This window comes from Symsagittifera roscoffensis, chromosome 5, assembly GCF_963678635.1.
Source record: "Symsagittifera roscoffensis chromosome 5, txSymRosc1.1, whole genome shotgun sequence".
Taxonomy (NCBI): Eukaryota; Metazoa; Xenacoelomorpha; order Acoela; family Convolutidae; genus Symsagittifera; species Symsagittifera roscoffensis.
Window position 1 is genome coordinate 5,347,960 of NC_087066.1, and position 144,179 is coordinate 5,492,138.

Genomic DNA, 144,179 nt, shown 5'->3' on the forward strand with positions numbered 1-144,179 from the left:
AAGTGAACTGAACAGAAACAAAGAACGTGGTTTAGATCAAGGCCAATACCAGGGACCTGGTATTGATCAATACCAATACCAGGAACCTGTTATTGATCAATACCAATGTCAATACCTGATTCTGCCAATACCAACACCATTTTTTCACGGTAGTGAAATCCCTGGCCCCCATCTCAATACGAGGTTTGGCTGCTTTTCATTTTTCAAGAAACTCTGAATTTGTGGATTTCGGTTATCTCAAGGAATTTGTTTCTAGCTTCTCGAAAACCTTAGCCGGAGTTTATCTTACTAGTAAATTTCAGTTTTAGTAACAGTGCTTTAGATGGAGAACAAAGTTTTGGAAAACTTAAATCAAATCTTGTGTGAATTGGTTTTTCGAGCCAAAGAAGGATCCCATTTCTGAGATGATTTTGAAAATGGTAAGGTTTTTAATTGTACTCCTGTAGGTTTATAATTGTAAAAAATTTGTACTCCTGACGCTGATGTTTTGAAACCGAGTCATTCGATTTTGTTTTAGAAACAACTTTCGCATTTTACCGCCGTAATAATTATAAAAGATTCATATCAATGTCTTTGTAGTCTAAAAACACTAATTTGCAAGCCAATAAAATGTTTTCGGTAACACTTTCTGAGCCGAATGAGTTTTGAAGTTTAAATCATGATAGTTTGAAATTCGTTTGGCATCTCGACAAGTCCTTAAAGCCCCGTGAAAATAAAGAGTACCGCTAGCTTCGCCATCAACGATTTTAAAGTAAATAATTGCACTGATTTTTTTCCCGTAGGGTTAGTTGACTATAGAGGTTTCTGAGATATATTCAGCTAAACCTTATGTCACCATTAATTTTTGAACAGGTTTGACGTTGTCACTAAAAGTGTGAATATTTGGTAATTGATAATCGTTTCTAACCATCTGATCAAAAATGACTTTTGGAATCAAGGCTGGCTATCTTTCGTGTTTTTTTTTGTCGTTTAAAAATTAATTTCAATTCTATGATTATGATTATTTAGTACTTTGAAATCAAAATGTCGGTTTTTGTTTTGTCGTTCGTTTCCTGGTTTCGTTTTATGAGTCGGGTTATAATGACTGAGCTTATAGCATTTTTTTAAAACATTTTTTGGTACTTCATTAATTCAGTTCGATTCCAATCATTCAAGCTTCTCATTTGCACCTTTTAAAAACCAAAATGAAAGTTACACATGATGTTAAGAAAAATTGGCTCTATAACAATTGGTTTATAGGTCAGATGCACTATTTCTTTTGTTTTTTAATCTCAACTAATCGCAGCCGGTTCGCTTAAGACATGGAAATTTTGAATTGTTACAGTTTAAACTGTTACAGCTTAAACTTATTAAATAGTGTGTTTCATGTGAATTGTATAAAATGTTGTGTGGAAGGCCTCCAATGGAGGGATTTTAGAGACAAGATGTCAATGAGATATCAACTGTTTAAAACATCCCCAAAGAAAGCTCTCCTGATTGCAGACTCCCAAGCCAGGTACCAACATTTGGGAATATCAACATCCTATCGCTACCAGGAGCAACTGTAAACAACGTATATCAATTTGTCCCTCCACAAGGTAAAAATGAAATCATTGTTTTATTTGTCGGCGGAAACGACATATACAGTGGATACCATCCCTCTGTGGCTACTCCACAGGAAGTATTTGAGCGAATCGAAAGCCTTGCAAACACATTGATAACTGTTGCGAAAAAGTTGTAAGTAATCGGTATACCCCCCGATTCCCACCCGAAACAAAAATCGAAAATTTTGAAGACCACGAGTTGATTCGCCATCTAGCAGTAAACCAGAGACTAGCAAACGCATCAAAATAAGCTCGTTGGAACTTCCGAGGGCTGGCCGAACACGTGTATTCAGAAACGCATGCTAGTGATTGCAAGTGCGGATCATTCATCGGCAGTCGATAAAGTAAGTACATACTCCCCTGAAGTAAATCAGAAAACAAAGGGCTCCTTTCGAGGAATCAACTGGTGTTTTTTTTGCTGCAGTTCAGAAGTAGAATGTACTAAACCAAAGGGCTTCTAGCGAGGAGCCACCTGGTTGAGTGTATTCTATCATTCCCCTAGTTCAGACAGTACAATTAAATTGAAGTAACAGTCAGAAAGCGAGTCGGAATGCCTATTCAAATCAATCTTCTATCCTTCAATGTGAGAAGCATTCTGAAGCTCCAAAGACGAATGGTCTTCTCTAACTCTATATCTAAAACTAACTATGACATAACTTGTCTATCAGAAACATGGCTCACCTCCGAAATTCCTAACAGCGCTCTCTTTCTTCCAACCTACACAATATACCGGAAAGATCGTGTATGTGAAAACTTCCAATCAAAACACGGAGGAGTCCTCATAGCGATAAAAAATCAAATCTCTCATGAAGAAGTAGTTCTTCACAACTGTAAAAACGAATTAATGGTACTAAGACTTTGTACAACCCCGAAGACCACACTAGTGTGTGCAATATACAACCCACCGACAAATAGCCTTTACCAATGGTCTTTCCAAGACTTTGTGCAGTTTTTTTATAGCCTCGAAATTCATACCAGTGAAATAAGTTACGATCAAATCATTATAGCTGGGGTTATCAGTTTTTCGAAGACAAATTTGAGCCACATGAGCTCAAATGACGAATACGAAAACGGTATATTAGAAATTTTTATTGAACATAACTTTTCCAATATATCAGAATCTCAGTTAGATGTCATCCTGACGAACAACCTCGACCCAATTACAGACTGCAAAAAGTACCTAGACGTCCTAAGCAATTTTTTTAGCATCAATAACAAACCTTGCTTTGACCACAAGCCAATAAACGCAAGCTTTTTTGCTAGTAAAAATTCTATCGTAATTCAATCCATAACAAAATATGCCTTTAAGAAAGCAATTTGGGATGAAATTAACAATGTTATCTTTTATTATCCTTTTGACCCCTACTGTTATAGCAATGTCGACTGACTAGTCAAAAAATGGTATAACTGGATAGAAGACATAATAAACAACAAACTACCCAAAGTCACGAAACATCGATCGTCACATCTACCATGAATCTCAAAACAATATTCTTTTCTAATAAAAAAAATAGCAACGAAAAGCGTCAATGGCCAAACCCAAACATACAAAGATCTATAAAAATCAAACGATTGGAAAAACAGTTAAGCTCCTTAATCGATTCTGATCTATGTTGTTTTGAGGCTGATGTATTCCAAACACGACGTTTTAGCAACATACAGAAACATCTGTCGTCAATAAGAAAAAATCCATCAATACCCCCATTATTAAAGCTCAACGAAACAATTGCGGAGTCAAGCGAAGACAGAGCAAGTTTTTTTAACTCATTTTTTTAAAGTGTTTTTACAAAAACAATCAATAATGCAGTTTAGAAGTAGAATGTACTAAACCAAAGGGCTTCTAGCGAGGAGCCACCTTTTTGAGTGTATTCTATCATTCCCCTAGTTAAGACAGTACAATTAAATTGAAGTAACAATCTGATTCAACCAAATTCTGTAAAGCATAATCAGAATGGCTAATCGAGGAAACAAGTGTTACACTTGTCAAGAAAAAATCAAGAAAAACAAATTTGTGTGTTATTTTTGTCAAAAAATTTTTCACATGACACCGGAATGCACTGATTTTGATCAAAATATACTAGACGTATTCATCAAGTGTAGAGCAAACATCCTCAATATTTGCAACCAATGTGTAAACAAAAAAGAGCAAGACCCAAAAACTGACCAAAAAAACGATTTGAATAAAATCTATACCCAAATACTTGAAATCAAAGACCAAATGAAGACACTAAAAGAGAACATTACCAAATCAAATGCCCTGATTGAAACTGTGAAACTAGAATTCAATGAAGTGAAAAAACGAAGCCGCATTACTCGGTGCAGTGAAGATGGGCAAAAAGATTGATACGCCATCACCAGTTCGATCTTCAAGAAACCTTGGAGTTCGCATAAGAGGTGTACCCGAAAACACCACGGGGACTCCCGACGAGCGATTCCAAGCTGAAATCAAAGCACTTGAAAAAATACTTGTTTTCCTTAATATTGACGACAAAAAATTGAGTAAAATCCAGCGCATAGGCAGAAATGATCCAGACCGGACAACCCCTCGCACGCTTATTGTAAACATGGAAAACATGCTCAGCAAAGAACTCGTGATAAAATCTGCCTTCCGGCTAAAAGATTATGAACAAGCTGTGTTCATTAGTCGAGAACTGTCAACATCAGACACCAAACTTGAAAACGATTTCCTACGCAAAAGGCGATTCTTAATCGAAGATAAACAGATAGACCGAAAAAATATCAGAATACGTAACTTGAAACTGGAAACCAAATACGATGATAAATGGGTCGAGTATAGTGAAAATACGGACACAGCTACAGAAAGCGAGTCCGAATGACTAATTCAAATCAATCTTCTATCCTTCAATGTGAGAAGCATTCTGAATCTCCAAAGACGAATGGTCTTCTCTAACTCTATATCTAAAACTAACTATGACATAGCTTGTCTATCAGAAACATGGCTCACCTCCGAAATTCCTAACAGCGCTCTCTTTCTTCCAACCTACACAATATACCGGAAAGATCGTGTATGTGGAAACTTCCGATCAAAACACGGAGGAGTCCTCATAGCGATAAAAAATCAAATCCCTCATGAAGAAGTAGTTCTTCACAACTGTAAAAACGAATTAATGGTACTAAGACTTTGTACAACCCCGAAGACCACACTAGTGTGTGCAATATACAACCCACCGACAAATAGATTTTACCAATGGTCTTTCCAAGACTTTGTGCAGTTTTTTTATAGCCTAGAAAGTCATACCAGTGAAATAAGTTACGATCAAATCATCATAGCTGGGGTTATCAGTTTTTCGAAAACAAATTTGAGCCACATGAGCTCAAATGAAGAATACGAAAACGGTATATTAGAAATTCTAATTGAACATAACTTTTCCAATATATCAGAATCTCAGTTAGATGTCATCCTGACGAACAACCTCGACCCAATTACAGACTGCAAAAAGTACCTAGACGTCCTAAGCAAATTTAGCATCAATAACAAACCTTGCTTTGACCAGAAGCCAATAAACGCAAGCTTTATTGCTAGTAAAAATTCTATCACAATTCAATCCTTAACAAAATATGCCTTTAAGAAAGCAAATTGGGATGAAATTAACAATGTTATCTTTAATTATCCTTTTGACCCCTACTGTTATAGCAATGTCGACTTACTAGTCAAACAATGGTATAACTGGATAGAAGACATAATAAACAACAATCTACCCAAAGTCACGAAACATCGATCGTCATATCCACCATGAATCTCAAAACAATATTCTTTTCTAATAAAGAAAATAGCAACGAAAAAGCGTCAATGGCCAAACCCAAACATACAAAGATCTATAAGAATCAAACGATTGGAAAAACAGTTAAGCTCCTTAATCAATTCTGATCTATGTTGTTTTGAGGCTGATGTATTCCAAACACGACGTTTTAGCAACATACAGAAACATCTGTCGTCAATAAGAAAAAATCCATCAATACCCCCAATATTAAAGCTCAACGAAACAATTGCGGAGTCAAGCGAAGACAGAGCAAATTTTTTTAACTCATTTTCTTTAAAGTGTTTTTACAAAAAAAAACAATCAATAATGCCAGATCAGATCAAAAGAGAAGTTAACGATATAAAAATTACTGAAAAGAAAATCGAAACCGTGCTTGAAAGTTTACTGCTGAACAAGTCAACAGGACCCGATAATATTGGTAACATCGTCCTCGAAAAATGTTGTAAACCCCTGCCGAAGTCACTCCTTCTGCTTTATAAAACAGTAATGAATAAAAGTGTATATCCGAGTTACTGCAAGATAAGCCAGGTATCGCCTGTATTCAAGGAATAAAACAAAGCAGATATTAGCTGTTATCACCGATAATCCTATTGTGTTGTATTTCAAAAGTGTTCGAAAAAATTCTTTTTGATCAATTGTCGCCACAAACTGCATGAAAACCAATTTCAGCCGGAAGGCAGATTTCATCACGAGTTCTATGCTGAGCATGTTTTCCATGTTTACAATAAGCATGCGAGGGGTTGTCCGGTCTGGATCATTTCTGCCTATGCGCTGGATTTTACTCAGTTTTTTGTCATCAATAATTAGGAAAACAAATATTTTTTCAACTGCTTTGTTGTCAGCATGGAATCGCTCGTCGTACACCTCTTATTCAGGTACACCTCTTATGCGAACTCCAAGGTTTGCTTGAAGATCGAACTGGTGGTGGCGTATCGATCTTTTTGCCCATTGCACTGATTTTTTTCCCGTAGGGGTAGTTGACTATAGAGGTTTCTGAGATAAATATAGCTAAACCTTATGTCATCATTAATTTTTGAATAAGTTTGGAAGGCTACGTTGTCACTAAATGTGTGAATTTTTGGTAATTGATAATTGCTTCTAACTATCTGATCAAAAATGACTTTTGGAATCAAAGGCTGGCTCTGTTTCGTGTTTTTTTGTTGTTTAAAAACTAATTTCTTTTATATAATTATGATTATTTAGTACTATGAAATCAAAGGGTCGGTTTTTGTTCCGTCGTTCGTTTCCTGGTTTCGTTTTATGAGTCGGGTTATCATGACTGAGCTTATAGCATTTTTTTAAAACATTTTTTAGTACTTCCTTAATTCAGTTCGATTCCAATCATTCAAGCTTCTCATTTACACCTTTTAAAAACCGAAAAGAAAGTTACACATGATGTTAAGAAAAATTGGCTCTATAACAATTGGTTTATAGGTCAGATGCACTATTTCTTGTGTTTTTTTAATCTCAACCAATCGCAGCCAGTTCGCGGTTCGCTTAAGACATGGAATTTTTGAATTGTTACAGCTTAAACTGTTACAGCTTAAACTTATTAAAAAGTGTGTTTCATGTGAAATGTATAAAATGTTGTGTGGAAGGCCTTCAATGGGGGGATTTTAGAGACAAGATGTCAATGAGATATCACCTGTTTAAAAAATCCCCAAAGAAAGCTCTCCTGATTGCAGACTCCCAAGCCAGGTACCTGACATTTGGGAATATCAACATCTCATCGCTACCAGGAGCAACTGTAGACAACGTATATCAATTTGTCCCTCCACAAGGTAAAAACGAAATCATTGTTTTATTTGTCGGCGGAAACGACATATACAGTGGATACCATCCCTTCTGTGGCTACTCCACAGGAAGTATTCGAGCGAATCGAAAGCCTTGCAAACACATTGATAACTGTTGCGAAAAAGTTGTACGTAATCGGTATACCCCCCCCCCCCCCGAATCCCACCCGAAACTGAAATCGAAAATTTTGAAGACCACGAGTTGATTCGCCATCTAGCAGTAAACCAGAGACTAGCAAACGCATCAAAAGAAGCTCGTTGGAACTTCGAGGGCTGGCCGAACCGAGGGCTGGCCGAACACGTGTATTCAGAAACGCATATTTCCGATCGTGACTGCGTGCACTTTAGCGAGAAGGGAATGAGTCAAATTCGAGTGATACTAAAAACTAAAGTTTTTTTACGAACATTGCTCGATCGAACTCGAACAGCAAGGACACCCAAACGTGTACGAGTGCTCCTCAGCTAGTGATTGCAAGTGCGGATCATTCATTGGCAGTCGTTAAAGTAAGCACAATCTCCCCTTGTAGTCAATCAGAAAACAGGGGCTCCTTTCGAGGAATCAACTGGTTTTTATTTTTGCTGCAGTTTAAAAATAGAATGTACTAAACCAAAGGGCTTCTAGCGAGGAGCCACCTAGTTGAGTGTATTCTATCATTCCCCTAGTTAAGACACTACAAATAAGTTGAAGTAACAATCTGATTCAATCAAATTATGTAAAGCAAAATCAGAATGGCGAATCGAGGAAACAAGTGTTACACTTGTCAAGAAAAAATCAAGAAAAAAAATTGTGTGTTATTTATTGTCTAAAAGTTTTACACATGACACCGGAATTCCCTGATTTTGATCAAAATAGCTTAGACGTTTTCATCAAGTGTAAAGCAAACATCCTCAATGTTTGCAATTAATGTGTAAACAAAAAAAGACCAAGACCCAAAAACTGACCAAAAAAACAATTTGACTAAAATCTATACCCAAATAATTGAAATCAAAGACCAAATGAAGACACTAACAGTGAACATTATCAAATCAAATGCCCTGATTGAAACTGTGAAACTAGAACTCAATGAGGTGAAAAGAACGAAGCCGCAGAACTTCGCCGCATCACTCGGTGGAGTGAAAATGGGCAAAAAGATCGATACGCCACCACCAGTTCGATCTTCAAGCAACCTTGGAATTCGCATAAGAGGTGCACCCGAAAACACCACGGGGACTCCCGACGAGCGATTGCAAGCTGACATCAAAGCACTTGAAAAAATACTTCTTTTCCTCAATATTGATGACAAAAAACTGAGTAAAATCCAGCGCATAGGCAGAAATGATCCAGACCGGACAACCCTTCGCACGCTTATTGTAAACTTAGAAATCATGCTCAGCAAAGAAAACGTGATGAAATCTGCCTTTCGGCTAAAAAATTATGACCACGCTGTGTTGATTAGTCGAGAACTGTCAAAATCAGACACCAAACTTGAAAACGATTGTCTACGCAAAAGTCGATTCTTAATCGAAGATAAACAGAAAGGCCGAAAATATCAAAATCCGTAACTTGAAACTGGAAATCAAATACGATGATAAATGGGTCGAGTATTGTGAAAACACGGACACAGCTACAGAAAGCGAGTCCGAATGACTAAGTCAAATCAACCTTCTATCCTTCAATGTGAGAAGCATTCTGAATCTCCAAAGACGAATGGTCTTCTCTAACTCTATATCTAAAACTAACTATGACTTAATTTGTCTATCAGAAACATGGCTCACCTCTTACATTCCTAACAGCGCTCTCTTTCTTCCGGCCTACACAATATATCGGAAATATCGTGTATGTGAAAACTTCCAATCAAAACACGGAGGAGTCCTCATAGCGATAAAAAATCAAATCCCTCATGAAGAAGTAGTTCTTCACAACTGTAAAAGTGATTTAATGGTACTAAGACTTTGTACAACCCCGAAGACCACACTAGTGTGTGCAATATACAACCCACCGACAAATAGCCCTTACCAATGGTCTTTCCAAGACTTTGTGCAGTTTTTTAATGGGCTCGAAAATCATACCAGTGAAATAAGTTACGATCAAATCATCATAGCTGGGAATATCCACTTTTCGAAAACAAATTTGAGCCAGATGAGCTCAAATGACAAATACGAAAACGGTATATTAGAAAATCTAATTGAACATTATTTTTCCAATATATCAGAATCTTAGTTAGATGTCATCCTGACGAACAACCTCGACCCAATTACAGACTGCAAAAAGAACCTAGACGTCCTAAGCAATTTTAGCATCAAAAACAAACCTTGCTCTGACCACAAGCCAATAAAAACAAGCTTTATTGCTTAAAAAAATTCTATCATAGTTCCATCCATATCAAAATATGCCTTTAAGAAAGCAAATTGGGATGAAATTAACAATGTTATCTTTAATTTTCCTTTTGACTACTGTTATAGCAATGTCGACTTTCTAGTCAAACAATCGTATAACTGGATAGAAGACATAATAAACAACAACATACCCAAAGTCACGAAACATCGATCGTCACATCCAACATTGATCTCAAAACAAGCTTCTTTTCTAATAAAGAAAATAGCAACGAAAAAGCGTCAATGGCCAAGCCCAAACATACAAAGATCTATAAAACTCAAACGATTGGAAAAACAGTTAAGCTCCTTAATCGATTCTGATCTATGTTGTTTTGAGGCTGATGTATTCCAAACGCGACGTCAATAATCTGTCGTCAATAAGAAAAAATTGGTCTGGATCATTTCTGCCTGGATTTTACTCAGTTTTTTGTCATCAATATTGAGGAAAACAAGTATTTTTTCAACTGCTTTGTTGTCAGCTTGGAATCGCTCGTCGGGAGTTCCCGTGGTGTTTTTGGGTACAAATCTTATGCGAACTCCCAGGTTGCTTGAAGATCAAACTGGTGGTGGCGTATCAATCTTTTTCCCCACTGCACTTATTTTTTTCACGTAGGGGTAGTTGACTATAGAGGTTTCTGAGATAAATTTAGCTAAACCTTATGTCATCATTAATTTTTGAATAAGTTTGGAAAGCTACGTTGTCACTAAATGTGTGAATTTTTGGTAAAACTATAAATGTTTCTAACTATCTGATCAAAAATGACTTTTGGAATCAAAGGCTGGCTTTGTTTCGTGTTTTTTTTGTCGTTTAAAAACTAATTTCAATTATATGATTATGATTATTTAGTACTTTGAAATCAAAGGGTCGGTTTTTGTTTCGTCGTTCGTTTCCTGGTTTCATTTTTTGAGTCGGGTTATAATGACTGAGCTTATAGCATTTTTTTAAAACATTTTTTGGTACTTCCTTAATTCAGTTCGATTCCAATCATTCAAACTTCTCATTTACACCTTTACAAAAACTTCTCATTTACAAAAACCGAAAAGAAAGTTACACATGATGTTCAGAAAAATTGGCTCTATAACAATTGGTTTATAGGTCAGATGCACTATTTCTTGTGTTTTTTTAATCTCAACCAATCGCAGCCAGTTCGCGGTTCGCTTAAGACATGGAACTTTTGAATTGTTACAGCTTAAACTGTTACAGCTTAAACTTATTAAAAAGTGTGTTTCATGTGAAATGTATAAAATGTTGTGTGGAAGGCCTCCAATGAGGGGATTTTAGAGACAAGATGTCAATGAGATATCACCTGTTTAAAACATCCCCAAAGAAAGCTCTCCTGATTGCAGACTCCCAAGCCAGGTACCTGACATTTGGGAATATCAACATCCTATCGCTACCAGGAGCAACTGTAAGCAACGTATATCAATTTGTCCCTCCACAAGGTAAATACGAAATCATTGTTTTATTTGTCGGCGGAAACCATCAATATATCCATCAATACCCCCAATAAGAAAGCTCAACGAAACGATTGCGGAGTCAAGCAAAGACAGAGCAAATCTTTTTAACTCATTTTTCAAAATGTTTTTACAAAAAAAAACAATCAATAATGCCAGATCATATCAAAAGAGAAGTTAACGATATACAAATTACGGAAAAGAAAATCGAAACCGTGCTTGAAAGTTTACTGCTGAACAAGTCAACAGGACCCAATAATATTGGTAATATCGTCCTCAAAAATTGTTTAAACCCCTGCCGAAATCACTCTTTCTGCTTTATAAAACAGTAATGAATAAAAGTGTATATCCGAGTTACTGGAAGATAAGCCAGGTGTCTCCTGTATTCAAGGAAGAAAACAAAGCAGATGTTAGCTGTTATCGTCCGATAAGCCTATTGTGTTGTATTTCAAAAGTGTTCGAAAAAATTCTTTTTGATCAATTGTATGAACATAGTCGCCACAAACTGCATGAAAACCATTTTGGTTTTCGCAGACAAAGGTCAGCTGTAGTCCATCTTTTGCTCTTTTTAGACTCTGTATACAAAAATTTCGACGACAAAAACATAAAAGAATTGGCAGTCATTTATCTAGACATTGCAAAAGCATTTGACAAAGTGGCGCATCATTTGCTTATCGATAAACTTAAAATATTTGAAGTGGGCGGAAAACTACTTAAAATCATAATTTCATATCTCGATAAACGCAAACAATTCGTTAAAATTGAAAACGCATTGTCTAATCTAATACAAGTCAGCAGTGGAGTACCCTAAGGCTCTATCCTAGGTCCGTTACTCTTCTTAATATTCGTCAATGATCTACCCAGCGCAAGCCCTCAACTTGAAAGTTATGGTTTTGCTGATGATTTTAAATTAATTGCTCTGAATGAAATCGACCTAGGGAATGGCGCTCGAGGACTTGAAAACTGGTGTTATGAAAACCTAATGACGACAAATACGAGTAAATGTAAATTACTAAATTTAAGAGGAAATCTATCCGTTAAACTGAACGACACCGAACTGCATCCAACGAATGTTCAAAAGGATTTGGGCCTCTTAATAACCCCAAATCTTTCATGGAACAAAATCTGTGAAATACGTGCCCAAAAGGCAACATGGGCCTTTTTCCAAATAAAACGAAACATATCCGCTACGTTCTCATGGGTTAACAAACTCCACTCGTATACTGGCTACATCGTCTGGATTAAAACTTACTGTTCACAAGCTTGGTCACCAAGTAGAGCCAACTTAGTAAGTTTCGAACGAGTACAAGTAATGGCCGCAAAGTGGATTTTTAGTCAAACTTAAACTACTGCCATTATGCCTCTACGTTGAAATGCACGATCTTCTCATGTATTTATCCTTAGTAAATTCCAAATATGACATATCAATTGCTGTTGAATACTCTAAGGAAAAAAAAACTCGCCAACACATCAGAGGAGAACATGCAGCATGCAGTCAACAAAAACATACTGAACAAATCAGACAAAATTTTTTTCACAGAACGAAACTCTTACACAACATCGTCATCAAACACTAAGAAAAATATGGGAACCAACTTGACAAAAAATCAATAAGCAAACTTTATTGGGATTACTTTGTCAGAAAAATCTATTATCTAAACAGTTGCACTTGGAGAATTATCTGCAAATGCATTCACTGTAACAACTGGAAAAAACTCGACACTCAAACTTAACTTGATGAAAACATGTAAATGACGGGACCCATAAACCCTTGGGAAGCGTGACTTCCCAGAAGCCTCAACTACTACTACTACTAATAGGGTTTATCCAAAATAAACCTTTTAGATAGAAATAAGTACCCCCCGCTTCTATATATATAGGTCTCTAAATATCTAAAACATACGAACGCCAATAAAAAAGGGCTGGGACATCAAGCAATTACTAATTCCTTTGTGAAAAATTCTTTTTGATCAATTGTATGAACATAGTCGCCACAAACTGCATGAAAACCATTTTGGTTTTCGCAGACAAAGGTCAGCTGTAGTCCATCTTTTGCTCTTTTTAGACTCTGTATACAAAAATTTCGACGACAAAAACATAAAAGAATTGGCAGTCATTTATCTAGACATTGCAAAAGCATTTGACAAAGTGGCGCATCATTTGCTTATCGATAAACTTAAAATATTTGAAGTGGGCGGAAAACTACTTAAAATCATAATTTCATATCTCGATAAACGCAAACAATTCGTTAAAATTGAAAACGCATTGTCTAATCTAATACAAGTCAGCAGTGGAGTACCCTAAGGCTCTATCCTAGGTCCGTTACTCTTCTTAATATTCGTCAATGATCTACCCAGCGCAAGCCCTCAACTTGAAAGTTATGGTTTTGCTGATGATTTTAAATTAATTGCTCTGAATGAAATCGACCTAGAGAATGGCGCTCGAGGACTTGAAAACTGGTGTTATGAAAACCTAATGACGACAAATACGAGTAAATGTAAATTACTAAATTTAAGAGGAAATCTATCCGTTAAACTGAACGACACCGAACTGCATCCAACGAATGTTCAAAAGGATTTGGGCCTCTTAATAACCCCAAATCTTTCATGGAACAAAATCTGTGAAATACGTGCCCAAAAGGCAACATGGGCCTTTTTCCAAATAAAACGAAACATATCCGCTACGTTCTCATGGGTTAACAAACTCCACTCGTATACTGGCTACATCGTCTGGATTAAAACTTACTGTTCACAAGCTTGGTCACCAAGTAGAGCCAACTTAGTAAGTTTCGAACGAGTACAAGTAATGGCCGCAAAGTGGATTTTTAGTCAAACTTAAACTACTGCCATTATGCCTCTACGTTGAAATGCACGATCTTCTCATGTATTTATCCTTAGTAAATTCCAAATATGACATATCAATTGCTGTTGAATACTCTAAGGAAGAAAAAACTCGCCAACACATCAGAGGAGAACATGCAGCATGCAGTCAACAAAAACATACTGAACAAATCAGACAAAATTTTTTTCACAGAACGAAACTCTTACACAACATCGTCATCAAACACTAAGAAAAATATGGGAACCAACTTGACAAAAAATCAATAAGCAAACTTTATTGGGATTACTTTGTCAGAAAAATCTATTATCTAAACAGTTGCACTTGGAGAATTATCTGCAAATGCATTCACTGTAACAACTGGAAAAAACTCGACACTCAAACTTAACTTGATGAAAACATGTAAATGACGGGACCCATAAACCCTTGGGAAGCGTGACTTCCCAGAAGCCTCAACTACTACTACTACTAATAGGGTTTATCCAAAATAAACCTTTTAGATAGAAATAAGTACCCCCCGCTTCTATATATATAGGTCTCTAAATATCTAAAACATACGAACGCCAATAAAAAAGGGCTGGGACATCAAGCAATTACTAATTCCTTTGTGAAAAATTCTTTTTGATCAATTGTATGAACATAGTCGCCACAAACTGCATGAAAACCATTAAAACCAATGGTTAACCCTGTGGTAGCGATGGTGTTTTATATAAAACATTAAAGAATATTAAATTGTAATTTCAAACGTCTTAGCACAATTAGTGCGTCATCAGTATTAAAATATTTTACAATATTTACAGTACGATCAAAGATCTGGAAAAAATTACGAAAATGTCTCAAAAACACTCTAAAAGTTTCTGGCCAATCAAATTTAAACAACTGTAATTATCTAATAAATTGCGCAATCATTTATATCAATTTCCTGTAAATTTATTGAGATTTTTTAGTTTTTTGTTTAATTGTTTAACATTTCGTTTTGGGACTATTTTTGTTTCTGACATGTCAGTTTTTCGAGTGTTAGCTATATTTTACAAGGACTACAATTATAGTTTTATTTCCCGGCTCATAATTTCATCGCGCGTGCTGATGTTCGGCCTTTCCCTTCTAATATTCAAAGCCTCTTGTGCGAGTAGCTTTTGAGTGTTGCCTGTTTGGTCTATAATCTCAGCTCAGCACTACCGCATACCTCTTTGCTGCATTCTAGCAAATACTGTCCTACTCGGGGTTCCTTTTTGCAGTGTTGATCAACCCTCGTGGCTAAATGTCGCAATATCTGGCTGACATAAGTGGAATTACATCCACTGCATGTAAGTTTATACACCATTTTGGATCTGGGTTTACGCGCAAAGAAAGTTTTGAGGGTTGGCAAGCATGTTTTTCACTTTTGGTTGTAAAATAAGTTTGTTTACAAATTTACCGCCGGATTTTTGCCCGAATATTTGCCGCCCCTTTGCAGCTAACAGTTGCGATTTATTTCCTCGATTTTGCATCGTCAAAAGAAGGGGGTGAGTCTTTCAACCATTTATCATTTCTTTGTTTTGATTCCGCAACCTCTAAATTTTTCGGTCCCTTAATGATCATGTTAAGAAGTTCAAGTACTACTCTGCCGACAATTTTTCCGGATTTTCAATCCATTGCTTCTGATTTTTCTCCAATGCTCAGTCAAAGTTTACGCATGACGAGGTACTTATGAAAACCCAATGGACTGTCCCTTCAAAATTGTTTATTTTGTACTTCAAAGGTGCACAGCTTTTAAAATTAAAATGTTTCGGTGTCTGTGGGTTTTTTTGAGCCACCCATATGCCTGTTTTTGTGAGTCGAAGGTAACATTTGGATCCAAAAATGACAAATTACCGTTACTATCAAGTTCTTCTGTAGTAAACTGCTAGTTTGGATGCAACCTATAGACAGCCTCGAGGACTACCCCAGGATCGCCCCTCACAGTTTTAACTATGTCATTCACATATCTTAAAAAAACCAGACTGTTTCAGTTATGTTTGGGTGCTCGGATTATGATACGTTAGCACAATCTTAGCGGAAACAATTCTTCGCATCTACCCCTTTAGTTCGATAAGTCACCTTTTTCTGACAACCAGGGCAGACTCCGTTGTAATCCTCATTTAGCAAAGTCAATATTGCTGGTTCTTTCATTAATGGAGGATCGTATTCATTAATGCAGGTTCAAATTGGCCAGTATAACTGCTAGAGAGGCGCACCTTGCTGAACCGTCTTTTTGTACATACCACAAACCATTGTAAAAAAAGTGTACCTTATTCAAAGTAATTTTTTCAGTAGTTTTTTCATTAGTAGCTTTTTCAAGGTTTTGCGAGACAATTCCGGAGGATCGGTTTGCTCATACAATCTCCTCATGGCTATTTCAACAGCTCCCTTGGGGCATTACATCAAGGGAATTTGTACTATCATCAGAGTCCAATTGAGTTTTCTCCAAAATCTCCCGGCACATTTGAATGTTCGTTTCTATGTTGGGCCACTTAATTTGATCAAAGTACTTTGCCAATGTGTTATTTAGATGGTCATATGAGCTACCAGGTAAAGAAAGGATGGGACGAAGTGGTGTAACTTGTGCACTTTTGCTTAATCTTTAGGCCTAGCTGGTTGCGCCCCCGTTGATCTTGACCTAGTATACAGCGCCTAGTATACAGCGCCTCGGCTTAACTCAGATCTCAAGTGTCTTAATTGAAAGCTGTGCACCACTTAAACCGAAAAACAGCGTTATAACAAAACCACCGTGTTGTTATTTAGCTCAATTTACCCATGGCATGATCTTTGACCTAGGATTACTCAGTTTCAATTCGAAATTGGATTTGTCGTAAAACCAACAGGGTTGGTTGAACCTACAGGTATGGTCACATGAACAGTTGAAACTTCTCTCAAGCCAATTTTTGACAGTTCTAGGGTATTCGAACGTCTTAACCCAATTTATCGTCATTGTTCATTAAACCATATTCACTCCAGGCGTTGAAAACTCCGCATAGAGGTCTTTTTTGTTGGATAATCAGCAGTTTGTTTAAATCTCTCTGGTCTGCAGAATGGCCTTCATATTTTTAAACAAATTTTATGTTAATTTCCCTGGCTGATCATGCAATCAGATTTTTTCTATTGAATAGTTTTCCACAGTTCATGCAGCCATTGGTTTCTTAGATGTTCAATCTATATTCCTTCTCGATATGACTATGAATAAATTTGAGTAATTTTTCGCAATAACTGGGATTTTTGTCCATAACTGTGAGTTTTGAATGTTTAGCGTCAACTCGTAAAGGAGTCTGTGAAGACTCCGAGGGTATTAGAGTTGCAGAAAGGAGTTTTCTTTGGACCTCACATTTTTTTGGACAAGAGGAATCTCTTATACACACTAAGTCTTCCTGCTCCGGGAATATGCTGCTTCTAGCAAGGTCAAATAAGGCATCCCAAACTAATATAATTTTTCTCTATACCTGTGTTAAATGTGACGATATATGCTAAACATACGGCAGTGTGGGGAAAAGTGACCACTGACTGCACAGTTGAGTGGGGAGATAATAGATGAGTCAAACAACGCATTGTAACGAATTAGAAAACTCAGCCCAGGGACCAATACGCAATATGAGTTCAGGAGAAGGGGGCTAGCACTTGGATTTTAGTCCAAAATAGTTTTGGCTTGGAAAATAGAATAAAAAACTACCATGTCTAGTTTAAATCTCCCAAAATTGATATGTTAGATTAAGAAAACACTAAGTATGATAAAGAAATCTGAGAAATTCAAGAAAAGTAAATATCATGAAATTCTTACGTAATACTGCTTGAATTTGATTGGTGCATAGATTTCATTGTCTGTTCAGTTTTTTTTTGGTAATCAGAAGGTCGGAAGTATCATAGAAACCAAGGTTACAGTCAGGAGTCTCCATCGCATAGTCCAGAGTCAAATTTCTAGGAATTTAATTGTCTTTATGATATTTTCACGCCTGTAAGTCATTTTATAACAATTAAATTAACCTGACTATCTCTGCAATGCCTTGGCAATGACCACCAGACGCCTCTGTAACAGCTACGTTAATCCTGCGTCAATCTCGTGTCTGCTGGCTAATCGTTTACTGGTGCTGGATAAAAGCCGTGGAATATGTCCAATCGGGATAGGAGAATGGATATGAGTCATCTGAAAAACAGTGACTCGTAAGTTCAGAAATCATTTGACGGAAGCTGCTGGTCCCCTGCAGTTAGCTGCTGGTAATCTTTCTGGATCCGAGTCTGCGGTTCATGAAGCACGTTCTCTCCTGGAAGACATTGACTCTGATTCCATTTTGTTAGTGGATGCAGAGAATGCTTTAAACAAGTTAAACCGTAAAGTTGCACTGCATAATCTACAAGTCTCGTTTCCCGTTGTTTTCAAGTTCGCCCTAAACCTCTATAGGTCACCGAATTTTCTTTTTCTTGGCAAAGAACTCTCTGGCCAAGAGGGTGTAATTCATGGAGATCCGTTTGCCATGATTTTCTACGGGCTGGCTTTTCTACCACTGACTTGCTTCCATGGCACGAAATGTAAAACGGTACGGTTTGCGGATGACTCCCGCGGAGGTGGGAAACTGTCCGATGTCAAAGTGTGTTGAAACTTTCGAAGTACAGAGGGTCTTTTGTACGGCTATCATCCAAATGCCGAAAAAGTTTTCTGATTGTCAAAGAAGGACTGAAATCTGCAGCTGCCTTTTTGTTTAGTAACACAGGTATTAAGATTACAACTGACAGCCACAATTACCTGGGCTGTCCGCTTGGCAGCAAGGAGTTCACTGACGAGTTTTGTGAGAACTTGGTTTCCAAGTTTTGTCACATGGCCAATGTTCTCTGTGATATTCTCTGTGATATGACCAATCTGAATTCTTCGGCATTCATCAGAAATGCTCGTGAAAGTGTATCCTCAGAAGCTGGTAGCTCGAGGGTTACGAAGCGAAAAGGCTCCAAAGATAGAAATGACCGCAGACCAAAGAAACCACTAATTACGGGAGAAGTGGTAACAAAAGCACTCAAAGGTGTAGAGAAGCCACCACCACGACGCCATCTCTATGTTGGAAGAATAAAACAGACAAATGATGAAAGTGATATAGTCGCATGGTGTCAAAGTAAAGGATTTCCTCTGAATCATATCAGGGAAATAACAAAGGAAAATTCTCGCCACAAAAGTTTCCACTGTGTATTTGACGGCGAACATGCAACAATCATTGATCAACCTAATTCTTGGCCGGAAAATGTTGTAATAAACAGGTACTATCTTGATGCAGAAGCCAGAACCTGGCTCAGAACTTTGAGAAGCGACTGACTAAAATCAAATAAAAAATCCGAGTCTCAATCGAATGCTATGAAAGTTGGTGTAATTGATATACGTTCTCTAGCGAAAAAAGTAAATCAAATACAGAGCATATTGGCTATAGAACAAGTTGATATCTTGATCATAACTGAAACCTGGCTTAAGCCGGATACGGAATATATTCTAAATCAGTGTGTAGACTCTTCAAATGAATATCGATACCATCATGTTTCACGAACGGCTAAAATAGGTGGAGGTGTTGCCATAATTTCTCGCGAAGAACTACAGGGTGAAAGAATTTTCAGCCATCTCTCGGACGATGGTGAATTCTTGGTAATTACGGTCGTGACTAGAAAAGTCAAAATAACAATTGCAGCAATATATAGACCGCCGAGTGGAAATTATAACGAGTTTTTTAATGAATTGACTGAAAATATTCTTGCCTCATCAATTGAAACCCAAATTCTCCTCCTGGGTGATTTTAATTTGGATCTAGAAAACAGACGTTGTGCCAAATCCAATACATTTTGTTCGATTCTACTGGAATATAACCTAGAACAGATTGTTAAGAAAGCAACTCACGAATACGGGAGTATTCTAGACCTCATAATTTGTTCAAACCCGGAATTGTGCTCACCCGTTAGAAATGAGCACGTTGAATACTCTGATCACCATCTATTGACGTTCACTTATCAAATCGCAATTCAACGGAAGGATAAAACCAGATTGACTATTTATGTTTGGAACAATACAGACTGGAAACATTTAGAGACGGAAATAGATCAGAATTTAATCTTGAATCTGAACACCAGTGACCCGAACGAGATGACAGAGAATTTAATCGAAATTTTGCAGCGGCTGAAAACTGATTATGTGCCAACTAAGACCAAAGTTGTCAAAAACCGATTTTGTAATTTTTACGATAAAGAGTTAGCAGACGTAAAACGAAAACGTAGAAAATTAGAACGCGTATTGCGTGTAAATCCTGGATTAGAAAACGAAACAGCTTTCAAGGAGTATTTAAAGAAATGTAAAGATCTGTTTAGAGAGAAGAAATTGATTTATTTTTCCAGGCGCTTTGAGCTTTCAAATAGCCATTCGCTCAAATTTCGTGAATTGAAACGCCTTGCTGGAGAAAAACAACAAAACGTTCTCCCACTGATATACTCTAGTGATTATGAATTAGCTGAAAACTTCAACCAATTTTTCATTCAGAAGGTTAGAAATTTAGTGGCAAATGTAAAAGTAATGGCATCTCGCCGCCACTCTTTGCTTTCACTGCAGTTTCTTCTTTCCAATTCCAATATGTGACTATAGATGAACTAGAAGAAGCAGTAAGAATGGTTTCAAACGCGAACTCACGAGTAGATATACTGAAAACGATAGATATGAAAAGAATAGCACACTCGTGGAAAGATTATTTCATCATTATGATAAACAATTGCATCGATCAGTCCAAATTTCCAAAGTTTCTCAAGAGAGCGGTGATAACTCCTCTCTTTAAGGACCACAAACCTGACCAAAACGTTTTAAATTTTTATAGACCAATAGCGAATCTGATGTTTATCAGTAAAGTTTTTGAAAGAATTTTATAAAAACAGCTCGATCAATACCTTAGCTCCTATAATCTTCTAGATGAACACCAATCTGCTTTCAGGAAGCATTTTTCAACTGAAACGGCTCTGCTAAAAACTACAGATGATCTACTGACTAGTCTCGACAACAAGAGACAGGTCCTTTTGATAGCCCTTGACCTTTCAGCTGCATTTGATACCATTGATCATAAAACATTGAGAAAGATCATGAAAAATCGGATTGGAATGACGAATGATGCAGTGGATCTAATTCTTTCCTATCTAGAGAATCGGACTCAAATTGTTGCTATCAATGATGTTTTATCGAATTCTCAAGAACTCGAATTTGGAGTGCCTCAAGGTTCTCTTCTGGGACCCCTCCTGTTCTCAATCTACCTGACACCATTGAACGATATTATTGGCTCAACTAAATTTTCATACCAAGTGTATGCCGATGATACTACTTCATACTGTGAAATTAAAAATGAGAGTGAATTAGCAGAAATAGAAAGATCTCTGGTTGTTATTTCGAACTGGTTTTCGTCCATGGGGCTTATGTTAAATGAATCAAAAAGCCAAGTAATTAACCTAGCCACTAGTAAGTCAAAAGGTCTAACAAACTGTTCAATACTCATTGGAAATTCAACGGTTAAGCTGATGAACTCAACAGAAAACTCTGTGAAGTCTTTAGGTTGCCTCATTGACCGATCCTTGTCAATGAAAAAACAGATCGATTCCGTGTGTGGCGCCAGTTACCACAGTCTCCGGAAACTATACAGCATACGTTTCTACCTTGATTTTGAAAATAGAAATATGTTGGCAAGAATGCTAGTCTTAAGTCGATTAGACTACTGCAATAGCTTGTACTCGAGCTTACCAAATTATCTGCTCTACAAGTTGCAAAAAGTCCAAAATAGTGCCTGCAGATTTGTTTTCGGTTTGAAGAAGTCAACGAGTATTACTCCTTACCTACATGATCTACATTGGTTGCCCATAAAATCTCGAGTGATTTTTTAAAGTCTTGACAATCGTACACAAATGCATTTTCAATCCTCAAATCGTTCCGTCTTATCTGAGTAAATATTTTTCACTACAAAAAAGTTCCTCCCGTTTAGTGAAAGGACCATGGTCATTAAGAAACCACTGGCTCACACGAACTATGGAAAAGGACGTTTAGATTTGCTGCCGCACACCATTGGAATAGTTTATCATGTAACCTTAAACTACCAAATGAAACTGAATTTCGTAAACAGTTGAAAACGTATTTGTTTAACCAGGTTTACTATGAGACTTGTTTCAGTTAAAGGTTGCTAAAATGACTGAAACTAGAAAGGTTGGAATTCAAAAGCTAAACGAAACCTTGCGTCTAAGAAATGTTCATGTTGAAACCAGGTTTCTCCCCAAAAGACGGCTAATATTGAGCTCTGATAAGATCAAGAGAGTGACATATGCTGTTTTGGAATCATCGCTAGTTTATGGGATTTTTCTGCCAGATTCCGTGACAGTTTCGTGCCCTGGTGGAACTTTCTCAACCCTTTGTAGCGATCAGGTTCTCAATGATATGAAAAACTTGGATGTACAAACAGTGCTCATAATGGGAGGAACAAACAACCTGTTTGACCGTTCAGGGCGCCAGTCATTGGGAGGGACTGAAGTAGCCGAGGAGATGGAGAGTGCTATTTTTAGACTCCTTGACTGCAATTTCGAATTTGGCGTTATGTCACTTATTAGCCGGGAAGGTGAACGCTCTCTTATCAGGAGAGTGAATAAATGCTACAGAAATCAAACGGCATGGTATAAAATCCCGCTCTTTAAAACTGTAAAGCTCAGCTATCGGAGGCATGTTTGCGCAGATGGACTTCACCCCACAGCAAATGGCTTGCGCGAACTTGCTAAGGACTTTTATGACGCCTTCAGAAGCATAGAAAATCCAATGGCTGTGAAACGAAGGCAAAGAGGGCGACGACGATGAAACGCCCAGCTCATTTTAGAGCGGCTCCGATTTTTAACCATCTTCAAAGAACATTTTCTGTTTAAATCCCAGCTCATTTTAGAGTGGGTACGGCTATCGACAGAAACGAACTCATCTTTAGCGGAGCGACTGATTATTTTTACGACAAAACTGGTTTTTAATTAAACTCAAACACCTTTGAATAATTCAAGAAATGGTGTCGAAATAACATATGTGATGATGATGATGATATTGCTAAGTCTTACCCGCACGAAGCGTATAGTGGTTACAAGTGTGGGATGCGTGACAAGTGAAGCTACTTTTGTCGGTCCGTGCCTGAAATGAAGTCTGCCGTGGAAAGCCTAGACTTATTACTGAAAGAAAAGTTAATACCGATTTTTATCGGTATCCCCGTGAGTGAGGAACTGAGGAAAATTGTTTCTCTACCCATCAGATTTGTAGTCTTGGTGTTCAGGCTGTTCGTGAGATGTGTTCTCGGCCACGTATCTTATGTACAGGCCACCAAACCGCTAGTGGACGCTATCATACTGCAAGAGCGTGAATCACCTCCACAAATGCGACACCAGCAGATTTCCGTGCTGCCCTTTGAAGATGAAAAGAAGTCCCTCTGCAAGCTCGAGTTTTGCGACGCTATTGATATTGTCTGTGAGCAATTTACTTAGGGTGTGTGTCTGGAGTTCCGTTTACAATTGATCACGCGATGGCATGTAAAACTGGTGGTTATGTTGCCTTCCGGCATGACAGCGTCCGCAATTTGTTAGCCACAAGGCTGCAAAAGGTTTGCCAGGATGTGCGCATTGAAACACATCTCAAGCCGGTGACTCGCGAACTTTTGGATGCAGCCTCCGCCAATAGGTTAGATGCCGCGAGACTAAGACATCAACGCTCGGCACTACTGGTCGTGGTGTACCATGACATTTTTCGACCTCCGTGTTTTTTTTTCATGCCAGCTGCAAGACCTATATCGGCACTCCGGTCAATAGGATATATGCAAATCACGAGGCTGAGAAACACTGGAGCTACAATGAACGGATCCTTCAAGTAGAGAGAGGTACTCTCACGCCTCTAGTCTTCAGTTAGGCTGGGGGTTGTGGGAATGAAGCTTATAATTTCATCAAGCGTTTGGCGTTCCTTGAGTCTGCGAAAACTGGCGAGGAGTACTCTTCTGTAATAAGAGAGATCTGTGAAGAGAAATAAGCTTCTCCTTGCCTCGTTCCGTCACGACCGCCCTGAGAGGATCCAGGAATGTCAGAGGTGTCCTCTAAGTTGTCCGCATGCAGCCGTTGTCGGCCGTCTTTTGCTCATGTCTCTATCAATTTGGATGTATATTTTTCTCTGTAGTTATGTTTGCTGTGGTGTTGTAAGCTTTTTTGTTAGTTTCTCTACAATTTCTGTGAGTTTACAATTTTTCGACTCCATTAACCTGAAGATGGACATAGTTATGAAAACGTTCAAATCCCTATTTCACTTTTTTTTCTTAACAAATTTTCGGCTTTTGAAGCACAAAAAATTTCGGTCCACTGTACTGGGAATGAATTTTTTTTCGGCTATCCGGGAAGGAATGTATTTTTTGACTATCCGGTCATTGGGATCTGTGACGTGCCACCGCTAGGAGACAAAAAGCCAGAAATTGTTTTTTAAGTTGACAATTAAGAGCAGCCGTCAGGGGGCATCTTTTTGTTACTTTTTTCCAGTAGTCTGTTGACTCTGTTCCAGAATTGATGGATTACAATTCAGAGTTTGACAGTGATGCCGAGGAAAGAAATCGTAAAAGAAGAAAGGTTATACAAAATGAAAAGAAACCAGTTGTTACTGATCATATTCCGTCACATTTTGTTTCTCGATCCGCTGGACATTCGAAAGCCCACCATAGCTCATCATATCTGGCATTTGACAAAGAGGAAGCTTCCAGGCATCGACAACAGTTTATCTCATTAAATGCTTTTGATCGACATAACAAGCTGGTGAATGATTATTTGAAGTTTTATGGCGGCAGAAAAGACGATCTAAAAAGAGACAATCGTTTCGACAAAACGGACTTAGACGTTATACGCGAGAATGTTAAGTTTGTGTACGATGAAGAAGATGAAGAGTCAGAGCTTACAGATTGGAATCAACGGGTTGCAAAAAGGTACTGGGACAAACTGTACAAAGAATATGCTATTGGTGATTTGACCTATTTTAAAACAGGTCAAATTGGTATGCGATGGAGAACCGAGAAGGAAGTCGTCTCGGGTAAAGGCCAATTCGTCTGTGGTAATAAATTTTGCCAAGAGAGTGAAGGACTGTGTTCTTGGGAGATCAATTTTTCTTACAGAGAAGGCGATGAAAAGAAAAATACATTGGTGAAAATAAGGCTCTGTCCCGATTGCTCTTTCAAACTAAACTACAAGAAACAACATAAACCATCGAAGAAGCGGAAATTAGATAAAGTAAATTTTCCCGAAGAGTTTAAGAATAAAAAGCAAAAAGATAAGAAGAAGAAAAAACAAAAAGTATGCTCGGAGCAGAACCGAGAAGCTAGTAGCAAAACACCTGAGTCTGATCTGGGCTCCCCAGAAAATAATGTCTTTGAAAAAGAACCAGTTGAACCAAACATCTGGGTTAAAAAAGCAGAAGAGAAAAAATCTCTAGACGAAGAAGGAAATAACATAGATGACGATATCGATAGCTATTTTTTGGACATACTTTCGTAGCAACGTGTTTTTGTCGAACAGAGCTGTAAGTTGAATTTATGAGAAGGGCACTAACTTTCGGAAGCTAGCCATTGCAGAGTTAAATGTGTGGTTACTTCACACGAAAAGGTCAACAGAGAAGATGGAAGTTCCTGGAGTAGAAAATCTGAATGACTAATTGAAATTCATGGACGATTGCATTGAACATTTTTAGCTTAGCAAGCTGAAGTTTGTGAGTCGTCTGTATCCAAAAGTTTATAATGAAATAAATTTCAAAATCTTCCATCTATCTATCTATACATCTATCTATCTATAGATTATTTAAAAGGCGTTTGACTTGACACATTCAAGAATTCCCTTGGTGACAAGTTACATGTTTAAACGGTGCCAAAATATTGCAACGTTTAATATGTTTCATTGATTTCAACGTTTTGAGTTCAACGTTTAAGATCATCTACTATTTTAACTATACACCTGTTGAAGCGTGAATGATTCAACTATACATTTTTTTCATTATTTCATAATGCAAGATTTTAAAGCTTTTCGTTTCAGTCTTTAGTTGACAAAATGGAAATTCGCAACCCTGTGGGGGTGTGATATCATGGTACAACTAGGGTTTGGAAGTCTGGCCTTCAAATATTAATGCTCAAATCTTCTTAGTTTCCGAGATATGGCGTTTTTTATCATTTTTTCCCCCCAAAAAATAACTAACTAAATTTAAAAATGTCAACACTATATTTGGTTGATGTCTGAGTATTCCGGTTTTGCGAATCTGGCTTGGCCTCAAAATATTAGTGCTCAAAACCTTATGGGTTTCCGAGATCTGGCGTTTTTTACGATTATTTCATTTTTTTTTTCAAATCTTCGAAAACTTTCACTTCAGATAGAAAAAACCGGATAAAATTTGAAATTCTTAACCCTAGGGTGGAAAGCTATCAGGGTATTTTCAAGAATTGCAAATCTGATCTACAAATATTACTGCTCAAATCCATGTGGTTTTCGAGATTTTATATTTTTTTCTCATTTTTCCAAAATTTATGAAATAAAACGAGCAGAACTTTGAATTCAAAAAATTAGATTACCATCAGAATAAATTCACGGGTTACACTTCTGCCCTCAGAGTACGACTTCTCAATTCCTTTTGCTTTGCAAGATATGACGTTTTTATAATGTTTCAAAAACTTTGATTTGAATACAAGCTACTGAATTTGAACTCAACACTATGGTGGGGTGCTCTCAGGGTGCACCATTGGTTTGCAAATCTGGCCTGCGTTCATAACTGCTCAAGTCTTTTTGTTTTTCGACATATGGTGTTTCTGATTATTTTTTCAGTTTTTTCATAAAAGTTAGATATGAAATTTAACTGAAAGTTAAAATGGTAGTTAAAATGAAAGTTAAAATGGTATAAAACATTCAAAAAATTACTTCGTAAACTTTTCACGCATATTTAGTAGTGTCGTATTGGAACTCCTAGACATTTCAAATTTGGGTTTAATCTGAACTTTTCAGTTTGAGATAGTACTTTTTTCAAATTACAGAAAGTGCACTTGAATGCTCTCGGCTTTTACGGGTCCTTTTTAGTTAATTTTTTTTTCGTACCTGGTGAAGCTCATTACTTTGGAGATTTGACCATTTTGGTTTAAAAAATATCCTAAAAGTTGGTTTTATATACCTTTTAATTAATGCATTAGAAAACCTTGATAGTTGAGCCCAATTTATTAATATGTGAATTCGATTTCCACCTGGTATTTCAAAACCTGAAAAATATCTTTCATCTTTTTTACTTTCCGTGTTTTTTGCTCAATTTTTTGCCTCGGTATTTGCAATGCGTCAATATTAAGGTTTCTGCTGTAGAAGTTTTGTCCATTGTTTCTATAATTCAGCTTTTGATTCAGACACCATTTGATTCAGAAAATCTGAATGACTAATTGAACTTCATGAACGATTGCCTTGAACATTTTTAGCTTAGCAAGCTGAAGTTTGTGAGTCGTCTGTATCCAAAAGTTTATAATGAAATAAATTTCAAAATCTTCCATCTATCTATCTATACATCTATCTTTCTATAGATTATTTAAAAGGCGTTTGACTTGACACATTCAAGAATTCCCTTGGTGACAAGTTACATGTTTAAACGGTGCCAAAATATTGCAACGCTTAATATGTTTCATTGATTTCAACGTTTAAGATCATCTACTATTTTAACTAAACACCTGTTGAAGCGTGAATGATTCAACTATACATTTTTTTCATTATTTCATAATGCAAGGTTTTCAAGCTTTTCGTTTCAGTCTTTAGTTGACAAAATGGAAATTCGCAACCCTGTGGGGGTGTGCTATCATGGTACAACTAGGGTTTGCAAGTCTGGCCTTCAAATATTAATGCTCAAATCTTTTTAGTTTCCGAGATATGGCGTTTTTTATCATTTTTTCCCCCCAAAAAATAACTAACTAAATTTAAAAATGTCAACACTATATTTGGTTGATGTCTGAGTATTCCGGTTTTGCGAATCTGGCTTGGCCTCAAAATATTAGTGCTCAAAACCTTATGGGTTTCCGAGATCTGGCGTTTTTTACGATTATTTCATTTTTTTTTTCAAATCTTCGAAAACTTTCACTTCAGATAGAAAAAACCGGATAAAATTTGAAATTCTTAACCCTAGGGTGGAAAGCTATCAGGGTATTTTCAAGAATTGCAAATCTGATCTACAAATATTACTGCTCAAATCCATGTGGTTTTCGAGATTTTATATTTTTTTCTCATTTTTCCAAAATTTATGAAATAAAACGAGCAGAACTTTGAATTCAAAAAATTAGATTACCATCAGAATAAATTCACGGGTTACACTTCTGCCCTCAGAGTACGACTTCTCAATTCCTTTTGCTTTGCAAGATATGACGTTTTTATAATGTTTCAAAAACTTTGATTTGAATACAAGCTACTGAATTTGAACTCAACACTATGGTGGGGTGCTCTCAGGGTGCACCATTGGTTTGCAAATCTGGCCTGCGTTCATAACTGCTCAAGTCTTTTTGTTTTTCGACATATGGTGTTTCTGATTATTTTTTCAGTTTTTTCATAAAAGTTAGATATGAAATTTAACTGAAAGTTAAAATGGTATATTTTACCATTTTTTCTTCAAAAAAACATTCAAAAAATTACTTCGTAAACTTTTCACGCATATTTAGTAGTGTCGTATTGGAACTCCTAGACATTTCAAATTTGGGTTTAATCTGAACTTTTCAGTTTGAGATAGTACTTTTTTCAAATTACAGAAAGTGCACTTGAATGCTCTCGGCTTTTACGGGTCCTTTTTAGTTAATTTTTTTTTCGTACCTGGTGAAGCTCATTACTTTGGAGATTTGACCATTTTGGTTTAAAAAATATCCTAAAAGTTGGTTTTATATACCTTTTAATTAATGCATTAGAAAACCTTGATAGTTGAGCCCAATTTATTAATATGTGAATTCGATTTCCACCTGGTATTTCAAAACCTGAAAAATATCTTTCATCTTTTTTACTTTCCGTGTTTTTTGCTCAATTTTTTGCCTCGGTATTTGCAATGCGTCAATATTGAGGTTTCTGCTGTAGAAGTTTTGTCCATTGTTTCTATAATTCAGCTTTTGATTCAGACACCATTTGATTCAGAAAATCTGAATGACTAATTGAACTTCATGAACGATTGCCTTGAACATTTTTAGCTTAGCAAGCTGAAGTTTGTGAGTCGTCTGTATCCAAAAGTTTATAATGAAATAAATTTCAAAATCTTCCATCTATCTATCTATACATCTATCTTTCTATAGATTATTTAAAAGGCGTTTGACTTGACACATTCAAGAATTCCCTTGGTGACAAGTTACATGTTTAAACGGTGCCAAAATATTGCAACGCTTAATATGTTTCATTGATTTCAACGTTTAAGATCATCTACTATTTTAACTAAACACCTGTTGAAGCGTGAATGATTCAACTATACATTTTTTTCATTATTTCATAATGCAAGGTTTTCAAGCTTTTCGTTTCAGTCTTTAGTTGACAAAATGGAAATTCGCAACCCTGTGGGGGTGTGCTATCATGGTACAACTAGGGTTTGCAAGTCTGGCCTCCAAATATTAATGCTCAAATCTTTTTAGTTTCCGAGATATGGCGTTTTTTATCATTTTTTCCCCAAAAAATAACTAACTAAATTTAAAAATGTCAACACTATATTTGGTTGATGTCTGAGTATTCCGGTTTTGCGAATCTGGCTTGGCCTCAAAATATTAGTGCTCAAAACCTTATGGGTTTCCGAGATCTGGCGTTTTTTACGATTGTTTCATTTTTTTTTCAAATCTTCGAAAAGTTTCAACTCAGATAGAAAAAACCGGATAAAATTTGAAATTCTTAACCCCAGGGTGGAAAGCTATCAGGGTATTTTCAAGAATTGCAAATCTGATCTACAAAAATTACTGCTCAAATCCATGTGGTTTTCGAGATTTTTTATTTTTTTCTCATTTTTTGCAAAATTTATGAAATAAAGCGAGCAGAACTTTGAATTCAAAAAATCAGATTACCATCAGAATAAATTCACGGATTACACTTCTGCCCTCAGAGTACGACTTCTCAATTCCTTTTGCTTTGCAAGATATGACGTTTCTTATAATGTTTCAAAAACTTTGATTTGAATACAAGCAACTGAATTTGAACTCAACACTATGGTGGGGTGCTCTCAGGGTGCACCATTGGTTTGCAAGTCTGGCCTGCGTTCATAACTGCTCAAGTCTTTTTGTTTTTCGACATATGGTGTTTATGAGTGTTTATGATTATTTTTTCAGTTTTTTCATAAAAGTTAGATATGAAATTTAACTGAAAGTTAAAATGGTATATTTTACCATTTTTTCTTCAAAAAAACATTCAAAAAATTACTTCGTAAACTTTTCAGGCATATTTAGTAGTGTCGTATTGGAACTCCTAGACATTTCAAATTTGGGTTTAATCTGAACTTTTCAGTTTGAGATAGTACTTTTTTCAAATTATAGAAAGTGCACTAAAAGTTGATTTTATATACCTTTTAATTAATTCATTAGAAAACTTTGATAGTTGAGCCCAATTTATTAATGTGTGAATTCAATTTCCACCTGGTATTTCAAAACCTGAAAAATATCTTTCATCTTTTTTACTTTCCGTGTTTTTTGCTCAAATTTTTTGCCTCGGTATTTGCAATGCGTCAATATTAAGGTTTCTGCTGTAGAAGTTTTGTCTATGTTTCTATAATTCAGCTTTTGATTCAGACACCATTTGATTCAGAAAATCTGAATGACTAATTGAACTTCATGAACGATTGCATTTAACATTTGTAGCTTAGCAAGCTGAAGTTTGCGATTAACCTGTATGCAAAAATTTATTATGTTATAAATTTTACAGTCTTCTATCTTTCTATCTATACATCCATTTATCTATCTTCTATCTCTATAGATCATTTAAAAGGCGTTTCACTTAACACATAATCAAGAATTCCCTTGGTGACATATTACATGTTTAAACGGTGCCAAAATATTGCAACATTTAATGTTTCTTTAATTCGAACGTTTTGAGTCCAACGTTTAAGATCATCTACTATTTTAACTGTACATCTGTTGAAGCGTCAAAGCTTCAACTACACATTTTTTTCATTATTTCACAATGCAAGATTTCAAAGCTTTTCGTTTCAGTCTTTAGTTGACAAAATGGAAATTCGCAACCCTGTGGGGGTGTGCTATCATGGTACACTCAGGGTTTGCAAGGTTGGTCTCCAAATATTACTGCTCAAATCTTTTTAGGTTCCGAGATTGGCGTTTTTTTATAATTTTTTCCCAAAAACTTTGATTTAGAAAAAAAAACTAACTAAATTTAAATGCAAGCTTTTAAAGCTTTTCGTTTCGGTCTTTATTTGACAAATTAGAAATTCGCAACCATGTGGGGATGTGCTAACATGGTACAACCAGGATTTGCAAGTCTGGCCTTCAAATTTTACTGCTCAAATCTTTTTAGTTTCCGAGATATGGCGTTTTTTGTCATTTTTTGCCAAAAACTTTGATTTAGAAAAAAAACCAACTAAATTTAAATGCAAGCTTTTGAAGCTTTTCGTTTCGGTCTTTATTTGACAAATTAGAAATTCGCAACCATGTGGGGGTGTGCTAACATGGTACAACCAGGATTTGCAAGTCTGGCCTCCAAATTTTACTGCTCAAATCTTTTTAGTTTCCGAGATATGGCGTTTTTTGTCATTTTTTCCCAAAAACTTTGGTTTAGAAAAAAAAATAACTAACTAACTTTAAAAATGTTAACCCTGTAATTGGTTCATGTCTGAGTATTCAGGTTTTGCGAATCTGGCTTGGCCTCGAAAAATAAGTTCTCAAAACCTTATTGGTTTCCGAGATCTGGCGTTTTTTATGATTTTTTCATTTTTTTTTCAAATCTTCGAAAACTCAGATCGAAAAAACCGGATAAAATTTGAATTTCTTAACCCTAAAGTGGAGAGCTATCAGGGTACACCCAAGAATTGCAAATGTGATTTACAAATATTACTGCTCAAATTCATGTAGTTCTCGATATTTTTTGAAAAAAATTTTCATTTCGAAAATTTTTGAATTAAAACCTAGAAGAACTTTGAATTCTCATCCCTATGCTAGGATGCTTTCATAGAACATATATGGGGTTGTACAGACTATTGGGTTGCTCTCCTCCAAATAACTGCTCAAATCCTTTTGGATTTCGATATACAGCGGTTTTTTGACGTTTTTTTCAAATATCAAAAAATCAGATTACTATCAGAATAAATTCACGGGTTACAATTCTGCCCTCAGAGTTCGACTGCTCAATTCCTTCTGGTTTGCAAGATATGACGTTTTTTATAATACTTCAAAAACTTTGATTTGAATATAATCAACTGAATTTGAACTGAACACTATGGTGGGTGCTCTCAGGGTGCACCATTGGGTTTTAAATCTGGCCTGCGTTCATTGCTGCTCAAATCTTTATTTTTCGACATGGCGTTTATGATTATTTTCTCAGTTTTTTCATAAAAACTAGATGTGAAATTTAACTGAAAGTTAAAATGGTATATTTTATCATTTTTGTTCAAAAAAACATTAAAAAAATTACTTCTCAAACTTTTCATGCATATTTATAGTGTTGTATTGGAACTAGAGGTTGCAAATTTGAGATAGATTTTTTTTTCAAATTATAGAAAGTGCACTTGAATGCTTTCGGCTTTTACGGGTCCTTTTTAGTTATTTTTTTTTCGTACCTGGTAAAGCTCATTACTTTGGAGATTTGACCATTTTGGTAAAAAATAACCTAAAAGTTGATTTTATAAACCTTTTCAGATTTCAGGGGCGCGTGAAAACGGGCTGCATAGTTCCACGACGTTCTCGCAATGAGATTTCGTTTGGTTGTAATTGTAGTAACTTTTACAATGAAGGGAATCTAATTTGCAAACAATTTATTATTTTAGTGTTAATGTGTTAATTTGTTATCTTTCGAAACCTGGTATTTCAAAACCTGAAAAATATCTTTCATCTTTTTTACTTTCCGTGTTTTTTTTGCTAAGATTTTTTGCCTCGGTATTTGCAATGCGTCATTATTTAGGTTTCTGGTTTGGAAATTTTGTCCGACGTTTCCATAATTTAACAGTTTTTACTCAGAATTTTTAATATAACAAAAGCGTAACAAATATTAAGAGTAAAAACTGTTAAATTATGGAAACGTCGGACAAAATTTCCAAACCAGAAACCTAAATAATGACGCATTGCAAATACCGAGGCAAAAAATCTTAGCAAAAAAACACGGAAAGTAAAAAAGATGAAAGATATTTTTCAGGTTTTGAAATACCAGGTGGAAATCGAATTCACACATTAATAAATTGGGCTCAACTATCAAAGTTTTCTAATGAATTAATTAAAAGGTATATAAAATCAACTTTTAGTGCACTTTCTATAATTTGAAAAAAGTACTATCTCAAACTGAAAAGTTCAGATTAAACCCAAATTTGAAATGTCTAGGAGTTCCAATACGACACTACTAAATATGCGTGAAAAGTTTACGAAGTAATTTTTTGAATGTTTTTTTGAAGAAAAAATGGTAAAATATACCATTTTAACTTTCAGTTAAATTTCATATCTAACTTTTATGAAAAAACTGAAAAATAATCATAAACACTCATAAACACCATATGTCGAAAAACAAAAAGACTTGAGCAGTTATGAACGCAGGCCAGACTTGCAAACCAATGGTGCACCCTGAGAGCACCCCACCATAGTGTTGAGTTCAAATTCAGTTGCTTGTATTCAAATCAAAGTTTTTGAAACATTATAAGAAACGTCATATCTTGCAAAGCAAAAGGAATTGAGAAGTCGTACTCTGAGGGCAGAAGTGTAACCCGTGAATTTATTCTGATGGTAATCTGATTTTTTGAATTCAAAGTTCTGCTCGTTTTATTTCATAAATTTTGGAAAAATGAGAAAAAAAAAATCTCGAAAACCACATGGATTTGAGCAGTAATATTTGTAGATCAGATTTGCAATTCTTGAAAATACCCTGATAGCTTTCCACCCTAGGGTTAAGAATTTCAAATTTTATCCGGTTTTTTCTATTTGAGTTGAATGTTATCTTTTGTTATCGCTTTTGTTATATTAAAAATTCTGTTTCGCTAACTAGGGCGTACTTTTGCGTGATTTTTATTTCAGTATATGCATATAAGATAGCGTTCTTCTAAAATTGATCCCAATGATATTTAATAATGAGTGTTTTAGTTTTTGTTCCAGCTTTCGAAGAAAGTGGCGGAATATATGCGCTAGGTCTGGTTTTTTCCTTTCCTTCGGACAAATGACACATTGGGAAGATAAATTAAAGCTATTGCACTTACATCTCTCTCTCTCTCTCTCTCTCTCTCTCTCTCTCTCTGAAAAATTGAAAATTTTTCTCACACACTGCAATGATTTTGTAAAAAATGGGTGTTTGAAAATTAGCAATTTGGAATAAAGGAAGTGCTGGGTGTTTCGTTCTATAAGGGCGAGATAACTTTGCTCAGAAATCATTCCAAATTCAATTGACGCTAGCTTTTTGTCTTATCATTGCGTTGCTAGACGATATGAATTTGTTTTTGATCTAATGTTTGGTGGAATTTTAATCAAAATTTTTAATGAATTTTTTTGGATATTTTCTGTCAATATTTAGTACTTTGTGAAAATACACGAAAACTGTAGCTTCACTGGGTATTCTAGCTTCATCGGTGATACTTTCGCCTGTGTATTTTTATATGTATTGGAAGTGCAGCTTCTGCTCATTGTATTGATGGTGCGCAAGTGGCCGGAAACTCTGTTCCGGCTGTTTGCTACCTTACCCTACCCAAGGTTGAAGTTGGATATATCTTTGGTTCACATCCTAATCATTTGATTTTCAGATGAGTACGGGTTGAACAATTTTTGATTTGTGACGTTGCCATGGATTGTGATCAAACTCAACCCTGCTCGAGCAAAAGCGAGTCTTCAACAAACTGCGATGTTTGCACTATGCCTATTGAATGCGTGAAACTGAAATACAAGTGTTCGACTTGTGAACTGAAGTCGGATTCGTCAGAAGGTGTGAGCTCTTTTTTGTGTGAAATGTGTATCACATCTCATACAAGAAGAAAACACGAAGTTTTGGACTATAAACAAATGAAAGTTGTCGTGTGTGAACAACATTTTGTATGCTGCAATTCGTTTTGCAAAGATTGCGATCGGCTTATTTGCAGCATGTGTTTGCCTCAACATGCTATCGAAAAGCACACCGTTATGTTATTGGAACAGCGAGCAAATGAGATAAAACGAGACATTCACGACGCTATCAGTAAAGTTGATAAAGAATACAAAACAACTGTGAAAAATTCAGATGATGCTAGACTGGTTTGGGAACAAATGACAAAACTTCGTTCGGATCTGTCAGGTGAGCATGCTATCAAAGAGCAGGTGCTTCAAGTTTGTCGCGAAACTCTAGACGAGCTTGACCTAGAAATCAATAAAGCCTCAGAGTCTGCTATGACTGCCGAAACCAAGGCTTCCGAAGTCTTCAAAAATGTTGAAGGTATCCGAGATTCAATGGAGTCAAAGCAAAGCATAATGAGAGATTTATTGAGTCTTTCGGATGGATGTTTGGTGAAACAGTTCACTAAAGGTTGTCTCGACGTTGAAAAGCATCATGAGTTATGCCTGCTTCCCGGTTTTTCAGATGATGCCAGTAGCATGTTTACTACTCCTAAGCAAAATCTGAAGAAGTTAATTCGAGTAGCTCTTAATCATTTCATAACAGAAGTTTTTGGAACTATTGAGTCATTCCATAGCGAAGTTCCCGATTCCTGCAGCTTATTTGCATCATATAGAAACCAAAAAATATCGTTAGCGGCTTCTGATTCGCATTTATGCATTGCGCACTACATGGACGGTGATAGCGGGATTGAATTTGAGCTTTCTGATAAACAAGGCCGCAACACTTCTAAATGGGTTCCAAAAGTTGATAAGCAATGGTTTCGAGTGTTTTCCTGTTTTGGTGGGATTGTGTTTCAAATTGATCAAAAGGGATTTCGTGCTCTCAAGACTGTGATTGCATTTGTCGGAGTAACAGATCGATGGGAAATAAACGTTCAGAATTTACTGGGTTTCTTTTATCACAAAGGGAAGTTTCAGCACCATTGCTACACATTGGCGGCTTCAAATGATTGGATATGGAAATTTTCTGACTGCGCATATGGAGAATGCCATCTACGCAAACCATCAAATTTTTTTGTTTATTCTACGACGTTGAATTTGCTGTCTTGGGCCTGGTCTTCAGGGTCGAGCACGTTCTGTATTTACTTAAAAGGCAAAAAATTCGAAGGTGGCGATTTACAGCTGGGCAATTTTGATGCATCGAAAATTCAAATTCTGACGAATATTCGTGTTACTTTTGAGTCGTTACACGACAAAATTGTTGTCATAGCCTATTCTATAATGGAAAATGAATGTGAATTTGTATATCAGGCATACAACACAGAAGCGCGATATAAGCAAGTTGGACAAACCCACTTCAAATCAGTTGCCATAAAAGGAGTTGATAGTATCCAGTTCTTCAACTCTGATTGCTATTTCGCCACAAAAGAAGGATTAATACTGCGCCTTGGCAGCTTCTTTAGTGAATTGTAGTTCCAATGCTGGAGCAGTTAACAAGTATTTTTTATTTGCATACATACCTTTTTTTGACTGTAAAAAATTCTGTAAAAATTTCGAAAACCACCTGCAAGTTTTGAGTAAATTGCATAACGTTTGAAATCTCCTTAGCTAATTTGCTATTAGTGCTGGCAACTTAGTTTCAAGAGTTATTGTAAAAATCTATCTATCTATCTATCTATTATTTAATTGGCCTTCACGTGACACATGTTTAAGAAGTCCCTATGTTGACGTGTTTAAGAAGTCCCTATTTTTGCATGTTTAAATTTTCAGCGTATTATTTTTTGCATATTTAACGAAAATTTTTTTGCACATTTAAGCTATACCATAGGTTAAAATGCTTAAGAAATTTCATTTGGCTCATGTTTAAGTCTGTTGGTCTGTTAATAGGCCAAAAAATTGCAAGATTTGAAAATTTTTTATATACATACGTTCTATATATTCCTATATAGTGGGGTGCTGTTAAGTACATTTAGGGGCTGCAAATCTGGCGTTCAAGTATGACTGCTCAATCCTTATATTGTTCGAGATATGGCGCTTTTATGAATTTTTAATTTTTTTTTTCAAAAAAACCTTGAAAAAAACCCAACCGAACTTGAATTTTGAACCCTATAGTGGGGTGCTATCAGGGTATAATCAGGGGTTGCAAATCTGGCGTCCAAGTATGACTGCTCAAATCCTTTTATTTTTCGAGATATGGCGTTTTTATGTTTTTTTTAGTTTTTTTTTTTCAAAAAATTTAGATATTAAAAAACTAACCGAACTTCAATTTCTCAACCCTTTAGTGAGGTGCTGTCAGGGTACATTCAGAGGTTGCAAATCTGGCGTCCAAGTGTGACTGCTCAAATCTTTCTGGTTTTCGAGAAATTGCCTTTTTTTATGATTTTTTCTTTTTTTTTGAAAAAACTTAGATATAAAAGAAATTAATCGAACTTCAATTTCTCAACCCTATAGTGGGGTGCTGTCAGGGTAGATTCAGAAGTTGCAAATCTGAAGTCCAAATATGACTGCTCAAATCTTCTTGGTTTTCGAGGTATGGCGTTTTTTATGATTTTTTCATGTTTTTTTTTTCAAAAAAATTTAGATATAAAAAATTAGATACAAAAAACTAACCGAGCTTGTTTTTCTCAACCCTATCGTGGGGTGCTCTCAGGGTTTATTCAGGAGTTGCAAATCTGGCGTCTAAGTGTGACTGCTCAAATTCTTTTGGTTTTCGAGAAATTGCGTTTTTTGTGATTTTTTCATTTCTTTCTCAAAAATCTTAGATATAAAAAAAATTAATCGAACATCAATTTCTCAACCCTATAGTGGGGTGCTGTCAGGGTTCATTTAGAAGTTGCAAATCTGGAGTCCAAATATGACTGCTCAATTCCTTTTGGTTTTCGGGATATGGCGTTTTTTATGATTTTTTCATGTTTTTTTTTTCAAAAATGTTAGATATAAATTTTTTTTAGCGAACATCAATTTCTCAACCGTATAGTGGCGTGCTGTCAGGGTACATTCAGGGGTTGCAAATCTGGAGTCTAAGTATAACTGCTCAAATCCTTTTGGTTCTCGAGAAATGGTGTCTTTATGATTTTTTTATTTTTTTTTTCAAAAATCTTAGATATAAAAAAAATTAACCGAACTTCAATTTCTCTATTTTATCGTGGGTTGCTGTCAGGGTACATTCAGGGGTTGAAAATCTGGAGTCTAAGTATAACTGCTCAAATCCTTTTGGTTCTCGAGAAATGGTGTTTTTATGATTTTTTTTAATTTTTTTTTTCAAAAATCTTAGATATAAAAAGAATTAACCGAACTTAAATTTCTCAACTTTATCGTGGGGTGCTGTCAGGGTACATTCAGGGGTTGCAAATCTGGAGCCCAAGTATGACTGCTCATATCCTTTTATTTCTCTAGAATTTTGGTTTGTCTGTTTTCTGAAGACTTGATTTTGTAGCACCGGAGGTGCGATTGACGCGCTAGTTATCATGTAAATGCATCGATTTAGAATTGAATTAGAATTGTAATTTAGTTACGTTCGAGTTTAGTAGTTTAGTAATGCTCATCTTCATATCGGCGAAGGTTTTGTGCAAATTGATGAAGGTAGCGTCTAAAGAATTGCCCCAGTGGAGTAGAAATTTGCATTGAGTTGAATCAACTGCTGCTATGCTGCTGGCATGCTCAATCAATTTCATGAAACTTCAAATTTAACTTCTGGGATCAATGTTTGTATTGGAAACTTAATTAAACTGAGTTTTTTGTCGGCTTCATAATTTTCGTCCTAACTTTTGTCGGCTTCCTTGCCGGATGTATTAAATTTGTAAATAATCTATCTATCTATCTATCTATCTTTTAATAGGCGTTTCATGTGGCACATGTTTAAGAAGTCCCTATTTTGACATGTTTGAGAGAACTCTATCTCAACCTTATAGTGGGGTGCTGTCAGGGTTTATTCAGGAGTTCCAAATCTGGCGTTCAAGTGTGACTGCTCAGATTCTTTTGGTTTTCGAGAAGTTGCGTTTTTTGTGATTTTTTCATTTTTTTCAAAAATCTTAGATATAAAAAAAAATTTAACGAACATCAATTTCTCAACCCTATAGTGGGGTGCTGTCAAGGTAATATCAAGGGTGGCAAATCTGGAGTCACCGTATGACTGCTCAAATCCTTTTGGTTTTCGAGAAATTGCGTTTTCTATGATTTTTTTTGTTTTTTTGATCAAAAAACAGATATACAAAAATAATTTATCGTGGGTTGCTGTCAGGGTACATTCAGGGGTTGCAAATCTTGAGTCTAAGTATAACTGCTCAAATCCTTTTAGTTCTCGAGAAATGGTGTCTTTATGATTTTTTTTTTTTTTTCAAAAATCTTAGATATAAAAAGATTTAACCGAACTTCAATTTCTCAACTTTATCGTGGGGTGCTGTCAGGGTACAATCAGGGGTTGCAAATCTGGAGTCCAAGTATGACTGCTCAAATCCTTTTATTTCTCTAGAATTTTGGTTTGTCTGTTTTCTGAAGACTTGATTTTGTAGCACCGGAGGTGCGATTGACGCGCTAGTTATCATTTAAATGCATCGATTTAGAATTGAATTAGAATTGTAATTTAGTTACGTTCGAGTTTAGTAGTTTAGTAATGCTCATCTTCATATCGGCGAAGGTTTTGTGCAAATTGATGAAGGTAGCGTCTAAAGAATTGCCCCAGTGGAGTAGAAATTTGCATTGAGTTGAATCAATTGCTGCTATGCTGCTGGCATGCTCAATCAATTTCATGAAACTTCAAATTTAACTTCTGGGATCAATGTTTGTATTGGAAACTGAATTAAACTGAGTTTTTTGTCGGCTTCATAAATTTCGTCCTAACTTTTGTCGGCTTCCTTGCCGGATGTATTAAATTTGTAAATAATCTATCTATCTATCTATCTATCTATCTTTTAATAGGCGTTTCATGTGGCACATGTTTAAGAAGTCCCTATTTTGACATGTTTGAGAGAACTCTATCTCAACCTTATAGTGGGTGCTGTCAGGGTTTATTCAGGAGTTCCAAATCTGGCGTTCAAGTGTGACTGCTCAAATTCTTTTGGTTTTCGAGAAGTTGCGTTTTTTGTGATTTTTTCATTTTTTTCAAAAATCTTAGATATAAAAAAAAATTTAACGAACATCAATTTCTCAACCCTATAGTGGGGTGCTGTCAAGGTAATATCAAGGGTGGCAAATCTGGAGTCACCGTATGACTGCTCAAATCCTTTTGGTTTTCGAGAAATTGCGTTTTCTATGATTTATTTTTGTTTTTTTTTGATCAAAAAACAGATATAAAAAAATAATTTTATCGTGGGTTGCTGTCAGGGTACATTCAGGGGTTGCAAATCTTGAGTCTAAGTATAACTGCTCAAATCCTTTTAGTTCTCGAGAAATGGTGTCTTTATGATTTTTTTTATTTTTTTTTTTTTTCAAAAATCTTAGATATAAAAAGAATTAACCGAACTTCAATTTCTCAACTTTATCGTGGGGTGCTGTCAGGGTACAATCAGGGGTTGCAAATCTGGAGTCCAAGTATGACTGCTCAAATCCTTTTATTTCTCTAGAATTTTGGTTTGTCTGTTTTCTGAAGACTTGATTTTGTAGCACCGGAGGTGCGATTGACGCGCTAGTTATCATTTAAATGCATCGATTTAGAATTGAATTAGAATTGTAATTTAGTTACGTTCGAGTTTAGTAGTTTAGTAATGCTCATCTTCATATCGGCGAAGGTTTTGTGCAAATTGATGAAGGTAGCGTCTAAAGAATTGCCCCAGTGGAGTAGAAATTTGCATTGAGTTGAATCAATTGCTGCTATGCTGCTGGCATGCTCAATCAATTTCATGAAACTTCAAATTTAACTTCTGGGATCAATGTTTGTATTGGAAACTGAATTAAACTGAGTTTTTTGTCGGCTTCATAAATTTCGTCCTAACTTTTGTCGGCTTCCTTGCCGGATGTATTAAATTTGTAAATAATCTATCTATCTATCTATCTATCTTTTAATAGGCGTTTCATGTGGCACATGTTTAAGAAGTCCCTATTTTGACATGTTTGAGAGAACTCTATCTCAACCTTATAGTGGGTGCTGTCAGGGTTTATTCAGGAGTTCCAAATCTGGCGTTCAAGTGTGACTGCTCAAATTCTTTTGGTTTTCGAGAAGTTGCGTTTTTTGTGATTTTTTCATTTTTTTCAAAAATCTTAGATATAAAAAAAAATTCAACGAACATCAATTTCTCAACCCTATAGTGGGGTGCTGTCAAGGTAATATCAAGGGTGGCAAATCTGGAGTCACCGTATGACTGCTCAAATCCTTTCGGTTTTCGAGAAATTGCGTTTTCTATGATTTATTTTTGTTTTTTTTTTATCAAAAAGCAGATATAAAAAATTAACTTTATCGTGGGTTGCTGTCAGGGTACATTCAGGGGTTGCAAATCTGGAGTCTAAGTATAACTGCTCAAATCCTTTTAGTTCTCGAGAAATGGTGTCTTTATGATTTTTTTTTATTTTTTATTTCAAAAATCGTAGATAAAAAAAAATTAAACGAACTTCAATTTCTCAACACTTTACTGGAGTGCTGTCAAGGTACAATTAGAGGTTGCAAATCTGAAGTCCGAGTTTGACCGCTCAAATCCTTTTGGTTTTCGAGATATGGCGTTTCTTATGATTTTTTCATGTTTTTTTTTTCAAAAAAATTTAGATATAAAAAATTAGATAATAAAACTAACCGTGTTAAATTTTCTCAACCCTATAGTGGGGTGCTGTCAGGGTACATTCAGAAGTTGCAAATCTGGCGTTTAAGTGTGACTGCTCAAATCCTTTTGGTTTTCGAGAAATTGCGTTTTCTATGATTTTGTTTTGTTTTTTTTTAATCAAAAAACAGATATAAAAAAATAACTTTATCGTGGGTTGCTGTCAGGGTACATTCAGGGGTTGCAAATCTGGAGTCCAAGTATAACTGCTCAAATCCTTTTGGTTCTCGAGAAATGGTGTTTTTATTATTTTTTTTTCAAAAATCGCAGTTATAAAAAAAATAAACAAACTTCAATTTCTCAACACTGTAGTGGAGTGCTGTCGAGGTACAATTAGAGGTTGCAAATCTGAAGTCCGAGTATGATTGCTCAAATCCTTTTGGTTTTCGAGATATGGCGTTTTTTATAATTTTTTCATGTTTTTTTAAAAAAATTTATATATAAAAAAACTTAGATACAAAAAACTATAACTTCAATTTCTCAATTTATAGTGGGATGCTGTCAGGGTATAATCAGAAGTTGCAAATTTGGCGTTCAATGGTGACTGCTCAAACTCTTTTGGTTTTCGTTTTGCGTTTTTTGTGATTTTTTAGTTTTTTTTCCAAAAAGTTTAGATATTAAAAAACTAACCGAACTTGAATTTACTGTCAGGGTACATTCAAAAGTTGCAAATCTGGATTCCAACTATGACTGCTCGAATCCTTTTGGTTTTCGAGATATGACGTTTTCTATGACTTTTTCTTGTTTTTTTTTCAAAAAAATTTAGATATAAAAAAATTAGATACAAAAAACTAACCGAGGTTGAGTTTCTCAACCCTATAGTGGGGTGCTGTCAAGGTGTATTCAGGAGTTGTAAATCTGGCGTTCAAGAGTGACTGCTCAAATTTTTTTGGTTTTCGAGAGGTTGCGTTTTTTGTAATTTTTTCATTTTTTTTCAAAAATCTTAGATATAAAAAAAATTAAACGAACATCAATTTCTGAACCCTATCATGGCGTGCTGTCAGGGTAAATTAAGGTGTTGCAAATCTGGAGTCTAAGTATAACTGCTCAAATCCTTTTGGTTCTCGAAAAATGGTGTCTTTAAGATTTTTTTTATTATTTTTTTCAAAAACCTTGATATAAAAAAAATTAACCGAACTTCAATTTCTCAATTTTATTGTGGGGTGCTGTCAGGGTTTATTCAGGGGTTGCAAATCTGGAGTCTAAGTATAACTGCTCAAATCCTTTTGGTTCTCGAGAAATGGTGTTTTTATGATTTTTTTTATTATTATTTTTTCGAAAATCGTAGATATAAAAAAATTAAACGAACTTCAATTTCTCAACCCTATAGTGGGATGCTGTCAAAGTATAATCAGAAGTTGCAAATTTGGCGTTCAAATGTGACTGCTCATTTTCGTTTGGTTTTCGAGAAATTGCGTTTTTTGTGATTTTTTAGTTTTTTTTTCCGAAAAATTTAGATATTAAAAAACTAACCGAACTTGAATTTCCCCACCCTGTAGTGGGGTGCTGTCAGGGTACATTCAGAAGTTGCAAAACTGGAGCTTAACTATGACCGCTCAAATCTTTTTGGTTTTCGAGAAATTGCGTTTTCTATGATTTTTTTTTGTTTTTTTGATCAAAAAACAGATATAAAAAAATAACTTTATCGTGGGTTGCTGTCAGGGTGCATTCAGGGGTTGCAAATCTTGAGTCTAAGCTTAACTGCTCAAATCCTTTTAGTTCTCGAGAAATGGTGTCTTTATGATTTTTTTTTTTTTTTTCAAAAATCTTAGATATAAAAAGAATTAACCGAACTTCAATTTCTCAACTTTATCGTGGGGTGCTGTCAGGGTACAATCAGGGGTTGCAAATCTGGAGTCCAAGTATGACTGCTCAAATCCTTTTATTTCTCTAGAATTTTGGTTTGTCTGTTTTCTGAAGACTTGATTTTGTAGCACCGGAGGTGCGATTGACGCGCTAGTTATCATTTAAATGCATCGATTTAGAATTGAATTAGAATTGTAATTTAGTTACGTTCGAGTTTAGTAGTTTAGTAATGCTCATCTTCATATCGGCGAAGGTTTTGTGCAAATTGATGAAGGTAGCGTCTAAAGAATTGCCCCAGTGGAGTAGAAATTTGCATTGAGTTGAATCAATTGCTGCTATGCTGCTGGCATGCTCAATCAATTTCATGAAACTTCAAATTTAACTTCTGGGATCAATGTTTGTATTGGAAACTGAATTAAACTGAGTTTTTTGTCGGCTTCATAAATTTCGTCCTAACTTTTGTCGGCTTCCTTGCCGGATGTATTAAATTTGTAAATAATCTATCTATCTATCTATCTTTTAATAGGCGTTTCATGTGGCACATGTTTAAGAAGTCCCTATTTTGACATGTTTGAGACAACTCTATCTTTGCTTGTTTTAACTTTTTCAACGTTTTGTTTTTGCATGTTTAACGAACGTGTTTTTTCACGTTGAAGCTATATCGTGTCCAAGTATGACTGCTCAAATCTTAATGGTTTTCGAGATAAGGCGTTTTTATATGATTTTTCATTTTGTTTTCAAAAAACTTAGATATAAAAAAAAACTAATCGGACTTGAATTTCTCAACCCTATATTGGGGTCCTGTCAGGGTACACTCAAGGGTTGCAAATCTAGCGTCGAAGTGTGACTGCTCAAATCTTTAAGGTTTTCGAGATATGGCGTTTTTTTTTTTTAATTTTTCATTTTTTTCAAAAAACTTTGGTATAAAAAACCTAACCGAGTGTGAACTGCTCAACCCTATAATGGGTAAGTATCAGGGTACACTCAAGGGTTGCAAATCTAGCGTACAAGTGTGACTGCTCAAATCCTTATGGTTTTTTTCTGATTTTTTTTTTTTCAAAAAACTTAGATATAAAAAAAACTAATCGAACTTGAATTTCTTCACCCTATACTGAAGTGCTATCAGGGTACAATCAGGGGTTGCAAATCTAGCGACCAAGTGGGACTGCTCAAATCCTTATGGTGCTCGAAATATGGCGTTTTTTATGATTTTATTTTCAAAAAAACTTAGATATAGAAAAAACTAATCGAACTTGAATTTCTCAACCCTATAGTGGTGTGCTATCAGAGTACATTCAGAGGTTTCATCTCTTCCCTACAAATGTGACTGCTCAAATTCTTTCGGTTTCCGAGATGTGGCATTACACATTCGGCGTTGCACTGATAGGTGCGAGTTATGCGCTAGTTTTTCTAAAATGCTTGATTTATAATAAATTCAAATGTAAGGTTAGGTTTTCGGTTCAATCGAATTAATCTGATGTGGGAAACACCCCTGCAACTAGACCCAATGTGTTATAATTTGCCCAATGAAACTTTTTCGAGAGTTATTTTTATAGAAGCGGTGTCTCCCTAATATTTTGTAAGAAAAATGTTAGATTTATAATAAATTCAAATGTAAGATAAGGTTTTCGGTTCAATCGAATTAATCTGATGTGGGAAACACCCCTGCAACTAGACCCAATGTGTTATAATTTGCCCAATGAAACTTTTTCGAGAGTTATTTTTATAGAAGCGGTGTCTCCCTAATATTTTGTAAGAAAAATGTTAGGTCTTTGGGAAGATTTCAATTTATAATAAGTTTTCACCTTTCTCTTTTATTTTAGTAGAGAAACAACGAAGGTTTTGGCAAAGTCCATCTTTTGAATGTCCTTTTTCATCACACATCAGTTTCGACAAACGAAAATTGAAGTTCTTGTTTTTTTTCAACATTTTTGATTTTTTTGTTTTGTTTTTGTATTGTATTGTTTATTTTGTTTATTTTTTGTTTTGTTTTTGTATGGAATCGCAAGTGGTGCGAAGCTCCGCTTCGCTTCTGTATATGAATTTAAGCCGTATTTCAGGTGACAATGGATCTCTAATTTTATGATAGATACTCTCGGAGGTTTTTTTGTCAAAATATGGCAAGTTTCCCGACTTCTGCGCTACAATTCAGCGCAGAGTAGCCAATTAATATTGCTGGTGGCGCGAGGCTTGTGTTTGTGCATTGCGCAATTCATAGATTTTGATGACATAGATATTATTTTTCAGCTCAGTGATCAACTAGGCCAAGATTGTACAGCGTGTTTTCAAGACTTCTTTAAACCTCTCTCATTTACAAATATTTGGGTAATTGAAGTTATTCATTAGTTGGATATTTTTTGTTCATTAGTTGGATCACGCATGCTTTCGCGGTTGATCAAATTGTCACTGCAATTTGTGCTCACCAAGCCATTAAAGTGTTGATTTACTACAACCCGATAAAATAAAACAAACGGAATTTTTTAACTTTTTTCTCAAATTTGGTAGTATTTGGCCAAAAAATGAAGAAGAGAAAAATAGTTTGGATTTTCAGCAGGTTGTTTATGGAGCGCGACTAATTAATCAAAGTTTCGTAGCGCTCAGATAATCATTCCAAATTGAATTGAGGCAAGCTTATTGGTCTTATTAATTTCTGTACCAAACTCAAATTTGGTATAGTTAATTAAACTCGGACTTGAAATGCACATATCTGCTGTTCCCTACTTCAGTTCTTGGTGTTCCGACCGGTCTCGATTCAAACCTCGAGAAACTATGCATTAGGGTCGGTTTTCTATTTTTATCTTCTATCTATCTAATATATCTTAATTAGTTGGCGGTTCAGTTGACACAGTTTAAGATGACTGATAGTGTTCCCCAAATTTTCGCTATCCGATTCGCTTAGTTTCAAAGTTCCATAGCTGGAATAGCTTGGATAGAGAAACTTAAATTTTTCGCGAACCGGTTTAGACAGAAATAATTCAAAAAGTTTCGCAGCTTCATAGCTTGCTTAAGAATAACTTGATTTTGCGCTGACTCAATGCAAATAAGCTTGTCGCTCAATGAAATAAGGTGAAACCTGACAAAGTTTTTTTGCTTAATAACTAGCATATTTTTTTTTGCAAAACTGTTCGATCTATGAAATTTTTCAAATGAATTGCTCCAATAGAAAAAAATTTCGCTATTCGATTCTTTTCATCACTGGAATATTTCAAAACTTGAATGACTCCAAAATAAAAACTCACTATCCGCTATCCGATTCCCTTCATGAAATAACTTTACGATATGACTTAACTAGAAATTGATCGAAGTTTCATTGCTTGATCACATTAACAACTATTTTTTTTGAGATCCGATTGATTATTGGAGAAGGGCTTGCTAGGTTAATAATCATTAGCCGATATTTCTTCTTCGATGAAACTTTTGTTCTGAAATACTTCGCAATGTTTTGTGACAAAATTTCAAGCGAAAATTTCTGTTTCACTATGTTTTTTTCTTCAGAAATTTGTTTTGTTATGTTCAAGCGAGTGAACACTGATTTCATAGCCACTCCTGTGGATGAAATTTCCGATGAGTGTCGCTTCTGGAACCAATATCGCCATCCACTCAATTTGAAGCTCCTCTCCAGAGTACAGTCAATTAAGTTTAAAAATCTGACCTCACATTCGTTTCTCTGCGCAAATTCAAACAAACTCGAGTATTTCGAGTCTCGAAATGGACAAACAACAGCGTTCGGGTTCCAAGAAAAAGTGATTTGCTGTGATATTCGCAAAGATGACGCCATGTTTTCGGGAGGCGACGACAAAGGTTTCATTCGTGTTTTCGGAGCCAATCAAAAGAAACCATTACGAAAAATCAAAGCACACGACCTGGTTGTAAACGATATGAAGTTCACACAAAATAAAATTTCGTTAATTTCGTGTTCGACAGATTTGAAAGCGAAAGTTTTTGACATTGCAACAGGTGCTGTTACTTTTACATATGAGGGATTTAAAGATAAAGCGACGTGCTTAGATGTGAAACGAAACTCGATAGACTATACTTCTTTTATTTGCGGCTCTTATGAGAAAAGTGTTCGTATATTTGATACACGAGCTGATAATCCGGTGGTCGCTACTATAGACCACAAAGACGCTGTAGATACCGTGAAAACATTCGCCAATGGAACCCTTTTTGCGTCCGGCGGGGGAAGAGTTGTGAGCATCTGGGACATGAGAAAGAGTTCAGAACCTCTCAAAGTTTTAGCTGAGCATCATAAACATGTGATGGATCTGGCACTGAATTCAGACGAAACCAGACTTTTAAGTGCAGGCATTGACAGGCTGATCAAAATCTACGATACAGAATCGTTCCAATGTGTGCATACTTTAACATATCCGGCTCCGATCTTGGCTTTCGACCTCTCAAATGATGATAAGTTTTTGGCTGTTGGAATGTCGGATGAAAGCATTTCGGTCAAATTTAAAGTGGAACAAAAGTCCAAAGATTCTCATGAAAAAGTCAGTCATAGCCAGAGAAAAAGAAAAATAATGGATTCTTTAGCATCAGAATCTGAAGATGTGAGACTTGCAGTGCCTCACATTCAGCATGAGAAAAGACCTCATTTGACAAAAACTGAGAAGTTACTTAAAAGTTTTGATCATACTGGAGCTCTGAAAAAAGCACTGGAAACAGAATGCAGCCAAAACAACGAAACTCTATTTTCGATTTTGTTTGAGTTTGAACGTAGATGTGTTTTGGACACTGTCTTGAAAGGACTTGACCTACGAGATACGGTCAAGTTGATGCGATACATTCACGAGTCTTTATGCAACCCTCCAATGCTGCAGCTTTTGACTTCCACATATGGAAAGATGTTGGTGCTTCATGGAAACAACAAGGACTTTGTGACTCACCCTGAGATTAATAAGTACTTGAAGGGAAGTCTGCAAAAGGTGAAAAACAGACTAAAAGCATCAGATGAGATGATCAGTTTTGCATCTCAGTTTGAAATGCTGGAAAGTGCTATGTGCAATCACTACAAAGACTATGCTCCGAAGTGTTTGTTTTCTGAAAATAACAAAATTGAAAATTGATCTAAAAGTTTTTCGCGGCATATGAGATATCGTTTGGTAACAAAACAGTCTATTTTTTAAGAGCAAGCGCATTTTTCCTGACATCGAAGGCAGAGAACAACTGTTCCTGCAAATCAAGGTGCCAAAATGAGTCACGTGTAGTCAAATGATTTGAAAAGATCCGGAAATTATATGTGGCGAGAAACAACTACATTTTCTGGCCAACTTAAAACCGAATGATATAAAGAGTTTTTATAATTAACATTTTTTTGTTTGACTGTGTGTATGGTAAGTTTCAGTCTGCCTGTAAAGTAGATTATTTGTTGTATTAATTTACGATATTTTTTGTTCCTGCAGCAAAAATGAAACACACTTTGTGTTCTGGTACGTTTTAATTGACTATTTTTTTCACAGCAAAATCAGGTGCCTCAATTAAACGTCACAGGGGTTAGAATGATATATCTCACTGAAGGACTCAATCGATTACTAGATAAACTGTGACAAATAAGTTATTAGTCGTGAATTATTTTTTCGTTTTGATTTTTGACAGCTTTTGAACGTTCAAAACATCTAAAAAGGAGTCTTTTTGGTTTTTTAAAATCACATTTCCAAATATAAGTAGGTTGCCGCACTCGAGCAGCACAAAATATTTGTAGTTGGGTAGGGGTCCCTTTCGTATAAGTATTTCAGTCTTTTCTTTTTTGAAGACAGCTCTTCGTTACCAGCAATGGTCGGAACATACTGTGCTACTTGCACAGTAACCAGTTAGTTTTGTTATTTTATGTGGCCCCATAGATTTCGATTCAATTGTCTTGTGGATTGCTCTTGATCATGAGCTGTTTCTACAGAGTTTTTGCTTATGTATTCAGATCTATATTCAGCATGTGTGCAAAGATGATGGATTTTTTCCAGCTTATTGACAATCGGCTTAGTATTCATCGGCTTATATAGTGACATTTTTTACTTTGAAAGTTGAAAGTTTGTGCACGAAGCTTTTAACAAAAGTGATGTGGTTTTCTATTATCATCGGTTTCCTCAAGGTGGCAATGGCTACTTGGGCTAAAAGATGTGCCTCGGCAAAAAATTGTTTTTTTTTAGGCTAACAAATTGTCTAACAGAATCACTGAATCCAAGTTTCACTTCTCCGCACTTGGCGTAGATGCAAAGTCACGCCCAGAGAATGCAAAAGTCCTAGGAGCGAATCCGGCCAGGAACTGGTCTAGTTTTTCAAGCTGAAATTTTCCAGTTAAAATATTTTCTCGGCCTGCTGATTTTTGTCAGCTGTTGCTACCGCATGGACTTTTTTTAAGCAATTTAGGAACATTTCAATATTTTTTTTACGTTTGATATTAGCAAGCGTTATCAAATCGGAAAACAGACTTTTTTCGGGTTAACAACTTGTTTAACGAAATCGCTCGAATCACTAGGCTACATTCACGCCCAATCCATATTCAATCCATTTAGGGGGGCGGGAGAAATTATAGTTTTTTTCAGGAACTATGTTTTAGTATACGTTACATTTACAGAAAATTAAGTTTATTTAGAGAAAATTGATTTAAAAAAATAGGACAAATATAATCCCACATAAAAATTGTGACAACTAATTTTAGGTGCGCGTTTGTTCGAAATGCATACGTCATACTTAATTTCTTTTCAAGTTTAATACGCGGCTTTGGGGGAATTGTGCGGTTGGTCACTTAGGGGGGAGATTTTAATGAACTTTTTCGTATACTAGTCAAAATGCGTCCGCTCTATAAAATGAGGCATGTAAGTTGGTAAGTTTCTTTTTCTTTCAAATTGACTGGTACTGCAAATATGTCATAATTGGCTTGCGTCACTTAGCAATTATGTAGACTCGTAATTGGCGTGCGTCACTTTGTAGACTCAAAGTTTGTAGAAATTTTGTAGACTCAAAGTTTTTTCATTGAGTTTTTCCCAGTAGCGTTATCGGCCATATTTTTGCTTGTGTATGCGAAGTGCAACTTCGCCTCTGTTCATAATTAGTTGTGTTGAACTACATTTTTTCTACATATTTAGGCAAGGTTGGAAGCTGTTATCAAAGCAAATCAGGTATTTTTGGTCATTTCTAAAAAACTTAAGGACGCAATCACCAGGATCAACAATCTGTTTGATGCAATTTGGGCGAGTTACGGGCTAGTTATGTTATTATTCAACAATCAGACTACTTTTTTTTTGGCTCTCACAGTTGTTTTAGATTGTTTTTGTTCCCAGCTTCTTTAAGTCAATTTTTAATTTTCGTTAATTTATTGTTCCGACCATTGAAATTGGGGAGGAACTTTGTATTCGGGTGTGTTTTAGTTTTTTTCTTTTTGTTTTCCACCTATAACCAAAAAATAATCATCGGACTGGATGGAGTGATTTATCATATGAAATCTCTTACAGCCGTGATTCGAGCCACATGAAAAAATTTCAAAAACGTATTCACAGTCATTGAAAAACTGGGTTGAAATTTTTGATTTTTCGTCATATTTCGAGCGAATAAAGCGAGCGAGCAGTCTTATTTTAATTGCTCAAAAGCTTGCAATAGCTGTATTTAAAACGTCAAAATTTAGTTTTACTTGAGTAAAATTGAAAGTTTTTAATTTTTCGTCTTACTTGGAGCGAATATAAAACGAGCGAGCAGTCTTACTTTAATTGCTTAAAAGCTTGCAATAGCTTTATTTAAAACGTTAAAACTTAGTTTTACTTGAGTAATGTTAGTTTACTCTGAGTACATTAGTGCCTTTTTGGAATCAAATTTGTTTTTCAATTTGCTTATTTTACTATGACTGTTGAATATACATAATCCCCAGTTTTTTGTTCAGCTCCTTTTATCACAGCACGCCGAAAAAAAACGACAATATGGTGGGAACATTCTGTGCTATTTGCACAGTAACCGGATATTCTTTTTAATTGTTGTGTAATTGGATCTCTATCAACTTTTGGCTTAACGTGCGATAAACTTGGCCGTTTTCGGATCTTCTTGGTTTCCAGTAGAGCTCAGAAAATAAATAGGATGAAGTTAATATTCTCTTCATTGATGTCGTAAAGTCATTCACCCATTTTTGTACCCACCTTGGTTTACATTTTCACCGGATAGGGCAACCGGATAAAAGTTGACTGGTTATTCGACGATGCGAATAATTATATAAAAATCCGAAAAAGGTTGTTTCGTCTTTTATTTATGACAAATAGAACTGTTTTTTACGCTAGCAATTTTTTTATATCCTAAATTACTGCAAAGTTGGTTATTTTAAACCGCAATGAAATTAACTAAATATGAAGGTTGTTTAACCTATTTAAAATACTCGTAAGTTCCAAAGTGGTACAAAGTTCATCCGGTTTGATTTATTATCTAATCAGTTAACTATTCACAGCCCTCTTTTTGATGCTTTGATAGGGGATAGGGTTCAGTTTCGGTTAAGATAGCGAGGCAATTTGAGATCTAAATAACTTTCAGGTAAGTCATGGCTAAAACTGCCAAATCCTTGTTCCATACGCTGCCTCACTGTTTTCTAAGATCTCAACTTTTTAAACCAAACTGTCGTAATTTATCCTCACATGTTAAATACTCTATTGAAGTAAATAACCAAAAAGACTTTTTACGCGTCTCGCTGAAATCTCGGGTTCTAAATCTCTCATTTGAATACTTACTAGATAATAATGTACACTCATTTGACCCTATTTCGTCACAGCGAATGGAAAACATTGTTGATGTTAACCAAAATGTAGATCTTATTGATTGGCGACTAAATGATGACAATAAATTGGAGCTTTTCTGGGGTGATAAGCGAACTACTTTTTTCGATCTTTCGTTATTGGAAGAGAGTTCGAAGCTTAAGCAAGTCTTTTGGGACTCAAGCAGTTTCAATAAACTTATATGGTCGCGAGCCATAGATGTAAATGGACTTAATGGATCTGAGTGTGAAAAAAGTATGGACCAGTTCTATGGATTATTTGCGAGGTATGGAGTTGTATTTGTGAAGAATGTCGAAGCAAATGAGGTAAGCGAAATCTTTTCATTGTCAAATTTAGATCGATAAAACCTTAGTCATGAAAGATACTACATATAGTTCGCGTTCCAGGGTTAAATTAGGAGTTGAGAAAGTTGTCAAGAAATGAGACGGATTTTTGATTGCCTTAATTTGTATCGAGCATAAATTCGACATGAAGATTGGTCCCTTTTGTGTTGCTAGGAATACTATCTAGAACAAGAGTGGATCTCACAAAAGTATCATTTGTTGCCTCTTATTGCGTGTCATTTGTTGGTAAAAACACTTTTTCATGTTGAGGGACATGAAAGCTTCAATTTTCACTAGTTTTAATGCTTAGTTTCCCAAGACATCATTTTTCTGTTTTTTTTTTCAAAAAAAATTGTGGACGGAGGTTTTATGCAACTTGCAAAGCAACTGGCTGCTCTAGTTATTTTTGCTTTGTAGTTATTTTTCTTGCCGAGTGAAATTTCGCTCTGTTTTATTTTATTTGAGCTCCTGATTGTACGTTCAGAGTGCAACGAAGAAGTTATGTGAGAAGATGGGAATCATCAGCAGGACTTACTACGGGGCTGACATGTGGACTGTAGCTGCAGATGGCAAACATGCAGACACCTTCGCCACAAACTTGGCAATCCGAACTCACACAGACAACACTTATTTCGACGCCCCCCTCGGAGTCCAGGTCAGCATTCTTCCTTAGTGGTCCTTTGTTTTTGGGTGCGTTTGTGTGAAGGAAAAAGTTGTTTATTTTTTTCAAGTGCCATACTGGGATTATTCGTTGCTACTTGCCTAGGAAACAGTTCTTCTCGCGGTTATGATTTTGGTGCAAAATTTCATAGCGAAATTGAACTTAAAAGCAATTCTGTCTTCTAAAAGAAATATTGGAATATAGACACAAAAAAGCGTTAAAATAGCGCTGTAATCTATCGACTGTGTTTCAGACGTTTAAGTTCAGTTTTCTTGAAAATTGCTGAAAGAATGCTATCTGCTGTCTTCCTGATGAGCTACTAAAAATGTATTTGCCTTACCGTAGTGAAGATTCAATTGCAAACAGACGAGTCATTTCTAAATTGTAGGCGGATGTGTACTTTCTGGATCAGTACTTCGTGTTCGTATTCTCATGATAACTGTTCTGACCATTTGAAAACTTTGCGTTCGGGTGTGCTTTTGTTTTCCACGCCAAATCGTGATTCGAACGACATTTCAAAAAAATATTCCTGGTGTCGAAAAAAATCGGTGTGAATTTTTTGCTTTTTCGACTAATTTCGAGTGAGCGAGCATAGCAGGCTTACAATTGTTTAATATAAGCGGTAAAAATTTAGTTTCACTCGGCTAAAGTTAGTTTTCTAAAAACAAAAATTCAAAAAACTGCAAAAAAAAAATAAAAAATTTTGATTGTTTTTGTTTAGTCATTTTTCTACGAAAATTGTTTTCGAATATGGGTAATTTACTATTACTGTCGAATATGTCCAAGCATTACTTTTTCGTTCAGATCCTTTAATCGCACCACAGTAAAAACGACTTTAATTTGAAAAAACATTGTTTTTTTAGACCATTGTCGGAACACTGTGTGCTACTTGCACAGCAACCGGCTATCATTGTTTTGATACCTTTTTGGCCCATCAAAACTATCAACATCTATGTAGTGAGAGCATTCTATGCAACTTGCACTGTAACTGGATCTCCTTTTTAGAATGGAAGTAATGGAATTAAGATCATTTGTCTGGCGGTTCACTTTCATACTGGATCGTCTCCTGGTTAAGTTCGTTCACAGAGTTTCAGTGAATTGGTAGCCATCAATAAAGTTTTTGAACACTTGTAGTTATGAAATACTAAAAGTTATGAATGTTACTTCTCCGTATGTGCGTAAATACAACATTTTGAACGAAGAATCGATCGAATAATTTTTGATTCACGGACCATTTTGTAATTCCGTAGTATTTCTGTATAATTGGATTTAGAGCTTAGTGCTAATATTTGTGGAGGTGACAGGCCAACAAAAGGGTGACGAAGATTCAACAAACTGAAAGTAAGATTACCATTCTAACCACCCGATAATTAATATTGATATGCAACATAACAACAGATTGTCACTGTTGTTATGCAATTGTTAGGTAATTCTGATGCAATTTACGTTATTTTTTGTTGTAATTTCGGCTTCAAGATATGGCAGTTTGTTGAACACTCGCCATTTTTGGATCTTTTTTGTTTTATAAAAACAGATATTTCCATTCGCCAAAATGATTCAGGTGTTCCATTGTCTGAGTCATGATGGTTCTGGAGGAGAAACATTACTAGTGGACGGGTTAAACATCTCGAGGCTTCTCCGCCAAAAAGACCAAAAGTCATACAACACATTGACACGGGTTCCCATCCGCTATAGATACTTGGATCCTGGAAAAGCTATGTTTAAAGCTAGTGGACCTATGATCACTGAAGAATGCGAGGGATTTCCTAGTTTGAAGCAGTTCCGATACAACGATTACGATCGAGATATTGACCAATCACATTTGAGTTTAGAAGATCAGAGAGCGTTTTTCAAAGCGTTGCGAAAAGCAGCGATTTTGATCCAGAGTCCGGAAAACGAAGTGACTCTAAAATTGAGCCCTGGCTTGGTTGTTTTTATTGACAACTGGAGAGTACTGCATGGTAGAAATAGCTTCACTGGAAATAGAGTGTTGTGCGGGTGTTACATGGAGAGGCACGATTGGAGAAGCAAGGCGGCTCTGGCTCAGTTTTGAATTAGATCTCAGCAATTTGTTATCCTGCAATCGACTCTAGTTTAACTGAAGAACAGTATTATAAACTATTCGCTTTATGCATGACATACTTACAAATGGTGCTTCAATTTTCTTTTTTTTTATCAAATATTATTATTTTTTTTAAATATTCGCTGTTTAAGAGCAACAAAGTATGAATTGTTAATTTGTTCAATAAAACAGTTTTCAGCGAAAAGAAGATATTATCTAAGTGACGAATGTCTACATAGGATGGTTCTATTTCACCTCAAGAACTCGATCTTCATTTAACAAAGGCGTTATCAACCATCCAGCCAAATTAACGCAATCCTAGGTGTTCATTTGCTAGCGAAAGTAGCATATGAATAGTTATGCAGAAGTTTTCTTAATATAGTCGACCAAAGCCATTTGGTTGATTATTGTAGACACCAAATAAAAGAGATTTTTTAATGGTCGTCAATCGAAGAATAATTTATTAGAGCTTCTCGAAGCGTGCACGTTTAAATTATCAACAATTTACTGTAAACATAAGACCAAGAAATTAAAGTTAACAATGAATACAGTAAGTCCAAATTTATACAATAATAGTGCGTTTGTGGGGGTGAAATCTCAGAGCAACGAAGTGTTTTATGAGCTCCAGTGTTCCCATTTTATCCCAAAGACACAGACTACTTGTTATTGTGGACTGGAGTATAAGGAACACACGACAGGTAATTTTTGTTCATGTTGGAGAATTTTGTTCATTTTTCGTAATTTGATCAGTTTTGGTAATTTTGATCAGTTTTGGTAATTTTGTTCAGTTTAGGCAATTTTGTGATTATGGGTATTTTTTTATTTTGGGTATTAACTTTTTATTTTTGTTAATTTTGTTCATTTTTGGTAATTTTGTTTACTAAAAATGAACTAAATTTTGTTTAATAGTTTTTTTAGTTTGAGTAACTTTGTTCATTAGTGGTAATTTTATTCATTTTGGGAAATTTCGTTCATTTTGGAAGCAACGACATCGCCCCATTCCGAAAAAGAAATCAGGAATGTGGGTTATCGGAAAGCTACTACAGTGCTGATTTAAATTATCCGGACAAAACGAACAAAACTTGAATTTTCAAACGCGTTTTTCTCAAATTGGGTTAAGATTAGACAAAAAGTGAAGAAAACAAAAGTCGCTTAGAATTTCACCAGAATTAATATGGTGCCATTTTTTCTCCGAAATTCTCAACAAAAAATTTACCCCAAAAATGGGTCATTTTGGCTTTTTTCAATTAATCAAGAATTACGCTGAAACTACGTTGTTAATTGATAAGAAAATTATATCACAGGAAGCCTCTTACGCAGCTCAACAAAGTTTAAGAAGGGTTAAATCTTCAAAATTTGCGCAAAAATGTTTAAAATAGATTTTTAAGCAATAATTCTGGCTTTTATATAGTAAAAATCACATTTAATGACTATCAAGTGAAAAAAGTTTCTCTTAAACTGGTTTTTGGAAATTTAACCCTTCTTAAACTTTGTTGAGCTGCGTAAGAGGCTTCCTGTGATTTAATTTTCTTATCAATTAACAAAGTAGTTTCAGCGTAATTCTTGATTAATTGAAAAAAGCCAAAATGACCCATTTTTGTGGTAAATTTTTTGTTGAGAATTTCGGAGAAAAAATGGCACCATATTAGTTCTGGTGAAATTCTAAGCAACTTTTGTTCTCTTCACTTTTTGTCTAATCTTAACCCAATTTGAGAAAAACGCGTTTGAAAATTCAAGTTTTGTTCGTTTTGTCCGGATAATTTAAATCAGCACTGTATTATAGCTAGGTTATTTTTTGGTCATATTTGGTCAAAGTTGATTAAGTAGCGTTCATAATATTCAGAGTGCGAGACAAATTTGGACGCAAACTCAGGCAGCCCAGACCCGAGTATGAGCTATCAGTAGTCCTTAATAGACCAGACATGTCTGCCGATTCTCCATTTTTTATTGCTCCATTTGTTTGTTCAGCCCCATGCGAGACAGTAATTTTGCTGATAGAAGCATTTTTTGCGACTTAAAGCCATTTTTTTGACGTCTAGATTTTTAAATTGGTACCCCTATTGCAGCCGAAAGCGGTCAGGCTATGGTAGACTTGAAGCTTTAAGTCAAACGAGAACTTATCCTCACACTATCATTGCCATGAGATTGAACACTCTCGATTGACGTTTGCTAAGTGAACTCCTTTCCACTGCTAAGGGACTATTGCTGAATCTGCGGAGTTGCAAAATGATTGTTTAGCTAATGATTGAGCTGTTTCTTGTTTTTCAGAAGCCATTGGTGTTTACTCAACCAGCTCCAATCAGAACATTAACTGGAATTCCGAAGAATGCACTTCCAAAAGAGAGTCCAGATGTCGAGGAGTCCTCCTAACGTACCGACATGGAATCATAAACCAGTCGCTCTATCTCCGTCTGGCTTACAACTCTGAAGCGATCAGTGTGTCAAACTATCTCAAGACATGTTGGCGCAACCGGACCAGAAATTGGAGCGGACCCTCGCTGGTTTTAAATCTCTGCGCTGGAAACAAAACGCAGTTCGGGCCATCGCAGAAACGAAGAATACTTGAAGTTCTGTCAGATATTCTCACAATTGGGAATGTTTTGGTCATAACTTCTGCAATTCATACTGGATTCACGGAGCTTCTTGGAAAATGCGTGGATCAACGCTGGACTAAAACTGGCGAAAACACAAGGGTTCTGGGAATATGTAACTGGGGAATTGTGATGGAAAACGAGGACTTAGTTCGTCAGCATCATTCAGGATCCAAGAGTGTGCTCTCGAACTATCACATTGATAGTAAACCGGACAATGGTAGGTTCTGGCTGCACAGCAATGTCACTGATTTCCTACTAGTCGACGATGGTACGTGCCTGGATTCGGATGACGTAATCGTTTCGTTCACGTCTCGGCTTTTAGAACAGTTTGAACTAGAAGTCCCGGTTGCGAATTTGGTTTTCGATGATTCGGAATTTGCAATGAAAATTTGCGGAAAAGCACTTGAAACAAACCAGAATATTTACGTTATAGAACGAGGGGGTTCTAAAACTAACGTTTTAAGCGGGTTAATTGATGCTTTGAAGTCTGATACAGGATCTGAATTCAGCATAGAAGAAGTAAAGTCTCATGCGTTGCTGGGGCCTGATCAACAAGAGACAATTCAAGATTCAATTTTGAGCAAAATTAATTCCAAGGAGTCGTTAATTTCTCAAATTTTCAAGATTCCTCTCACCCAAAATGCCGACTTAGCTGTGAACTTTGTTCTAAACAGATGTCTGGAATCCATATCCGATCCGTTCAAAAAACTCCAGAAAACGTATCTGTGGAACCGAGCGTCTGTTTGCGAAGATGTCTGCGTAAGCAATAATCTGGACTCAAATCAAGAGATCGACGCTTTGGTTGAGGCCTCGAGATGTTTGGTGGACGGAAATGCTCAGTTTTGTCGGATTTACGTTAGCTTCAATCTGCTAGATTTCGACTATTTCGGCCATGAAGATAGGCTCTGCAAATTATACAAGGAAGTTTTCCAATCGAATGAAAGTCTGATTTTGAGCAAGATTTTTATGAATTTTCTGCCGGCTGGAAAGTTTCCCTTCTCGTTTGATAAACCATTGGACTCCAAGGACGTTGATCAGTTGAAGCTCTTCCTCAAACAAGTGTCCAGCAAATTAAATTTGGACGTCAAAATCCACTTCGAAGGTGATCTTGAGGAACGAAGGGTTAAAAACTCGATGCGAGAATTGTTCATTTTCAGTCTTTTAACAGAAAAGTACGAATTAGCCGAAGAATTGTGGATATACTTACCAAATAAAATCACGACTTGTCTCTTCGCAGCAGCGGTTTTGACTCAAATTGGAAGTCGCTTCCATAAAAGGAAGTTGGATTTGCAGAAAAATTTCGAAGAGGTAGAAAAAGCAGGGCGGCATTTCGAAGCGAAGGCTTCAGAGATGATTGAGTTTTGCCACAGAAGGGATCCGGACAGAACTGGCGCTTGTATGAAGATCAAGTATCCGGACTGGTCTGATATGGATATGGCTGGCTTCGCGCAGAGCTGTGGAAGCTCAAGGTAACGCAATGCATCACTATTTTGTGTCTGCACGGTCACAAAAGTTGTGTTCTGAACTTTGATACACTGACATATTTCAATTTTTAAACAATCAGGTTGAAATTTCTTTAGCTTTATAGTCAGTTTTACCTCTCCATAAAAGTGATAGAAAATTAGATATTAATAAGTACCGACCGATATCTCTTTTAAGCAGCTGTAGTAAAGTAATAGAAAAATTATGCAGTTTCGTTTGTACAATTATTGCCAAAAAATTCAACTTGCTCTATGATGGTCAGTATGGATTTCGCGAAAAAAAAATAGACAATCGATGTGCTAGCGGAATTAACTGAGCGAGCGCCTTCGCTTAGGGACTAACAGAAAAATCGACGCTAGCGGAATACGTGGGAACTGTTATAAATGGCTTGAAATTTATTTGTCTAATAGGTATCAGTGCGTTCAGGTCAATAATCAAACTTTTGGCTGGTTGCCCATAGATACAAGGGTACCGCAGGGCTCCGTTTTTTACCATCTTCTTCTTATTTTCATGAATGACCTGCATCTCTCTTCGACTGATTCAAATGTTTTTCTTTTTGCTGATGATACAAATGTGGCATGTAAAAGTTCGTGCTTTGATATATTTCAAAAAGATTCAACGAATGTTTCTAAATGGTTATGAGCAAAATAAATTAACACTCGACTCAGATAAAGTAACTCTATTAACTTTTAGTAAAAATGGAACTGCTTCTCATTTCAAACTCATCTGGCTGGAATTATGTATGAGCCGAAGCCATCCTGTGAATATCTGGGTGTTGTACTGGATTACAAATTATTTGTTTCATATTCAAAAAATTAAAACGAAACTAGGGCGTCATTGTGGCATTGTTTCAAAAGTGCGTCAATATGTTCCAACGTCAATTTTACTCAAATACTACCCATCGAATATCAAACCAATAATACAATACGGTTTGCTTGTGTATGGGGGAACCGTTTTTTATCTTTTGAACCAATTTTTTATGTTAGAGCGAAAAATTGTTCGAATTATTTTTCAAGAGAAAGTATGATAGTATAACACAATTTTTTTATAACACAAAATCCTAACGGTACATGAACTTTAATTATACGATTAATTGAAGTTTTGCCTCCGATCTTTAAATCATAGACACCAAATTTTTTTCTTACATTTAATATTTTCCCCGAAAAAATTTGCGTATAGAAGCAAAAGTTCCAAAAAACAATTATTTGTTCCTGTTTTGTAAAAATCAATCAAAATCATGCTCTCTAACCAATAGAGGTCCAAAATTGCTTAATATAATGAGGAATAACAATCTGTTGCCTGAAAAAATTGGTAAAATGACCAAAATTGAAGATTCAAATTTCGTATACAAGTTCAAAAATAATTTTATACTAGGAAAAATTGATTTAATACATTCCCTTTTAAAATTTAATATATTTTTTTGAACATATTATATTGGCTTAATGCTATCAAAGCACCTCTTTTTTTTCAAATTTTTTTTTTGATTTCCTTATTAAGGGTTTTGAATTATATCGCATTAGTAATCCGGCGAAATCAGTGAAAACTAAACAGTATTGGCTCGTTTGTGAATTAATTTGTTATAATTATTTTAAAAGTATATTTTTTGTTCCGTTTTTTTTCTCTTTTTTTATCTAAATTTATCACCAAGTTATTCGAGAGACTAAAGTGAGGGAAGAGGCTTGCAATAGCTTGTCTTCATGGCTTACAAGCTTCAATGGTCTAATTTATAACGTAAAAACTTAGTTTTTCTCTAGTAACCAAAAACCCAAAAAAAAATCCAAAAAAATTGAAAATTTTTTTTAAAAGTTTTTTTTTGGTTTTTCAAATCAATTTTCTACAAAAATTGTTTTTCAAATTGTGCTCCTTTTATCACACCACGCCGAAAAAAAAACGACTTTAACTTGAAAAATTTTGTATTTATTGTTAAGATTATGGGTGGAAGGAACATCCTGTGCTACTTTCACAGTTACTGAATATCCTTGCTTTCATTTTTGGCTTCCTTTTTTTTGAGTTTTGTCAAAAAATTTTGCCTTTTAGAGCATATGTTCTTGGCATATATAGATGAAACTCTTGATATGAGCGAGCTGATCTTTTCAAACACAGTCTAACTGTTCTTAATACTGTAAACTTCAGAATTTAAAAACGTTGCTTTATTCCAGAGAGTTCCTCTCGACGGAAGCATGCACCCATTTCACCCAGCAAAGATGGTACCACTTCATTCACCCGGGAGAACACATGGCTAAAATAGGACTCTGTGCCGTCTTTCCCTTCCTGTGTGTACTGCTGTTGCTGGATGTGGATGACAACCACGAGGACAAACTGACCAAGAGGCTAAAGAGCGGACATAATGCATGGAAGAGAACGAAACGATTCTACAGGTGGATGAATATTGCTTTTGATTGGTGCTGTAATTTTGTGGATCTTTTTTTTTGCTTGAGCCTTTTTTACGTTAATAGAGCTCAAAAGTGTGACAACTGTAAATTAAGCTCGTCTGTCTCTTGATTGTTAAACACCCCGTATGATGTAATATCACACAAATTCGAGTCGGGTTTTTGTAATATAAATGAAACATGCAATTCCGTTGACATGTGAAAAAAGAAAGACGTTTTATTTTAGGTGCCCGGTAACAATCTTCATGCTGAACCAGCTGTACAACCTCATCTTTGTCGTCCTTTTTGGAGTGATGATTTGTCAAGAGCAAGATTCGGATTTCATGGCTCTCGAAATAGCCATCCTTTCCTACGCTGGCATCCAAGTGCTGGAGAAAATGCGCTATGTCGTCCTGTTTCGTGTAACTGGATCAAAAAACTGGACCAGGATTCCTTTGATTATAAGTCTGTCTGCTTACATTTTACTTCTGGCTGCTTTTGTAGGTCGGTTAATTCCTGGGAGCGATCAAGACAATGTGGCTCAGTGTCTATACATTCTCAGTTTTTGCATGTTTGCATGCAAAAGCATGCAGATGTCATTTTTGAGCAAAAGCGTTGGACGAAAAATGATTATTTTGCAGCAAATGCTCCCAGACTTGATGCATTACGCTCTAATTATGCTGCTCTTCAGTATTCTCTACGGCGTGGCTTCCTTGGCGCTCATTAGGAACCAGTTTGGGGAGCTGGATGATTTCATGTACTGGTGGATGATAGTGTTCAGACCAGTTCTGCAGTTGTTCGGGGATCTCTATCTCGAGGACTTGCAAATCGCGACATCCTCGGGATCCGAGAAGAGTCTGCCCTCGGGGTTCGAAGGCGAAGTTAGTGTGGCACTGGTTCTGATGTGTGTATACCTTTTGATTGTGGGAGTATTGTTGTTAACGTGGTTGATAGCTGTGTTTGTGAACAAGTATAGACAGCTGGAGATTGATGCGCACAAATTGTTGCTGATCCAACAGTACTACCTTGGTAAGTTTCACTCATTCAATGTCACGTTCATTTTTAACTGCTTCTGGATCTTCATTTTGAAAACTGAATTGAATTGAATTTAATATGGGTTCGTCCTGGACCAGAAAACTATAAAAAAGTTTTCGTGCTCATGAGCGAATTTGGTTTAATCGAGTTAATCTCATCAATTGCTTCATAAACCAGGTGTAAAAAGCATGTTTGGTATATGTTTTTTTTTCACCTGGTTTATGGAGCATTTGGATGAGATGAAACCAATTAAACCAAATTCGCTCGCCTGATTCTGGCAATGATTAGACCTAAAGTTTTTTTCACTATTTGGCTCGGCCGTATTTTGCTAGATTAGTTTTATGGTTAATCGTAGAGATGGTTGCATTAGGTTTTTCAATTAGCCGATTACGATTTATGTGATAATACTTAGCGGTGATCAGAAAAATGTCAATCCCACCATTGAAAGCCGGATGATGATGATGATGATGGTGGTGGTGACATCAAACTCCTGAAGCTGATGATGATGATAAATGATTAGTTTCTACTTTTCTGTTTTGGTGTTTTTCAGTGCACGAGTACTTCGAGCGGTCAGCAGTTCCCCCTCCCTTCGTCATCATTCCGTTCTCAGTGTTCTGGTTGAAAGCCATCTACAAACAGAAGCTCCCAGATGGAAGTGACTTCACTCGGGGATACAAGAATAATGTGAGAGAGATACCCCAGTTGATCCAGTGGGAGAGTGGCCAGATATCTGATCTGTTGAGGATGAAGAAAACGGCCAAGAGTGAGCACTTGTTCCAGATGGAAGCAACGTCTGCCGACTCTAGAATTGACAGTGGTAGGCTGCATTCCAAATATATGTTCCTATAAGTAATTCTCAAACACTTAAAACACGCGGAAAACTTGTAAATGCATATTTTTGAAAGCACCTGATGCATATGCAATGCGTTTTTTTAAGTAGGTTGCAAACTTCTCTGTTTCTTTCTAATACTCTTTTATTGATGCTCAAATGATTTTTTAAGTGCCTCAGCGCAGAGCTTATTCATCCAAAACAAGAAAAACACATGGGAAGTAATAGGTGTTAGCGTACTTGAACATATACAGTGAATAAGCTCTTTGAACCTAGAATGTTTTGAGGTTTGAGCTGTCATTTTGATTGTGATACTTTCTAGGCGACTTCAAAAGCGAAAATACAGCAAGACCCACCCTCAAGCCAGCCAATGAATCGGGCGAAGCGAAAAGCTTCGAAATGTTTCAAGACATTCTATCTCAGCAAACGAAGAAGTTGGAGACTATAGGAGAGCAAATAGCTCTCACCCAATATTCTATCCAGTCTCTGAAAGAACGAAAGTCCAGAAGGAAGTCAAGAGTACGCGATGAGGACCAGAGACAGGAGTCCAGTCTCGTGTCAAGGTCTTCGTCAGCAAAGAAGTGACTATTGTAGTAGCTGAAGTATTAATGATTTCAATTCAATTTACATAAAATTTTGAATTTCTAATGCAAATTCAATTTGGCATTCGCAATTACATGAATTAGACGATAACTGACTTTTCTTAAATTTTTGTGCCAAACAAAAATCTCAAAACAGCAATGGATATTGAGGGTTCCTTGGTTCCTAGTTTCACACGGTTGCGATTGACAAGCGCTATCAAATCAGAACATAATTTTTTTATTAGGGTAATAACTGGTCTAGCAGAATCAATTTGTCGTTTGGTAGTTTTGTATATAATTCATTCAAATTCAATGCTGGTTCTGAGCTTTTTTGACGCAAAGTGAACTCACATGCTCGGGACCACAAAGGACGTGAGTTAGAAACCTACCTATAATTTCGGACTATTGTGTATCTGCTTTTTCGTCGACTCAGTTTCAAGAATTTTTTTTTAAATTCAGCCTATTCTCTGTTCTACAATGTTTATTTCATTATTTTCAAAATGCAGATTATAGACATCAGATTTTTTAAATTTTAAAATTTGTTAGGGCTGAAATTTTTTTTTTTCGTGATTTGACTTAAGATTTTTTTTCAAGTTCAGTTCATTTTTCTTTGTTAAAAGGAGGGCAAACTCCACTATCCAAGAGCGAAAGTGTAAAGGTCACGAAAAACGTAATCTTCTTCTAGTTTCACAAGCGGAATTTATTTTTCAGGTTTCTCAGCGAATTAAAAAAGAATAATTATTGATTCAATTTTCTCAAATTGGGTTAATTTTCTGTCAAAAAATGTTCAACCATAAATTCAGCTTAAAATTTAAAGAGCCTTCATTACATATTTTTTGCTTTAAAATTTGAAAGTTGAAGTTGTTTTCAAAAATAAGTCAGTTTAGTTTATTGTTTCCTTGCGTTCCTGGACTTCTTCTTACTGTCTGTTTGCTATGTTTTCATTGCAACTCTAGCAAAAAATAAATGCTTTTCTCATTTTTTTTATTGTTATTGTCAGTTTTTCAAAAAAATGGGCACATGGAAAACCCACAATAAATATATATTTTTTGTACTGCTAGTGGTGCGAAACTTATTTGATGGGTTCCTTGCCACACAACATTCTGAACCCCGTTGCTCGCTCTTTTCAACCATCGAATGACCCTGTGCCTTGTTTTTGGTATCATTATCATTCAACTGTGCTGGATCTCGCAATTATTTCTTCTGGCTTTTCACATCATCTCGTTTGTGTTCTGTTGATGTTTTGATTGAGGACAACCACGGATCATCTCTCATCTCTATTGTCCAGTCTAGTGCGTCTCGATCGTTCTAGGAATTGCGTCAGCAGGAGCAATACGAAATTGATCTGAAGATGTCACTTCTCATCAATGATATCTTTTTTAAACTGATATCTTTTTTAAACTCATGGTCAGTACCAAGCATGGCGTTAGCGGGAGAATCGTGAAGCGGAGATGGTGATGCCATTGTGATGATATAATCGCCAAATATGGCTATTCAGAAACTCCTGTAAATTTTGTCTCATCAAAAATCAACAGTCCTTGAAATGAGCATATCAAACTGATCCAAGCCAGACAGTAGAACTACAATTAAAATACTTAATACCAACTAGAGACATTCAAGTGCATTCTAAAGCAAAAACACCAGATGTAACAACATCAGATTTTGAGTTGCCGAAAGGAAATGTTATAGCTAGTGAAGGACATCAAATTAATCCAGAACTAGTCACAGCTTCAAGATTCTATTCAACTCTTCACTCAGAAGTACAATGGGTCTTAACGTACAAGAAGTAGGAGCGTCACCGAAAATATTTTTTTTTCAGACTCATGAAACTATTCCAAGTAAGCTCTGTACAGTGCAGTGATCCAAGGAATAACTTACTTAGTTATAAGTTATAAAGACGATATGTTACCTGTAAATCTAGAACAAGAACAGAGAAAAGATGTAGATATCAAGAAAGTTGTTGAATGGATTACCAAATGAAATAATGATGATTTATTGTGATGTACATTTTTCAAAGTTGACCGGATTTTGATGGCAGAAATTGGCATCGATACTTACTGGCTCGTAAACCTCACCGTGAAAAGAAGAGCAATGAGGCATGACACACCTCTTGCGTTTGATTGAATTATTATCGATTATAATCAATTAAAAGTAGGTTATTTATTACCCAATAAAATTTTTGTAAATAATTCGAAAAATACTTTGTAATTGTTTAAAAGAGTTAGTATTGCTGAGAAAAACAATAGTTTATCGATCGCTTTTAACGATTATTGATTTTCATGTAGACTGACAACGATTCATTTTTACCCATAAAACGCCTGTGTGGGGTAGGTTTTTTCTGGCATTATTTTGATCGCCGTATAATATTTCTTGCAAAGTGATAATTTATGCTGGTTAGTTCTTAATTATTAGGTGGGAACTTTTATAATTGTATGATTTGGAAAAGTTTTTGTGTACATCCTCTTGTGATTATTTTTCTGTTTGAGATAATCCTGGTATATTTTATTTTGTAAGTGATGCGAATCACCGCTTCGCCTGATTGTTTTAAGCCTTTTTCTCAAAGGTTCTTTTTCTGAAGATGTTTTAGTTACTGCCACTTTGAAACCATGCATTTAAGCAATATTGAGGCTTCAATGTCTACTCAATACCTTACCTCTGACGCCGAATTTAAATATTTTTGGACCGAAGATGTCCTTTTGAAGGAGTCTGTAAGTAATGCAGCAGTCTCCTTAGCTAGAGCCTTCCTGGCCGCATTTGCATCTTATTAGCATAACAAGGGAGACATGGGCAGGGCCAAAACGGAAGTTATTAGTTCATATTCAGTTGCGTGTCTGAAGCATTTTACGATTATGTCTGATGCAGTTGACAGAAAGCTTCTTGACAGAAATCTACAGAACTTCAATTTATTGCAAATGCGCTACTAATTAGGAGAGACTGATATTTAGAAAGGAAGTTTGTGCAAGTAAAAATAGCAAATAAAAGCATTTAAAAAATTGGCATTTTTTTCATAAGTCTTTATTTATAAAGGATAGAATAAATGAATTTTTCTAAAAAGGTGCTAATGACTAGGAGCGCGTTCAACAGTGTCGAAGTACAACAGTGCCGAAATTGAAAATGTGTTCAGCAGTGCCAAAAATTGATCATATTTGAAAATTATGCATGTGGTTTTGGAGCGAAACCGAGAGGAAAGTTTGACAATTTTGTGAGTTAATTGCTTGTTTAAAAAGATTTTTGACGCCGCCAAGGGCATGCGCAGAAATAATTTTCTGGAAGAAGGAGGCGGTTTTTCGAAAAATTCTGAAGATTTTGTTCAGGGGCGGATCTAGAATTTTTTCGAGGGGGGGGGGGTTTCAAAAAAAATTTAAAAATTGTGTCGGCTTTTTTAGGTCGACCAAATTGATTTTCCGAGCTCTCAGAAAGGACTAAAAAGACCATGTTTCTGCAAAAAAAAGGGTTTGGCCATGTTTTGGCGTTTAAGGCATTTTTTTGAAAAGTTTTGACCAAAACATTGAAATTAGCTCCCCCCTCAAAATTAGTATTCATTGGCGCCAAAGAAGCTTTTAGAATTTTACGGGTCCGTCACCAAAAATGATAGTACAAAGGGGGGACCGACCGAAGGCGATTTTAGAAATCTTTTCAGGTTGGTCAGCCTAAACTGGATGTCAAAAAGTTATACCAAAGTTATAGCAAATTTATGCCCTTTGGTATACTTTTAAGACATCCAGTTTAGGCTGACCATCCTCAAAAATGTTCTTAAAGCGCCTTCGGTCGGTCCCCCCCTTTGTACTATTTTGAGAAATCCATTTTTTGGCTAAAATTTGGCTACCAGAATTGAGTGGGAGGAGTGGTTGGCGGTCGCCCCCCTCGGCACGCTGCTGGACGCCTCGTTTGGTGAATTTTTGTTTGTTTAACAGGCGGCATCAATTAAAATGGACGATTTTGTCTTTTCAACGTCTGTCAATTTGAAATACTTGTTTTTGAGTTGGGATGAGTAAAAACATGTTTAGTATACATGGTCAGCATCAGACAAAAAGTAGACGCGATTCAACGGGAATTTAAGTCAAAATGAACTCGATTTAGTGATGCTAGCTAGTGATTACTCTATTTTTAAATAATTTAGCATTTTTAAAGAAGATAAGATTGATGGGAAAACGAGTTGCGTCAAAGATACATCATAATATCAGTTAAAAGCTAAGTTTGTGTAATTTTACTGATGAAATAGACATAACCTTTTTCGATCGATTTTTCTCTCGATTCGCCACGCGGCTATTTCTACTTGTTCATGCCTTTGAACTGCGAGGAACTGTTATAAGGAGGCAGTTTTCCCCTTTCTACTGCCATAAAATCTCTGACCAAAATAGCACGACAAAACTGCATGTATTACCACTGAAGGTATAGGCTGATTAGTTTGAAAAGTAACTGAAATGGATGGAGTTGCTCGTGGCAGAAGGAACGAATAGCAGAAATTATTCATTCAGACCATTTGTTCTCAAGGGAAAATACCAATATACGAGCTTTTCTGGAGTTTACAGAGAACCGCTTTTCTTGCCTTGCCTAGGAACCACATCCAGTTTGATAATGATTTTTTAGTTAAAGTTATTTTTTAAGTATGAAAAAGTGCGAAATAATTTAAAAATATTAGTTGGGTCCCTCGAAGGGAAACAATTTTTAATGAAAGTTCACAGAAATTATCAATTACATTGTTTCTGTTCCGAAACTTCAGGGTTTTTCTTTTTCTGCGCAAGCAAAAATATTTTCTAAACCCAACTATCTATTTTCAACTCATGAAAATTCAGACTGAGCTAAAGATTTTTAAGGTTTGGAGTGGTTGTAGAACGTTTTCTGCCATTCTGGCTTTCTGTTTTGAGAATAGCCGTCACTTCAGGCAACAGCGTATACTTGGCGTTTCCCTCTTTCTTCATTTGTATTTTTCACTCTCTTCTCCATTTTTAATTACTAAAACCCAACTAGTAGTGATGTAATTTCACACAGCTGATCAACTTGGTAATTTTATTCTTGTTTGAAGTTAAAACAGGTTACTTCGCCTAGGTCTTTTTTTGCATTTGACCGCGAATAGGCTCTTTTTTGAATTTCATTGTCGTCAGTTTTAATGACGAGGCAACTTACCGAATATAATTACAACATCACATTGTAGTCATTTTTATTTCTAATTATGAGTTTTCGTCAATTTATTTGAACTTGGAACTAGTTCAACTTGTGAATTGTTGTCAATTTAATGCTTTGGAATTGATTTAAATGTCAGATGTTACTTAATTCAATTGTTTGTTTCTTAATTCAAAAACAGCCATTTGAAGTCTTGCTGCCATTTTACTATGCCGATAGAACTGTAAAGCAAAGCTGAAATAAAAATAATTATGAACATTTCAATTTAGTTTCTTAGAAATTTTTTTGGAACGATCGCTTATCGCTAGTCTGAGTTATTAAATAAACCAGGAACCCTTGTTATCTTTTCGGATAGTAGCCTTCAGTGAAATTTGTTTGAACTGCTTATCAGATTAATTGTATTAGGTTGCCATGAAGCTGGACACATCGAGCCCAGGGGTTAGTTTTTTCTTCTTTCTTTCGGGGCCCGCTTCCTATTCTTTCCTCTTTGAGAAAAAATCATGTTTGCTGAAGAATCAGATTTTTGTTTTGAAACATGGTTTCCCAAACACTCGAAGCTTCCAAGAAACTAAATGGGCCCCTAATGTAAATAGAGTGAGGTGAAATTGTTCACTTTCGTGCTTTGATGATTTCAATTTAAGTATCGAATAAAATTTCTCGAATGAGGCAGATTAATTACGTTTGAAAAAAAGGTTGAAAACGACCGACCGGCCCATTTTGAGTTAGTTCGTTGCGGTATTTACCTAATATTAAAGAAATTTTGGACCCCTCTCTCACACATGGTTTTTACCGGGACTCTTCTATCACACTTGTACCGATATATGAAATACCGAGGGCAACTAAGTTTCTTGTGATTTTTTAGAAAGTTTTCGTAAAACTCAAATTAAAAAAAAAAGTACTCTGAAATTGAAGCTCGCAACCCTGTAGGCAGGGATCGCAAATCTTGCCCCAAAATTTGACGGCTCAAATCCATTTAGTTTGCGAGATATGACTTTTTTATATGAATTTTCTCAAACATTTTCAAAGGACTAAATTTGACAAAAAATGAAGTTCTTATTTCCATGAAATCACATGCTGTCAGGGTACGTTCAGGCGTTGCAGACGGTGCATTTAATTATGACTGCTCAATTTTTTCAAGTTTCGGAGATATGACGTTTTTATGATAGAAAAAATTTCAAGAAATTATATATCAAAACTTGACAAAAGTTGAGCTTGTCAAACCTGTAATTGAGTGCTGTCAGGGTACTCTCTGCGGTTGCAAATTTTGCCTCAAAGTTTGACTACCTAATTATTTTAAATTTTTGAGCTATGACAGTTTATAGGATTCTGCAAAAATTTTCAACTAACTCATTTGCAAACTTAACAAAAGTTGAATTTCCCAACTCTAAAGTGTGAAATGCTGTCAGGCTTTAGAATGCTTGCATCCAAATATGACTGCTCAAGTATTTTTTCTTGTTCCGAGATTCTACATTGATATAATTTTTAGAAATTTTACATTTGAAAAATTTCACAACGTTTGGAGGTTTCGTATTTTAAAACAATTACGCTGGATTTTGAATCCTATTTATGAATTTGATGATTTTGCAATTGGAATTGGTTCAATTTTTTTAAATATGGAAAGTGCAGTTGTATGATGTCGGCCATTTAAGTGTATTTTTGTTTACGAATATCTGAAACCCAGTAACTGCGGAGATTTGACCATTTTAGTTTTAAAAACCTTCACGTCAAAATTGTTTTCATCGTGCAAATTATGTAATCAAAAGCGTTGTTGGATTCGCGCGTCTGTTTTTTGGTTGCATTCATTTCGCTGTTTTCTTTATACGTTTTATTTATAAGCCTCTTTCATGTTCACTAATCTGTTTGAAGCACCGGATGTGCGATACACTCAAGTACTATTGCATTATGTGAGTTTTTCTGCATCTCTGCAACTGTGAGCTTTTAAAAGCACCTGATATAAACCTCGCCTGAGCGTTGATGGAATCTACAGCAGCTTGCATTTTGATACTGCGACTTCAGAAATTATAAAAGAGACAGAAAATTCCTACTGTTTTTATGGGAAGAAGAATGAGTTTACTAAAGCTCATAATAAATCACGTTTTTTATATAAAACAATTTAACTATATTTTGAACTTCATAAGTATTACAGTGACGAGACCAGCTGACCTGAAATTATCTCCCCACCTGGTTGCTTAATTTATTGTCTTTTCTGTTTTTGTAAGTCGTCAGAAATCATCAACAAAACCTTAATAGAAGTTAATTCCTTCATGTTTTTGACATAGCGAGATCACTTAATAGTTTTTAATGGTTCACGTTGCGGGTAAAATGTAGGGAGTTGAATTGAATTGTGGATATGTGATGTAGGAAGATGTGTGTTTTAGATGGACATGGATGACAATGATGAGGAGTATGACTACCTGTTCAAAGTTGTCCTCATAGGAGACACAGGTAGGAGACTCATTACATCTGAAAACAGACTTCAAGTCTAATAGCGTGCTCAATCTATTGTCAGCCAATAACTTTGCTTGTTTTTCTTTCATAAAATACCATTAGATTAGATTCGAAACAATTTATTTTAATTATAATGATCATTCAGTTATTATTTCATAAATTGTGTTTGGTTAAGTTATCATCACGGAGGGGAAGAAAGTACATTTTTGTCATAAAAAGTACGTTTTTTTTTGTTTTTTGGCGGCCAAAAAAATTTAAAACAGTAAATCAAAATTCTTCGATTTTGTCTTATAAATGCCTATAGAAACACTATCGCGCATTTTCCATCTGTATTTTCTGACATTCACGAAGTTCTTGCTTCGAATACCAGGATGTTATCCGGGAATCTTAGAATTTGACAGGATGTTCATCGCAAACTCCCCTCTATGTGTCTGGAAAATCGTTTTTGTTTTTTAGGGCAAGTTAAGTTAAAATTCTATATTTTGCTCTTTTTTAAGTTTTTTTTTTCAAAGCGAAAAACGTAATAAAGTCAACAAAAAAACATTTACATTTTGTTCCTTCTTGTTTGTCACGTCGCAGTCACGAGGCAGAGAAATTCTAACTTTCAGTTTCCAACCGATGAATTGAACGAATATTTTCTTCACGCTTTGTCGTTTTCTCTATCAGTATTCTTGAAAAAATACGATCATGTTTTGATTGAAAATTTTCAATTTCAATGCTTGATTTGTTTTCTCGGGTAGAAGGTAATTAAGACGACAGGCCATTAAGACGACAAGACATTTAGATGGCAAAAAAGCGTTATTACATGTAAAATGAGCAGCTCGAATTCATGCGGTTTAAATTTCTCAGAAATACCATTTGGAGAATTGCGTGTAGCGTCGTCTTACAGTCCCACCAAAAACGGTAGTTGTCTTAACGGCTGTTGTCTTATTTTCCGGTCATCTTTTTCTCGTGGGAAGAACCAAGGAGATGAAATGTAAGTTAAGGAAATAGAAAACAATAATTGAATTAGAGTCTGTGAAATTGGAAACAGATTGATATTCGGTTCTTCATACTCGATACTTTTCTGATTTTCGAGTATCCCTTACTTTTTGAGCATCCCTGATTCTCGGAAATACAATTTGGAGAATTGCGTGTAGTGTCGGCTTGCAGTTTTAAAATTTCGGGTTCAGTTTGAATTCGCTGTCGGTTAATGTGAAGTCAGTCAGCTATAGATTCAAATTTATAGTTATAGTCGAAAAAAATCACAACAAAATACAAAGACTTGTGGTTTTGAAAGAAAAGTTAATTTTCGAGAGTAGGTGTCTTGTAATCGGAAACTAGCCTTTTCCCCCTAAAACAACTTTTCTTACAAAAAAATGAACTTGCGTTACTATTGAACCTTATAAACTTCCAGGTTACTTCCCACTCGGCCTGGAGGTAACGTGGTTGCTTTTGAACTCAAGGTTATGGGGCTTGAGTCCCGGTAGGACCTTATTTTTTCAGTATGTATATAATTAAACATTTTGGGTAAAAATTGAATTGTCTGCTCAAGTTTTGTCTGGTTAGGTGCCGCATCAAGGCACTTTCTGGTGATGTAAGGAAGTATCAACTTATTTGCAAATGATGTTCATTGCAGTTTCAGGAGGACATGAAACTTTCCAAAATTTGTATAAAATTTTTTTGCCTCGGCTCACATGGTGTCTGTTCACAGATTGCCGGCTTTGTTTCTGCTTCGTTTTTTTTCCCGCCGCTAAATTGTTATTCAAATGTCTTGCTTGGTATGTTGTCTAGAATTCCTGTTTGATGAAAACAGGTATTATGGAAAAGTATGGGATTCCGGTTTTGTCTATTATTGTTTTTGAGGCTCTCTGGAAAATGTTTTCGTTTTTGCAAAAATTTTAGTTTATCTCAAAAGTTATTCTGGTGAGTTTCAAAAAAGGGGTGTCAGTTGAAAGAAAGCCTACTTCCCTGTGTGACCGGATAATCCCTCAGTCTCGTTACTCTACAACACTGTCTGCAGCCTTGTAGTCTATGGGGAATATTTATCTAATATGTATTTTTTTTTTTCATTTTTTAAACACTTCCCTCCCAAATCTGAGATTATGGGTTCAATAGAGATAACGGGTGGTTTGAAAGCTCTGCTACGTTAAAGTATATTCCCAGTTTTAAAAAATCAAAATTTATCTCCCTCGCGAAAAGGAAATTTCTGATTTCTTACCGTTTTTTTTTTCGAAAGCTTTTCTTCCAAATCTGAGATTTTGGGTTCATTTCAAAGAACAGTGTGTGGGAAGCTCTTTTTCATAAAGGACTTCGTCCAAATGGTTTCAAACACAAAGTTGTTACCATCTGAACGTCCAAAGCGAATTTCTTTTGCTTAAGCCCAATTGTTTTTTAAAAAAAAGTTATGGCTCGGAAACGTCAAAATTTTGGTTTTTCGACTGCTTTTTGAAACTTTGAGTTTTCTTGAAAACTCTTCTCTCAAATCTGAGTTCTTTCGTTCAATCGAAATAACAGGCTGCGTGAGTCTCTACTGCATAGGTGGCTGCGCTCAAGTCTTTATACACAAAAAGCTATTATTCTCGGAAAATTCAATTATTTGATTTGTTGACGGTTTTTTGGAAACTTTTTGACTTTTTAAAAACTACCCACAAATATAAACTGAAAAGTTCTATCAAAATAACCGGCTACGAGATTTTCCTGCAGAAGCGGCGACTATTTAATTTTTTGAAAAATTAAGTCCTTGGGAACATTCCAATTTATCAATAATTTTTTACTCCTGTCAATTATTCAATTATTTTAATAGAGAAACAACGATCTTTTTTGAAGTTGTTTAAATGATGCGGGATAAAATGAGTAATTTCAAAAGTGGACTTAACCCAAAACCTCAGTTGTTTGTCGACTAAAATAATTGACAAAATAAAAACTATCAATACTCCTGTAATTTGTAATTCTACTAACCTTGACTTCGTATGTTTTCTTTTAATTTTTTTTTTGCTGTTTTGGCCTTTTTTTCGAATTTTTGGCCTAAATGATTTCGGCTTATTTTTTATCGGCTAGCTAACCTAATTTTTGGTCGTTCGAGGGAACCGTAGTTTGTATGCTTTTCTCGGATCGCACAAAACGTTAAAAATCTCAGAATAGAATTTATAGTTCAAAGTTTTTCATGGCATTTTTTCACTCGAGATTCGTTTTTGAATTTTCGTTAAACGCCTTCGAATTTGTTTCTGGACGCGTTTTCCTTAAGTAGATTATCATTACAGACAACATTTTGAAGCTTTTTAGTTGTGGTTTGTTCGAATTCTTTTTACTTTTTTAGTGATGTGAAGCTCCGCTTTGCGTCTGTGTATTTAATGCCAAATTGTTGGCAATATCCTGTTTAATTAACGAACCTTCGCGAATTTAATTAAACTGAAGTTAATCATTATGACGTCGGAAATCACTATTTCAATGTTTGCTGCAGTTAAAAATCGTTTTAAAAACTCTAATCAACCCAAAAACTGCTGTTCTTTTGACCGATCACCGATTTGTCAAAAGTTCCACATTAACTATGAATCATCTTAGGCGTGGGAAAGACGTGTGTGGTGCAGCAGTTCAAGAGCAACACCTTCATTGAGAGATATGCGTCCACGATAGGAGTGGACTTCACCATGAAGACTGTGGCCATAGACGACAAAAAAGTCAAGGTAGATATCGGTCCAAATATTTATCTCGCTTTTTTTGGTTTGGATGATTTTGCATGATATATGTTTCCTTTCGGTTAATTCATTATCAAGTAAAAATTCTGTTTTCCATAGCTCCCAGATAGTTGAGCTGGATGATAAACGTTTTGTGCGTTGAAGATCAGCATACAGAAAAAGGTGCCAGCTTAGCTATCTCGAAGCTATTTAAAACTGTCTCGTTATAACATGTCGCTCTTTTCGTAAAACAAGCGAGAAAATATACTTCATGAACAAAAGTGGTCATATCTGGTCTCGAACTTTGGATGTAAGGACTTCGCCCTCGCTTGTAAACTTTCCCCTCAAAAATGCTGGTATTGCAAGCGTGTGAGTAATATGCCCTGCTGATGCCCTTCGAGCCGTGATTCGATTTGTAATTAACTCGAATTTCAAAGTGTGTTGAACTGCGTGGGGGGAGGGGTGTGTAAGTACAATTATAAGGCAAGAAAAGTGCCACTTTCATGTTAACGATGTCACCAACAATTTGTCATTGACTATATTTTGTCAAGTGTGTGTTTGTGTTCAGCTGCAGATCTGGGACACAGCTGGGCAGGAGCGGTTTCGAACCATCACCCAGAGCTACTACCGGTGTGCCAATTGTGTCATAGTGGTGTATGACGTCACCAGAAGAGACACCTTTCTATCTCTGCAACAGTGGCTGGAAGATGTGGACAGGTACTCGGGCGACAATGTACTCCGAGTACTCATAGGTGAGTCAGATTTTTTGTCAGCTGTTAGTTTCGCTTTTAACTGCAATCTCCTGTCAATTGGAGTTATGGTCACTCTAAATCTTCGAATAAAGCACAAATTCAAATTTTTACCTTAAGCGATTTTTAGATACGTTCTGCTTGATGAAAGTATCTTTTTCTGTGTTAACCTGTTTTTCTTTTTCAATCTTACATATTTGATGCTTTCTTTTTTTGTAAGTTTGATGAAAATTTTTTATCGACTAGGAGAAGGACAAGATACGAGTTGCTCGCTTCTTTGCAGAGAACTCCTGCCGTATGAATTTTTTGGCAATTTTTCTGGTCTGGATAATGTTGTCTTAACTTCGAACCACGAGCAGAAGATCTAATGAATGTTTGAGAATTAGATTTCAGGCCTCGAGATAGGCCGACTAGTCACCCTTATAGACAGACCAGAACTAGTATTTGGCTGAAATCAATTCCAGAAGAGGTAATCAAGCAAACCGTTGATCAAACCAGCAATTGGTGGGAGGAGAAAACAACAAATATTGGCTAAAAAGTCCATCGGAACGTATCAATCTTCTTCTGAAGAGAATGAAGACGACATAGGTTCCCTTCCGACTAATTCATTATCAAGTAAAACTTCTGGTATACCAATGAGAGTAAATTTCTGTACATCTCCAGAAAGCTAATAAATCTTGTCTCCTAATATTGCCGTCTCATTAGCCGCGCCGGACCATTTTCACCTGAGTCTCAGTGTGAAAAAACCAAACGAAGAAAATTAGTACTCGTTGTTTGAGGCAACGTTACCCTGTACAGAAGCAGAAAAAAACCATTGAGTGAAATTTTTAGGTAAGATGCACATTTGAGGTTTTTAGTAAAGAGATAAACATCTCGTATGGGCTCCCTCACCTGCGAATTTTTGCAGTTAAATATTTGATAACATTGTCCGATTTTTATGAAAATTGACATGCGGGCTAATTAGGTCATGGCAAACATATTTAGTCTACATACTTAACCTTGAATCGTAAATCACTCGTTACAAAAACAACGAAGCTTGTACGAGGTGGGGGGAAAGAAAAGAGCCCTCGCATGTTTGTCATAACCCTTGTGATCAATGGTATTAATAAGTTAGAAGCGGTTGTTTTTTTTTGTAGGCAACAAGTGCGACAGTGGAGAGCAGCAGAAAGAAGTGTCCTCGACTGAGGCTGAAGACTACCACAGGGCATTCCAATTCAGCCAATTCCTCGAAACAAGTGCAAAAGATGGCACCAATATACACCAACTATTCATGGGTACAAAGGGCCTAATTATTTCCTGCCTTTCATATCAAATCAAGTAAACAAAGCTAATTGGTCGTCCTTTTGGAAAAATTCGAGGGGAGTGATTTTTCAACTAATGCTATTTTTGAGCTAATGCTAATTAAAGCATGGAAAAAGTTTTTCTCCGGTTTCAAACTTGCGGTTAAAAATAACCAAATAAAGATTTTTTTTTTGGGGGGGGGGAGAGATTTTTTGTTCATATTTGCATTTGAGAATAAAATAAAAAGAGTTATCTTTTAGGCAGCGTTTAATTCAAATTTTTTGATATAAGTTAATCGATCCCTCTATTCTGAGGACGAGCCTTAGTCTGAGTGTTTCTTGTGTAACAACGAAGGGTTTCGCTCAACAAGCCACGTCGGTCTGGAATGTGGAGAAATAATACAAAACAGACTATTGTTAGACAGTCATCTTAGCTTTTGATATATTCGCTTGAGATTCGCAGTTAAAGCCACCAAATAAACGACAGTTCTTATTAATATTTAAATGTGAGTTCAAAATAGAAGTGAAGTTAGTAGCTTGTGATTAACAGGTATAGCGAAACAACTGAAGGAAACAGTGCAACTGAATGCACAGAATGGAACTGCAGGAGACGCCACTGACGGGGGGAGGATTGGTGGCAGCAACAAGATAGACCCCTCAAGACCAGTCAACACTTCGGGCTCCTCCTCATTCTGTTCAGCCTGCTCATGATACCATACATTCAGTTTGCTGTCCTCCAATTAAGACGACAGCTGTTAAGGCGACAACCGCTTTTAGTGGGACTTAAAGACGACGCTACACGCAAATTCTCCAATTATATTTCTGATAAATATAATTCGCTCAAGTTCGAACAGTTCAATTTACTTGTCGCAACTCTCAATTGTCGTCTTAATGTCATGTCGTCTTAATGTCTTTTCGTCTTATTTACCTTGCACCATTTAGTTTATTAGAAGGGTCTCGTCAGTTGTAAGATGTTCTTATTATAACAAATCTGACCATGAATTAAATTAAAAGTGAGATCGGAAGTTGAAAATATAATTCATTCAGATTGACTCACTTCGTTTTTAATGTGCTATTTAATCTTAAGATTTTTGAGAGTTAGTAATGATCGATGATTTGAAATGATGATAACACCTTACGGATGATCTGACCCGATAATTTATTCAATTTGATAGATTGGTTAGTATGTATAAATTAGTTAATTTTCAGTGTGGAAGTTATTTTTTAAACTGTATAAAAATCAGTCGAGATTCTATAACATTAAAGTTTTATCTAAGTTCGAGAATAATCACGTTTTTCAAATGCGGATCACGCGTTCACAATTTAAGCCGGTTTTTTCTCTTGTTTACTTGACAAATTTTTCTGAAAGTTCTTGCTTTTTGGTTTTAGATTTCTGTCTATTTGAAACGTTATTTGTTTGGATTTGTTCCTTGTACAGCCAACTCTTAGTCGAGACTATTGTTGACTCAAAAATTTCAATCGTAATCCGCTTCTCTAAGTCTCAACTGATTCTCCTCTGAAATACAGTATGTTATTTCTTCATTAGCGTGGAAGTCTAAAAAACCGAGATCTCATGTAAATTGCTATAGGTCCAAACAATCCTATCCGATATTGATAATGGTCTGATTAAAGAGGGTACTGAGATTTTAAGAGTCGATGAACTTAGTTCAGACTACAATATAGGTCGTAATGATTTTTTACTCTTTTTTTTCAGGAAAACTACAAGGATCTTATCTATTATTATATATTAAAATTCGGGCGTCACTATCTCACCCTCTTTAAGCTTTCTCAACGTATTGTTTTTTTGCACGTTTAAACTATATCGTATATTGCAACGATAGCGATTTTTTTTTGTTTTGCCTACTTGAATTTTTTTGTCAAGTTTGAATTTAGCAGCCCGAAAGGGGCAGGCTGTCCGAGAGGTTGCAAATTCGGTCTCTAAATATGGATGCCGAAATCTGTTTAGTTTACGAGGTAAGAAGATTCTTGCGATTTTTTTCGAAAGATTTCTTAATACGAGATGGTAAATTCCACGAAAATTGAATATTTCAATCTTGTAGTTGGGGTCAAGGTAATCTCAAGGTTTGCAAATTTTGTCTCAAAATGTGACTGCACAAGTTTTTTTAGTTTGCGAGATATCGCGTTTCCTTTCATTGATTTTTTTCAACAATTTTTGAAGGACTTGTTTGTAAAATTTTTTTCAACACTTTTTAACGGACTTGTTTATAAAACTTCTCAATTCTTTGATGTGACATGCTGTCAGCATTTTTTCAGGCTGTGCAGATTTAGTCTCCAAATGTGACTGCTCAAATCGTTTTAGTTTTCGAGATTGACTTTTTTAGTTTTTTTTTTCAAAAAACTTTTCGAAATTTGCTTAAACTTGACAAAAGTTGATATTCTCAACCCTGTACCTGGGTGTTTTCAGGGTATTTTCAGAGGCTCCAAGTCTTGCCTCAAAATATGAGTGCTCATTTTGAGTAAGTTCCCGAGATATGACGTTTTTTTAGGTTTTTTCAAACGTTTTTTCAAAAAAAAATATAAAAACTTAATTTTTTTGTGCGAAGTGCTCTTGGGGTAATTTCAGGCGCCTCTTGTTTTGCTTTCTTATGACTGCTCAATTTTTTTTTGTTCCGATATGTGATATTTTATGATTTTTTTTCTGAAAATTTAGATGAAAAAAATTCCACACAATTTTAAATTGCCAACCCTTTAGTCAGGTGCTGTTGAGATTTTAAATCTCGCCTCCAACGGTGACTGCTCAAATGCTTTTGGATAAGACGTTTTTTCTAATCAACAAAATACAAAAATTACTTGATTAAAAAATAAAACTTTTCGAAATTCTCAACTCTACAGTGGGGTGTTCTCTGTGTACTCTCAGACTCAGAGATTGCAGATCTTACCTCCAAGTTTGATTGCTCAAGTCATCTTAGTTTTTGATGTATGCCGTTTTTTATGCTTTTGAATTTTTTTAAACTTTGGTTTATGAAATATTTTCCAAGTTCAAAATGCTCAACACTATGGCGAGGTGCTCTCGAGGTACTCTCTGGATTTTTGCCTGGACTCCAGTTGTGACTGCTCAATGCCTTTTGCGTGCTTAGATATGACATTTTTAAAAATCTTTTTTCAAAATTTCTAAAAAGCGTTAATTTTGAAATAACTGCTTCAAATTTTGAAGTTGTCGACCCTTCGGAGGGTTGATGTCAAGTTACTACCATCAGTTGCAAATGTGGCTTCTCATCATAATATTTTTGCTTAAGGTTTCTTTATGAAATTACAATCACTTTAAGAAAAAAGAGTTTGACATTTTGAATTTAATTACTCTTGATTATGTATCCCATTTATGAGTTTGCTAATTTTGTTTCATTTTTTAAAGTGGAAAGTGCAGTTGTATTCAGTCAATTATGAGGATAACCCTTCTTAGTCGTCTATTCCCTAAATTCGAGAGAAAAAGTTATGGCCTCAAACAAGCCCATTTTTTGACATTTTTGTTGTTGTTTTTTTTTAGAATTTTGTAACTTTTCTCAAAAACCTCCATGCCAAACCGGAGATTAAGGCTTGAACTAAAAGAAAAATCTTCTGCGAACTTTCCCTGTGTAGGCGGCTATGCGCTGTCTTTTGAAAAAATATGGCTTTAGAAAATGTTTTCGAAAACTTAATCTTTTTTCTTAATACTAACCCGCTGAATCTGAGGATGCCACTTCAATCAAACTAACATGGTGCTTAGGTTTCCCCGGTTCATGTGTTTCACTCTATGTTTTCAGAAAAGCCGATAAGGTTATCGCCAAAATCCATTTTAACCGTTTTTTTCTGTACAAATTTTGAACTTTTTTCTCGAAAATTAATAGCTAAATCTGTTATTAGGGGTTCAATCTAAAATTAGGGTGTGAAAATCTTCCCTGCAAAAGATGCTATTCCCATGCTTTTTTTTAGAGAAAAGTAAACGCATTTAGGAAAAGTCAAATTTTCCAATGTTTGATCGTTTCTTGGAATTTTCTTTCACTTATTTCGAACACCAAAAATATTCAGTTGAAAGAGCGAATAGTAGTTTTCTCCTTTAAATAAACGACTAGTCCCCTACTTAAGAGGGAAATCACTAGGGTTTTACGCATTTCGGTATCAGTACATACAAAGATTAAAATATTAAATTAGGTACATCCAGCATAAGCTAGGGCACTAGTTTACCTCCAAGCGCGACCTTGGCGCAAATGCGAGGTGGTGATACTCCTCTCCTAATCAACAGGTGGGACATTCAACTCCGGAACGTTGAAATAGTTTGTTTTGGTTGAAATTTTGATACATAGCATTGACAATTTGATGAAAAACTGCAGCTGCTTTATTCGCGGCTAGTGTAAGTAAATTTAGTAGTGGCTGTGGAGCAGTTGTGAGAACGTTTGACTCGTCATCTCAGCAAATAGTGCTCCCCAGATGTATTTTTCATCTTCTCATTTTTCCTGATTTCATTTTGTTTTGCCTGTTCAGAGATCTTTTTCTTTACATTTTCTTCGCTTGTGTTTGCGAAGCGCAGCTTCGCCTCTGTGCGACAAGTTGGGTTCATGTTATTTTTAAAAAATCATTAGATGCTTTGAAATTCAAAGATCGTCAAAGCCATATAATTTTTTCTTTGAAATTCGAACGTTCAGATTTTTTCAAAAAACATCAGTAGTTTTCTGTTTACTTGCGTTCCTTGTATCTTTTCTAAAATCCTATTCTTGCCGAAAGACATAAAATTTACTTTTTGCCGAAAGACATAAAATTTGAAACATTTGACATGGTTACACTGAGACTAAATGAACGAGAATTTTACCAATCTCGAAAACTATGATACAGATTTATTGAACCATAACAAAAATTCAATTTTGCTTAATCACAACAATTATTTTAACAGTCTGTACTTTTTTGCCTAAAGATTGGCAAAATTTCATCAACCTTTTTAGGCTAGATTAGTTAAACAAATTTACTAATGATAAAACAAACAGATTTTCAAAACAATTTTAAATAGTTTTCAAGAAATCAAAAGATGCACAATTAGGCATCAGAATGTTATGCACTTTCCTTCGTTCAAATACCCATGAGCAGCTATATTCATGATGTTTGCAATATCTAATGTGTGTTCCAGTCATTTTGATAATAGCGAAATACACAGTAAAACTGATTTTCTTTTTTTTTGAATTAGGCTCAATCATTATTAACGTCATGATTGAAATTAATTTTTAAGTTCTATACACAAGAATCAGAACTATTAATCAAATTTTCAATCATTCTCTCATAAACATGGCCAATAGAAAACAAGCGTCATCGAACAGACGATAAATTTTGAACTAGTGTGATTTTTAAACCTAAATTACACAATTTACTTACAGTCAATTGAGTTTCTGATTTCTTTGACAAGCTGTCTGTACGCCATATCCGTAAGATATTCTCAATCACGTAGAAAATTATTTTCGATGTGTATGATGCAAGACAATGATATACATTTAAGGGATCTACCAAGACCTATATTCACATCCAAAATATGATTTCCCGGATGTCGCTCATTCATTTTAGCGACTAGAACCGTTATTCCTAAATATATTCAGGTTTGTTGAAAAGTCATATTGAGGTGTTAAGTCCTTGCTGCACCATGAAATGGCCGATTAGCAATACACACTTATAAATGTCCTCTTGTTTTCACTTGGAAAATCGCGCGTTTTTACTTGACGAAATCTCGTGAAGAAGGACGACAAGAGCTACTTGAATTTTCTATTTAAACACTTGAATTTGAATGTGTTTTCATTCAAGTGTAACAACAAGAAAACTGAAATCCGCACGTGTTTTTACTTAATTTTTCTTGTATAAATACTTGAAGATTGAAGTAATTTTACAGATTCTCTAGTCGATTGCTCGCGTTTTTTCCTTGTCCTTTGTGAAACGTCGAAAGACAGTTGTAAAACAAGAATCAATTCTCCTTGTTATGTTATAATCATATAAATAATATAGATAGTTTAGTATTTAAATTATGTCATGACAATGAAATAAATACAACTTAAATCTTTCATAAGTTGTAGAGAATGAATAGAGAGCGCATGATGTTAAGACTAGAGTGGATTGGCAGGTCGGTCACGACCTTGACAGATAATGGAATTTAGCACGAATAGCTAGCACACTGTTGACGTCATGTTTAAATCTAAGCGACGACGCACCACATTTCCCCCTCTCGGGAAAAAGAATTCAAACCGTGTTTGAATTTCTTTACTATAAAAGTACAAAATTACTAAATGCGCTCTTACATATGAAAATCGTGAAGAACATCAGGTAGACAAAGAGATTCATGGAAATTGACTATCATATATAGAGAAATTTGATATGAAGTTTAAAGTTTGTAGCAAGAACAAGGTACAATAGTTTGTATAAGTTCTGGACCAAATGCTGAATTCGATAAATGCAAAAGTTTTATTTATCTGACCGACGAGTTTGTATAAGTTCTGGACCAAATGCTGAATTCGATAAATGCAAAAGTTTTATTTATCTGACCGACGCGAAGGATAGTCGGAAGTACTCTTTTTGGGGAAGCGAATAAATTTCCTAAAAGACTGCGGAATCCTCGGGTATATCTGCCCTAGACTGCCCTACTTGGTTTGATCGATCTGAACCAGACACGACAAAACGGTCTTTCTTGTCCGGAGAGGCAGGTGTTGACGGAGGAGTAGTTGTTGACTGGGACTGAATGACATTAACTGAATGTCTAATAGGACTCTCGTAAAATGTAGTCTGCTTTTTCCGTCGAGATGAAGACCGTGACGAATTTGACGATGAAGACATATTCCCATCCTGTTTCGAAAGTATGACGTGACTATCTTGGGTGTTAGAGCCCGATGCTACCAATTTTGATGAAGTTCCTACTTGTGACTTCGGGATTGACGATTCCTCGTCTGAAGAAATGGGAATAAGATCTGAGCATGCTGGGGTCTTTATTGGAGTTGGCGACTTTGTCTTGATGCTGACAGGAATTTCCGTTCCTAAATTACCAGACTTAGAGGAGGAGACAATAACTGTAGACTTTGGTTTGATGCTAATAGACTTTGGTTTGATGCTAATAGGAGCCTCTGTTCCTTGATTACCCGACGTGGAAGAAGATACTGTTAAGTCTACCACCGGAGTAGAATGCTGTGGATAAGGAATGTTCTGTATACCCGGAGCCTCCGAAGTTGCATCTTCCCTTAACTTCGACGCCACCATTTGGTTGCGGGGTGGGGTATGTGAAACTGGCATAGATGGGAATTTCGAATGAGCAGGCACGTACACTATTTTCGCTGAAATACGTTGTCTGGAACCCGATTGTTTGAGAGGCCTATTGTCTTCCGATGATGAAGTTGAAGATGGCACGATTGGGCGTTTCTGCCCTTTCTTCACAGGAGTTAGTTGTTTTCCTGAAAAACTTAGTTGGGTTGATTTAAGACGTACTGCCAAGTGATTCCTTCTAATAAGTTTTCCTTTATCAGAAATATATGTGGATTCAGTGATCCGCATGATTTTGCCCTTATAAGGTTTGAAAAGTTCTCTGCCAGACTTCCTATTTAGAAATTTCCCAAATATTTCGACCTTATTTGGTTCGTTCAATACTAAATAGTCCAAATTACGTTTTGGCAACGAAGGGCGAATTTGTTCCGTTGGCATTTGGTTCCTGAATCTGAGGGTACCAGCAGACAAGTTCGATCAAAGAGTGGCTGCGAGGACTTGATTTCTCTCCGTCAGGGTCTTCAGAGCTTTGACTCCCTCCTGATGCGTCAGAGACTTTTTCAACGACAACCACTGGTTTGCGGATTGTGCCAAGCTCTACAGTGCACGGTAGTGGGGTGTATCCGCTACTGAGTCTGTGGTTCCACCAAAATATGGAGACACCATCGGGCTTGATTGCCCTTTCTTGACGACTTTGATTCTTGGTCGACTATCGCACTGCTCCCGTCGCTGCTCTGGTGTGAGCAAGTCCCGTTCCAAACGTTGGTTGTCTAAATGAATTCCCGAAGATAAGCGATCAGCCGCTATAGATAGCTCCGTATTCGGAGGACGACCAAATTGAAGTTCGAACGGTGAGACCCCGGTAATTGAATTTTTTGTAACCCGGATATCTTCAATAATATTCCTAAGAGTATCCTGAACATTTGAAAAATCCGAACTTAACCGTGAGGCGCCCAAACGACGTTTAATTGTTTGTATCGACCTTTCGACTAAACCACAACCACGATGGTCCCCCACCGGGCAAAAATATTGTGCGATATTTTTTTCTAGGCAAAAATTTTGCACTAACTTATTTTTCAAACCGGAGTACTGGTCTGTTTTGATGGATATGGGGATACTGTGCTGTTGAATATATGATTTGAGAAATTTAATGATCTTCCGTCCTCCCGTGGAACGCGTAATCATAGCCGATCATAACTTTTCGAAATTTGCTTAAACTTGACAAAAGTTGATATTCTCAACCCTGTACTTGGGTGTTTTCAGGGTATTTTCAGAGGCTCCAAGTCTTGCCTCAAAATATGAGTGCTCATTTTGAGTAAGTTCCCGAGATATGACGTTTTTTTAGGTTTTTTCAAACGTTTTTTCAAAAAAAAATATAAAAACTTAATTTTTTTGTGCGAAGTGCTCTTGGGGTAATTTCAGGCGCCTCTTGTTTTGCTTTCTTATGACTGCTCAATTTTTTTTTTGTTCCGATATGTGATATTTTATGATTTTTTTTCTGAAAATTTAGATGAAAAAAATTCCACACAATTTTAAATTGCCAACCCTTTAGTCAGGTGCTGTTGAGGTTTTAAATCTCGCCTCCAACGGTGACTGCTCAAATGCTTTTGGATAAGACGTTTTTTCTAATCAACAAAATACAAAAATTACTTGATTAAAAAATAAAACTTTTCGAAATTCTCAACTCTACAGTGGGGTGTTCTCTGTGTACTCTCAGACTCAGAGATTGCAGATCTTACCTCCAAGTTTGATTGCTCAAGTCATCTTAGTTTTTGATGTATGCCGTTTTTTATGCTTTTGAATTTTTTTAAACTTTGGTTTATGAAATATTTTCCAAGTTCAAAATGCTCAACACTATGGCGAGGTGCTCTCGAGGTACTCTCTGGATTTTTGCCTGGACTCCAGTTGTGACTGCTCAATGCCTTTTGCGTGCTTAGATATGACATTTTTAAAAATCTTTTTTCAAAATTTCTAAAAAGCGTTAATTTTGAAATAACTGCTTCAAATTTTGAAGTTGTCGACCCTTCGGAGGGTTGATGTCAAGTTACTACCATCAGTTGCAAATGTGGCTTCTCATCATAATATTTTTGCTTAAGGTTTCTTTATGAAATTACAATCACTTTAAGAAAAAAGAGTTTGACATTTTGAATTTAATTACTCTTGATTATGTATCCCATTTATGAGTTTGCTAATTTTGTTTCATTTTTTAAAGTGGAAAGTGCAGTTGTATTCAGTCAATTATGAGGATAACCCTTCTTAGTCGTCTATTCCCTAAATTCGAGAGAAAAAGTTATGGCCTCAAACAAGCCCATTTTTTGACATTTTTGTTGTTGTTTTTTTTTTAGAATTTTGTAACTTTTCTCAAAAACCTCCATGCCAAACCGGAGATTAAGGCTTGAACTAAAAGAAAAATCTTCTGCGAACTTTCCCTGTGTAGGCGGCTATGCGCTGTCTTTTGAAAAAATATGGCTTTAGAAAATGTTTTCGAAAACTTAATCTTTTTTCTTAATACTAACCCGCTGAATCTGAGGATGCCACTTCAATCAAACTAACATGGTGCTTAGGTTTCCCCGGTTCATGTGTTTCACTCTATGTTTTCAGAAAAGCCGATAAGGTTATCGCCAAAATCCATTTTAACCGTTTTTTTTCTGTACAAATTTTGAACTTTTTTCTCGAAAATTAATAGCTAAATCTGTTATTAGGGGTTCAATCTAAAATTAGGGTGTGAAAATCTTCCCTGCAAAAGATGCTATTCCCATGCTTTTTTTTAGAGAAAAGTAAACGCATTTAGGAAAAGTCAAATTTTCCAATGTTTGATCGTTTCTTGGAATTTTCTTTCACTTATTTCGAACACCAAAAATATTCAGTTGAAAGAGCGAATAGTAGTTTTCTCCTTTAAATAAACGACTAGTCCCCTACTTAAGAGGGAAATCACTAGGGTTTTACGCATTTCGGTATCAGTACATACAAAGATTAAAATATTAAATTAGGTACATCCAGCATAAGCTAGGGCACTAGTTTACCTCCAAGCGCGACCTTGGCGCAAATGCGAGGTGGTGATACTCCTCTCCTAATCAACAGGTGGGACATTCAACTCCGGAACGTTGAAATAGTTTGTTTTGGTTGAAATTTTGATACATAGCATTGACAATTTGATGAAAAACTGCAGCTGCTTTATTCGCGGCTAGTGTAAGTAAATTTAGTAGTGGCTGTGGAGCAGTTGTGAGAACGTTTGACTCGTCATCTCAGCAAATAGTGCTCCCCAGATGTATTTTTCATCTTCTCATTTTTCCTGATTTCATTTTGTTTTGCCTGTTCAGAGATCTTTTTCTTTACATTTTCTTCGCTTGTGTTTGCGAAGCGCAGCTTCGCCTCTGTGCGACAAGTTGGGTTCATGTTATTTTTAAAAAATCATTAGATGCTTTGAAATTCAAAGATCGTCAAAGCCATATAATTTTTTCTTTGAAATTCGAACGTTCAGATTTTTTCAAAAAACATCAGTAGTTTTCTGTTTACTTGCGTTCCTTGTATCTTTTCTAAAATCCTATTCTTGCCGAAAGACATAAAATTTACTTTTTGCCGAAAGACATAAAATTTGAAACATTTGACATGGTTACACTGAGACTAAATGAACGAGAATTTTACCAATCTCGAAAACTATGATACAGATTTATTGAACCATAACAAAAATTCAATTTTGCTTAATCACAACAATTATTTTAACAGTCTGTACTTTTTTGCCTAAAGATTGGCAAAATTTCATCAACCTTTTTAGGCTAGATTAGTTAAACAAATTTACTAATGATAAAACAAACAGATTTTCAAAACAATTTTAAATAGTTTTCAAGAAATCAAAAGATGCACAATTAGGCATCAGAATGTTATGCACTTTCCTTCGTTCAAATACCCATGAGCAGCTATATTCATGATGTTTGCAATATCTAATGTGTGTTCCAGTCATTTTGATAATAGCGAAATACACAGTAAAACTGATTTTCTTTTTTTTTGAATTAGGCTCAATCATTATTAACGTCATGATTGAAATTAATTTTTAAGTTCTATACACAAGAATCAGAACTATTAATCAAATTTTCAATCATTCTCTCATAAACATGGCCAATAGAAAACAAGCGTCATCGAACAGACGATAAATTTTGAACTAGTGTGATTTTTAAACCTAAATTACACAATTTACTTACAGTCAATTGAGTTTCTGATTTCTTTGACAAGCTGTCTGTACGCCATATCCGTAAGATATTCTCAATCACGTAGAAAATTATTTTCGATGTGTATGATGCAAGACAATGATATACATTTAAGGGATCTACCAAGACCTATATTCACATCCAAAATATGATTTCCCGGATGTCGCTCATTCATTTTAGCGACTAGAACCGTTATTCCTAAATATATTCAGGTTTGTTGAAAAGTCATATTGAGGTGTTAAGTCCTTGCTGCACCATGAAATGGCCGATTAGCAATACACACTTATAAATGTCCTCTTGTTTTCACTTGGAAAATCGCGCGTTTTTACTTGACGAAATCTCGTGAAGAAGGACGACAAGAGCTACTTGAATTTTCTATTTAAACACTTGAATTTGAATGTGTTTTCATTCAAGTGTAACAACAAGAAAACTGAAATCCGCACGTGTTTTTACTTAATTTTTCTTGTATAAATACTTGAAGATTGAAGTAATTTTACAGATTCTCTAGTCGATTGCTCGCGTTTTTTCCTTGTCCTTTGTGAAACGTCGAAAGACAGTTGTAAAACAAGAATCAATTCTCCTTGTTATGTTATAATCATATAAATAATATAGATAGTTTAGTATTTAAATTGTCATGACAATGAAATAAATACAACTTAAATCTTTCATAAGTTGTAGAGAATGAATAGAGAGCGCATGATGTTAAGACTAGAGTGGATTGGCAGGTCGGTCACGACCTTGACAGATAATGGAATTTAGCACGAATAGCTAGCACACTGTTGACGTCATGTTTAAATCTAAGCGACGACGCACCACATTTCCCCCTCTCGGGAAAAAGAATTCAAACCGTGTTTGAATTTCTTTACTATAAAAGTACAAAATTACTAAATGCGCTCTTACATATGAAAATCGTGAAGAACATCAGGTAGACAAAGAGATTCATGGAAATTGACTATCATATATAGAGAAATTTGATATGAAGTTTAAAGTTTGTAGCAAGAACAAGGTACAATAGTTTGTATAAGTTCTGGACCAAATGCTGAATTCGATAAATGCAAAAGTTTTATTTATCTGACCGACGAGTTTGTATATAGGTGCTGTTGAGGTTTTAAATCTCGCCTCCAACGGTGACTGCTCAAATGCTTTTGGATAAGACGTTTTTTCTAATCAACAAAATACAAAAATTACTTGATTAAAAAATAAAACTTTTCGAAATTCTCAACTCTACAGTGGGGTGTTTTCTGTGTACTCTCAGACTCAGAGATTGCAGATCTTACCTCCAAGTTTGATTGCTCAAGTCATCTTAGTTTTTGATGTATGCCGTTTTTTATGCTTTTGAATTTTTTTAAACTTTGGTTTATGAAATATTTTCCAAGTTCAAAATGCTCAACACTATGGCGAGGTGCTCTCGAGGTACTCTCTGGATTTTTGCCTGGACTCCAGTTGTGACTGCTCAATGCCTTTTGCGTGCTTAGATATGACATTTTTAAAAATCTTTTTTTAAAATTTCTGAAAAGCGTTAATTTTGAAATAACTGCTTCAAATTTTGAAGTTGTCGACCCTTCGGAGGGTTGATGTCAAGTTACTACCATCAGTTGCAAATGTGGCTTCTCATCATAATATTTTTGCTTAAGGTTTCTTTATGAAATTACAATCACTTTAAGAAAAAAGAGTTTGACATTTTGAATTTAATTACTCTTGATTATGTATCCCATTTATGAGTTTGCTAATTTTGTTTCATTTTTTAAAGTGGAAAGTGCAGTTGTATTCAGTCAATTATGAGGATAACCCTTCTTAGTCGTCTATTCCCTAAATTCGAGAGAAAAAGTTATGGCCTCAAACAAGCCCATTTTTTGACATTTTTGTTGTTGTTTTTTTTTAGAATTTTGTAACTTTTCTCAAAAACCTCCATGCCAAACCGGAGATTAAGGCTTGAACTAAAAGAAAAATCTTCTGCGAACTTTCCCTGTGTAGGCGGCTATGCGCTGTCTTTTGAAAAAATATGGCTTTAGAAAATGTTTTCGAAAACTTAATCTTTTTTCTTAATACTAACCCGCTGAATCTGAGGATGCCACTTCAATCAAACTAACATGGTGCTTAGGTTTCCCCGGTTCATGTGTTTCACTCTATGTTTTCAGAAAAGCCGATAAGGTTATCGCCAAAATCCATTTTAACCGTTTTTTTCTGTACAAATTTTGAACTTTTTTCTCGAAAATTAATAGCTAAATCTGTTATTAGGGGTTCAATCTAAAATTAGGGTGTGAAAATCTTCCCTGCAAAAGATGCTATTCCCATGCTTTTTTTAGAGAAAAGTAAACGCATTTAGGAAAAGTCAAATTTTCCAATGTTTGATCGTTTCTTGGAATTTTCTTTCACTTATTTCGAACACCAAAAATATTCAGTTGAAAGAGCGAATAGTAGTTTTCTCCTTTAAATAAACGACTAGTCCCCTACTTAAGAGGGAAATCACTAGGGTTTTACGCATTTCGGTATCAGTACATACAAAGATTAAAATATTAAATTAGGTACATCCAGCATAAGCTAGGGCACTAGTTTACCTCCAAGCGCGACCTTGGCGCAAATGCGAGGTGGTGATACTCCTCTCCTAATCAACAGGTGGGACATTCAACTCCGGAACGTTGAAATAGTTTGTTTTGGTTGAAATTTTGATACATAGCATTGACAATTTGATGAAAAACTGCAGCTGCTTTATTCGCGGCTAGTGTAAGTAAATTTAGTAGTGGCTGTGGAGCAGTTGTGAGAACGTTTGACTCGTCATCTCAGCAAATAGTGCTCCCCAGATGTATTTTTCATCTTCTCATTTTTCCTGATTTCATTTTGTTTTGCCTGTTCAGAGATCTTTTTCTTTACATTTTCTTCGCTTGTGTTTGCGAAGCGCAGCTTCGCCTCTGTGCGACAAGTTGGGTTCATGTTATTTTTAAAAAATCATTAGATGCTTTGAAATTCAAAGATCGTCAAAGCCATATAATTTTTTCTTTGAAATTCGAACGTTCAGATTTTTTCAAAAAACATCAGTAGTTTTCTGTTTACTTGCGTTCCTTGTATCTTTTCTAAAATCCTATTCTTGCCGAAAGACATAAAATTTACTTTTTGCCGAAAGACATAAAATTTGAAACATTTGACATGGTTACACTGAGACTAAATGAACGAGAATTTTACCAATCTCGAAAACTATGATACAGATTTATTGAACCATAACAAAAATTCAATTTTGCTTAATCACAACAATTATTTTAACAGTCTGTACTTTTTTGCCTAAAGATTGGCAAAATTTCATCAACCTTTTTAGGCTAGATTAGTTAAACAAATTTACTAATGATAAAACAAACAGATTTTCAAAACAATTTTAAATAGTTTTCAAGAAATCAAAAGATGCACAATTAGGCATCAGAATGTTATGCACTTTCCTTCGTTCAAATACCCATGAGCAGCTATATTCATGATGTTTGCAATATCTAATGTGTGTTCCAGTCATTTTGATAATAGCGAAATACACAGTAAAACTGATTTTCTTTTTTTTTGAATTAGGCTCAATCATTATTAACGTCATGATTGAAATTAATTTTTAAGTTCTATACACAAGAATCAGAACTATTAATCAAATTTTCAATCATTCTCTCATAAACATGGCCAATAGAAAACAAGCGTCATCGAACAGACGATAAATTTTGAACTAGTGTGATTTTTAAACCTAAATTACACAATTTACTTACAGTCAATTGAGTTTCTGATTTCTTTGACAAGCTGTCTGTACGCCATATCCGTAAGATATTCTCAATCACGTAGAAAATTATTTTCGATGTGTATGATGCAAGACAATGATATACATTTAAGGGATCTACCAAGACCTATATTCACATCCAAAATATGATTTCCCGGATGTCGCTCATTCATTTTAGCGACTAGAACCGTTATTCCTAAATATATTCAGGTTTGTTGAAAAGTCATATTGAGGTGTTAAGTCCTTGCTGCACCATGAAATGGCCGATTAGCAATACACACTTATAAATGTCCTCTTGTTTTCACTTGGAAAATCGCGCGTTTTTACTTGACGAAATCTCGTGAAGAAGGACGACAAGAGCTACTTGAATTTTCTATTTAAACACTTGAATTTGAATGTGTTTTCATTCAAGTGTAACAACAAGAAAACTGAAATCCGCACGTGTTTTTACTTAATTTTTCTTGTATAAATACTTGAAGATTGAAGTAATTTTACAGATTCTCTAGTCGATTGCTCGCGTTTTTTCCTTGTCCTTTGTGAAACGTCGAAAGACAGTTGTAAAACAAGAATCAATTCTCCTTGTTATGTTATAATCATATAAATAATATAGATAGTTTAGTATTTAAATTATGTCATGACAATGAAATAAATACAACTTAAATCTTTCATAAGTTGTAGAGAATGAATAGAGAGCGCATGATGTTAAGACTAGAGTGGATTGGCAGGTCGGTCACGACCTTGACAGATAATGGAATTTAGCACGAATAGCTAGCACACTGTTGACGTCATGTTTAAATCTAAGCGACGACGCACCACATTTCCCCCTCTCGGGAAAAAGAATTCAAACCGTGTTTGAATTTCTTTACTATAAAAGTACAAAATTACTAAATGCGCTCTTACATATGAAAATCGTGAAGAACATCAGGTAGACAAAGAGATTCATGGAAATTGACTATCATATATAGAGAAATTTGATATGAAGTTTAAAGTTTGTAGCAAGAACAAGGTACAAGAGTTTGTATAAGTTCTGGACCAAATGCTGAATTCGATAAATGCAAAAGTTTTATTTATCTGACCGACGAGTTTGTATAAGTTCTGGACCAAATGCTGAATTCGATAAATGCAAAAGTTTTATTTATCTGACCGACGCGAAGGATAGTCGGAAGTACTCTTTTTGGGGAAGCGAATAAATTTCCTAAAAGACTGCGGAATCCTCGGGTATATCTGCCCTAGACTGCCCTACTTGGTTTGATCGATCTGAACCAGACACGACAAAACGGTCTTTCTTGTCCGGAGAGGCAGGTGTTGACGGAGGAGTAGTTGTTGACTGGGACTGAATGACATTAACTGAATGTCTAATAGGACTCTCGTAAAATGTAGTCTGCTTTTTCCGTCGAGATGAAGACCGTGACGAATTTGACGATGAAGACATATTCCCATCCTGTTTCGAAAGTATGACGTGACTATCTTGGGTGTTAGAGCCCGATGCTACCAATTTTGACGAAGTTCCTACTTGTGACTTCGGGATTGACGATTCCTCGTCTGAAGAAATGGGAATAAGATCTGAGCATGCTGGGGTCTTTATTGGAGTTGGCGACTTTGTCTTGATGCTGACAGGAATTTCCGTTCCTAAATTACCAGACTTAGAGGAGGAGACAATAACTGTAGACTTTGGTTTGATGCTAATAGACTTTGGTTTGATGCTAATAGGAGCCTCTGTTCCTTGATTACCCGACGTGGAAGAAGATACTGTTAAGTCTACCACCGGAGTAGAATGCTGTGGATAAGGAATGTTCTGTATACCCGAAGCCTCCGAAGTTGCATCTTCCCTTAACTTCGACGCCACCATTTGGTTGCGGGGTGGGGTATGTGAAACTGGCATAGATGGGAATTTCGAATGAGCAGGCACGTACACTGTTTTCGCTGAAATACGTTGTCTGGAACCCGATTGTTTGAGAGGCCTATTGTCTTCCGATGATGAAGTTGAAGATGGCACGATTGGGCGTTTCTGCCCTTTCTTCACAGGAGTTAGTTGTTTTCCTGAAAAACTTAGTTGGGTTGATTTAAGACGTACTGCCAAGTGATTCCTTCTAATAAGTTTTCCTTTATCAGAAATATATGTGGATTCAGTGATCCGCACGATTTTGCCCTTATAAGGTTTGAAAAGTTCTCTGCCAGACTTCCTATTTAGAAATTTCCCAAATATTTCGACCTTATTTGGTTCGTTCAATACTAAATAGTCCAAATTACGTTTTGGCAACGAAGGGCGAATTTGTTCCGTTGGCATTTGGTTCCTGAATCTGAGGGTACCAGCAGACAAGTTCGATCAAAGAGTGGCTGCGAGGACTTGATTTCTCTCCGTCAGGGTCTTCAGAGCTTTGACTCCCTCCTGATGCGTCAGAGACTTTTTCAACGACAACCACTGGTTTGCGGATTGTGCCAAGCTCTACAGTGCACGGTAGTGGGGTGTATCCGCTACTGAGTCTGTGGTTCCACCAAAATATGGAGACACCATCGGGCTTGATTGCCCTTTCTTGACGACTTTGATTCTTGGTCGACTATCGCACTGCTCCCGTCGCTGCTCTGGTGTGAGCAAGTCCCGTTCCAAACGTTGGTTGTCTAAATGAATTCCCGAAGATAAGCGATCAGCCGCTATAGATAGCTCCGTATTCGGAGGACGACCAAATTGAAGTTCGAACGGTGAGACCCCGGTAACTGAATTTTTTGTAACCCGGATATCTTCAATAATATTCCTAAGAGTATCCTGAACATTTGAAAAATCCGAACTTAACCGTGAGGCGCCCAAACGACGTTTAATTGTTTGTATCGACCTTTCGACTAAACCACAACCACGATGGTCCCCCACCGGGCAAAAATATTGTGCGATATTTTTTTCTAGGCAAAAATTTTGCACTAACTTATTTTTCAAACCGGAGTACTGGTCTGTTTTGATGGATATGGGGATACTGTGCTGTTGAATATATGATTTGAGAAATTTAATGATCTTCCGTCCTCCCGTGGAACGCGTAATCATAGCCGACGGATATTTTGAATAACGGTCGATCGCGATCAAGATATAAATACTATTACCAAATGAGTCAAGTAGAGGGCCTGCGTAATCAAGTTGCAGCTCTTCATTAGGACCAGATAAAAGAGGTAAAGGCTTGGATGAATTAAATGATGCGTTCGCTTTCAAATTCTTACCAAACTTTGTGCACTGAGGACAATCTTTGCAAAGTTGGACGATGTGCCGATGCATTCGGGGCCACCAGATGTATTGCGCTGCGTCAACCATTGCTAACTGACCCGCATGCGATCTATGAAGTCGAGATAACAAAGGTTTACGTAGGCACATGGGAATAGCGATCCTATTATCCACCACAACACAGCCATCAACTACCGCTGCACAATGCCAAAATGATTTAATATAGGAATCGATACGGCAAAATCCTTCGTAATCCCGGTTGACTATTGCTCGTTTCATGAGGCTTAAACTGGCATCTTCGTCCGTGAGCTCCGACAATACATCTGAATCCAGAATTCCCACCAGTCCGGTTAACGATTTCTGGTCCTTAGCGACCACTGGTGACTTTAAGATTTCGAGACTGTTGACTGACTGAGATTGTTGTTTCGATATAACGGGTGTCCTGCCCCGTTTGGACCTGAAATTCGCTAGAATACGGGCGTATTGATTCCTCAGCTCCGTTCCTCGTTGAACTGTTGATGATCTTCTGGGTCGAACAGGCCCCGCGCGAAACCGCGGCCTGGCTCTATCTGAGGAGAACCAATGTTGAGTGGCTGGCAGATACTGGTTTAACAACTGCTCGAAACTGTCATTTGTGTTGTTGGTACTTGTGTTGGGATTCATTGCAGTCTGAAAATGAAAAGCACTCAATAATCCAATTGCATTCCAACAAATCCGATATGACGAAGTCAAGGCAAAAAGATCGATTAGCAACGACAACAGATGACAACCGCTCACGGCCAAAATAATAATCCACAATGAAATTAGAATTGGCAGATAAAATGTGATCCATGCTGAGAAAGTGGCAAAATTCGGCCTGATAATACTCAACGCTGATTGGCTAGAATATGAGCCAACACGTTGGACGCCCTCTAGCGGAGAAGGAATCGATAGATTAGAGAAATTATTTTGAGTAATGGCTAAAATTTTGTCGCCCTCTAGCGAATATAAACCTTTCGATGTAGATTGAATGTCTTGAATTAAGGCGCCCTCTACCGGTATGTTTTCAAATTTGTTCGATGCAACAATTGAACTGTCGATATCGGGACAATTGATCCGAGACTGACAATTTTCCAATAACTCAATTATGTTAATTTGGTCAGGTACGACATAATCCTGACTTATTTCCGCGGTATTGGATAACTCTTCAGATGAAGTGTAATGCCTGGCCCAACCGTCCAAAAATTCACACGCATCAAAGAATCGACTAATGCATTTGACGACATATTGTTCGTCAAAACTGCTTGGTCGTGGTGCTTCAAATGTTGGGAAACGAGATAAGTAATCTACGATTCCTAGTTTACAGCCGGAGATATGGAAGATATCGAAATCGAAAGGTAATAACCTATCAGCCCATCTGGTTAAACGTGACTGATACGTTTTGTTTCCGCGGTTCGTCTTTAACGCAGATATGATTGCTTTGTGATCAGTTAAAATCACGAAATGATTTCCTAACAAGTACGTTCGAAAATGCTCACACGACCATACGATCGCTAGAAGTTCTAATTCATTGGTACTGTATTTCTTCTCCTGATCGTTTAGAAAACGTGACGCAAAAGCAATTGGCACCCAAACATCCTTTTCTATCTCCTGTTCTAATGCAGCACCCAGACCACTATGACTGGCGTCACATTTCACCCGCGAGTTCCGACTTTGGTCATAGTGATACATTTTTGTTATGTTCGCTATCAACTGCAAGATGTTACTAAACGCCGTTTGCTGACATTCCCCCCACACAAATTTGCTTTTATTACCTGCCGTCAGTGACGGGCGTAATTGGTCGGAATGGACCTGAAAATTTGGCAAAAATCGTTGTAGGTGGTTGAGTATGCCCATGAATGAACGGAGTTGTTTAAGTGTCCTTGGTGGTTCCAGAGCAAGTACTGCCTCTATCTTAGAACGTTTCGGTCTGTATCCTTCTGAATCAATATCATATCCTAACCAAGATAATTGATTCAAAGAAAATTCGCATTTCGAAAATTTCAGAGCAAAACCTTCTTCATCCAAACGACTTATCACCTTGTCTACAAGGATATTGTGATCCTCGACTGAACCCTTCGAAACAATCAGAATATCATCAAGGAAACAAAATACTCCTGACAGACCCTGGAGAGTATTATCCATCGCTTTTTGGAATTCCTTTGGCATGTCCGTTAGTCCATAAAACCCCGTTTTGAACCGATACGTGCCAGTTTGTTCTCCACAGACGACATTAAAATTGCAATGACGACTAACTTCCTCACTGAGCGGAATCTGGCTGAAGGCGTATTTTAAATCTAAGGACGTAAACCAAACATCTCCTGAAATGTCCGACGTGATTATCTGGGCGAACGAGTCCAATAGTTCCAACAAATTCGGCATTTGGTAATGGTTCTTATGAATTTGGTCATTCATAGGTTTAGCATCCATAGCTAATTTCACAGAACCATCTTTCTAAGCCATAATAACGATCGGAGAGACGAAATACTCACTGGTACATTTATTCAGTTTAACCACGTGCCCTCCATGAATTAGTTTTTGGATTTCCTGACCAACTTTATCTTGAATATGCACCGGCACTCTCCTTCCCTTTTCTTGAATCGGGACGAGTGGAGTCTTGAACGTAGAGAATACTTTGTGGTTTTTGGCTTTGCCGATTCTACTGAATACACGATGGAACTTCTGGTAGAAGTGAGATTTCCATGAATCCGATGTTAAATTCGGGTTTGATTGGGAGACTTCTCCCACCAAAGGACGATCTGGTCTAACTTGCGTTGTTCTTACTCCCAATTGGGGTTGCAAATCCAAACCCAGTAAACAACGTGTTCGATTTTCTGAAATAAGGAATTTTGCAGACTTGATATGCCATCCCAAAGATGATACATCCATAATTAACGTACCCATCAATTCAATTTTCTTCCGATTATAGTCAACGTATACTGTATCAATTGGACTTTCTTGAACCGTGAAGAACTTGGCTGAAGGAACCGTTTTCAGAATATAGTCTGCTGTCTTCTTATTCACGAAGGAGGCTGGACTCCCAGTATCCACTGTTGCCTTGAAAAACGTCTTGCCACAACGTAGTGTTATCTGGATGGAACGTAACTTGCCCGTGGCGGCATTGACCACCTCCAACTTTTTCACTGACCTAATTGGGAGACTTGGTTTCTCTGCTGCTACAGATAAAACAGTGAATTCCGACTCACTATCGGACGTGATGAAATTGCAAGTTTCTTCCACTGTCTCATCTGACTCAGCTTCCACGTTCGCTACATTCTTAGAATTGCAACATTTGGCAAAGTGACCCTTTTTGTTACAGTTCCTGCAAGTAACATTTCTGGCTGGACAACTCTGCTTGTGGTTTGTTGAGAACCTGTTACCACAGAAATAACACGACTTTGATTTCTCGTTGATCCCCTTTTGCTTACTATTCTGTGCCCGACTAATCCTGTCCGAAAGTTTCTTACCCTGGACAGAGAAGGTAGGTTCCTGTTTTATCCGGGAATTCTGACCCAAGGTGGCACCTGCCTGGGAATAATTGCCCGTCGACGACGAACTCCCGAGTTGCCTTTGCAAATCGGTGGCCGTTAGTGCTCCCTTTTCTTGCAGTAAAGCTGATTTCAGAGAATCCTCCGGAGTAGCACCTGGATGAATACACAATTCTCTCTGAATATCCTTATATCTCATTTTGGCAATGAAAATATCTCTTACGACTTCCTTTTCTTGATCGATTGTCCATCCACACAGGGCGGCTTGTCCCGTCAAACGTAAATAGAATGCTTCCAAACTTTCTCGGTCTGAATGTACCGCGTTGTATATTTGCATACGTTCGATGATGAAATTTTTCTCCTTTCTGAACAGGAGAACACAGAATTCATGGAATTCCCGAAACGATAATTCGCTCAAATCCGCATGTGGATAACTTTGGAGGAATCTTTTCCTCCCTTCTGAGCCGAGCGAGAAAAATAAACGAGATTTAACACGTTGTTCAACCTCGAAATAATACACTCCTGGTGCAACTCGGGGACCTTTCGCCCGGCGCTCTTCATTCATTTCCGTGACTTTCCGGACCGCCGCGTCATTGCGTGCAATACGACTTGCGATTGCTGCAGCATCTTCATCCGCCGCCACAACTTCTGGTTTTGGAGCAGGATCGTCGTGTACGACACCCGGAGGTTTTAATAATTCGCGTGGATCACATCTCTCTCTCAGAGTGATTGCCAAATTGAATTGACCTATCCACGAATCCCAGCTATGTGGTGGGTCCGCAGTTGGTTTATGCCAAAATACGGATACGCCCAACAGGTCAGTTCGATCCTCTGAGGTCGAAACTGCTGGCTGCGCCATGTGAAACGTCGAAAGACAGTTGTAAAACAAGAATCAATTCTCCTTGTTATGTTATAATCATATAAATAATATAGATAGTTTAGTATTTAAATTATGTCATGACAATGAAATAAATACAACTTAAATCTTTCATAAGTTGTAGAGAATGAATAGAGAGCGCATGATGTTAAGACTAGAGTGGATTGGCAGGTCGGTCACGACCTTGACAGATAATGGAATTTAGCACGAATAGCTAGCACACTGTTGACGTCATGTTTAAATCTAAGCGACGACGCACCACATTTCCCCCTCTCGGGAAAAAGAATTCAAACCGTGTTTGAATTTCTTTACTATAAAAGTACAAAATTACTAAATGCGCTCTTACATATGAAAATCGTGAAGAACATCAGGTAGACAAAGAGATTCATGGAAATTGACTATCATATATAGAGAAATTTGATATGAAGTTTAAAGTTTGTAGCAAGAACAAGGTACAATAGTTTGTATAAGTTCTGGACCAAATGCTGAATTCGATAAATGCAAAAGTTTTATTTATCTGACCGACGAGTTTGTATATAGGTGCTGTTGAGGTTTTAAATCTCGCCTCCAACGGTGACTGCTCAAATGCTTTTGGATAAGACGTTTTTTCTAATCAACAAAATACAAAAATTACTTGATTAAAAAATAAAACTTTTCGAAATTCTCAACTCTACAGTGGGGTGTTTTCTGTGTACTCTCAGACTCAGAGATTGCAGATCTTACCTCCAAGTTTGATTGCTCAAGTCATCTTAGTTTTTGATGTATGCCGTTTTTTATGCTTTTGAATTTTTTTAAACTTTGGTTTATGAAATATTTTCCAAGTTCAAAATGCTCAACACTATGGCGAGGTGCTCTCGAGGTACTCTCTGGATTTTTGCCTGGACTCCAGTTGTGACTGCTCAATGCCTTTTGCGTGCTTAGATATGACATTTTTAAAAATCTTTTTCAAAATTTCTGAAAAGCGTTAATTTTGAAATAACTGCTTCAAATTTTGAAGTTGTCGACCCTTCGGAGGGTTGATGTCAAGTTACTACCATCAGTTGCAAATGTGGCTTCTCATCATAATATTTTTGCTTAAGGTTTCTTTATGAAATTACAATCACTTTAAGAAAAAAGAGTTTGACATTTTGAATTTAATTAGTACCAAAAAATCCAAAAACTTTTAATTCACAAAAATATTAGAAAGACAAATAATAAATGGCTAGAAAGCCCTTTAGCCATGCTTTTGTTTGAACAAAACTTTTCTAAACATTCTGAGATTGCAGAAAAATTGACTAAACAAAATTGCAAACCTCAAAAATCAAGGTAAAAATTACATCTGCTGCTTTTTTTCTTAGCCTTTTTTGCGTGTTTTCAAAGGAAAGATTATAATCTGTCTATTGAAATGTTTCAATTTACACAGATGAGAATTACGATATCAAAAGCACGTCAAAAAATTGTTGAAAATAGAATTTTTTTGTTACTCAAAAAATACGATATATTTCAGTCAGTTCCTAACAAAAACGCAAAATTTTCTCAATTTTTAAGAAGAAAGGTTAAAAAAATATACAGCATCATTTGAAAAACAATAAAAATAACTTTTTTATTGTAAAATTTTTGTTTTTCAATATCTTGGCAATGTAGCAAAATTAAAAGTTGAATATTTTGATTTCAAAAAAAAGTATCTATCGTGTTTACTAAGTGTGCAAGAGACACTACAAAGTTTGGATTCGTTATGAACCAAGGAGTCCATTGAGTCCTATGGACAAAGTTTTTTTCTGGAAAAAAGTCTAGTACCATATTTCAAAGAATCAAATAGTTGCTTATCTCGACTGTTTTTATTAATTTTACTCTTGTGGTGCTCTATCCAATAAATATTCTATTGAAGTTCAATTTAATTCACCCTTTTATTCATCTTGTTTGTGCCTACAATTATATCATATTTAGTTTTGAGGGTTTTTCTCTTCAACAATTATGCAGTTGTAAATATTTTTAAGGCAAAATAACTGAACAGCTGGTATCAAAGTTTTGTTTTGAAACATTAATATTGCGTCAGAATTTTAAATAGGATCATTGATGTTTTTGTCAAAAATTAAGTGTTCATCAAAAGTTACAGTGAGTACAATTTTTCAGTTGAAGTATTAATTTCAGTATTGAGGCATGACATCAATATCATTCCTTCCAACTGAAATACTCCGTCATATATTCAGCCTCTTGAACTCAATCGACCTCTGTAATATTAGTCAAGTATGCAAATCATGGCGTGTTCTATCCCTGGACCCTATGCTCTGGAAAGATCTCTACTTTTCTGGAACATCAGCTAGCCAACTCAGACTATGTTTGAGGTGCAAATTGAGTAAACATACCCAGTCTCTTACAGTTCGAGTTGGAGGGAATAAGTTCACGGGTCAAAAAGGGCATCAGTCGGTTTTCACGAAGGCAAACTCGGCTCTGATTCGTGATTACGCGCCGAATGTGTCAGAGTTAATTCTGATATGCAATGTTAAGTCGGAAAGTGCGAGCAACTTGTTAAACGATGCTTTTTTGCCTCCAAATCTGCAAAGGCTGACGTTGATCAATATCAATTTGTACCCGACTGATTTCAGAAATTCTGCGTTCAAGTTCTTGACATATCTCAAAATTGTGGGCAGCTCTTTACGTGAGTAGAATAATAATGATTTTGTTTGGCATTAACTCAAGACAAAAAGTTATTTTTCATCATCATAGCAATTATACAGCATTGAACATTATACAGTCAAGGGACATTTAAGTTGCAACTTTTTAATTTCAACAAGCAAATAAACGGATTTTTTTCTTCACATTTTTGTCGTTTTTCTGCAGTCATTAAAGATACAGGAAGAAAATTTTGACGACTGCTGGATAGAACTCTTTTGGAACGAGCTAACTAAATCAAATTTTGAGACATTTTATTTTGAAGGCGTAAAATAGCCAGTTAATCAAAACTAATTTCGGAGTTGTTGTTGCTCTGGAAACATTCTCAAAAAGAAGAAATTTGAGTTTATGAGCTCAAATTGGTCCTGATGTTCTTGGGAAGCTGATTTTCTTCACTTAATCCTTATGAAGAGAAAAAACTACAAACAAAATAATTGAAAGAATTATTTGGTCTGGCGTCAAAAATGTTCTTATCGGTTTTGACCGTACAGATAGTAAAAGGCCTTATACCAGAAAATTAAACAAAAGATCGTTAGAGATAACACAACTGTTTAAAATACCCCTTTGCATGGATCGGATATCTCCTTGTTCCAAAATATTTGCGGGAACTGTTTTTTCGTTGGCTAGTTTCGAAACAATTTGAGCTCATAAACTCAAATTCGTTGTGTTCTTTTTGAGAATGTTTTCAGAGCAAGAACAACTCTGAAACTAGTTTTGGTTAACTGGCTATTTCACAACATTAATACAATATTTCTCAAAATTTGATTTGGTTAGCTCGTTCTAAAATAGTTTTATCTAGCAGTCGTCAAAATTTCATTCCTGTGTCTTTAATGGCTGCAGAGAAAACCACTCAAACCTGAAAAAAAATCCGTTCCTTTGCTCGTTGAATTTTTGCCTTTTGTTGGAACTTTTATGTCCCGTGACTGTATATCAGAAAAATAGCAAATCTGAGAGGACAGCTGGCGAACTCATAAGGCTCCTAGGTGCTGCTCTACATATATTGACGGGCGACAATCAAATTGTTCGTTTTAGAACGTCATTGTGGTTGATTTCCATTTTAAAAATCTGAATATAGTTTCTGGTTGTTTACTACAGCGAGCAGCTAGTTTTACGACAAACCTTCTTTTTTCTAACCTTCCTCCCAAATAAATGTGTCATTAGAAGTATTCACCTGTGTGCCTTTTTGCTATAACCACGATCTGAAGCATTGGAAACTCATAGCTTCTGTTCTCGGCTTTATTTGTGGCTAGTTTTGTGGCTAGTATTTCTGATGGACTAAGCGTCCCTGGCTGAGTGGTTAGTGTGTGAGAATCTCAATTTCTAGGTCGCAGTATGTATGTAGCTTTGAGTCCGAGACGTCGCCGAATTTTTACTAATTCAAGGTTTATTTTTATTTTTCTCATTGCACTTCTTAGAACTCTAGAGCTGCTCTTTGGCGTGTTCTCGCTAGTGTTTGCGAAGCGCAGCTTCACCTCTGTGTCAGATTTTTAAAAAGGAATCTGAGTCAATTGAATCTTATTGTTTTAAATGAAATACAAAAGCATATCTGCAGTTCTTTATTGGCCTTTCATATATCTGAATTTTTTGTGCTTATTTTCTGTTTTAGGTCACGAACAGCTCCAAAGTCTATCACATATAGCCCCCTTGCGCCATTTATGCATCAACGGACGTTCGTTCAATTTGCGAGCCAGACTACCGGAGGGTTTTCTCCTTTTGAAACAGCTCAAGACAGTTGATCTGTCTTCCACTTTTTTATCAGACCAACATTTTGAGAGAATCATCACAGAGTTGCCAAGTTTAGAACGAATAATTGTTAACAAATGCGAGATGCTGTCTAATAATCTGCTGTCGACACTTTCTAATATAGATAATAGAAGTTTAATTGTTGAGGCGAAGCTCACTAAAATTGAATCCAAAAATCAACAGCTTTCAAAATATGTCAAAATTTATCTTTAATAACTACTGTAAATATGATTAGTATCACTTTGATTCATTAAATTTTGATTTGATTTTATACTTTGCGGAGTGAAATTGAACCGTCGTTTATCATTGTAACTTACCTTTTTCTGAGGCTAAAATTTGGACTGCCATGATGAGTTTTGATAGGTAACGGGCGTGTTTGTAAGAAACTGATGATTGCAGAGAAGAACTGCTCTGACCCTTGACAATATCTGAACTTCTGTGATTCAAAAAAGTGAATCGTTCATAAATAGCTCTGGGTTTTTGAACACTTTTTACAGAAAGACGTACTGACTGTTCAATTGAAAGGCAAACAGAGTCGTGATTTGAGACTTTGTATCTCCTTTAGTCAGATTGCGATCACAAACCAATTTTGAGCTAAACCATTTCAAATTTTTCTCGAACAAGAAACCAACACAACCTAAATGTTTGTTTTCCTTGAGTTCATTGACACCAAACATGAATCATGGGTTGAGGATAAGTAGTATGCTATAACTGATCCCCCCAGTAACAAGTGGATCGGTGTTAGTGTTAAATTGTCATCAATGCCGCCCGTTACGTGAGTGTGTGGATGAGATTGGTCGAAAGTGGGTGGTTGTGATCGACGTAATGGTTTCAAATAGATCTCTTGAAAGTTTGTCGGATCCTATATTTAACAGGAAGATCCGTTTAGTGATTGAAACGAAGTGCTTCTACGCAACGTCAAAAGAAGGATCGGACGAAGCGTTTTAGCCGCTAATGATCTTGGTTGATTTGTCGGCTGTGTTAAAATTTAGAAAAACTGCGAAAGTTCAAATCGAGCAAATTAAATCGGAAGACTCCTAAAAATTTCACAAAAAATACAGTGCTGATTTAAATTATCCGGACAAATTGAATAGAAATGGACATTTAAAACGCGTTTTTCTCAAATAGGGTTGACTTTAGACAAAAAATGATCAAGACTAATCTTGCTAAAAATTTTAACAGAATTAATTTGGTTCAATTTGTTTTTGAAAAATTCGGGCCAAAAAATTTACCCCAAAAACGATAGTTTTTGGTTTTGTTTAGGCAATCAAAAATTACTCCAAACCTATTGGTTCATTGGCTAACAAAACTATATTACTGCAAGTCTTATAAACTAACTGAATTTTTCTCAAAATATGGTGGGGGAAGACCTCAGACATGCATAAACGTGCGTTGTAGCCCAATCAAATTCTTAAATCATGTAGCCTAATAAGTTTAAGAAGGGTATAACCTCTAAAAGTGGGCCCAAAAGGTTCAAGTTTCGTTTTAATTTGAAAAAAGTGGTGTTTTATGTAGTAAAAATGACATTTTTTTGCTATCGAACGAAATTAAATATGCTTTTAAATATGCGCTGACAAAATTATAACCTTCTTAAATTTTGTTGAGCTGCATAAGAGGCTTGCAGTCATTTAGTTTTGTTAGAATTTGAACATTGAGGTTTGGAGTCATTTTTACTAGGTTTGGAGTCATTTTTGGAGTTTTTTTTTGGATTCAATTGACTAAACAAAGCGAAAATTAATTTTTATGGGGTAAATGTTTTGGCCCGAATTTTGCAAAACAAATTGCATCATTTCAATTCTGTTAAAATTTTACACAAGATTGTTCTTGATCAGTTTTTGCTTAAAATCAACCCAATTTGAGAAAAACGCCGGTGCTACTACTATAGAGTGATCCCTTGGAAATAACCAGGTTCCTTGAAAATATGAATTCTAGGGCTCTGAAATCTTTTATTAATTATGATTTCGCAATTCAGAAAGATGTCACTGTTTTTTTAAACAAATTTTAGGTTTCGTTACATCGTACAACCTACCCCGCACCATTTTAAGGTGGAAAAGTCAAAAAACTCAACTGTCAATTATGGGCGTTAAACCGCAAAATAAGTTAAAGCGAGCAAATTTCAATATATAAACAATGTATTAATTACAATTTTTAATCTGAAAAACTCTGACTGAACATATTGAAATGAATAATATGTATACAAATTAGTTTTCAAAATTATAACATGTCTATCATAATTGCTTTTCCGAGGGACCACTCTATCATAGTAGTACCAAAACGCCTTTTAAATTTTAAGTTTTACTCTTTTTGTCCGGATAATTTAAATCAGCACTGTATATTTGTTTTAATTAAGTTCATTGAAACTAAACACGAATCATGTGTTGCTGTGGCCAGAAGTATAACGAATATAGCGATCCCAGTGTTGTGCCAAAGTGTTGTCCCAGTGTTGTAGCGATCCCAAAATTGGAAATTAGTTTGAAAATTTTTGATTATATAATTTTTGTCTCACATTGGAAGAAGAGAATCAGTTGAAAGCTAATTTACCTGGTTGAGCGACCTTTGATTTCCCTAAATATTCTGCCAAGACCTAATTTTTCTAGTCTCACCCTCAAAACTTTGAAGTTTCGAGTGGCCAGTTCTCAATCACACTACCTCAATGGCTGTGTCAGAGATCCGCTATTGTAGATTAGGAAGCATCGCGATCGCTTCGGCCTTGGTTTTTCCACACCATGGTCCAGAAATACATAGTCGCCTTCAGACCCTTAAATTATCAGCGAGCGTTTCCTTTATGGTACTAGTTCACTTATTTGTTCCCTCAAAAAGGCTGTGGTCCCTAATAAAAACCGAGGTACAGAATGTGGCTAATTCTAACAGTAAGCATTCTTATTTCTCCATATTGATGTCCAAACGGGCTTAGTTAGTCTAGCAGGTATAAATCCGGTTACAAACACCAAGGCGTAGGTGCAAATCCCGTGCTGGCTCTTCTTTTTAGAAAATGGGCATGACCAATCATCTAAACTGGTTTTTGTCACGGGACCAAGCAAGTAAACTAGTACCTCCTTTATTTGTGGACAGAATTATCGAAATAATTGTTGAAAAATAATTGAACGTAAAATAGTTTTTTTTGTTCAGCTGGGATTACTGAATTGAGCCAAAATCAATATTGGCGTCATTTGAATTGCCTAGTGGAAGCAGGTAATTCCACTTCAAGCTGAATTAATTAAAGTCAAACGGTACAAAAAAACTAGAAATTTTGGACATTCATTCATGACACGAAAACCAACATTACTTCTGTTTATAGTTCGTTTATTTTGGCTCTGTTTACCACAAACAATCAAAGATATAGAGAGGAGATTAATTTATCAATTTTAGTAGCCTCAGAATCAACTGTCGAAACGATCCAAAGCGATGATGAAATTATGACACGTAAGAGTTCTCTTAAAGAGACAATCATATTACTTTCAGAAAAAACTCATCAACGTTTAACTTTTAGAGCCTTTTTCAAAAATTAACCTGATTATTTTGAACGGATACGAGAGTTAAGCAAAAACTAAACGACTAATGGACTGATACAATTGTCTTTGGGAAAATGACGTCTCGATAATTTCCAAATCAAACAATAACAATAACTTTTCCAATGTGCACTGACTTATTTAGCCACTGCAAGACATATCTGATAGAGCAAAACAGAAGTCGAGTTTTGGAATAATGAAAACAAAAGACTTTACTCCAAGTACTCACACCCTGCCAAGAGACGAAGATTGCGATTGCTGCTAGCGCGGTCGCCTCCATCTGATTATTAAATGAAGAAGTACTAATTGGCAACGGTGATTGTGAATTTGGGGTTAGAAAGACTAAAATATAGAAAAGATAGGTATTGAAGGATACATCATAGATTGAATATATACTCAAAATTGGTTTCTTTTGAAAAATCTTAACAAACATTTTTTCTACTTTTTGCTGTTGAAATAAAGCCAAAATTTTTTAAAAGAAAGCAATTTTAAGTATATATTCAATCTATGATGTATCCTTCAATACCTATTTTTTCTATATTTTAGTCTTTGTAACACCAAAATCACAATCACCGTTGCCAAATAGTATTTTTTCACTTAATAATTAGATGGAGGCAACCGCGCTAGCAGCAATTGCAATCTTCGTCTCTTGGCAGGGTGTGAGTACTTGGGGTTAAGAAAGTCTTTTGTTTTCATAATTACGAAACTCGACTTCTGTTTTGCTCTATCAGACATGTCTCGAAGTGGCTAAATAAGTCAGTGCACATTGGAAAAGTTATTGTTATTGTTTGATTTGGAAATTATCGAGACGTCAATTTCCCAAAGACAATTGTATTAGTCCATTAGTCCTTTAGTTTTTGCTTAACTGTCGTATCCGTTCAAAATAATCATGTTAATTTTTGAAAAAGGCTTTAAAAGTCAAACGTTGATGAGTTTTTTCTGAAAGTAATATGATTGTCTCTTTAAGAGAATTCTTACGTGTAATAATTTCATCATCGCCTTGGATCGTGTCGACATTTGATTTCCAGGTTACTAATATTGATAAATTAATCTCCTCTCTTATTCTTTCTCGTTTTTTCTGCTTCTCTGTCTCTCTCACAGTCTACTGAAATCTCTATTTCTGCATGTGCGTCTTTTTGTTTCAAAGTTTTTATGAGTTTGTTGGGTTAAAAAAAATAAAACTTCTCCCGAAGCTGACGATGATATTCAAAATGGGGAAGACGCTTCCTTTTGGATGATTCTAGTGCTTCTGCCGTAAATAATGTCGCGGGTGCTAATTTACAAGCTTAAGAGCGGTTAGAGTTACTTTAACTTGGAAATGAATCAGACTTAAGTTTTTTGTTCTAGAGATAAAACGTGATAGTGTGTCTCGATTAAGTTTTTCTCAGTGTTTGTGTTGTTTTTTCCAGTTGCACTTTGAAAACTAACGGTTCATTTCTTTTCGCGTGAAATGACTGAATACAGTATGATGGTAACTGCCCTGCAACTTACGTACACTATTGGAGCTTTATGGCAGACAATTTATCAAAAATTTTTTTGCAAAATGATGGGCGTTCTCATTTGTACGACTTGGAAGCCAGTGCTCTATAGAGCTATTTTAAAATTCCGATTCTCTAAAAGGGCGCTCAAAATGAAGAATCTGGCATGAAAAAACGAGCAACAACTGGAAAAAAAATGTACTGCTTTTACCAACAGTGTTGAAGTACCGTGTACTGTTTTTTCATATTCAAAGTGGGTCTCCCAATTGTGTGGAGCGTGACGCCCTTTGATTACGAGGCTCTCGCATTATCTGCTAGGACAAGTATTTTAGTGGCTTGACAAACGCTTCTACCAATTTCGGTGCCTTGCCATGTTTCTTCATTCGATGAATTTTTGCCATGGATGGGAAAATGAATCGTTTAACTAATAAGACCCGTTGTTTGAATGTCATTTGTTGAACACGAATATGCTCTTTTTCTTGAAATTTTTTGCGTGAAATTGCTTGATCTTCTTTTAATTTAGTCAAAGTTTGTATTTATGACATTACAAAATACCTAACTTGAAATGATAACTCACGATGATTATGCGCTCTGTTTTTAAAGCTGAGATTGCATTACATGATTTAGTTTGATGACGGTAATAGCAACACTGATTGCTCATAAACCGTGGAGTTTTGCGGTGTTGAAATGTTTAATTGGTGTTGACTAATTATGGGTGCAAAAGCAACATTTTTAAGATTATCATAATGGCCAATGATAAAATTGTTCTTTTTTTACCACTGTTTTAAGAAAGAAAGCTAACACCAGTTCTATCGTGGAACCTGATCTAAACTACATTTTATGATTGGACAAATTAGATATTTTACCAATGTAAAGTATTTAATATTAACCAATCATGATCCATCTGACTAACAATCCACTTATTTGTAAGTGCTGAAATTACTTGTAATTTCAGCACCAGAGAGATTTGAATTTAACTTAGAAATTAGTTGAACTCTCCCGAGTACTTCAGCAGCCGCAATAAACCAGTATACCCTAGATCTATTGAGCCTAGCAGAGACTAGTTAAACAACCTGAGACTAGATAGTATAAGAGTAAGATTAGGATCGGTATTAGACTAAGAAGTTGCACGAATCTATCCGGCCGAAAATAAGATAGCGTGACGAGCAGACGGTGTACCCTATCCGAAATTACTCTATGAGTTATACACTTCGGTCCTAACTCATCTGGTGCGACCATAAGTCTCGAACAAGACCTTAATAGCTTAGAATTAACCAATAATAGATTAGAATTTAGACAAAACATTTACAAAATGTTATACGACGATAATTTAATCGAAATGTCTCTACGACTCAATAGATGAGAGCCAATATTCCGAACGATAACAGAACTACCCGGAATTGGAAGAAGACCTCGAACCAGAGACGACATACGACAAAGTAGAAACTTACCATATAGTTATATGATAGTTCGGCAAAAGCCAACACAAACTTTTGTATTTAGAATACTACTAGCAATGAATTTAGATTTTCATTTGCAAACATAAATTTTGAAATCAATGTTCAAAATCATTTCAGGCGCTAAACAAAATTATTAATATACAATAACGATTGATAAAAAGATCTCAGATCGTTTTCCTAAATTCTGCAGTAATATACAAAACATGTTTGAAAAATATTTATTGAAAAATCAAAATAAAAATTAGTAGCATGACAGTAAACGGTTAGTAATCATAAATCATCCTTTTGTTCCAGCTTCATCACCTAAACATAACAGCATTCATAAGCTCACTAATATCATAAAAATACTAAATCTTTTCTTTACACAAATTTAAATCATTTTAAACTTAAATTCACTTAATTTTAAAATCAGATCATCAAGGCTTATCCTTGGATCTTAAATCATTTTCTACTTAATTAAATTTAAAACTTGATCATCAAGGCCTATCCTTGGATCAAAAAGAACAACTTTGTTCTCCCCCACCCACTTAACTAGTGTCTAACGACCTCAAACGTCGATTCACTATCCAACCCTTTCTAAAAACCCAGGACTAATAGAAATTTTTAAAAACAAACTAATCATTCAAATTAGGATAAACAGTGAAGAACTTCGGTTATTCATCCTTCACTTGATCCCCCCTCTTACCAGACCCAGGATAAATCTTAGACTTAGTAAGTTTAAAATAGTATCTAACGAACTACTCGCGTTCTAATTATACCTGAACCTTGTGGATCGATTTACTATTCTCCAACCCTGAACACAATCGCTACCCTTAAGTAAGATTAAGTAAGTTAACACCTTAGCTTATACTAGCCACGAGAAAGTATAAAATCATTCTTCGGAATCGATATACTTTTCTCTCCAACCCTGAACAAATAGACCCAGGTTAAGCTAACCAAAAAATCGTAAGGACTAACAGTTTAAGCAAATAGAAATCATTTAACAACCTTTTGCACCCGTCATCCTAAACCTTATGTCATTTAAAAACCTAGGAAATAAACAAACAATCGTTTTACACAATTGTGAAATAGATAACAAAAAATACGATCTTGTAATCACACCACACACACAAACAGTTGGATATATCAGAACAAAACGACAAACACTAAAGAGAAAAATAATAACTAAACAAAGACAAATAACACGAAAAAGATTTTCAAAAAATCGAAACGCATTTTCAGAATCAGAAACCAACAGTTTAGACGAACTTTATAAACTAAAAGAATCAATAGATAAAAATTGCCCAATTCACGATCAATTATATTTCTCTGACTCAGAAACAACTTCAAATTCATCAAAAAGAGGAAAAAGAAGAATAAAAAAGCAGTATAAACACAAACCAGTACATTTATACAATTGGAATCAACCAATTAGACACATTGATAATTACATATTAACAGTCATCGAACGAAAAAATGAGCTCAACGCACACCCCAGGTGAAGAAAGTCCAGATGATGATGATATCTTCCCCTTTATAGTAGATGCAACCACTGATAGAGGACAGCATATATTTTGCAAAAATTTACTCTTAAATTTGTTTGAACCCGGAATCAGTCCATGTAAAACAGAGTTCCCAGATGAAAGAATCAAAAGACAAATTATCGATCACTATCTAAAAGATATATGTAACCTAACACAACAATACGGAATCTACTCCATAGAATTCAGCTCACCAAACCAGAATCACAGTAAATATATAATTCAAACAGACGACCTTGATTTAGAATTTTCAAAAGTATTCTCAGAATATATAAAAAGCATCCAATATCATAACTCACAAAGAGCAAACTCCATATTCACCAATGAAGTTTTTGCGATAATATATAGTTATATCTCGATATTAGAAAACGAAATCCAGATACCAAATGTCTCACCGACAGAAACATCTAAACATATAAGAGTACGACATGAAATCACACTACTCTCTAGTTTTCTAAATATAATTAAAGAAAATTTCACGAAAGATGAAGTTTCACAACATACAAAACACGACTTACAAAAAATTTTGGCATGGTTCATAATAGATTATTTCACACATAAAATTGATTTAATTTCACAAGCAAGAAAAAATTTTAGACCCCAAAACTCAAACGATGATACTGCCATTACAGAACAATCAGACTATGTTTGGGACCCCGAATGGTCTCATCCCGCATTCATAAACTTCCCACAATCAATCTCAAGTCAAGCAATAAGTACGATATCTTATGTAAGAGATTATGTAAGAGTAATACCATTAACCATTGATGCAACACCATTAAACTATAATACATTTTTACCCGATATGCAAAATAATAGTTTAAACTCTACAGTCATACACAATGAAAACCTCAATGGAACTAGGAATCTTACTCAACAAGATATCCAGACACCATCACACTTCATAAATGAAGAAATCGTACACACAACAACTACACAACAAAGTATTTCACCAATACGTCCAAACTTAACAACACCAAGAAATACAAACCCTTCACAAACACAGGTAACCTTACAATCAACCGTTAAACCTTCGGTTGCCCCAAAATATTCACACATGGATTACCAAACATACAGACCCATGACAATACCGCCAAAAACACGCAAAACGTTCACTAGAAACAACTTTGCAGACCATAATTATAATTACACACATCCATCAAAAACAAATTATCAACCACGAAAAAATTTTAGTAATTATACAAGATCTCGAAACTGGGATAACCCAATGGCACCACCTAATTCAGTAAATTTCCAAACAAATTTACATCCTCCACAGGATCGTAGTGAAAACTATCCATTTTTTCAACAAAATAAAAATAAAGAACAAACATCTTATCAAATGGATTACTTATCCTCAGATGATGATTTCTTACAACCAGATATATTTGCACCCTATAATCAAGAATATCGTGGACAAGGAATACAGAAACCACATACATATAATAGAATTTTTTCTCCACAACCAATAGATACACAAAATCAACAACCAATTCAGCAACAAAACCCAATTAATACACAATCTTTTCAACCAATTCAGCAACAAAACCCAATGATTGCAAACTCGTACCAACCAACACAAATGCAAAATGAAATACCACTCCCATATTATCTTCAACAACACGAAATAACAAGAAATCAACTTTCAAATTTTTCTCAAATGCCAAATGCAGCAGAATCATTACAAATGACTATGAATCCATACCTTATGGGTGGATCATCAATAACATCAAATAAACCTTTAATGGTATTCACAGGAACAGACCCTGAATATTCTGTAGAAGATTATTTAAATGCAGTAACAGCAAATTTGATTTTAAATATAGGACCTGAACCAATTAATACGCCACTACATCAAAACTGGATACATCGACGCACAGCGTTAATACAAACAACTTTAGATGGCGCAGCCCAAAAATGGTTTTCAGTATTGCCTATAGAAATAAAATCAAATTGGAAAAGGTTTACACAAGAATTTTCAAAAATGTTTGACTCCGAAAGAAACAAACAACAACAAAGAGTTTTATGTAATGAAATTCGCAGATTACCAAACGAAACCATCAAGCAATTAGCAGTACGAATCGAAACACTAGTTCGAAAAGCATATTCATTAAATACACATGACTATAAAAACACAAAGATGACAGAAATCTTAATGATGACCTTAACACCACAATTAAGGAAAATAGCAATAAAAAAGAGAGCATCCCATCCTTCTTCAATTCGAGAACCCGATTTAGATTTTCGAAAACTAGTAGACAAACTAGAACAAGCAGAAATCACGATGAAACTCGAAGAAACGGAAAATCTGAAATTACAATACGTTAACAGAATTGAAACAGCTTCCGCAAATATAAACAATATACAGGAATCAGATACAGACCTCGTTGAAAAAATCACTGAAATACTCAATATTTACGAAAAACACCCAAACTTTAAAGGCAAACCATCTTTCAAAAAATGGTGTAATTATTGCCGACGATATGGACATAGTATTTCTGAATGTAGACAAAAACAGCAAGACAATCAAAATAAACCTCAAAAATATAAAGAACCAAATAAATCATTCTATCAATACATGAAAAAAGATCAAAATCTACCGAACAAAACAGTCTACAGCAACAACAGTTCAGGAAAACCACTCCCGAACAATACAAATTATACAAGAAATCAATCACCATATAACTCAAGTTATAGAGGAAGATCACCAGAACGAAGAAACACGCAAAATTCATCACAAAATCACTACAATAGACCAAATAGTCGAAATAACTACTCCAGATCAAATTCAAATACACAACGATTTGTTTCTAGATCTAATTCCCAATCAAGAAATAATTACTATCCAAACAACCAATCACGAAATTCATCATACAATAGGAATAGAAACTACTCCTATAATCGGAATAGAAGTTATTCAAACAACCGAAACCAGAATTACCCGAACAATCGATCAAGGAATAACTCATATAATAGATCGAACTATAACAGACCAAACAATAATTACCAAAACAGATCACGAAATAATTCACAAAATCGACATTCAAGTTATAATAATCGTTATAGAAATTATTCCCAATCACCACACAGGAATAATAACCATTATAATAATTCTAATAATCGCCATAGAAGCAGTACACCTAAACATCAAAGGAATATAAATCAAGTACAATCAAATCCAGAAACAACATCAGACCCTCCAGGTATTGACGACACAGTAAATGATACGTTACAACTCAATCAAATCAACTGTGAATCATCAGATTCAGAAAGCGAAACAGAAAACACTCTCTCCATCAATATGATAAAAGTCGAAAATGACTATGAACCTGTTATATATGAACAACCTTTTTCATCACACATATATGAAAATCAATCAGAACTCCTTCACAATTATTATATTAAACCCGTCCATTCCACACCGACGACACAAAAAACTAATGAAATAAACACTACAAATCAACCCAATGAGATCAACCCAAGAGGACAATACCATTTCTTTTAGAAAGTCCAAGAAGCAAAGAATTTCAACCACCAGATCTTGAAATTGATTTTTTAATTGATTCAGGAGCAGAATCAAATATAATAAACATTCCCACATGGAATGAAATAAAAACCTTACACCCAAAGCTAACACCTCTTGAAACCTCCAGTAAACTAGCAACAGCACAAGGATCAACATTAATAAATTACGGAAAAATTCAATTATTTCTTCTCCCCACAAGAACAATGGAGCAAAACAAAATTTTAAATAAACCATTTAAACAAATATTCCATATCACCGATATTAAACATAATATCATTGGAATACCATTTATCTCTAAATATATACCAACAATCAACATCTTGAATAGTAAAATATTAATCAAAGATAAATATACAAAAACAAAAGACACATCCCTAACATTTTTTCAAAGATTAAATAAACAACCACCATTCTTTTCAAAATTCTATCCAATATATAACCAACAAAGAAAACACTTGAAACCACTATCAGGAAACATATACAATTTTTCAATAAAGCAAGTTCACCAATATGATAAAAAGCAAAACAAACAAAAATTTTATATGTCAGATTTTGAATTCAAACCTATTCATAAATTTTTCAAAATCACAATCTCATCAATAAAATATTTGAAAAACTCGAATTCAGATATTATTTCCTTACATGTATACAACAATACACCTTACCAAGTAACACTACCTTTAGGACTTTTAGGCTATTGCGAAACCAACGCTACAATATCACCAATACACGAAAAAGCGTATCGCGTAAATAATATACTCCAATTATTAGATATTTGTCAATCCACAATTCTTAATGAAGAATTATCCATAAATAATATAATAAGTAACGAAAAAAGAAATACGGATTATTTCACAAAAACCCCATATTCCAAACCGACATTCAACATAAATAACTACACAGAGAATCAACAGAAATTTTTAACAATGTTTAATTTCCAACATTCACAAATAACACAAGACGAATTTGAAAAATTAGCCAAACAGCTAATTAAATATTCATCAGTCTATGCAACATCCAAATTTGATGTTGGCAAAATCAGCTCATCACTACATCTCCCATTAAAACCAGACGCAGTTTTCAAAAAACAAAGAGCAAGTAAAGTACCAATTCATTTACACGATAAAGTGAACAGATTACTTGATATTTTAGAACAATACAATATAATCTCACCAGTAAATAAAGAAGAACAACCAAAAGGTAACACATTTATCAACCCTGTTATCATTCTAGCTAAAGGAGAATCATTAAAAATCGTTCTCGACGCTAGATACCTCAACTCACTCATAGATGAATCAAAGTGTAATTGGCCTATTGAACCAATCAAGTTATTTTAACAAAAATAAATGGAAAATACTTTACAACCGCAGATATGAATAGTGCATATAATCAAATGCCATTAGATGAACAATCACGACGTTTAACACAATTTGTTATTTGAAACCAACAATACGAATTCAACCGCTTATTCTATGGAATATCCATAGGACCAGCAGCATTTTCAGCTTTTATGAGCAAAATTTTTCGACCACTAATACTCAAGAAAAACGCAATCACCTATTTAGACGATGTTTTTATGCAATCACAGACAAAAGAGGAAATGTTCAATGTTTTAGAACAATATCACCAAATACTTCAGAACGAAAATCTGAAGGCCGCCCCCGATAAATCACACTTCTTTTTGACAAGAGTTAAATTCTTAGGACATAATATAGAAAGAAAAACAATCACTCCATTGAAATCACGTATAGACGCTATTCAAAAACTCCAACCACCAACAAATAAAAAGAAAATCCAAGAATTCCTTGGAATGTTAAACTTTTTAAGCAAATATGTTTATAAAATGCAATTATATCTACGACCATTCTATAACATACTTAGACAACAAAATAATTTTGAATGGAATACAGAACATCAAGCACGATTTGAAGAAATTAAAAAACTTCTAACTGAACAAATTTCAAACACAATTCCAGATTCAAATCAACCATTTTATGCAATGTGCGATGCTTCGAACTTTGGCATCGGCGCAGCATTATTACAATCACATAATGGTACAAATAAAATGAACCTCATATCAGCAAATTCTCGATTATTCACTCAAGCAGAGCTACGACTCTCAACTCTAATGAGAGAATGTACAGCCATAATATATACACTAACAGAATATGAATTTCTGATACTTGGATCAAAACATCCCACAGTTCTATTCACAGACCATAAACCAATCATCTTTCTTTTTACACAAAAGTCTAATCCAAACCACCGAGTTTATAGATTTCAACTAATTTTAATGAAATTCCCAAACTTACATATAGTTTGGACCGCAGGAAAAAATCTTGCATTACCAGACACCTTAAGTCGAAATACGCCACCTGAATTACTTACACGTAAAACCACAGTTGAAATACCCAAAAATATAAAATTCTACCTTGCAGAAAATGAAACATCACCCCGACTAGAATGCAAATATGCAGTAAAAACTGACGTTGAACAATCACAGATAAACAATCTACAACACTTCCCACTTTATTTAGATTGTCAAAATAATCACTATGAAGTTGATCTACTTGGAACATCAACTTTTAAACCAATCCCATATTCACAATGGATAAAAAATAACACCCAACAAAAAAGAAGAAAACAACATCCGCCTAAAAAGACCATTTTCCACTAATTGAAAAAGAAAATTTAACTGATAAAATAAACTTATCAGGACCACAAACAAACGATTCAAAATACACAATAAATCAAGTTTTTGACCTCCATGACCCACTTGATACAATACCCTTATCTAAATTAGAAATTGAAAACATATTTCTCCCCCCAACAGAAACAATTACAATTTCAACATTGAAACAATACCAAAATCTTGACCCAGTAATTAGACAACTAAAATCATGGCACAAATAAAAAACTAAACCCGTCAAGGCAGATACAACTATTTTAGGAAATAAAACACTCCTCCGATATTTTCGAAAATTCAATAATACAACAATTAACGAAAACACAGACCTTCTAGAATACAAACTAAATGAATCTACAGTTCCCTGTCTCCCTTTAAGTATGATTCTCATAGCTTTTAATATTTCACATACACAAAATATTAAAGGACACTCTGGATCAGAGAAAACATATTCAAATTTTATACAAAACTTTTATTTTCCAAATGCACCAATTTGGATAAAAGTACTATGCAATGACTGTATAGTATGTCAACTAAATAAACCTTACCCAAATCAAAAACAAATAGCACAAAAACAAGATTTTAAAGGACAAAGTTTGTACTTTAACCATCGTATCTCATTTGATACTAAAGGACCAATTTCACCCTCATCCGAAGGAAACTCCTACATTATGGTAATTGTTGACGCATTTACACATTATGTAGCACTTAACCCAGTACCACATTGTAACGCTTATTATGCTTACACAACGCTTTATGAACACTGGATAGCAAAATTCGGACTACCAGAAATTTTAGTTACAGACAACGGTACAGAATTCATAAATAATGAAATCATCACACTATGTCATCTATATAACATCAAACACAAACCACGTACATCTCACGCACCTTGGACAAACGGCTTAGTCGAAGGTATGAACCGTTCATTACAAGAATACCTCAGATGTATCATCAATGGAAATGATACAAGATATACCGAATGGTCAGCAGATGTAAAACTATTTCCCTTAGCATATAATTCACAAATCACGACAACTTTAGGAATGTCACCATATGAAATGGTTTTTAACCAAAAGCCACGCAAACCAATAATGTTTACAGCAAACTCTCATAAAAACGCACAAGGTTATTGTCAACCAAATAAAGACTCAATTTGTTATAACCTACCATTACATACACACGATGAAGATCATTTTCATCACCCACAAATTCTTAAATTAGCCTCCGGTACACACACCGAATGGATTTTAAACAGAGATAAAAAACACAATGAAATTTATCAAAAAGTAACAAAAAAGTTGTTACAAAGGCAAAATATTAATGAACAAATAAATTCACGCTTTACACCAGCCTCCGATTTAAAAATTGGAACATTTGTTTTAATACCCAATTTTAATACTCAAAAAGGAATTTCAAAAAAGTTACAACCCCTTCGTAAAGGACCATACCAAATAATTACAAAACCCACTGATGTCACATATAAAATCACCGACTCAGACAAAAAAGAAATCGTTCAACACCGAAATAACCTATTACCTTATTATCCAAAAGAATACGCACTCCGCGAACTAACTCAATTATATTCTTTTACAGGTTTAAAAGTTATTCAAAATGACCCACATACGGAAAATACAACAAAGGAACAAAATGATATTCATCTCGGAAATCAAAATACAAAATCAACCACCACAAAAAACAATACAAAAAATCTAGATCAAAATACATCTCAAAAAGAAAGAAAAAATAGAAAAATGACAGAACAAATAATACCCCAAGAACAAATCGACAAATCAGAGCATAGAGAGTCTTCACGACTTAGAAATCAACCACGTAAAAATTATAAATTATTCATCCCACAATCTAAAATATTAAAGAAAGTTGAATTTCAAAAACAACTTTAATTCTACATTTAATAATCTTTGCACCTCTGAAACATTTTACACTTTCATTTTTCAAAATAACATGCTGACAAACACGCAGCGATTCTAGTTCATAATTAGCCAATAGGATTCATCCAATCCGTCACCTTCTCTAACTCTAACACAAACCAACTAGACGAACGATATTAAACTCCAGGCATATCTCTAACTATAACTTTACGACCTCCAGGTCAAAAATAAGCAAACCACTCCAACTTGACAACTAAAATAAATATAACCATAATATCATAACCCTCCCTTATCTAATAAACCAAAGATCAACAATATTTCCCCAACTCAGCCCTCAAATACCCCCCAAACAAATATGTTAAATTAGCCTAAAGTAAAAGAACGACCATTTTAATTAGCCTAAAGTATAAAAATCTCAAAAATACCCCAGATCATTTGACAAATGAAAATAAAGACAAAGAAGACCTCCCGATCACCATAAAAATTGCCCCCAACAATTTTTCACAAAACTCAACCCACTTGTCAAAAAACCAATAAATAATCCGACCACACTTAAAAATTGCCCCAAACAACAAAAAATATTCGATCAAGAAGTCATTTCTTAAATGCTCTTCTATCAAACAGTCACAAAAATTATCACAAACCTCAAACAATTTTTTACGATACTTGAAACTTTCATAATATTTCTTTTTGATATCCTTGAATCTTTTCTAATAATCTTTATCATTTTTTGTAATGTTTTTTTAATTTTCTACACTATATTCGAACTATTTCTCCAACTTTCAAAAACCCTTGATTATATCCACAGGTACGATTCATACAACTTGTCTAAATGATACGAACTATTTTCAGTAGAACTGATATTTTTCTACTTTTTGTAATTTTCATAACATTTCTATCATCCCTCATTTTGACCATATGCAAATGTATAAAGAAAGCAATCATCACATTCGCTCTAGCAACAATCCTCCTAATTCTTTTCTTAGAAGAAAACTATAATAAACATAAACTTTTTCACTAAAAGAATAGACCAAAAAACTATCAAAAATTGCTACCCAACAGTCACAAAATCAGTCTTCACCGACATCATCCCAAAATAATCCAACAACACCTTCAACTACCCAAAATCCTCAAACATCTACACGAATTTCCTTTCAAGATAACCCATACACTTTTGAAGAACGACATGCTCGTTTATCAGAACCACTAGAACCAGTTCAACGACGAGCACCTCTAAGCGAACCAACATATAACTTATACCCAACACTACCACAAGAATTAAGTAGAATAAGAAATCCTAGTCAAAACCAAAATACAGTCGAAATAAATAGACAAATTATACATCCTCGACGAAACAGAAATTTTCAAACTCCCCGAGTTCATTTTGATATACCTCAATCCCCATCACAAAACACTCCAGAAAACCCCATTGGTATATTACCAGAAACCCCTACGCTTCTTTCACAACGTAGCACCTCAAGCCTACCATCAGATTACTTAGGTTCAACACCAACATCTGAACAAATAGGTGAAAATCCCTTTAACCCCCCAAACCAGGCATCACGACTACCATATTGGACAACACATTCATTTACACAAGGTGAACTAAATTTAGTCAATGATCCAATAGATATTTCTTCGGATACAACAACATCCTCATCACTACCAGAAACATCATCACTACCATCAACACCATCAATAAGCCAGATTTCACCACCACCTTTCAACTTAAATTTTCCAAATAATCTCGACGCCAGATATCGAGAACAATCATCAACAAATATCCCTTTAAGACTAGATTGGAATACATTTACAGCCCCTCCACCATTATTTGGACAACATCTAGAAAGTAATCGCCTTCACAACTGGGCACTTAATAGATTACAATACCGACAAGACATTCACGACGATATCCGTGATCACAATATCCAAATACTCCAACAAAACAGTTTACAACTAAAGTTTGAAATCACAGTTAAATTAAACAATATTACTCAACATCCCTACCCATTAAATCCACCAAACATAACAGCTCAATCACTACCACCACCATTTATAACCACTGAAGTAATATATAAATACGACAGATATACCAAAAAGACAATTGGTTACATCACATTTTATAACCCATACTCAGGATTATCATACACATGTATATTCTAAAATTATTAATTTTTTTCCAACTCCTTTTTCTAGTAATAGCAAATCAAAACATAAACCCTTCTCCCCGCACAGGACCCCAAGATTTATTAGTAACACATTACGATTGTGAAGAAAACGAACAAAAAACACTACACAAGTATGCAATAAATCAAGTATCACAATGCGAAACAGAACCCCAAGCCATAGAAACTACAAATGTAATAGCAACACTTTATTCAAAAGCCCGAGCGACTACAGTTATAGGATATAAATTCACAGCAACATTTTCTGAAAAGAAAGTACATTGTTCACAAGTCTCAAACGGAAATAAAAACCGACTTGACCATGAATCATTCTACCAGAGTAATATAGAACGACTTTTACATCTCAATCCCGAAGATTGTAAAAACGAGTTACTCCGACTAAATATCACAAAAAATAAAAACACAGATAGAAAGTTAGTCTATTTCCAAGTTTTTTCAGATTCTGTACATCAAGCAGAACTTGAAAGATATCAAGGACATATAAAATTAGATGAAAAATACGCATATAACGGCGCACACGGACGATTAACCTATGACATACACGATAAACACTGGATACCACACATTGGTATAAATGACCCATCAAACTGCAAAGCAGACACAAAAAATAAAGGATACCAAAAAATAATGTTTTTCGATTGGAAAATACAACTCGAAAAAATACAACTCACACGAGATTTATCAGACAACACAATGATCTATCAAGGAATCAGATTACCTTGTAAAAATGATCAATGTTATTGCGACCCTACAACACGAACACAAGCAACAATTGTTTGGTTCCCTGAAGACACATGTACAACATTTCAAGTAGCAAAAATACACGCTCGTATGATAAAATTTCACGAAAAATATTTTATACAATCAATACCATATGAACAAGTAAATCCATTACGAAAAATAAGTTCTAATTTCCGAAACATTCAAAATATAGAAAATAAATTAACACGTTTTCAAATATATCAAGAGACAGAACTTGCATGTAAATACAGAAACCCACTTCACATAACACAATACTCTGAAATATTAGTTGAATACGAAAATGGATTCGACATGACCACTGGAAAACTAAAAGTCGACCCATACGCCACAAGTCATCCTCCAAATGAAGGAACATCATACATACCAGTTCATTTTCAAAAGAATACAGGTCAACCTGGTGGACATTTAAAGCCCCAAGACGATCAAAGCACACGTTTACAAGAACTATCACTAATGAATAGTACATATTTCGGTAATATCCACTATGATATTCACTTAGATATGAAACTAGACTACACGATTAGCCGAATTTTTCAAGAAATGTCACTCTCCGAATTAGAAACACTACACCAACTATGCGAATTAGAAAGAACACAAATATTACAATCACTTGCACTAGCAGTATTTAAAATACCCTACGCAGGATATTTACTATCAGGAAATAGATCAAATTTTTTAGACTATGAAGGAAACATCTTATGGTTTTATACTTGTACTAAAAAAGTATCACCACTATACGTTTTTGAAGACAAACGATGCTATAAAAGAATCCCTATCTTTTATAAGAACAAAGTACATTTCGTTGACACACTTTCACGAAGAACCTATTTCTGGGATACCGCAGTCCCATGTGGATCAGAAAATAGCCACAATGTAGTACAACTAAACCCTGATGAAGATAAATATTACCTTCTCACCCCATATCCCACATTAATGCAATCACTCAAAAAAATTTCACCAGAAAGCATTCGCGCTATTGCTCGAAACCCAAATATAGACTTACAATCAATAGGAATATATTCAAAGTCAGATATTCAACATCACATTCGAACACAACAATTCCAAGAATTATTAACACAAATGGACACTATACAAAGACAATCAATTGACCAAAACTTACGCAAACTTGCAGAAACCGCAGGATTTGCAGACATCTATACGCAAGACTATAGCGGATATTTTAAAGACATTAAAGATTATATATATCTAAACGGTGAAAAATACCGTCCCCAAGATATATCACCTATCAATATTTTTAGCTTTGTTACACTCAAGAATGAAATTCTTGATTTTCTAGGATGGCCCTATTACATCTTAGAAAAATTGACTATTTTATACGCAATGTTTAACTTTATTAGATTTCTTTTTTCACTCTTAAAAGGAATCTATAACACATGTGCTATACACACACAAGTCAATAGACAAGCAAGCGTAGCACGCATACTCTTTGCAGGATTTTTTGGAATTTTTTCTACATCAATAAACAAAATTCTTTTAGACGCACAAATAAAAGAATATAACACAAAAATAGCAACCAGACAGAACACATACGACGAAGAACATAACAATGTAGACACAACGCCAACAGCACCACAGTTACCACACCTACCACATAACCATCCATTATCCCCTCACGACACTAACGAGACACGTAACTTTGTAGACGAATACGTTTTAATGCCTACCCTTCCTTGGACCTCATATTATCATTTTACTAATCCCCTTTGCTTACCATTATCTAACACTCACATCGATATAGAACGAAATAAGGACATGCTATATCGACTCACTACACCACTAACATCTAGACAATTTACCTACATTGGATATAAAAAATCACTAAAAACACACACTGCACCCCGAGCTAATGAATATACACTAGAATATTACGATCATAACATCATCAGAGCTAACCAAGATCAATTCTTAGACGACGATCGCTTCGCTAACCCACAAATCACCGAGAAATTTTTCATTAAAACACCATATGTATTTACACTAAATATCTTCGATCGCAAGTTTGACCACATTATTTCAGAAGCACTAACAGACACACAAGCCTACGAAAGTTTTAAAGAACGCTTCCAAATATTTTCACTAACCTTTCATTTCCTTGCACCACATGAAAGAGATTTGCACTGCTCACACGATATTATGTTGCGCACTAAACAAACACACACATATACTTATTATCGTTTCATCCAAAATCACTTTGACCTACACACTCCCTCCAGACAACCACACCATCGTTTTCAATTCATCAATTCCAAATACACCTCACCATTCTTTCTTAACTTCACATATTGTATTAAAGATACTAACCTTCATGGTATTCTTCGAAATTATGATCCCATAACCCAAATGTACATTTTTTGTCCAATCACCAAGACCTTCAACGCAGAAGAATCCCGACCCTTCCTTATCCCACACGAGTTTGTACAACCTATAGAAATCCCCATTTTAGAATTCATCCATAACACTAAATTCAATCACAAATTATATAATCTAATCCAAAACACACCCTATGAATTTGCAGTTGGCACTGAAGAACTAACCAACATTAAAGCACTTCAATTGCTTTGGCCACTGCTTCAAACTAAAAATATCATCCGCATTTTAGCTAAATTACTAACAACTTCAGATCTCATCCACGACATCTTCCCCCACGGTTTCTTCCCCGACGACTAACAGGTAAGTATGAATTATACATATTACTAACTAATTTAAATATTAGAAACTCACCATTCTTTATCCATGTTTTCTTTAGAATTTTAGCCTTCATCCAACGATCATCTGAAAAATTCACAAAAGAAAAATAAAAAATAGCAAACTTCTTCAAAACTGTTTAAAACCCTATTGAATTTTTGCACCAACAATTAAATAAATATAATACCAATGCAGTAATTTAATTTATAAATTTTTCCCCCACAAGCAGTAAATCTAATAATGATGAAAATTTGTAACTCAATTTTCCCCAACAACTAGCAGTAAAATTGAAATTCTATGTAGTAAATTAATAAGAAGCAAATGCAGTACTAACCTTTTGATATTTCCATTCACTCGCACAAGAATTCTATCCAAACTCGCACAGCTCGCCCACGAAGAATTGTTTAAATAATGAATTTCAGTTTCAAGCTTTCACAACTCAACAACTCTAACATACGATAACAAGTTTCAAACTTTCCTTTAACCCGGTTGGAAAGGAATTATATACTAAACAAAACTAACCAATGCAGCTTACTAAACACCACAACACATAGCATAACAGCATGACTAAGAAAAAGGAAACCAACGGTACCCAAACCGGATTAACCCAGTTTAAAACTGGATAATTTATTCTTTTGAAGACTATTATAAAGTCTAAGAAAGAAATAATAAAACACAAAAAAGTCGAAAGACAAACCCATACCACAAACAATTTGATTTTTGAAAAAAGGACACAACCAACAAAACATAAGAAAAACCACAACAAACCCAACATAAAACGTTGTCACATAACAGGACCTCTCACAAAAACCGCATGCAATCATACTCCCACTCCTGGCCTAACCCACCAGGAAGGACGTCCTGAGCATGCTCTATAGCCGGCCTAACCCACCGTGCTACATCCACGCTTTGTGACCACACTCCTATTTTTAATAAGAGCTACTCAAGGGTGAGTAACTCTTCAAAATAACTGAACTAAAACAAAAAGCTTTTGTGAAAACAACTAACTAAAATCATAATTAAAAAATATTAAACTAATAAAAGTTTTATAAAATGTAAATTACATTATGCAATACATAGATCAGAATACAACACCAAGGACGAACATCCAAAGACAAAACGACCTCACTACACTCGAGAAAGAATGGCCAACTACAATCAATATGCAGCTCACAATCACAACTCAAAGGATTTAGAGTACGACTTGACTTCGCAGAAAAGGACTTCATTGAACTAGACCAATGACCACCTCGATGTTCAAGTATACGTACAGATCCGAGTAACCAGGCATCCCCTCCACGCACAATCTCCACGCCATTCCTAGACAAGATCAAAACACAAAGAAGTTCTCATCAATGAAACAGAAAAACCTGACATAGCCAACCATTCTGAAATCAGATTTGAGTTTGTTGCGAAAACCCAGTCGTTGTCTTGAGAAGACACAACGATTGAATCTGGGACTTCTCTAATAAGAAGACCCAGAAGAAATAAGATGTTCGCCAAATACCAACGTCCATCATCCATCCTTCGAATTGCAGAAAAACTATTCTAAAAAACTCTGTAAAACCCGGATCTAACACTCACATCGATATAGAACGAAATAAGGACATGCTATATCGACTCACTACACCACTAACATCTAGACAATTTACCTACATTGGATATAAAAAATCACTAAAAACACACACTGCACCCCGAGCTAATGAATATACACTAGAATATTACGATCATAACATCATCAGAGCTAACCAAGATCAATTCTTAGACGACGATCGCTTCGCTAACCCACAAATCACCGAGAAATTTTTCATTAAAACACCATATGTATTTACACTAAATATCTTCGATCGCAAGTTTGACCACATTATTTCAGAAGCACTAACAGACACACAAGCCTACGAAAGTTTTAAAGAACGCTTCCAAATATTTTCACTAACCTTTCATTTCCTTGCACCACATGAAAGAGATTTGCACTGCTCACACGATATTATGTTGCGCACTAAACAAACACACACATATACTTATTATCGTTTCATCCAAAATCACTTTGACCTACACACTCCCTCCAGACAACCACACCATCGTTTTCAATTCATCAATTCCAAATACACCTCACCATTCTTTCTTAACTTCACATATTGTATTAAAGATACTAACCTTCATGGTATTCTTCGAAATTATGATCCCATAACCCAAATGTACATTTTTTGTCCAATCACCAAGACCTTCAACGCAGAAGAATCCCGACCCTTCCTTATCCCACACGAGTTTGTACAACCTATAGAAATCCCCATTTTAGAATTCATCCATAACACTAAATTCAATCACAAATTATATAATCTAATCCAAAACACACCCTATGAATTTGCAGTTGGCACTGAAGAACTAACCAACATTAAAGCACTTCAATTGCTTTGGCCACTGCTTCAAACTAAAAATATCATCCGCATTTTAGCTAAATTACTAACAACTTCAGATCTCATCCACGACATCTTCCCCCACGGTTTCTTCCCCGACGACTAACAGGTAAGTATGAATTATACATATTACTAACTAATTTAAATATTAGAAACTCACCATTCTTTATCCATGTTTTCTTTAGAATTTTAGCCTTCATCCAACGATCATCTGAAAAATTCACAAAAGAAAAATAAAAAATAGCAAACTTCTTCAAAACTGTTTAAAACCCTATTAAATTTTTGCACCAACAATTAAATAAATATAATACCAATGCAGTAATTTAATTTATAAATTTTTCCCCCACAAGCAGTAAATCTAATAATGATGAAAATTTGTAACTCAATTTTCCCCAACAACTAGCAGTAAAATTGAAATTCTATGTAGTAAATTAATAAGAAGCAAATGCAGTACTAACCTTTTGATATTTCCATTAACTCGCACAAGAATTCTATCCAAACTCGCACAGCTCGCCCACGAAGAATTGTTTAAATAATGAATTTCAGTTTCAAGCTTTCACAACTCAACAACTCTAACATACGATAACAAGTTTCAAACTTTCCTTTAACCCGGTTGGAAAGGAATTATATACTAAACAAAACTAACCAATGCAGCTTACTAAACACCACAACACATAGCATAACAGCATGACTAAGAAAAAGGAAACCAACGGTACCCAAACCGGATTAACCCAGTTTAAAACTGGATAATTTATTCTTTTGAAGACTATTATAAAGTCTAAGAAAGAAATAATAAAACACAAAAAAGTCGAAAGACAAACCCATACCACAAACAATTTGATTTTTGAAAAAAGGACACAACCAACAAAACATAAGAAAAACCACAACAAACCCAACATAAAACGTTGTCACATAACAGGACCTCTCACAAAAACCGCATGCAATCATACTCCCACTCCTGGCCTAACCCACCAGGAAGGACGTCCTGAGCATGCTCTATAGCCGGCCTTACCCACCGTGCTACATCCACGCTTTGTGACCACACTCCTATTTTTAATAAGAGCTACTCAAGGGTGAGTAACTCTTCAAAATAACTGAACTAAAACAAAAAGCTTTTGTGAAAACAACTAACTAAAATCATAATTAAAAAATATTAAACTAATAAAAGTTTTATAAAATGTAAATTACATTATGCAATACATAGATCAGAATACAACACCAAGGACGAACATCCAAAGACAAAACGACCTCACTACACTCGAGAAAGAATGGCCAACTACAATCAATATGCAGCTCACAATCACAACTCAAAGGATTTAGAGTACGACTTGACTTCGCAGAAAAGGACTTCATTGAACTAGACCAATGACCACCTCGATGTTCAAGTATACGTACAGATCCGAGTAACCAGGCATCCCCTCCACGCACAATCTCCACGCCATTCCTAGACAAGATCAAAACACAAAGAAGTTCTCATCAATGAAACAGAAAAACCTGACATAGCCAACCATTCTGAAATCAGATTTGAGTTTGTTGCGAAAACCCAGTCGTTGTCTTGAGAAGACACAACGATTGAATCTGGGACTTCTCTAATAAGAAGACCCAGAAGAAATAAGATGTTCGCCAAATACCAACGTCCATCATCCATCCTTCGAATTGCAGAAAAACTATTCTAAAAAACTCTGTAAAACCCGGATCTAACACTCACATCGATATAGAACGAAATAAGGACATGCTATATCGACTCACTACACCACTAACATCTAGACAATTTACCTACATTGGATATAAAAAATCACTAAAAACACACACTGCACCCCGAGCTAATGAATATACACTAGAATATTACGATCATAACATCATCAGAGCTAACCAAGATCAATTCTTAGACGACGATCGCTTCGCTAACCCACAAATCACCGAGAAATTTTTCATTAAAACACCATATGTATTTACACTAAATATCTTCGATCGCAAGTTTGACCACATTATTTCAGAAGCACTAACAGACACACAAGCCTACGAAAGTTTTAAAGAACGCTTCCAAATATTTTCACTAACCTTTCATTTCCTTGCACCACATGAAAGAGATTTGCACTGCTCACACGATATTATGTTGCGCACTAAACAAACACACACATATACTTATTATCGTTTCATCCAAAATCACTTTGACCTACACACTCCCTCCAGACAACCACACCATCGTTTTCAATTCATCAATTCCAAATACACCTCACCATTCTTTCTTAACTTCACATATTGTATTAAAGATACTAACCTTCATGGTATTCTTCGAAATTATGATCCCATAACCCAAATGTACATTTTTTGTCCAATCACCAAGACCTTCAACGCAGAAGAATCCCGACCCTTCCTTATCCCACACGAGTTTGTACAACCTATAGAAATCCCCATTTTAGAATTCATCCATAACACTAAATTCAATCACAAATTATATAATCTAATCCAAAACACACCCTATGAATTTGCAGTTGGCACTGAAGAACTAACCAACATTAAAGCACTTCAATTGCTTTGGCCACTGCTTCAAACTAAAAATATCATCCGCATTTTAGCTAAATTACTAACAACTTCAGATCTCATCCACGACATCTTCCCCCACGGTTTCTTCCCCGACGACTAACAGGTAAGTTTGAATTATACATATTACTAACTAATTTAAATATTAGAAACTCACCATTCTTTATCCATGTTTTCTTTAGAATTTTAGCCTTCATCCAACGATCATCTGAAAAATTCACAAAAGAAAAATAAAAAATAGCAAACTTCTTCAAAACTGTTTAAAACCCTATTAAATTTTTGCACCAACAATTAAATAAATATAATACCAATGCAGTAATTTAATTTATAAATTTTTCCCCCACAAGCAGTAAATCTAATAATGATGAAAATTTGTAACTTAATTTTCCCCAACAACTAGCAGTAAAATTGAAATTCTATGTAGTAAATTAATAAGAAGCAAATGCAGTACTAACCTTTTGATATTTCCATTCACTCGCACAAGAATTCTATCCAAACTCGCACAGCTCGCCCACGAAGAATTGTTTAAATAATGAATTTCAGTTTCAAGCTTTCACAACTCAACAACTCTAACATACGATAACAAGTTTCAAACTTTCCTTTAACCCGGTTGGAAAGGAATTATATACTAAACAAAACTAACCAATGCAGCTTACTAAACACCACAACACATAGCATAACAGCATGACTAAGAAAAAGGAAACCAACGGTACCCAAACCGGATTAACCCAGTTTAAAACTGGATAATTTATTCTTTTGAAGACTATTATAAAGTCTAAGAAAGAAATAATAAAACACAAAAAAGTCGAAAGACAAACCCATACCACAAACAATTTGATTTTTGAAAAAAGGACACAACCAACAAAACATAAGAAAAACCACAACAAACCCAACATAAAACGTTGTCACATGACAGGACCTCTCACAAAAACCGCATGCAATCATACTCCCACTCCTGGCCTAACCCACCAGGAAGGACGTCCTGAGCATGCTCTATAGCCGGCCTAACCCACCGTGCTACATCCACGCTTTGTGACCACACTCCTATTTTTAATAAGAGCTACTCAAGGGTGAGTAACTCTTCAAAATAACTGAACTAAAACAAAAAGCTTTTGTGAAAACAACTAACTAAAATCATAATTAAAAAATATTAAACTAATAAAAGTTTTATAAAATGTAAATTACATTATGCAATACATAGATCAGAATACAACACCAAGGACGAACATCCAAAGACAAAACGACCTCACTACACTCGAGAAAGAATGGCCAACTACAATCAATATGCCGCTCACAATCACAACTCAAAGGATTTAGAGTACGACTTGACTTCGCAGAAAAGGACTTCATTGAACTAGACCAATGACCACCTCGATGTTCAAGTATACGTACAGATCCGAGTAACCAGGCATCCCCTCCACGCACAATCTCCACGCCATTCCTAGACAAGATCAAAACACAAAGAAGTTCTCATCAATGAAACAGAAAAACCTGACATAGCCAACCATTCTGAAATCAGATTTGAGTTTGTTGCGAAAACCCAGTCGTTGTCTTGAGAAGACACAACGATTGAATCTGGGACTTCTCTAATAAGAAGACCCAGAAGAAATAAGATGTTCGCCAAATACCAACGTCCATCATCCATCCTTCGAATTGCAGAAAAACTATTCTAAAAAACTCTGTAAAACCCGGATGGGTGGAACCTGATCTAAACTACATTTTATGATTGGATAAATTAGATATTTTACCAATGTAAAGTATTTAATATTAACCAATCATGATCCATCTGACTAACAATCCACTTATTTGTAAGTGCTGAAATTACTTGTAATTTCAGCACCAGAGAGATTTGAATTTAACTTAGAAATTAGTTGAACTCTCCCGAGTACTTCAGCAGCCGCAATAAACCAGTATACCCTAGATCTATTGAGCCTAGCAGAGACTAGTTAAACAACCTGAGACTAGATAGTATAAGAGTAAGATTAGGATCGGTATTAGACTAAGAAGTTGCACGAATCTATCCGGCCGAAAATAAGATAGCGTGACGAGCAGACGGTGTACCCTATCCGAAATTACTCTATGAGTTATACACTTCGGTCCTAACTCAATCGGCACAGTATCAAAAGTTATTACATTCTCAGTAAGTGTTGTCTTCATTTAGAATTTGTATTTGTGAATCAACTGTTGACGCCATGAATGGGTTTTGCATGGGTTGGGAGGAAGTGGGTTGAATTTTGAAACCCTCAATTTTGCAAGTCTTATGTGTTATCTACATATCAAAAACTCTCGGCTTGCAAAAGAAATCTAACTTAATGATTAAGCTAGATTTCTTTTGCAAGCCGTGAGTTTTTGATGTGTAGATAACACAGGAGTTAAAGATCTGTACAATTTCAGTGCAAATTTGTTTTAGCTCGGGTTTACTGGTTTCAAATACCATTAGAATCCGTCCAGTTCAATTTGTTATTTCTCGAACACCTCAAAACTTAGGCGTTGTAACTGTGGTTTTCAGTTTAGTTGTACAGATACTTGGGGCATATTGAATGTATTATTAGTCACTGGAAAAAAATAGGAAAAAAGTAGAAGTTATTCAAAATAAAGAAGGACGTCACTGACAGTTATTATTCAGAGTTCATGAGTCGTGTGTGCGTCATCGGAGCTGGTGCAGCTGGTCTTTCAGTACTCCGGACAATCCCGTCCCAATTGATCCACAACGGAATCAAAGTCACGTGCTTCGAAGCTTCAAACACAGTTGGAGGCGAATGGAACCAATATCGACCGAAAGCGACTCCTAAGAATAATGTCTATTCGAATATCAACGAAGAAGTTTTGCCTGAGTCGAGTATGTATAAGAATTTGATCACGAATCTGCCCACGTGTTTCATGCAGTATCCAGACTATGATTGGGACAATAACAGGTTTTAACATTACCTCTCATTCAGTGATGTCCATTTAATAAAATAAAAATTAAAAATTTGAAAGCAATACTAAGAAATTGAAGCAATATTTTCTGGCTAGTCTATTTTCATCAAATTTTTTCTAATTTTGTCGTGAAAATTCAGATTGTTTGCTTTTTTCCGCGGAACTCTGAAATGTTAAAATAGTTGACTGATGTAAAATGTGTACTTTGGCGTCGGATTGAATCCCGCTCGGGCAATTTCATTATTTTTTCAATTTGAATTGCTCAATTTAAATTAAAATTTTTCATTTAAATTGAGCGGACTCATAATTTACTTAAATATATTGAAATTTAAATGAAAATTTAAATTTATTTAAGTTGTTTATTTAAATGAGTTTACTCATTATATAGAGATACATTGATCAGGATTTTTTATTTGTGTCTAATCAAACAAAAGTCCGATCGAATTTTGGTAGGACTTTCGTTTGTCTGTTTTTTTTTACAAACGGAGTTTGCCCATAATTTTAGCACTTTTTACAATAATTGTAAATTTTGGAAGTTTGTTTGAAATTTATATTGTCTTTGCATTTTTCTTTTCTTTTAATAAAAAGCAACAAGTAGCACTTTATTTAAAGTTTTGGTTGAAATTTTGTTTCTTTCTGGTTGCGATATTTCGAAAAAAATTGTATTTGTGACAGACTACTACGATAAACTACGAAGTAAAGTTGTTCTAATTTCCTCGAAAATGTTCCATTCACCTGGTTTTATTTAGTCAAGTGACCTTTTATGAGTCATTGCGGTTAGAGAATTGCTAGATTGTTCTTTTTTGTAAAATGAGAAATATGTCGCTGCTTTTACGGTAAAAATTTTACGCTTCAATTGTAAATTCTGATTTCTGGCACATGGTTGTATCGCAAATGGTGTGAATGTCCGCCTCGCCTCTGTGTAAAGCAATAACTTCAGTCACTTATCAAAAAAAGTTACTTTGTTTCCAGTCGTCAAGCATGTTTTAAAATTCGTTTACGATAAACTTCCTTTTAAAACCTGAATTTCTGCAAATTGTGCTCTAAATGAAAAAGAAGAGTTAGGACATCTTTGATCTGATTAGGTCGTCGTCTTTTGTCCACCACTCAGATGTGGCTCACTATTTGGACAGCTACTCAACTCACTTTGAACTTGATAGATTCATCCACTTCAACACAAGAGTGACTAATTTGAGACGATCGCCTGCAGCGAGTAAGCAGATTACGATGTAAGATCATTCAAAAACATAGATACTATTTTTGAAATAAACGCACTCCTTTGAAATTTGTAGATATGTTCTCATTAAGTGGCTTAAATAGAGTTGTATCTGTTATGTGCGAATATTATTGTTTTTTTAATGTACAGTTTTTTCTAATGTAAAAATGGCACTGTATTTTTCGTATTTTTTTATCAAAGTTCATTCTGTTAAACTTTTAGTTTTTTTTCTGATGTCATTTGCATGTTTATGGTGTTTGTGTAAATCGTTTGGTTTTTTTCAGCAGCAACAGTGGAATTGACTAAATGGCTAGTTACAGCTTCTACCGAAGGATCCAATGAATCGAAGGAACAGGAGTTTGACTACGTTTTCATATGCACTGGACACTTCAAATTCCCAAGGTATATTGAGATACCAGGACTGGAAAAGTTCAAAGGTCAAGTTATCCACAGCAAGTTCTACGATGACCCGAAAGACTTCGAAGCAAAAACAGTTCTTATTATCGGAAACGGAATGTCAGGAATTGACATTTGCACTGAGTTGATCCCGAAAGCATCACATGTTTATGTTTCTGGGGCTACGATAAAGGATTGTTTCGGAAAAGAGAAAAACGTTTCAGAAATTGCTTTAGTTCAACAATATGAAGCGCATACACATTCATTTGTTCTAGAAAGTGGACAGGTTTTGGACGCCAAAATTGACAGTGTTATTTTTTGTACCGGTTATACGTACGATCTTCCATTTGTAGACAAAGAGTCTTGTGAACTTAAAATAGAAGATGGATTTATAAGTCCAATGTTTGAATTTGCAGTACATGCTAAGTACCCTAGTTTGTTTTTAATTGGTCTGAACCAACGCGTGGTTCCGTTTCCATTTTTCTACTACCAGAGCTCTTTTTGTTGGTCCTTTATTGAAAATGACTATGCAAACTTGCCCTCGAATGTGGAGGAACTTGCGAAAACTGAAGAACGTGACAGATTGAAGACTAAGAAGAAAAGGCACTTTTTCTGGCTGGGCGCGGAAGAAGGGGCCAACTTCAGCAGATACTATGCGGAGGTCAGCTGTAAAATCGATGGGTTTAGATCAATTTCGGAAGCCATAGCAAAAGTAGCTGAATTGAGATTCAAATATCCATGTGAATACAAAAAGTGGACAGTTCAACTAGAGGAAGATGGTTCAGTTTTGATATCAGAGACAAAACCAGGGTCATAATTTTGCAATTTTTATTAAATTGTAAAAGTTAATTCTACCTAGAGAATGATATTTTGTTACTGAATATTTCTATAATCGAAATCCATCGAGTAATGTATTTTTGACTATTGTCTGTTATATCACTGTATCCTGATCTGATGATGTTCAGCCCAAAATTCAATTCGATTCAAGCTAAATTATTTTGTTATTTAAATTGCAGGCGTACTCTCTGGTGCCTTGTTATAACTCAGCTTTCAAAATATTTTCATGTTTTACGTCTACATTGGCTTGCAGTTTTTTGAGGCATATAATTTCGGGCATCTTATCTATGTTACCAAAAGTCTATCAAAATATAAGGAGTTGTCAAATTAGACTCTCATGCTAAAAACACCTCCCCAAAAATTAAGGACCACATAGTACGAGGTTGTTTGAAAAAAAAATACATAACGTTTATTTCCTCATCAGATATAAGACTTTTTCCCGTAAATAACTTTTCTCCTGGCTCCGTGACTCAGTTATCGATTATACTTTTCTGTTACAACATATATATTTTAGCATTGTTATTTTCAGGCCCAAGTAAAATTTGCTTTTTATGCTTGTTAAATTTTTTACCTACTCGATTTGCTTATGTCTTTTTCCGCCCAATAGGTTACGACTAAATTAAATCGTCTTAGTAGCCTATTTTGCGTCGATAGTTCAGCAAAAAAGTTATGCGAGTGTGTGTTCTGAGGGAAAGAGTGAATTAGTTTGTTCAAGTCACACATTCCATAGGTTTTCGCTTCCCTGATATCACGCTTACCTTCTTATTTTCGATAACTTCTATCTTCTCGGCATTTTTCCTTCGATAACATCTTCACCACTTGATGCTTATCTTTCGAACATCGGAATATCGAACTCGGGTGCGTAGCTGCGTATACAAATTTTCGCCGCTTGTTGAAAAAAAAACACTCCGCTTTTCTAATTTTGTCTTCCGCTGTTTCGACAGCAATTCTGAAATTTTCGATACTTCTGACTCCTTTTTCATGGCTGAGAGCTTCTCCGTAATCCTTCAGGTCACGTTGTTTTTCTTCATACTTCTCCAATTGGTGTTTAATCACCTCGTCCTGTTTTTTTTTCTTAAATGAAAAACACGACTATGTCTTTTCCTTGATTGATTTTGACTTATACTGGCACCATTTAGTCCAACTTGCACTCTTAAGTAATCGAAGCAATCTGATTTTTTTTGGATCTTTGTTTCAAGGGGGTTTTATGGAAATTCGATGCTGCTAACTTCAAAAACTTGACATTTTTTCTAAACAATACTATGTATTAGCTTTTTTAAAAAATTCTCATCCTACTGCTCCCTACGTGCACAATCACCGTTATATCTTGCTCCTTACATCGCCAAACACCAAAATCCACCCCGCTTGTCCCAATGAAACAATCCCTCAAAGTTTCCAATGGCAGATGTTGAGCGTTTTTCACTTACCAAGCTTTTTTACGCCTTTTTGGCAGAAAGGAAAGAGCTCATATTTGTTAGGTTAATTCAACCATTTGCAATTGAAAGTTTTTTTTGGTTCAATTGCTGGCTTGCTTCTTCGAGAAAATTTTTTTCCGATTATAAAAGCTATAGAATCGTTTTTAGAAGAATATGTTTGATAACTGTCAGAAGATCACTCGACCTGACCCTACTGACCGAAAGGATCTGCATCATTTATACATAATGTTCGTTGTATAGAATCGCTGGAAATGCATCTCGGTTATTGTTTCTCAAGCGACTCGATCTAAAAATTTATAGTAGTTCAGTGCAAACATTGTTACTTCGGAATCAATAGGCTAGTTTTGTTACTTTAGAAACATTCATTCAACTAACACATTCCATAGGTTCGGATGTCAATCGGAATATCGAGTTCTACTAAGGTTTTAGAGTCTCCGTAAATATATTTTCGGCGTTTAGTGGGAAGAATACTCCGTTTTTGTCTTTTGCTTTTTGACAGCAATTCAGAAAGCTCGTTGTTCAGGGTTAAAAGTTTCTTCCAATTCTTAGGGTGTTGTTTTTCATACTTCTCTAAATGGCATTTAATCACCTTGTCCTGTTTTTTTTTGTTAAATAAAAACAAGCATATGTTTCCCCCTGATTGAGTTTGACTTATTTTAGCACTATTTGGTACAACTTGCACTCTTAAATGATCGAAGCAATCTGATTTTTTTTGGATCTTTGTTTCAAGGGGGTTTTATGGAAATTCGATGCTGCTAACTTCAAAAACTTGACATTTTTTCTAAACAATACTATGTATTAGCTTTTTTAAAAAATTCTCATCCTACTGCTCCCTACGTGCACAATCACCGTTATATCTTGCTCCTTACATCGCCAAACACCAAAATCCACCCCGCTTGTCCCAATGAAACAATCCCTCAAAGTTTCCAATGGCAGATGTTGAACGTTTTTCACTTACCAAGCTTTTTTACGCCTTTTTGGCAGAAAGGAAAGAGCTCATATTTGTTAGGTTAATTCAACCATTTGCAATTGAAAGTTTTTTTGGTTCAATTGCTGGCTTGCTTCTTCGAGAAAATTTTTTTCCGATTATAAAAGCTATAGAATCGTTTTTAGAAGAATATGTTTGATAACTGTCAGAAGATCACTCGACCTGACCCTACTGACCGAAAGGATCTGCATCATTTATACATAATGTTCGTTGTATAGAATCGCTGGAAATGCATCTCGGTTATTGTTTCTCAAGCGACTCGATCTAGAAATTTATAGTAGTTCAGTGCAAACATTGTTACTTCGGAATCAATAGGCTAGTTTTGTTACTTTAGAAACATTCATTCAACTAACACATTCCATAGGTTCGGATGTCAATCGGAATATCGAGTTCTACTAAGGTTTTAGAGTCTCCGTAAATATATTTTCGGCGTTTAGTGGGAAGAATACTCCGTTTTTGTCTTTTGCTTTTTGACAGCAATTCAGAAAGCTCGTTGTTCAGGGTTAAAAGTTTCTTCCAATTCTTAGGGTGTTGTTTTTCATACTTCTCTAAATGGCATTTAATCACCTTGTCCTGTTTTTTTTTGTTAAATAAAAACAAGCATATGTTTCCCCCTGATTGAGTTTGACTTATTTTAGCACTATTTGGTACAACTTGCACTCTTAAATGATCGAAGCACTCTGAAATGTTTTCTAAGCTTATTTCAAACGGGATTTTATGGAAAATCGATGCTGCTAACTTCAAAAAGTGGCATTTTTTTGTCTCTCGAAAGTGTTTTATGAACAGTTCCAAGTACTAGCTTTAAAAAAAACTTCGATTCTTCCGCTTGCTCTGTTTACAATCACCGTTTCATCTTGCTCTGTGCATATGTATTCATCTCCACTCTATTCAAGCTATACTAATAAAAAATTGTGATTAAATTCCAACATATCAAGAAACATTCAAAACAAGATACAAAATTCATTTTAGTCGCATTTAAAGAAATGATCGCTGGCTTGCCTATTCACTCCACTTGTCTCAATTAAACAATATCTCAAAGTTTCCAATGGCAGATATTGAGCGTTTTTCACTTAATAAGCTTTAATTTTGCGCCATTTTGGTAGAAACGAAAGAAGCCAACTGCAAAGGCAAGTAACCCCCAAGGTCGCATTTGCGCAGAATCCGTTTCAGAGGATGCGCGACCAACATTGTGATCGTACAGCCGCTGTCGAAGGTCAGAACATTGATCGACAAAAAAATTATTCAGTTGTTTGGTGGTGACAAGAAGCAACACAAAACCAGACGGCAGCTGCACTATCCTTGGCCTATAATCACATAGAGTCGGGCTCGGTAATGGTACAACGCTGTGTTCTCTATTGACTACGGATGACATTATGCTCTCTATATACTGAGCAAATGGAGGCTTCATGGTTAAAAAATGCTGAATAGCCAGTATTGTTGCATCTGTGTCGCCCAGGAACGTTGTCTGACAGTCGGTGAACGCGACTAAACAGCACGTATAGTTGACTTCCTTCCCACAAGCAGTATTCGGAATCGACAAGAGATATCCTGGTTAGAAGCTTCGGTAGTTCACCCCCCATGCATTTGTGCACTGTCATGACTATATAGTTGCGAACAGGGAATTGAGTTCGATGGCATGTGATCTCCATAAAATGGTGGTTGAAACTAATTTGTTTGGACAATGTAAGCCATCGCCAATCAAAGGCAATGAATTTGTCTGAGCTTTTGCAATGGTATGGAACGTCCACTGTCCCTGGTGGTGCAAGCAGTATGTCGATGGACGAGTCACTGTTGGTCAACCAATAAACAGCAACTTGCCCTTGGCTGTAACCATCAGTTGAGCTGTTACTCGCCATTCGGAGCAGCGCTTGCGAATATAAAAACAAGGTACGGGGCTTTTTTGCACTGCTTGTCGAGATATTTTGTAATGTTCGAACCAGCCAGCTGCCAAGATCCCGCATTGTTTTGCCTAATCTCATCAAATGAGTGGACGTCTTCCACTAATATTGTTGCTTCTGAGTTCATTGACTTCTCTTTGCACTGTCCTTCGCTCGGCGGAACGTTTCCTAAACACTCTTACAACTGCCCCCGGCACTTGATTTTCATTATCATAAAATGGCAGTTTGACTTAATCGTTTCTTTGATGATTTCCATGTTCACATCAGAAATATCTGGTTTTGTTATAAGAGACAAAAATTCTCTGTCGTCATTGCTATACATTCTTATACACTGTTTGAGATGGAAAAGGTGAATGCCTGTTAACATGCGAGAACTGGTCCAGAGAGATTCTCCACTGGGAGGAGGACACTGATTTGAGTCGCCATTTGCCACTACAATAACGCCAACGAAAGGGTTATTGTTCGATTTCACGTGCTGAAGGATGGCGTCCTTAGTTGCTACGTAACACGCTGAAATTAAGCCAATTTCATCAAAATTGATGAAGTCCAACTGCTGAAGGAATATAAGTTTTGTCGGGTTCTTATGAAGTTCGTCCAAACTGTTAGCTACCATGGCGGGAACACGTGTAGATTTGGAAACCGGCATACAAAAAACGTCGTGTATATGCTGACCCCCTAGAAGCTGAGCGCGTTCATTAGCCAGTGTGGTAACGATAATGTTCAGATTCTGTGACGCGGCGTAGTACATGGCGTGTTTAGCAACAGTAGTTTTGCCCGAACCTGGGAAACCAGAGTAAACGCGGGGTTTGTAACAGAGTTGTTCGTTGTCACAATATGATTGAATGACATGGCAAACATCTCGGACTGCTTGCTTTTGCTCATCCCTGTAGTAGGCAAGGTTTAGTAGCGGTGACCATTGGAGAGGATTTTCAAGCAACGCGTGGAAAACCATGTCGACATTCGGAGCATCAGATATACCTATTGATTGTCGATGTGTTTCTAATTGATGTCGCTTTCTTTGCTAAAACTTTGGAAGATAGTATCGCTCGCTTCCTGTTGCAGATGTGTGTACAAGCAGTGTGGAAGTGGTGCCTGAGTCATGATGTTCAGCCCAAAATTCGATTCCATTCAAGCTACATTATTTTGTTATTTCAATTGCAGGCGTACTCTCTGGTGCCTTGTTATAACTCAGCTTTCAAAATATTTTCATGTTTTACGTCTACATTGGCTTGCAGTTTTTTGAGGCATATAATTTCGGGCATCTTATCTATGTTACCAAAAGTCTATCAAAATATAAGGAGTTGTCAAATTAGACTCTCATGCTAAAAACACCTCCCCAAAAATTAAGGACCACATAGTACGAGGTTGTTTGAAAAAAAAATACATAACGTTTATTTCCTCATCAGATATAAGACTTTTTCCAGTAAATAACTTTTCTCCTGGCTCCGTGACTCAGTTATCGATTATACTTTTCTGTTACAACATATATATTTTAGCATTTTTATTTTCAGGCCCAAGTAAAATTTGCTTTTTATGCTTGTTAAATTTTTACCTACTCGATTTGCTTATGTCTTTTTCCGCCCAATAGGTTACGACTAAATTAAATCGTCTTAGTAGCCTATTTTGCGTCGATAGTTCAGCAAAAAAGTTATGCGAGTGTGTGTTCTGAGGGAAAGAGTGAATTAGTTTGTTCAAGTCACACATTCCATAGGTTTTCGCTTCCCTGATATCACGCTTACCTTCTTATTTTCGATAACTTCTATCTTCTCGGCATTTTTCCTTCGATAACATCTTCACCACTTGATGCTTATCTTTCGAACATCGGAATATCGAACTCGGGTGCGTAGCTGCGTATACAAATTTTCGCCGCTTGTTGAAAAAAAAACACTCCGCTTTTCTAATTTTGTCTTCCGCTGTTTCGACAGCAATTCTGAAATTTTCGATACTTCTGACTCCTTTTTCATGGCTGAGAGCTTCTCCGTAATCCTTCAGGTCACGTTGTTTTTCTTCATACTTCTCCAATTGGTGTTTAATCACCTCGTCCTGTTTTTTTTTCTTAAATGAAAAACACGACTATGTCTTTTCCTTGATTGATTTTGACTTATACTGGCACCATTTAGTCCAACTTGCACTCTTAAGTAATCGAAGCAATCTGATTTTTTTTGGATCTTTGTTTCAAGGGGGTTTTATGGAAATTCGATGCTGCTAACTTCAAAAACTTGACATTTTTTCTAAACAATACTATGTATTAGCTTTTTAAAAAAATTCTCATCCTACTGCTCCCTACGTGCACAATCACCGTTATATCTTGCTCCTTACATCGCCAAACACCAAAATCCACCCCGCTTGTCCCAATGAAACAATCCCTCAAAGTTTCCAATGGCAGATGTTGAGCGTTTTTCACTTACCAAGCTTTTTTACGCCTTTTTGGCAGAAAGGAAAGAGCTCATATTTGTTAGGTTAATTCAACCATTTGCAATTGAAAGTTTTTTTGGTTCAATTGCTGGCTTGCTTCTTCGAGAAAATTTTTTTCCGATTATAAAAGCTATAGAATCGTTTTTAGAAGAATATGTTTGATAACTGTCAGAAGATCACTCGACCTGACCCTACTGACCGAAAGGATCTGCATCATTTATACATAATGTTCGTTGTATAGAATCGCTGGAAATGCATCTCGGTTATTGTTTCTCAAGCGACTCGATCTAGAAATTTATAGTAGTTCAGTGCAAACATTGTTACTTCGGAATCAATAGGCTAGTTTTGTTACTTTAGAAACATTCATTCAACTAACACATTCCATAGGTTCGGATGTCAATCGGAATATCGAGTTCTACTAAGGTTTTAGAGTCTCCGTAAATATATTTTCGGCGTTTAGTGGGAAGAATACTCCGTTTTTGTCTTTTGCTTTTTGACAGCAATTCAGAAAGCTCGTTGTTCAGGGTTAAAAGTTTCTTCCAATTCTTAGGGTGTTGTTTTTCATACTTCTCTAAATGGCATTTAATCACCTTGTCCTGTTTTTTTTTGTTAAATAAAAACAAGCATATGTTTCCCCCTGATTGAGTTTGACTTATTTTAGCACTATTTGGTACAACTTGCACTCTTAAATGATCGAAGCACTCTGAAATGTTTTCTAAGCTTATTT

The 144,179-nt window shown here is 35.6% G+C and overlaps 6 protein-coding genes across 7 annotated transcripts; all 6 read left to right on the forward strand.

Annotated features, from left to right (window-relative positions):
- Positions 1 to 10,719: 10,719 nt before the first annotated feature.
- LOC134845995 (ras-related protein Rab-43-like) lies at positions 10,720 to 78,486 on the forward strand. Of its 2 annotated transcripts, none has more exons than XM_063863147.1 (6): positions 10,720 to 10,732; positions 71,759 to 71,828; positions 75,375 to 75,496; positions 76,056 to 76,239; positions 77,373 to 77,510; positions 78,067 to 78,486. In XM_063863147.1, exons 2-6 carry the CDS (start codon positions 71,762 to 71,764, stop codon positions 78,225 to 78,227), a joined length of 672 nt encoding a protein of 223 aa, XP_063719217.1. In that variant the 5' UTR covers positions 10,720 to 10,732; positions 71,759 to 71,761; the 3' UTR covers positions 78,228 to 78,486. The 2 variants fall into 2 exon arrangements, with proteins under 2 accessions (XP_063719217.1, XP_063719216.1); XM_063863146.1 differs by lacking the exon at positions 10,720 to 10,732 and adding an exon at positions 68,869 to 69,821 and having other exon boundaries at positions 71,762 to 71,828.
- On the forward strand, positions 24,207 to 25,594 carry LOC134845894 (protein FRA10AC1-like). Its single transcript, XM_063863015.1, has one exon. It carries the CDS (start codon positions 24,370 to 24,372, stop codon positions 25,342 to 25,344), a length of 975 nt encoding a protein of 324 aa, XP_063719085.1. The 5' UTR covers positions 24,207 to 24,369; the 3' UTR covers positions 25,345 to 25,594.
- LOC134845614 (U3 small nucleolar RNA-associated protein 15 homolog) lies at positions 47,076 to 48,646 on the forward strand. Its single transcript, XM_063862600.1, has one exon. The coding sequence runs from the start codon at positions 47,086 to 47,088 to the stop codon at positions 48,643 to 48,645; it is 1,560 nt and encodes a 519-aa protein (XP_063718670.1). The 5' UTR covers positions 47,076 to 47,085; the 3' UTR covers position 48,646.
- Positions 51,939 to 55,521, forward strand: LOC134845615 (trimethyllysine dioxygenase, mitochondrial-like). The gene is made up of 3 exons (XM_063862601.1): positions 51,939 to 52,628; positions 53,131 to 53,301; positions 54,869 to 55,521. Exons 1-3 carry the CDS (start codon positions 52,092 to 52,094, stop codon positions 55,358 to 55,360), a joined length of 1,200 nt encoding a protein of 399 aa, XP_063718671.1. The 5' UTR covers positions 51,939 to 52,091; the 3' UTR covers positions 55,361 to 55,521.
- On the forward strand, positions 55,811 to 64,354 carry LOC134845671 (transient receptor potential cation channel subfamily M member 3-like). The gene is made up of 6 exons (XM_063862708.1): positions 55,811 to 56,067; positions 57,638 to 59,432; positions 61,605 to 61,823; positions 62,062 to 62,843; positions 63,400 to 63,666; positions 64,001 to 64,354. The coding sequence occupies exons 1-6, from the start codon at positions 55,911 to 55,913 to the stop codon at positions 64,261 to 64,263; spliced, it is 3,483 nt and encodes a 1,160-aa protein (XP_063718778.1). The 5' UTR covers positions 55,811 to 55,910; the 3' UTR covers positions 64,264 to 64,354.
- A 55,297-nt stretch (positions 78,487 to 133,783) lies between the features above and the next one.
- LOC134846126 (uncharacterized) lies at positions 133,784 to 136,920 on the forward strand. The gene is made up of 3 exons (XM_063863347.1): positions 133,784 to 134,262; positions 135,352 to 135,479; positions 135,767 to 136,920. The coding sequence occupies exons 1-3, from the start codon at positions 133,979 to 133,981 to the stop codon at positions 136,693 to 136,695; spliced, it is 1,341 nt and encodes a 446-aa protein (XP_063719417.1). The 5' UTR covers positions 133,784 to 133,978; the 3' UTR covers positions 136,696 to 136,920.
- The last annotated feature ends 7,259 nt before the right edge of the window (positions 136,921 to 144,179 follow it).

Coding starts and splice junctions, on each gene's coding strand:
- LOC134845894 (XM_063863015.1), top strand. CDS start 24,370: ATGGATTACAATTCAGAGTTTGACAGTGATGCCGAGGAAAGAAATCGT.
- LOC134845614 (XM_063862600.1), top strand. CDS start 47,086: ATGTTCAAGCGAGTGAACACTGATTTCATAGCCACTCCTGTGGATGAA.
- LOC134845615 (XM_063862601.1), top strand. CDS start 52,092: ATGGCTAAAACTGCCAAATCCTTGTTCCATACGCTGCCTCACTGTTTT. Junction 52,629..53,130: donor AGAATGTCGAAGCAAATGAG/GTAAGCGAAATC, acceptor TTGTACGTTCAG/AGTGCAACGAAGAAGTTATG. Junction 53,302..54,868: donor ACGCCCCCCTCGGAGTCCAG/GTCAGCATTCTT, acceptor AAAATGATTCAG/GTGTTCCATTGTCTGAGTCA.
- LOC134845671 (XM_063862708.1), top strand. CDS start 55,911: ATGAATACAGTAAGTCCAAATTTATACAATAATAGTGCGTTTGTGGGG. Junction 56,068..57,637: donor GTATAAGGAACACACGACAG/GTAATTTTTGTT, acceptor CTTGTTTTTCAG/AAGCCATTGGTGTTTACTCA. Junction 61,824..62,061: donor AGAACGAAACGATTCTACAG/GTGGATGAATAT, acceptor GTTTTATTTTAG/GTGCCCGGTAACAATCTTCA.
- LOC134845995 (XM_063863146.1), top strand. CDS start 69,795: ATGAAGCTGGACACATCGAGCCCAGGG. Junction 75,497..76,055: donor TAGACGACAAAAAAGTCAAG/GTAGATATCGGT, acceptor GTTTGTGTTCAG/CTGCAGATCTGGGACACAGC. Junction 76,240..77,372: donor TGTACTCCGAGTACTCATAG/GTGAGTCAGATT, acceptor TTTTTTTTGTAG/GCAACAAGTGCGACAGTGGA.
- LOC134846126 (XM_063863347.1), top strand. CDS start 133,979: ATGAGTCGTGTGTGCGTCATCGGAGCTGGTGCAGCTGGTCTTTCAGTA. Junction 134,263..135,351: donor TATGATTGGGACAATAACAG/GTTTTAACATTA, acceptor TGATCTGATTAG/GTCGTCGTCTTTTGTCCACC. Junction 135,480..135,766: donor GAGACGATCGCCTGCAGCGA/GTAAGCAGATTA, acceptor GGTTTTTTTCAG/CAGCAACAGTGGAATTGACT.